This window comes from Musca domestica, unplaced genomic scaffold (assembly GCF_030504385.1).
Source record: "Musca domestica strain aabys unplaced genomic scaffold, Musca_domestica.polishedcontigs.V.1.1 245, whole genome shotgun sequence".
Classification (NCBI taxonomy): domain Eukaryota; kingdom Metazoa; phylum Arthropoda; class Insecta; order Diptera; family Muscidae; genus Musca; species Musca domestica.
Window position 1 is genome coordinate 593950 of NW_026712273.1, and position 144179 is coordinate 738128.

Consider the following 144179-nt stretch of genomic DNA (forward strand, 5'->3'; position numbering starts at 1 on the left):
CTTTACGGGGACTGATATACTTATTTCAATATCAATCATAGTAAGTTTCAAGTATCTCAAGGGACGGTCGGGCCGATCGATTGACATACTGTAATCGGCTACAATATGTATCTCTGGGTTCCCAACGAATATTTTGTGGTGTATCAAATTAATGAAAAAGTTTGGCTGTCCTGAACTCTATGCCATCAATCATTAGAAGGACAAAACTAAACACCTAAAAAAATAACATATACTTACGGACCACTTCATTTGAGAATGTTGCATAGACTTTATAATAAAATCAGTTTAGATATATTGTGACATACAATTATTTTGGTAGATTAAGTTACAGTCATATGGCCAAAAATTATGATCACTTTCTTCAAGGCACTTAAAATAGGCTGGTATCAGAAACGTAGTATTTCCATTTATAATTTACTACTAATCATGTGAACGAAAACACCAAACTGCAGAACATATTTACTAATTAGGAAATTATGAATTGGCAGGTGCAATACATTTTTTTAATTTATCCTGCATAGTGAGCCCCTTAAAAATTGGTTCAAAAGACTACATCAATAACCCACAAAACAAGGAAACCATATTTAATCTTAAACATAGCAATCTTTTCAAACAGAAATGGCATGAGATTATTAGCTCCCATACATACCTTCGGCCAATTTCGTATATTTCAAATTTTATGTCAAAATTATGTCAAATTTTAATGATGTTTGGAATGTGTGATAAAATTTGGTGTAGAAATAAATCTTGTCAAATTATATTGAAATCTGTTCAGATTTGGATATTAATTTATTAAAAAAACGACAACGTTGTCGGTTGAACAACTACCTTATTATAGTGTACCATTACAAAACAAACATTTTAATCAACGATTATAGACAATTGACGTGCCCCACGGTTTTATTTTAGTCTAGTCTATGCATGTCTTTGTAATTCCCCCGACTGTATCTATTTTATTATGTTTTGGTTTTAAGTACATTTATCTTAAACATTGCAATTTACGTTTAACATAAAACCATTTAACTTAAAAAGTTTTTTACCTATTTTTTTTCTAGGCCAAACGATTTCGTTGATGTAGCCTATAGCCCCAACAAATATTTCCAGTTCCGCTGGTAAACCCCCAGTTTTGTTGATATCAGTTGGTATTATAGTAGCTATATCCATGTTGTCTGCATTTCGTGTGGCGTGTACTAGCTGATCCTGCGCTTTTATTTTGTAAACGCGAGCACCATTATTTCTGTACAAATTCAATATAGTAGAGTTGTGGTCGTTAACTTGTTGATTTGTAGGGCATACCCTTAACGCTTTGTCTATTGCAAACTCATCACTCGTATCTTGATGCCATTGTTGCCTCATTATTCACAAATAATTTGAAGGCTTTGATGACGTTGTGCTGCAGTTGCAGTTTCTGTTTTATTTGTGTTTGTATTTTTTATATTATTTTACCATTTTGTTCCTACGAGTAAGGACATTTAAACGGTCGACCCCCCAGAGGTCCAATAAAGGGGCAAGGGCTATGTACAACAAGATGCACCTGAGTCTTGAGGGAAAAACGCTAACGACATATTATTTTTATCCAACCTAACGCCACACAGTCCTCAACACGATACAAAATCTTGACTTGGGTGGCTGGATTAATCAGGTACCTAAATTACAAATGCAATTGCTTAATTTAAATCTTATTATACGCCATTTAGTGGCTGCGCCCATCTTAAATATTGAGGTTGTATAGTGCACTGTATTCTTCTTGTCAAGCCCTTTTATTTGTTAAATATTGTTGGAATTGATAAAAAATTGTTATCAGCCATTTGGTAGCGGCGGACAACTTAGATTTCAATTTTGCGTAGTAAATTGTATTCTACTTGTCGAGACCTTTCATTTGATATCCATGTTAATGGGATTGATAGTTATCCGCCATTTTGTTGAGGTTACCATCTTAGATTTTAATTGTATTCTACTGGTTGAGCACTTTCATTTGATGCCCATATTGATGGGATTGATAAAACCTACGTTATCCGCCATTTTGTAGCGGCCGCCATCTTGGATTTGTAATTATAATGAATAAACATAAACCCCCAGTATTGTCACCAAAATCCAAAGAGGGTAATATTTGAATTACTAAATTTGACCCAAAAATAAAACAAACAAATGTAGCTCACTCCATAATAATAATAAAACCGTTTAAAAACTACACAATAATTTAATTGAGGATACGACTTCAAAAGATTGAACTTTTCTGCATGAATGGCATTTGCTATGAAATTAATAAATCCTAAGGACCCTTAGTGTATGCGGACTAAATTTGTCATGTTCCTGCTTTTCTCATAGTCAGCTGTTGCTGGCATGTTCGCGGGTTGGAAGACCGAGCTATTTGTTGGTTTACGAATTGGTTTTATTTACAAATATTCATATATAAAATTTTGTATGCAGATAGGAGCATAGAAGCGCGCCGGGCTCTGCTAGTATTTTCATAAAGTCGAAATTTTGGAATATACATGCTTATAAAAAATCTTGAGTTTTTTTCTTCTAAATCTAACAATCCATTTTGGGTCCGAGTCCATTAACTTTATCTGAGGAAACACATCAAATTTGGAACATCTGCAAAAATATATTATCGGAAAAACGCGCATTACAATTTCTTTGGGATGTGGATATGTAATTATTACATAGCTAATTATATCGAAACGCCTTTTTATACCCTACACCACAAGGTGGTCAGGGTATTATGTCTTTGTGCATTTGTTTGTAACAGGCAGAAGGAAACGAGATAGACCCATAGTTCCTTTTGATGATCTGCATAGAATCACATTCTGAGTCGATTTATGCCGTCCGTCCGTCCGTCCGTCCGTCTGTCCATGTATTTTTGTAAACAAAGTACAGGTCGCATTTATTGCCCGATCCAGATGAAATTTTGCAAAGGTCTTTTGTTTGGCCTAAGGACGAACCCTATTGAAATTGGAGATAATCGGTCAAAATTTGGATATAGCTCCCATATATATCTTCGTCCGATTTGACTTTTATTGTGCACCAAACGTGTAATATCAGCCCGAATTGTATGGAATTTTGCACATACACCCATATTAGGCCTGAAAATATGTATGCCAAATTTGATCGAAATCGGTTCAGATATAGCTATAGCTCCCATATATATTGTTCATCCGATTTGTTATGTTTGTCCACCGCCACCGTAATATGCACTATGCAACTACAATATTCGGGGAAATATATCAAATACAGCTCAGAAATACATTTGCTAAATTTTATCGAGATCGGTTCAGATTTGGATATAGCTCCCATATATAACATCGTCCGATTTACCTTTTATTGTGCACCAAACGTCTAATATTTGTCCAAATGGGATGGAATTTGGCACTTACGACCGAATTGAGTCTAGTAGCTAGTATGTCAAATTTGGTTCAGATCGGTTCAGATATAGTTATAGCTTCCATATATATTATTCATCCGATTTGTTATATTTGGTACCCACAACCGTAATATGCACTCTGTAACAACGATATTCAGGGAAATATATCAAATACAGGTCAGAAATATCGTTGCCAAAGTTTATCGAGATCGGTTCAGATTTGGATATAACTCCCATATATATCTTTATCCGATTTCAAGTTAATTGTGCACCAAATGGGCAATACAATTCCGAATTTAGTCCTTTGAACTTTAAATTATAATTATAATCATAGCGTGTATGATTGAATTCTCCCATAGAAACTTTTAATTGTTATGTGGAGCTCTACTTAATTAGCAAAGTGGTGTAGGGTATCATGAAGTCGGCGCCGCCCGACTTTAAGACTTTCTTTACTGGTTATGATTTGCACTTGGAAATTATAGACATATGACATTACAATACTATGTGTTGGGGGTATTATAAATTTGATTGGGCCAAAAATTATGTAACACCTCGAAATATTGGTTTCCCACATAGGAAAATATATATGGATTTTCCTATCTCGCTGAGCTGAGTCGGTCTAGCTATGTATGTCCGTCCTTCCGTCTGTCCATGTTAATTTGTAATCACTCTACAGGTCGCAATTATGGCCCAATCTTTACGAACTTTAGGTGGGAAGGTGGGGCTAGGGCCAGAATAGAAGCCTATTGCTTTTGAAAATGATCGCAAAATATTAGGGTTGAAATGGACCAAAAATGAAAATTTTTCTGATTTTGCAATTGCTCTACTGGTCGCAATTAAAGACCAATCCAAGCGGAAGTTATCATGGGGCTAGAGCTTAGGGCTGGGCAGAAGACTTCCAATTTTGATGGTCATCGTGTAATATTTAGTGGGTGAAATAGATCGTGGGTGAAATAGATTTGTGTTAAATAAAAGTTAAAATTTCCATTAAACCTCGAATATTTTTAATCCCGGCGAAATCACAAACAGACGAACCGGTCAATTCTGATCGTTACGTAGAAGCCGATAGTAAATATATCGAATATATATAGCGAAATATATACAATGAATATCTACAAAGGAAGGGGATGTTAGTCAGTTGGCAATCCTGTTGTGATTAGTGTCAAAAAATTGTGGTGCTCCGTGCTTTTGAAAAAATTATTAGTTACATGTTTTAAAAATTAATTAATCTGGTAAAAAAAGTAAAAGTGTTCAATAGTGATTTTGTAACTCAAAGTGATAATTGGTGTAGTGTTTTAAAATTTTGTTTTGTCTTTTAAAGTAATATCAATTTTCAAATTGTGTAGTTTTACATTCTCCTTTTATCCTCTTTCTTTTGTGACATTAGCTAATTAATTGTTGTAACATATCGTCTAGTTTTGTTTGTCTTCTCATAAGAGTTGCCAACACTTAAAAAAGAATTTAAAAAAGAATAAAATAGATAAATAAATAAAAAAAATTCCAGCTACAGATCTAACCTCGAAAAATATAGTTGTAACTTGTGTATTAAAAAAGAAATAATTATAATTAAAATAAAAAATGTCGTGCCCTTTTGAATTGTGTAATATTGTTGCAGAGGATGAATTGTGTGTTACCTGTTGATTTTGTCTTAATCAATGGCATGCAAAATGTGCTAGGATTAATGCAAAAGTCGTAGACACAATTAGAAATAATGTTGGCGTTCGTTGGTGTTGTGTGCAATGTAGGAAACTCTCTGCAGACTTTTATAATTTTGTAAAGTATTTGCAGTCGGAATTGACACCGAAAAAATATTTTTCCTCACTATCACTCCGATTTGAGAATTTCTCTACATTGTTTGAGAAATACCAAGAATTAGATGAGTTCGTGTCGTCATCTGGCCAGAAACGCAAAAGGGCTGCGAAAAAGGCACCAACTAAGGGAATGCCTAGTCGCAAAGCAATAGTTTCTGTGGAGAACACTGTTCCAAAACCGGTTTCAGTTAATATCACTGATACAACTGAGACTGGACGTGAACAGTCGTATGCCAGTGTTGTTACACACCCAGTTCCGGTGGATAACAGCGGTATAGGTAAAGGGGTAAATAATCCTGAAGTTATGAATATTGATAGTGAGGTTTCTAAGACAACCTCACAATCTACTCGTGGAATACAGGAATTATCACTTCCTTCACTTATCATTAGTGATCGTCCCGAGACTGCTACTGGCAAATCTCAACCTGTCCAAAGATCATTATCTATGGCTCCCACAATGAAAATGATATTTGCAACAAGGTTTGCGCCAGAAACAACGGCCGATGACATAATCTATTATATAAAATCAAAAATTGAGAGAGATTACTTGTTGAGATGTTATAAGCTCCGATCTGCATTTTCTGAAAGTAGATCTTCTTTCAAAATCGTTGTGGCTGAAAATATTTTTGTACAGTTGATTTTAAAAGAATTTTGGCCTGCAAGGGCATTTATTAAAGAATTTGTGGAGAGATCTGATAATTTAGCTCATTTGCCTCTTAGACCAGATGCGGTGCCAAAAAACTAAATGACTCATTTTTTATTTTCTATCAGAATGTAAGGGTGCTTAATACAAAATTAACCAGTTTATATACTGATAGCATTGGTTTCAATTATAATGTATTGGTTTTCACCGAAACTTGGTTAAAAACATCTATATTAAATAGTGAAATTTTATGTTCAAAATATCAAATATTTAGAAAAGATCGTGTTTGTAAAAAAGGTGGTGGCGTCCTTATTGCAGTTGATATGATTTTCTTGATATAGAATTTGTTGGTGTTTCCATTGAATTGGGCAAATCTAAATTGTTTGTAACTTGCTCTTATATTCCCCCTTCATCTTCACTTGACATTTTTAATCAGCATTTATCAGCAATAAATTTAATCACTGAAAAAATGAAAGATTCCGATCGCATTCTGATCCTTGGTGATTTTAATATGCCCTCCATTAGGTGGCTTCCAATACCAGATTCTGAAGCTTTGATTCCTTTGCCATCCGAAATGAACAGTACCCAGTATACATTTGATGTTATAAATAGTTTGTGTGACTTAAATCTTTATCAAATAAACAGTGTGAAAAATTCCCTCGGCAAAATTCTTGATTTGGCGTTTGTAAATATAACACAGCATTTTGATATATTCAGAATTCCTCCAATATGCACTCCTGAAGATATATACCATCCAACTGTATATATATCCATGACTCACAGTTATGTAATTGAAGAAAGTCAGTCCGACTCATTTAAAACTGTCCTTAATTACAAAAAAAAAAAAACTAATTTTCGAAAATGTAATACCCTCATTTCCTCTGTAAATTGGGCTTCTGTGTGCCTGTGTAACAGCCATAAAGATTTAGAATATGTAATTGATAAATTTTATGATATTTTGAATAGATTTAAACTGGAATGTGTTCCAACCACTAGAGTTAAAAATTCAAATAAATATCCATGGATATCCCCTGAGTTATCAAGTTTAAAAAATTCTAAAAAAAGATCTTTTTCGTAAATATAAACAAGTACGCAAAGGCTACAGTCGAGCGGGGCCGACCGTTGAATACCCTACAACACTATAATAAGTGATACAGTTTATATAGGCGAGATACTCGAATGAATTCCACCATATATTGTGACAAATAATAAAAGAAAACCATCAGGTTTCGTTCTCTAATTTTCGAATAATAGCAACTTAAGCTAATTTGCTCATTTCCAATTTATTGGTAGATGTTGCACGTAAATGGTCTTCCTAGATCTGGAACCAATATTTCCCAAAGACCTATAATCTCTCAGAAGTGGCAAAAGATTAACATTTATTATTGGTTTTTGACTGAAACGCATCTATATGAGATACAGACATTTGACTATATTCTTCAACGAAATCAGCGTTAACGAAATAGTCAGAAGTGCGTCTTTCCTGTATTTGTGAATTCTCCAAAAAGTCACTGGAATGGACATTTTCGTATTTAGTCTACAAAAGTTGGCAAACTATTTCACACATTGAATATTTTTGGATGGCCATCCAAAACTGCTTGGCTTTTGCAATGTCCGGTAACCCCCATTCAAATGTGCGAGAGGATCGGCCGATAATTACGACCTGCTGACAATTTTGCAGTTTTTTTTGTCCATTTCAACCCCTAAATATATGGCGATCATCTCCAAAAAGAGTAGCCTTCTATTCTGACCCTCTCCATGCAAAATTTCGTAAGGATCGGGCCATAAATGCGATCTGTATATGATATCCTGATATTCTAACTACTTAGTTTTGTTAGCTGTGTAAATATTACCAAATGTTTAATTCAAAATGAAAATATGCCAAAAATATGACAAAATTGAAAAAATATGAGATATCAATATTTTCATCTTTAGAGAGATATTTTTAGACGATTTTTTAGATGTTTTTTCTTTCCTGCCAAGAGGCCATTCTGAATTAATGAGAACTGTCGAAATCAGTTCAGCCGTTCTCGACATATAAGAGATCTTTCAAGCATATCTTCTTTGATAGACATATATATCGCACATATTTTGCTATATATCCGATTTGTTGGATGTTAACATCAATGTAAATATCAGAAGTAACCTTGTCATGGCTTTGTGATTATGCCGGGATTTAAAATATTCGCGTTTAATGAAAAATTTTGATTTTTTTCAACACAAAAGATATGGTATATTTTACCCGCTAAATATTATCCGATGACCACCCGAATTGGTAGGCTTCTTCCCTGCCCTAAACTCTAGCTACATGCGAAATTCCGCGTCGATTAGTCTATAATTGCGACCTGTATAGCTACTGCAAAATCCGACATTTTTTCTGTATTTGGTCCATTTCAACCCCTAAACATTTGGCGATCATCTCCAAAAGCAATAGGGTTCTATTCTGATCCAAACCCCACCTGCGTGCAAAATTTCGTAAGGATAGGGCCATAATTACGACCTGTAGCGTGATTACAAATTAACATGGACAGACGGACGGACGGACATACATAGCTAGATCGACTCAGCTCGGCGAGCTAGGAAGATCCATATATACTTTCCTATATGGGAAACCAATATTTCGTGGTGTTACATAATTTTTGGCCCAATCAAACTTATAATACCCCCAACACATAGTGTTGTAGGGTATAAAAATCAGGCTTAACAATAGACTACACTAATTACTCGGTTGCTAGATCTAAATATACTTTAGAGTCTCGTAGATTGTATAATCTTTACCTAGATAAGATTAAAAATAATTTTAAATCCAATCCTAAATCTTTTTATGATTTTGTTAATCTAAAACGAAAAGTTTCCTCAAAGCGCTCAGTATTGAAATATAACAATAAAAAATTTGTCACAGGCACAGATATTGCTGAATGTTTCGCAGATTTTTTTGCTATTCCAGTACATCTTGCCAAATTAAAGATTCGTATCCTTATAAGTTATCACAGGCTGTTCAAATTTGTATGTCTTTTCTACAACGTCAGGATGTGTCCAATAGTCTGCGTGGTTTAAAATCGATTAAATGTCCAGGACCGGATGGCATACCTAATATAATTCTTAAATATTGTTCAGAAACATTAGCACTTCCGTTAACTATATTGTTTAATTATTCACTTAAATTTCCTACTTTCCTACTTTCTGGAAAAAATCTTATATTATACCTTTACATAAGTCTGGTAGTCTTACTAATGTGTCAAATTATAGAGGAATTGCAAAATTAAGTGCCATACAAAAATTGTTCGAAAAATTAATTACTGCAGTAATTTTACAGAAAATGCAATCTATATTGAGTCCATATCAGCATGGTTTTCGTAGTGGTCTTTCAACTACAACAAATCTTATACAATTTACGTCGACAGTAATAAAAGGATTTGTTCAGCGTAAACAAACTGATACAATTTATACTGATTTTAATAAAGCTTTTGATAGGGTAAACCATGAATTAAATTATATGGGTTTCAACACAAACTTAGTCAAATGGATATCATCTTACTTAAAAGATAGATCACAACTAGCTTTGTTTGAAGGGTATCTATCCAAAACGATTAACGTTCCATCGGGTGTTCCCCAAGGAAGTCACCTTGGACCGGTCCTCTTTCTTTTATTTATCAACGATTTACCTAATTCCATAAATTACTCGAAATTGTTAATGTACGCAGATGATGTTAAATTATTCATTTCCCATAATTGTGACAAACGAGCTAGTTTACTTCAAAACGATTTAGATAGCCTTTTTAAATGGTGCAGGTTAAATTGTATGGAGTTAAATTTAAGCAAATGTAAGCATATGTGCTTCTCCAGATCTTCTTCTCTGATATTACAATATAATATTGACGGCCATTCATTATCAACTGTAGATTCATTTGTCGATCTAGGCCTCTTGATGGATCCAAAATTAAATTTTAATAGCCATGTAATAACAATGGTAAATAAAGCAAATGGTGTTTTAGGTTTTGTTAAACGGTAGGCCAAAGAATTTTCTGATCCATATATAACAAAACAGTTATTTACGTCTCTTGTTAGACCTATATTGGAATATGGTTCTGTTGTATGGGATCCCCAATATGCAATATACTCAGATAAAATAGAATCCGTGCAAAAACAATTTCTGCTCTTTGCCTTACGAGGTTTACATTGGTATAGTGATTTTGTTTTGCCTTCTTATGCTAGCAGGCTAAAATTAATTAGATTGCCTACACTTAAAAGCAGACGTATTATGTTGAACTCCATGTTTGTACTAAAAATATTAAATGGTAATATACCTTCAGATTTCCTAATCTCATCTATTAGACTTAATGTTCCGTTTCGATCTAGTAGATACTACCAATTATTATATACTGATTTTCACCGCACGAATTATTCAATGGGCGAACCTCTTAGTAAAATGTGAGTTGACTTTAATTCTGTGTATTGTAATGTAGATTTTGGTATGAGTTTAGAAGTTATTAAATTCAGAATAATTTTATTTTTAAACAATTAACATACATGTTTTATTATTTGACAAACTAGCTGATGAATTAGATTCTGTAGCTGGTTTTCAATTTCCTACTGAATTCCCATTATGATGCGGATCATGATGTGTACGGGATCCCTCCGTAAAGGGAGGTCGCCCCCTCGGTCGGCAGGGGTGGGAATGTGAGGCGTGGGAACGTTCGAAAAAAAAAAACAAAAAAAAATGCTTATATCTTAAGAATGGTTGGACCAAATTTTACAAATTTTGTAAATTCAGAATGCTATGTTAATATAGATTTTGTAGTATTTTGTGACATTTTTAAATTTTTTCATATTTTTTATCGCATGTGATTTTTTTTAATTTGACTTATATTATTGAAGTGCATATTTTGTAATATTTTTTCACCTTGGGGTTATTATATACAGATTGCAATTATCGTCCGATCGGCACGAAAATTTTCACAAGGGTAGGGTTAGGCCTATTGTTTTCAAAGATATTCGGAATATACTTAGGGGTTGAAATGGACTAACAACTAAAAATGTTCCTGATTTCGCAGCAGTTATATAGGTCACAAATAGAAACCAAAGGACACGAAATCTCGCATGAAACCGTCACACGCTGCCCAAATTTTGCTCTGCGGTATTTTGGCTCATTCCCTGCGAAGCGCTTGCTTTAGGTGATCGACACTTTGGTATTTTTTAGTGCCAACCTTGCTTCTCAAAATACTCCAGACACAATAGTATCCGTTTGATGGCCATTGTGTGCTGGGAATGAAGCGATGAAACTCATTTTGTAATCATTCTTGGGTGGCGCGTGCTGAGTTCTTTTGGAATTTCCAAGGTCTGCGGCCAAAATGTTTGCGTCGAACGAATTAAGGTAGAAGGCTAAACTTTTGCACGCATGTGTATTTTGCAAGTAGGCAGGTTAACTTCGTAAATGGGACATTTTTTCGTATAGCCCCCGCATAACGTTACCTCCGGATATTCGGTACTTTGATGATATTAGCCCCATTATTCAGCGGAATTGTATTAAATTTCGTATTGGAAGGTCTTAATGGGTACTAGAACCTACGAAAATAAGTTAAAAACGGCTAAGTTCGGCCGGACTCAACTTTTAATATCCCCAACCATTTCGAAGGATCTTGAAGAATTTCAAAAAATCATGAAAACGTGGACCTGCATAGGTTGTAATACTCATTGCAGGCCTGAAACTTTAAATGCGAAATTTGAAACAATTCCGGTCAAAAATGTCACTAGAATCATCAAAATACCGAATATCGGGGGTACCGTTATATGGTAAAATGTGGCTAAAATCATGGCAATACCGAATATCGCCTGCAGACAAAAGACTGATATGTGCCAACTTTCAGCTTCCTATCTTAATTCGTTTTGATTCTAGTGTGATTACAACAGACTGACGAACGAAATCGTCTCAGAATTTTACGCTGATCAGGAATATACATACTTTGTGAGGTCTAAAATTATTATGTGGAGGTTATAAAAAATATTTATACAAGTCCACGTCTTAATATAGCCCCTATATAACGGTACCTCCCGAAATTCGGAATTTTCAATGGTATTAGAGACATTATAGACCGAAATTGCTTCATTATACCCTTACGACTATGTGGTATAGGTATATATATTTCTTCAGTGCATTTGTTTGTAACAGGCAAAAGGAAACGAGAAAGACCTTTGGTGATCAGCATAAAATCACATTTTGAGTCGATTTATGCATGTCCGTCCGTCTGTCCATGTGTTTTTGTATTATTCGATTGAGGTAAAATTTTCTAAATAGCATTTGTTTGGCTCAAGGACGAACCCTATTGAAATTGGTGAAAATCGGCCCAAATTTAGATATAGCTCCTCTATATATCTTCATCCGATTTTAGGTTTCATGTGCAATTCAGCCTACAAACATGTGCTTCAAATTTGGTGAAAAGCGGTTCAAATATAGTTATAGCTCCCATATATATGTTTCATCCGATTTTGGTGTTTAAGTCCCTTACATTCGTTATATGCACTTCACAAGACTGATATTTAGCACCAGATATCAGATACAGCCTAGCAATTCATAGATCAAATGTTATCAAGTTCGGTCCAGATTTGGATATAGCTCCCATATATATCTTTACCCGATTTTAGGTTTTTTGTGCACAAAATGGCTAATATCAGTCAAGTGTGAATTTTGGCACTTCCGACCGAATTTAGTATAGAAATAAGTACTTTAAATTTGGTGGAAATCGGTTCAGATATAGCTATAGCTCTCATATACATATATGTTTCATCCGATTTTGGTGTTTAAGTCCCTTACATTCGTAATATATACCCCATAAAAATGAGATTTGGTACCAGATATTAGATTCAGCTTAGCAATACATGATTCAAATTTTATCAAGATCGGATCAGATTTGGATATAGCTTCCCTATATATCTTCGTCCGATTTTAGGTTTCTTGTGATCCAAATGGCTAAATTCAGCCCAAAGTGAGTGAAACGTTGCACCTCCGAGCGAATTCATTCTAGAAATTAACATTTAAAACTTGGTGAAAATCGGTTCAGATATAGCTCTAGCTATATATGTTTCATGCGATTTGGTGTTTAAATCTCTAACTTTCGGAATATGCACTCTACCATAATCATATTTTGTACCAGATATCTCATAGAGCTCAGAAATGTCCAATATAAACCATTTTTACGAGAGCTCTACTAAATATGCATAGTGGTGTAGGGTATCATATAGTCGACCCCGCCCGACTTTTGAGCTTCCCTTACTGGTTTTCAAAGTTCGTAATGGCTACTACAGCGTATGACAAAAAATTGCGTATGTAGGTCCATGTCTTCGTAAAGCTACCATTTAACAATACCTTCGATATTCGGTATTTCGATGATTTTATCGACATTATTCATCCGATCTTATTGCTTTTTTACTTGTCTTTTATTCACAATACTATATTGACACATTAATTATTTAAAAAATAAATCTATAGTTTAGACATCTTATCATTACATGATACATATTTGCCAATAATACCCGTGCGTCGTTTGGACCTAAATACAGCGTGAGATAAAAACAAGTAAAAAAACATTAAGTTCGGCCGGGCCAAACTTTTAATACCCTCCACCTTAGGGTAAAAGAAACATTAGAAGAAATGTGGCAAAAACCATTAAAATGCCGATTATGGGGAGGTACCGTTATATGGGGGCTATACCAAAACGTGGAACTATAATTACAATGTTTCGCCACCGGAGCTGGAACCCATTATGACCCACAAATACCAATTTTTAGACAAATCAGTGAAAAAATGTGGCAAAAACCATCAAAATACCGAATATCGGGAGGTACCGTTATATGGGGGCTATATCAAATCATGGACCCATGCATGCAATGTTTCGCCACCGAAGCTGGAACCAATTATGACCAACAATACCAATTTTCGAACAAATCCCTGAAAAAATGTGGCAAAAATCATCAAATTACCGAATATCGGGAGGTACCGTTATATGGAGGCTATACCAAGACGTGGACCTATAATTACAATGTTTCGCCACCGGAGCTGGAACCCATTATGACCAACAAATACCGATTTTCAGACAAATCCGTGAAAAAATGTGGTAAAAAAAAACTAAAATACTAAATATCGGGAGGTACCTTTATATGGGGGCTATACCACAACGTGGACCTATACATGCAATGTTTTGCCACACGCTCAGGGACCCGCTATGACCTACAAATACCAATTTTAAGACAAATCCGTGAAAAAATGTGGCATAAATCATCAAAATACCGAATATCGGGAGGTACCGTTATATGGGGACTATACCAGAACGTGGACCGATATATCTCATTTTCAATACCAACCATCCTAGACACAATGCAAATAGCTCTGCTAAATTTTGGAGCTCTACGTCAAATAATGTGGGCTGTATCGTGATTTCAACAGACAGACAGACAGACAGACGGACAGACAGACAGACAGACAGACGGACAGACAGACAGACGGACATCGTTAAATCGACTTAGAATTTTATGCTGATTATGAATATATATACTTTATGGGGTCTAAAACGAATATTTAGGGATGTTACAAACGGAATGACAAAGTTAATATACCCTCCTTTCCAAGGTGGAGGGTATAATAATACTGCAACAAAGTCAAACGCCATAATTTTTACATTTTTGTTTTTTTTTTTAATTTTATTGAATGAACGCAAAAAATTTCGGAAATAGCATAAAATTTTAGAATAAGTTTAGATTTGTTCGAATTGGTCAACTTTGGCACGAATTATGGCCTTCAAACGGCCAATGAAACAACACACGCTGCCCGAATGTTGCTCTGCGGAATTTTGGCCCATTCCCGTCGAAGCGCTTGCTTGAGGTGATCGACACTTTGTTATTTTTTAGTGCCAACCTTTCTTTTAAAAATACCCCAGACACAATAGTCTAACGGATTGGTATCCGGAGATTTTGGTGGCCATTGAGTGCTGTTTTTTTTTTTTTTTTTTTTTTTTTTTTTTTTTTTTTAATTTCCTATACCTCTCAAAATATCATTATTTATATTGTTAATTATTTCATTAATTTGGTAAAATAAAATTTGATTTCAAATGAGTCGTTTTTACTCAATTATTTTTGTTTTTATTTTATCGAGATTAATTCAGTAGTGGATATCATGCGGTCAGCTAAGAGACAGCAACCTTAGACGAAGAAAAAGTTAACGACGCAGGCAGTTCAACAGTGGGTTTCATATGATACGGTAGCGGAGTGGTGGTTTGAGGAAGATCCTCATAAAGGAAGCCATCGATAAAGATGAAAGGGCCTTCCAAAAAAAAGTCGATAGAGAGTATTGTTTGCGAAGGATTGCCATTCGATTCCCTCTATAAGTGCAGATTGATCTACATCACTTGAGTTCTAAAATCTACATCGCCTTAGTTTAGGAGCCATACTTATTCAATAATAAGGTCTCCGGTTAACTCGCAATAACTATACGGCTTTTGTTCCCACAGACGGCGACAAAGTGAGGACCTGAACGGTTACGTTGACACTTAAATCGAATACTGTTGAAACTTAAATTGAATACTCTTGAAACTTAAATCGAATACTTCTCTCCAATTTTAGTAAAGTGGACAACTCCACCGTAAGATTGGATAAAAGTTAATAAAGGCCAAACATAGGTCTTTGGTCAGTTTCGCGTTGGCAGGATCTTCGATATAGAGGAATCTAATCGAAATGCATAGTATTTAATACGACACATAAGCTTGAGTAAAATAGTTGTTGTACTAAATCAGCCATCCTATTTCAATTCAATGTTCACACTCAATTTTTTATTATATTCCTTAAATCATTGTAAGAATTGAAGTTCTGCGTTGCGTTACGAAATATTGTGAAACTAAGGTGAGTTATAAAGGAACTTGAATTATATTGAAGTAAAAACAATCTTTGTTTCAGAATTTTAAAGAAGCATATACGACAGAAGAGTCGCAACAGGATCTGGTCTCAGAACTTGGTTGTTATTTAATTTATTCAAGGGCGTGTAAAGGCGAGTTAATGAAAAAATCAGCTTTAATAATATATGTACATAATATACTTATTAACAATTAATGAGGAATGTTGTTCTTTGATTTGCCAATTAAAAATAAATAATATCTCACTCGCGTAATAATATCTGTGAAAGGTTTAGAATGAAAACAATGTACAATACTCATTTTAAAGAGATTCCAGTTATTGTCAAAAAGTAACGATTACATCAAAGTCCCATTAAAACGTTACATTCCACAAAGGTCAACCTCGTGTTATCTTAATGCAACGTATTATTCTAATGACACCAGCTGGCATCGTAAAGGCACTTGTAGAAGAACCATCGTGTCATCCAAGCATTGAGTTTTGTCATATTTTGTATTTCTGCGTTGATATTTACTGTATCAGCTCTAATCTGCAATTAAAATGATGTATATTTAATAATCAATTTATGACAAGCTGTAGAAAGTGTACTTACAAATGACGGGGGGAACAGACGTCTCATGTTACCCCTATGAAGGTGTTCCATGTGTGCTCTATATAACATATCATACTCACTTCCTGTAAGGCAAGGCAAACACAGATCACATCCTTGTTTGTTGCAAGACCTATGGCAGGCTAGTGATGCACATTTATTGAGGTTCGTCGACAGGCTCTGATCTGTTGCTATAATTTCATTAACAGCATTTAATCTAAAGAAGAGAATTCCAAGTTCATGTAATCATTACATTTATGGATAAGAAATCTGGATATAAATTGATCTATATTAAATTGTATATCATCCTTGTCTCCCACTCAATCATTTTGATCATGATTTTCCATTTTTAATTTTCCAAAACGAAAGTTGATTTGAAAGGAACAAAGACTGATATTACCAATTTGTGAGAAAATATGTAATTTATATGGGAATATTCAAATATGTGTTACAATCGAAACTGAGTTCCTAGTGAATTTTTTTGGAATGAAGAATTTTTGTCGAAGCTGTATTAAATTATTTTAATATAAGAAAGCCTATGCAGGATAAGACAACAATAATGGGATTAGGCCTGACTATTTTGCAACAACAAAATACTATGGTATCCCGAACAAACATGTCAACACTGTTCTATTAATAGACAAGCCACGGTCGCCGAAGGGATCTTTGTGGTAACAGACAAAACTAACTTACATGGTTATGCTATTTTGTTCATGTAAACCAATAGCGCAACAAGTGGAGAGAGATGAAAATGTTTATAAGTGCGGTTGTAAGATTTAGAAGATTTAAAAAAAAAACAATTTTAGTTCAAAGTAATTCTTTGGTTCCGCTTACGATCACGTCACTTGGATAAAAAAGTTTTTTTGTCACAGGAGTTTTTTGTAAAATAACTTCTGGGGAGAAAATCCCAGACAAAAACAAGGGAACTGATTAGGTATGGTGGCTCTTTCCGAAACTTAAGTATTCCCTGCCTAACTTCTGGCAAACATTACCATCTTTTTCCATTAATGAACAAACGGTGTTTTATAAAAGCAACAATAATGGGATTAAATACTATGGTATCCCGAACAAACAGGCCAATACTGTTCCATAAATGAATGATATTTTTTTTTCGTCAGGAAAGACTTTCAAAACGTCAATTTTTTTTTTTTTTTTGATATGAAGATGCATACTGTATATTTATCTTAAATAAATATATAGATGAAATATGAAATATCGATGTTGGCTGCAACGTTCAAAATTAACATTAAATCTTATTTCTCTTTACCGTTATTTGGTTAATATCATTAAAAATGATATTCGTTTGAAATTTAAAATCAGTTATTTTTTGAATGTATGTATAAAACTAATTCGAAACATTCTGACGCATATTTATTGCCCACTTACCTGCAATCATCCGGCATTTTAATTGGTGTTCCAATACCAACCAAATTCAAAACGTTGTACAGTATTTGTTCATAAAGAACTGAATTTGGCTTGAAGTGCGCTGATGAAAGATTTGGAGACATGTTTGCTTCCATCAAATAGACTTTCAAATTTTTATCAACAATAAGATCAAAACGCATCAAATCGAAAAAATTGCGCGTTTTATACGACCGAAGAATATTCACAATGTCTCGTTCTTTTTCTAAAATTGTACGGCGTATTATATCTTCGACTTGCACCCAAATCCCTGTTGGATCCATCTGCTGATCCCTCACATAAGCATCGAATGCACTTCTCATGCTGCCGCCGAATTGCGAATAATATTTGATCAGAGAAGGCACTTGCCATGTTGGCAAATAATCGTCACCAACAATGTATTTATCAATATTGGAAGCATCAAATGGATGATATTTAACTGGACAATATCGAAATAAAACATCCCCACTGTACATGTAGATCCTCAATGGATTGACGGATGTGATAACGACATAGACGCCCATATCGAATTTATACCCATCAACTAAATATGGGTTTTGGATATACTCCTGGACAAAGGATGTAGTGGAGTTTAGATTGATTTCCTCTGGCGAACGTATAACAATGTGACGATGTTCATTATGTTTTTCAACAAAAAGAGCTGATGGGTTTAGTCGGGTATATTCCAGAAATTCATCTTTTTGTGATGGGAGACGAAAGGCACGCGGAAGAAATAGCAGTGCAGACGTCGATAAGTCTACCTTATTTGTTAGAAATCCACATCCCGGGAAATGATTCACAATTTGATAGTTTTCTAAACGTTTCATACGTTCCTTCATCTTTAAAAATGGATAGTCATGTGCCCATAACAGTTGCCAGTTTTTCTCCAAACTAACACGAGTGTAACCCAATTTCTCCAAAACATTAACAACGTGTATCAAGTGATCCTCACTCTTGCTTCTGGCATATATGGCGTACGTTTTCTCCTCTGTGCAATATTGGGGCGCGCTCGTATTTGTGGTATCCCATTTCCAGGGATTTTGTTGTATTGGCAGAAAGTCTATGATAACTGAAGAAAGTATAGAAGCTGCGAAAAATACGATTAGCGCTTTCAAAGATATTGTAGTTGAATCATGTCTACGTGTGCTTTCCTAAAATGAAGTAAATTAAAGTGAAAGTTTTTCACTGAATAATCAAATATATTTATATTACCATTGAATCTTTTTCTCCTTTCCGTAATTCATTTTCCATATCAAACAAATCTTGTTACACTTGGCCCTTTCTTAGTATTTAATTGTTGTGTTAAAAAAGTAAATAATTTATTTTGAATTGACCAAAGAAAAAATCAAAAACCAAAACAAACTAAAAACAAATAATACAGAAATGAACGTTAGGAATTCAGTGTTCGATTTTCGACCTCTTTACATGTACGTTGTTACACAACAGGGTTTACATTTCAAATAAATCGAACGAAAAATTGGAAGATCGTACAATCAATGTCCTAGTGTTAAAACAGAAATAATATTTTGGCCGTTGTTACATAGTTTTGTGTTGACTCCGAATTTTCAAATATGCAGTAAAATATATAATGGTACGCCTTTGGTGTAATTTTAGTTCAGTTGTAGTTAGTTTTTAGGAACTAGGACTAACACAAGACATAAGGCATAGAGAAATGAAAATATAGACAACGAAATGCTCTCACCATTTATATTCGAAAAAAATTGAATCAGCAGATGTCGTCTATATCGTTTCAGGAGTTTGAGTGAGAATATTGAAATAACTCAATTCTAACGTCGTAATCGAAAAAATCCGGAAAAATAAAGTGAAATTCTTGAAAAACGATAAAATGTGTTTGCGTTGGGAACGATCGAAGAGAATTCGAGTAGGTTGAACGCGTACGCGTAAATCGGCATGTTGACTATGCAAAACATGATGAGAGCCACCTGGATAAAAAGACAAAACTAACCTTTCGTTGTCTATATCTTCATCTTCATTTGTCTATGTATGTATAAGGCCACAAAGAGAGAGAGAGAGAGAGAGAGAGGTAAAGCCGTTTCAATTTGCTGTTGTTACATCTATAAAGTTTATTATTACAAAGGTGAACCGTGTTACCGACATACTGTTTTTCTAACTTATGTCATTTAAAAGGTAAAAAACCAAACCAAAATCAAAAGTTGATTCTTTTTAGGCTTAAAAGACACCACGGTATAATAATTAAAAGGCAAGTGCAAGTGTGAATGTAATAGCAATATAAGCGCCAATTTTATTTTCAACATACATGAAATTTTAATAAAATTACGGACGATGAAAACTGAGTCTACAGAACGAAATCATGATCAGGAATTATTATTAAAAGCAGTTGATTTGTTAATTCAAATTAGAAAGACACAACTCCGAAGCCAGAGTGTTGCATGGTTCAATAAAAAAGGTTACTCAACTTCGAGGAAACTAGGAAAATTAAACTCTGTACTGGGTTTAGTTGGGTATATTCCAAAAATTCCTTTTTTGTGAAAGACACAACTCCGAAGCCAGGTGTTGCATGGTTCAATAAGAAAGGTTGCTCAACTTCAAGGAAACTAGGAAAATGTAACTCTGTACCGGAGTCTTATTGTGTCAAATTAACTTTTTAAACAAGCAACAATTGGTTTTGTTTATTTAACATTTCTTCAAAAAATTATTATATTGGGGAAAACCTACAAAACTTGAATGACATTTTGGAGTTTCTCTACAAAATTTAATCCAAGACAGGACAATATTATTTTATCTCAAAATTATACATTTTATTTGTCCGTTAAGTGAAAAATATGCATTTCTATTGTCTCTAAATTTAAAATAATTTCAAATAATTATCTCTTTTATTCAAAACAATACACACATATATACAAACTGTGTATATGTTTTAACAGAATAGGGACATCAAAAGAAAACAAGTAAAAAGCTGTAAGTTTGTAAGCCGGGCCGAACTTGAAATACCCTCCACCTTTTGGAACGACTTTGGCAATTCTCAAAAACAATAAAATCCATTAAAAAGTCTGTTAAAATCTTAAAAATACCGAATGAAGCTTTTACATTAGGGTATATACGACGACATGGACCTGCAAAGGTAACTCTTGTCATAAGCCATTACAATATTCAAATGCGAAACTTAAAAAAATCGGTGTTTATAGCTACATTATCATCATCAAAATACCGAAAATCAGGAGGAACCGCTATATGGTAGCTATACCAAAACGAGGACCTACATGTCCCATTTTCAATACCAAAAGTCCTGCAAACATAATATACATTTGAGTAAAATTTGATCAATCTACTTCAATTCATTCGAAAGCTAGAGTGATTTCCACTGACGGATAGACGGACGGACATAGCTAAATCGACATAGAATCTTATGCTGATCAAGAATATATGTACTTTGTGGGGTCTAAAATGTATATATTCGAGGTGTTACAAATGGAATGACAAACTTAATATTTCCTCCATGCTATGGTGGAGGGTATAAAATGTATTTGGGAGGTAGCTTTGTTCTACCTTCTGTAATTATGCCATGCATACAGCCACAACAAAACTGTGCATATATTTTGACACTGCAAGACTATGATAAGCAGAAATTGTATTCAGGTGACTTGTATGGTGTACCTTATAAATTAACGTGGCACGAATGAAATGTATTCCTAAATATCAACATATATATATTTTTTATGGTCTTAAGGTGTGCTTGGCATCATGACTAGGCATATTAATTTCAAATTATAAGAAACAGTACCGCAGGGTTCGAGTGCGGCTTTGGCATCCCTTTACCATATGTCACAATACACAAGAGCCCCAACTTGCGTCGTCCCGATTTGCGTCGTTGCAATTTCAAGTTGCGTCGGTCCGAGCTACATTGTGCATTACTATTTTTTTGCATTTGCAGAGCCTAAATTGGCATATATTCTGTTGTTTAGCATTTTTACAACTTCTGGCAACACTGATCGTCACCTGTTCGTTAACAAATTTTCAAATTGCGTAAAATAAGGAAATTTTCCTTTTCTTTATGGTGCTATATGTACATACATATGTTAATGAATTTAATTTTTGATATATTTTTCTTAATTTATTGTTTTGTAATTTCTTTATAATAATTATAAACATTTTTTTGAAATAAATGGAATAAAAAAAAATGTATTCATACTTGTTTTTTTATCAAAAATATAATTTTTTTCTTTGTTTTGAATATTTTCCCTAGTATACTAAATTTCAGTGCATTTTGTATATGTATGTATATATAAAGGTTATTCGATTTGAGTCGTTTTGAGTTGCGTCCGGTCCCCATTAACGACGCAAGTCGGGGCTCTAGTGTATATGTCATGCGAAGACTTCGAGCTGCCTACATACCTACACCTTTAGTTATTGCAAGTAAAGGCTGTTGGATGAAAACATTTGATAGAAGTGCATTTTTAAGCTTTCTTTGTCTTTGATTCATATTTGATTTTTTCAGGTGACGTTTGTATTGCTTTCTACCAACAAATGCTCACATAGTATTTTCAAATCATGAAAGGCCCCCTGGGAAGTTCGTTTGAAGATTTTACATGATTTTAGAGTAATTTGTAAAGTAACTTTTTCATAGCATACTTCTAGGAGATCACCAGAATTTTTAGTCCAAAATGGAAACCTTTATGGTATATTAAAATTTAAAAAAATGTATTAAACATATAGAATACATAAACTACAAGCGAATTTATGATAATGTATTGTGTGTAGATGATGTAATATGGAGTTACTTTTAGTTTGTTGCGTGTTCTTTAAAGTATGCTATAAAAATGAAAAATATGAAAACGTCACATTTCATATGACTTTAATATAGTTGGTCTATTCCAGACCTGCAAGAATATGTTCGTACTGAATTAATTTTTACAGATACATTCAATCATGGTACAATAATTTAAAATCAAGAAGGTAAAGTCATTTCAAATACACTAGAGCCCCGACTTGCGTCGTTAATGGGGACCGGAGAATCGCGACAGAACTCAAAACGACGCAAATCGAATCACCAAAATGCACTGAAATTTAATTTACTGGGGAAAATGGGCTCTAGTGTCATTTACTTTGTCAAATTTCACTGCATAGAAGGTAGGTTCCCATCTCGGATTTGTGTATGTACAATACATTTATAAATAAATATTTTGACATGAGATTTCGTCAAATTAATAATTTTCAAAAAATTGTAAACATATGTTCAGCCGATACCAAATATTACCAAAAAAGTACTATTTAGCACTTTTCGTTCACTAGTAGTGTGCATTTCCAAAAGACCTATTTATCTCAAATTTACTGTCACCAAAAAAAATTTATTCCGTTCACTCTAAACCAGACTGTTCCAAATTTAATACCATTTAGTACAGTTCGCACACTCAGTGCACACTTCAAAAAACTGACTTTATATATCAAACTTACTTCTCATGCTAATTTTCAATTTGTTAAGGGCTAAGTACATAAGAAGCTTGAAGTCATGGCACGGCCTATTTTGTGACATTTCACAAAGGAATTACAGAGCCGCACTAAAATCCTGCCGTCGTTTTTCCTTATAATTTGACATTAATATGCCTAGCCATGACTTCAAGCTTTTTATGTATTTGCAGCCTTAGCTCTATTTGTTCACATAATTCCTAATGGTACAATTTTACAAGTTTAGTATCATTTTTGTACTTTTTGTAACCTTAAAAACACTTTGGTACATCTTTCCTCCATCAGTGACTCTAGTTTCTAATTTTTTAATTCTGGCTCATTCGGTTTGTCCAATTTTCAGTACCTTTCGTATCCTTTAAGTAAGAATTTCCAAAAACCCAGACTTATCACACTCCTAGAGACCAAAAACCCAGACTTATCACACTCCCAAGACTGACCCTCGTGCAAAATTTCAAGATTGTAGCTTCAGCCGTTTCCTATGGGCGTTAATTTAAGTCTCTTATATCTTTTATATATAGATAGACTGGGTAAATTATCTTTAGGAAAACAGATTTTCACGTATACCTTATTAAATATACTTTGTTTCGTAAAATGTCAACTTATAAATAATTTCCTAATTCTCATATACATTTTTCATTTAATTTACAATGCAATTATCGAACAGAAATCGATATGCTGAGGAACTCAAAAGACGAGCAATTGCTCGACAGCGGTTTCGAAAAATTGTGCGCTGCGTAATTTTGAATCGTTCTTGGTTAACTGATGTCGGAGAGGAAAAGCTATCGCTCAACGTTAAGAAAAATATAGCATTGTTGATACGTCCGAAGCAAAAAATTGGTCTTCTGAATTTAGAGGTAAGGAGAAATAACTTAATCAAAAATTGGATATACAATCTACAATGTATGTACTCTCCAATATGATTTTTGGGCGAAAATATAAGTGAAACTGGGCGAGATATAAGTGTAGATAGCCATGTTGCCGTTTTAAATACGGGGTGAGATAAAAAAACGGCAACAAAGTCAAACGCCATAATGTTTGCATTTTTTGTAAATTTTATTGAATGGAAGCAAAATATGTCGGAAATAGCATCAAATATTAAAATAAGTTTAGATTTGTTCGAATTAGTCACCTTTGGCACGAATCATGGGCTTCAAACTGCCAATGAAACCGTCACACGCTGCCCAAATGTTACTCTGCAGTATTTTGGCCCATTCCCGGCGAAGTGCTAGCTTGAGGTGGTCGACGCTTTGGTATTTTTTAGTGCCCATCTTGCTTTCCAAAATACTCCAGACACGACAGTCCAACGGATTGGTGGCCATTGTGCGCTTGAAATGAAGCGAGAAACCTCATTTTCATCCTGCTGATGTTGCTGTTTTCTTCCGTCCACTTCCTTGACATCGGGCTACGCTACCAGTATCACGGTAACGAGCGATGGTACGAGACATATTCGAATGCTGGAGTGCTCTAACGATAGCCACTTGTGGTTTTCCACAATGGGCGTAGACGAAGGCGTGGATCTGTAAATGTAAAATTTTAAAGTGGAGATAGTATCCATTACGAACTCCAAATTTGATACAATTTCGGTGAAAAATGCGAAACAAATCATGAAAATACCGAATATTGGGGATACAGTTATATGGGGTCTGAAATGTAGACCAATATAGGGCATTTTCAATACAATTCTGCGGACCTCCATCTGAACCAAAGCATGCCCGTCTGTCTGTTAAAATTAGTATACTGCCCACATTATGATACCCAAAAGATAACATTTGTAGGAAATTGTCTTTATAGCACTTTGAGAATGTTAATAGCATCCTCCAGACGAACTCTCTGGTACGTGCAGTTTAAAGTGGAACACGTTCGAATATTGGATATAAGTAGCTAGCTGAACCCGGTGCGCTTCGCTACCCCTTTTGATTTTATATGCATCCAAAATTTTATATACGAATATTTGGTTGTTAAAAAAAATAAACCAAATTGAAAATTTAATGCTTTAAACCGTAAACAAACAAACCGCTCGGTCTACCAACGAGTGAACATGCCAGGAACAGCTGACCATGAGAAAAGCAGGAGCATGCCAAATTTAGTCCGCATACACGAAGGGTTTGTCCTTCGGATTTATTAATTTTATAGCAAATTGCAAGAGTGCAGGAAACTGCAATCTTTTGAGGTTGAGTTTGCATTTCTGTTGCAATTGGTCACACCTTCCATCGGTCACACCTTCCATATTTGGTGTTTCGTGTTTGGTGAATAAAATATGTGAAATCGGTTGGGCGCTACATCCAAACCTATTTCTGATTAATTTGTCAAATTAATTATTGTAACCAAATTCAGCCACACATTCTGAATTTCATTGGAATCGGACATACATATCGTGTTTGGTGCATAACATAAATGAAATCTAACGCATACATAAAATAATTGCAATTCAGGATCTTTGATGTTCTAAAAAATATTTTTTATATCAAGTTATATAAATAGGGTATAGGGATTAGTGATATGGTTGAATTGTTGTGGGGTTAACAAAAGCAACCCATTCTACAATTGTCTTTCCCTTATTGGGTTTTAGACTTAATTTTGGTTATTCAATTACGAAATGAATTATATTAATAATTATATATTCTTACAGGAGAAATCATTAATACGAACAGATGAAAAATTGCGCACCACTGCAGAAAGGAAACGCTTGGTGTCATTGATGACTGGTTTAAAATGCTTTTCAAAATTGCCTCCGGTATGTCCATTGTATGCATTAAAATTATTACTTTATGCAGTTCAAATGAGAATACAAATGACCAGTTTTTGTAAATGAAAAAGTTTGAATATGTCACTCATGTTTAAAGACATATAAATGTAAAGACTAGACAAAAAACATTTTTAAAACATTGTTTATAAACAGCATACAGGGTGAGATTAAAAAAAACTGAAGCCAACTTCAGACTGCTGTCATTTCTGAGCCACTCGTCCGACGGCTGTTTAAATTGATACAGTGACAGCTCATTACATTGTTTAAAAGCGTATAAAAGCATTTTGGTGAGAATTTTCCAGAAAAAATAGTTATTCGTTATGAAATTGAATCGTGATAGTGTGATTTCTTTATATTTGGCTGGAAAACCACAAGTGGCTATCGATAGAGCACTCCAGCATTTAAATGTGAATAAGTCTTTTTTGTCTCGTAGCCCGACGTCAAGGAAGTGGACGGAACAAAACAGCAACATCAGCAGAAATGGTTCAAAGGGAAAAGAAGCGACTTGATCGAGACCCGCGTCGCAGTGGTCGAAAAATGGCTCGTGAGTTAAACATATCGCAATATTCCATTTGGGAAATATTGAAAAATGAGCTCGGGCAAAGCCATTGAAATTCCAAAAAGTGCAAGAACTTCCACCGTAACAGAAAGAAAATAGACTCAAAAAAGCTAAAGAGTTCCTTCACTTGGTTTTAAAGTGGTGAACTGAACTCCGATGAGAAAACAATCGATGTCCAGCAGTTTGTAAACAAACAAACTTGCCACAAAGGTCAGCTGAAAATGTGAACCATCGGTTGGCCACCAAAAAAAAAAAAAAAAAAAAAAAAAACGACCGATCGCTCTCCGCTCTTAATAGTCGACAGTGGCATCAGAATAAATGCCGAATATTATTGTCAAATATTCTGGAGGGTGTATTAAAGCCTTGGGAACGCAAACACTTTGGCCGCAGACCTTGGACATTCCAAAAGGCCTCAACACGCGCCACCCAAAAATGGTTACAAAATGAGGTTCATCGCTTCATATCCAGTGCACAGTGGCCACCAAAATCTTCCAATACCACTCAGTTGGACTATTATGTCTGGAGTATTTTGGAAAGCAAGGTTGGCACTAAAAATACCAAAGTGTCGATCACCTCGAACAAGCGCTTCGCCGGGAATGGGTCAGAATACCGCAGAGCAACATTTGGCAGCGTGTGACGGTTTCATTGGCCGTCTGAAGGCCATGCTTCGTACCAAAGGTGACCGATTTGCACAAATCTAAACTTTTTCTATAATTTTTTGCTATTTCCGAAATTTTTTGCTTTCATTCAATAAAATTAAAAAAAAAAAAATGTAAAAATTATGCCGTTTGAATTTGTTGAAGTTTTTTATCTCACCCTGTATGTAGAGATGCTCATGTCAGAGATAGGTTAATACAAACAAATGTTATTCCCTTGACGTTTTTAATTAATCGGATATTGTAATTCCGGTCAAAATTGGTCAATACGTATTTACGACATAGACCATATAGACGTAGAAATACATAAAAATACCTTAACAAAAGGGGTAAATCCGCCTGTTCTGTAACATATAATAAATGCTGTTATTTATGTTATCATATATCGATTTATCGACTGCTGCCGATATAGGACACGCTGGATTTGAGACATTCCCAAATTGGTTGTCCTTACGTTCCTTCTCAATTACCATCTGACTAAGGTCATCCTTCGTTGGCTTGTCTGTAATAATAGTCTTATTCAGGCCCTCGTCTGTGAGGGCGAGGTCAGGGAGGTCAGTTAGTCTGGAACCGCTCTGTAGGATCTCATCGATAAATGCGAGAATTTCCTAACTGTGTACGCCCAGTCCGTCTAGGGATTCCCTGGCGTCATAGCGCATTTACGTTAAATTTTAATCAAAGCTCGTGTGTTTTTGTCAATTGCCATACAAAACAAGTCAGCAAAGGCTGTAGTCGGGTGATATCTTATAATACAAATCTTTCAAGATATGCCAACTATTAGATGCGTTAGCATTCTAACATCCAAATTAAGGGTCATTCATTTAGCTCTCAAAGAGCAGGAACTGGATCAATATTATTTTGATTAACTTCATAGAATCGATTTGAATTTTAAGTCCTTCCTAACCGTAATACGGAATCCATAATAAATATTATCGATATAAGATATCTAACATAGCTTAGAAATAACAAATGCCGTCTACATCGTTTCAGATTTCAATATAACTCCCATACATATCTTTATCCGATTTTTTGTGTGCACCAAATGAGTCAGGCGGACAACCGAAGTCAGCTTAGAAATCAGTGTGTCAAATTCATTGAAAATCAATTCAGATATATCTATATCTGTTTTATCCGATTTGATATTTGAATCCATCAAATCCGTAATATGGAATCCATAACAATGATAATTGGTACAACATATAAGATACATCTTATTTATATGTTCGAGATCGATTTACAACTAATAATTAGTTGGTATGATCTACTTCATATAAATACAAACCAATATAAACGTTTATTTGTTACGGGTAGATTAACAAAACATTCATAGGGGTGTAGGGTATTATATAGTAGGTCCGCCAAACTTTTGACCTTCTTTACTGGTTATTATTGCTTTTCACGCAAATATTGTTGTTCCGGGGCCTATAGGCATAATAGGTCCAGGACCAATATGTTTGAAACTATTTTTAAAATTTTTACCAAAATAACCTCCGTTTTGTGAATTGTGCGAAAATGGTTACTTTTTGTTTAGAAAAAGTGGATTTGATAGACATCCAATGTGCGATATTCACGAATATTCAAAATATTCTTACAAAGGTAAGGAGGTACCAAAAGTGTGGACCTATTTTTCTAGTTTTTACACCTGATCTAAGTTTGGTAGAAGCGGAGGCTCCCTCCCAGGTTACGAAGAAATTTCAACTGGCTAATTACTTTGCTGTCAAATTGCATGTACATATATGGATCTTCCTATCTCGCAGAGCTGAGTCGATCTAACTATGTATGTCCGTCCGTCTGCCCGTGTTAATTTGTAATGACATTACAGGTCGCAATTATGTCTCGATCCTCACGAAATTGAAATTGAAAATGCTCTCACTTTGACGCGGTATTAGCAGTCATGGATTAATATAAAGTGAGTACCGTACGTTTTAGGCCCGGATGGATAGCAATGTGAAGAACTTCTGCCTATCATGTGACACAGGCTTGTATGACATCCATCATAATACCGAATATTTGGGATATAAGTTTATATGAGGGCTACAGGAAAACTTAGACCATATGCGAGGAGAATCAAAGGAAAATTATTCGCAATTTTCAATAAGTTCACAATCTAGAGTTAAGGAAGCTGCAGAAGTCTACCAATGTGAATGGTCATCGGATTATATTTAGCGGCTAAAATGTTAAAAATACGAAATTAATCCGCAAATATTTTTTGACCACTGCGAAATCACAAATACACGAAAAGGTAAGTTCTTAGCGTTACATCGATGCTGATATCCAAGATATCGTATATATAGCAAAATATATATTCTATGTATATCGAAGTGAAAGGAAATATGCAGCTAAATCTTGAAAGTGTTCCCTGAAACAGTCTTCGAATAATTCAGTAATTCTTTCTTGTTTGAGGAACCCGACTATATTGTTGATTTAAACAGCTTAATTTTTATAAAAAACAAAAGCATTTCAAATTTTGCACGGTACGGAAAAGATGTATGCACAAATTGTTGTCCTCAATTATACATGCTTGGAGCAATCATCTCTCGAGAAAAATTCTTTCCGTGGAAGTAAAATTTTGCGCTGTTTTGACATTTATTTGATGTCAGCTACTTCAAAAACCTCCAAATCGCCGCATCGTCATACAAAGTACAAACAATGACGTGTTTATATATTATATCATTGCTTTTGCAAAATTTACTGTCGATGGCTCTTCGGCTGTACGCATGTGCAAGACTTATCAAGTTTATGAAGTTGATGATTTTTCTCGTCTATATCCAAAATATATTTAATTTTAAGAAGCTCCAGAATTAAAATCGCCCGCTCCAGGCATGCATTAATCTTTCATATTCCTTTGTCAAGGCCCTTGTAGAATAGAAAGTTAAAAACACATATATATTTTTAAAAGAAGAAAATGTTCGTACGTTTGAAATCCGTTTAGATTTGGATATAGTTCCTTGGAATATGTTTGGAACAAAAATAAATTTCCAAATTTTTATTGATATCGGTTCAGATTTGGATATAGCTCCCCTATATATTATCGGCCGATTCCAATAAAATTTGGAATGTGTGACGAAATTTGCTACAAAAATAAATTTGCCAAATTATATTGAAATTAGTTCAGACATAGCTCCCATATATATTTTCGGCCAATTTCGTGTATTAATTTCACCAAACACGTTATGTATCCCCAAATTCAGTGAAATTTGGAACATGTGATGAAACTTGGTACAAAAATATGTTTGGCAAATTATATTGATATCGGTCCATATTTGGATGTATATCCCATACATATTTTCGGCCGATTTCACACATTTTATGCATGAAACGCGATATGTATGTCCGATTCCAATGAAATTAGGAATGAGTGACGGGATTTGGCACAAAAAAAAGAATTGTAAAATTATATTGAAATCGGCTCAGATTTCAATATTTTATTAAGAAACCAAGATCCACAAAGTATTTGCAATAGTATTAGGCAATAGTAGAAAAAAACTACGCAGACCGCCTATGGGAAATTCAACACACCCCGCAAGTTTCAAGTTTATTTTTTCCATCCGATCTCTACACATAGTTATTTAATAACTTATTATCTAACAATAGTTCTTAAGTCTATGGCTTAAAATTACTTAGCATAATTCTTATTTTTCTAAGTTTATCTAATTAATACAACAAGGGGGGTCACATAGCCAATGTTACCTAACATTAATTCAATTAATCAATAAACATAAATGTAAAATAAATTTACATTAATAATTCCCCTAAAAAAAGATGTTTAAAAAAAGAGGACTCTAACAGTTTTATAATTTTTGTTTCTTACATACTATATTAAAACTAAACTTAAATCTATTTATGCTACTTAATCTAATTTACATTCTACTATATACAATATATACAATTAAAGGGCGTTACACCAGTTACTGGGCTATTTGGTAGACAGTGTCGTCAATGTCTAGCGAGCCGAACCTGCGATGATAGAAGAGGAGTGTGTCCTCTCTATATAGAAGACCTTCTTCATCTAGTGTAACTAAGCTACTCGGCGGCCTATAATTGGCCCGAATTAGCCTTTGTACATCAGTGTCGTGTAAAAGGCTTTCCCTAACTAAACTATTATCTAACGAAGTTGCCCGATCTAGGAATTTGAGGGCACTAGTCATTAGAAACTTATCTATGCGGGTGAAGTCTATGGAACTATATACTACCCTGTTGGGCGGTATGCGCCATATCCCATCTTCACCCTGTGTTGGCCTTAAGCCCAAGCAGGACCTAAGAATCCGTCTTTCCCATATGCGAAGCCTTTCCATTTGGTGGGAAGAGATCCCAAACCAAATAGGAAAGACGTAGGCAATTAATGGTCTAATAATCTGTTTGTAGATTAATGACCTAACTTCTACAGTCAGCCCTTCTCTTCTGCCGATGGCACGTTGATAGGTCCAAAATAGTCAATATGTCTTACAAATTCAAATTTGCTATGAAAAATAACTCCCAAGTATTTGACTTGGTCTGAATTTTTAATGGCTTCCCCTCCAATTGCAAGTGAAGGTTCGTACTGTCTGGCGCTACGGTACAGGTATTTCTTCTTGCCTTTGAAGGTTATAGCCTCACACTTATCGACATTTAAATGCATTTTCCAGGTTTGGAAGTATTCAGAGAGTTGCTCTAAATATGCATTCAGTCTGTTATTAGTATTCCCAGCGTGGGCTCCCATAGCAGCGACAAATATGTCATCCGCATAAATCAGGAGTAAATGCCTATCAGGCGCACGTGGTATATCACTTGTTCACGGATAAGTGAACATGTTTTTATAATAAAAGAGAATAGCGGGGCTACCTAGTGTAGATGAAAGGGATTTGTTAAATTGGGATCTTCTTAATACAGTCCACATGAAATAAGATAAGAAAATGTGGTGAGCAGACCTTCGAGTTAGAAATAAATAATACAGAATTTTCAATTGCTGCATGTGTTATGGTGGAGTTAGATTATGGGATGTAATCTTTACTCAGACTGATAAGCAAGTGCAGCATGTTTGCTTGCCACATGTGAGATAGCTATGCGTGTGTATGACCTCCCCCTAAGTTTTATGGTGGCATGGTGCATATGCATGTGTACGGTTGGTATCTATCTCTCTCTCTCTCTCATTTACACTTAGTTATAATTTAGGTTAAGTCATATTATCACAACTAGTTCTTAAGAAATGTTTTTTAATAAATAAATTCAGTGTCTTACAAACGCTCAAACGGAAAAGACTTTGTGTCTTTTAATTCATCCCAATTTACATTGGTCCACCGAGCCGGATCGGTAGAGGATAAATGTTGAAGAATTTGCCTTAACATCGAGGAAATTCTATCAGGCTAAAATTGGTCTTCAAGAGTGGAAAATTACCGAGCTAAAACTGCAGCTGGAATTGTTCCCATACAGAAGAAATTTATAAGCCAAATAAAAGGATGCTGAGTCAGAAGGAAACTTCAGCACAGAAGACTGTGGTGGCGGTGCACACCGAGGGGGCCTCATATTTGAAATCTTCAGACAGAAGGGGTGATGCATATGCCCAGGAGGACGAATCGGTGAAACGGCCGCCAATGATGAAACTAAAGGAAGAGGCTGCCACTCTTCTCGAAATGATGGGTACAATTATGGAAATAATGAGTACCTTAAAGACAGAAGAAGCCATAGAAGGCGTATTTGACTTCGCCAAAGAAAAAATTATGGACGCGGCAAGAGAAGTGATATCGTATCCAGGCGTTCATAGGCGATTTTTAGAGATGCTTCTAAAGAAGTCCAAACTAGCAGCTGCTATCAGAGCAAGTCAGCCGAATGGGACAGCGAGGCTGTATTTGGAAGATGTTAAGATCATCCTTAAAGTCACGCAGGCTCTTAATGTGGAGACCAAAGAGAAAGTCCTTGGCTTGAAGAAACAAGTGGCCTGCATAACATCCAAATTGGACGTCGAGCGAGAGGGGCGCGAAGCAGCGGTAGCCGCAATGAGAAAAATGGAAGGTGATATTAAGGAAATGGAGTTTGCCTTGATTTCACAGAAAGATGAAAAAGAAGATGCCCTCAAACTTGTCTCCAAATTGAAGGAGGAAGTCGAAAATGCTGTGTGTGTAGCCGAGGATACTAAGGACAAATTACGAGTGGCTAACCAGGAGGCAGAACGCGAGGGCAAGGCGTTGAAGGCGGTAATAAGACAACTTAGTGATGAGTTGTCTTGTGCAAAAAGAGAACGACTTGCAGCTACAACCGAACGTGACGGGTTGGCTGCAAATCTAGAATTACCAGAAAAAGAAAGAAGGATATTTCTGCTGGAGGCTAAATAATGCAACTTAAGGAAGAGTTGCTCATATCGCAGAAAACATCCAAAATCGAGGCTGATGAATTGGCTGCAAAATTAGTGGTCAATATCAACGAAAAAATGATGGTTGAAGAGGTTTATATGGAAGACCCAATTGCCGAAAGAGAATCAACTTTGGAAAAGGTAGATGGACAGCTCCCTGGAAAACTCGACACAGGGAGATTGGAAGAAGTCGAAGATAAGCTGTTTGCCAGCGAGATGAAAACTAAGAAGAAAAGCAATCTGCGTCGCTGGAATAATAAGATGCTGGAAGACGGTCAAGTTGTGATGAAGATGACTAGTGGAAGTGGTGCAGCGAATAAAATACAAGCCGAGGTGACAGAAAATTATGAACGCTGGAACGATAAACTGTCCAAGGTCGGTGAGACGGCGCTTCCAGAGAAGAATGGAAACTTTGGCTACAGAAAGAAGACGACAGATAAAAAGCATTCGGCTTGGAAATTGAAGCCGGCAGATAAAGGAGGAGGGATGTTCAAGAGAGCCAGGCAGGATAGATGGAGGAGTTACTTGGGTGCTATAACTTAACTTCTTTTCTCTTAAAATGTCACTTCTATTAGATCTATTTTATTGTTCATATTTGTAATTTTTATATTTTATATGTATTTTTGCCCCTGCCAAGAATGTTCACGGATAAGTGAACATGTTTTTATAATAAAAGAGAATAGCGGGGCTACCTAGTGTAGATGAAAGGGATTTGTTAAATTGGGATCTTCTTAATACAGTCCACATGAAATAAGATAAGAAAATGTGGTGAGCAGACCTTCGAGTTAGAAATAAATAATACAGAATTTTCAATTGCTGCATGTGTTATGGTGGAGTTAGATTATGGGATGTAATCTTTACTCAGACTGATAAGCAAGTGCAGCATGTTTGCTTGCCACATGTGAGATAGCTATGCGTGTGTATGACCTCCCCCTAAGTTTTATGGTGGCATGGTGCATATGCATGTGTACGGTTGGTATCTATCTCTCTCTCTCTCTCATTTACACTTAGTTATAATTTAGGTTAAGTCATATTATCACAACTAGTTCTTAAGAAATGTTTTTTTAATAAATAAATTCAGTGTCTTACAAACGCTCAAACGGAAAAGACTAAAAAGCTAGCTACCATTCTACATATATTAAACTCAAAGCCTAGCCTTCTCATTTTATATATAATGGCATTTTGCCATACGTTGTCGAACGCTCTGGCAAAATCTAAACTAACAGCGATAGTTATGTGTTTGTTATTTAGAGCTTTAGTCACATAGTCCCCTAAGACCATCAGGGCATGTGAAGTTGAATGACCCTGCCTGAAGCCAAATTGACTATCAGATAGGATTGCTCCTTCTTCTAACTTCTCTCTTATATCAGAGAGTAAAAAATACTCAAAAAGCTTCCCGAACGCTGAGAGTAAGGTAATTGGTCTATAACTACTGCATAATGTCGAGTCCTTGCCAGGTTTCAGGATGGGAATTGTAATTGCCCTTTTCCATGAAACCGGGAAATAGCCCAGATTTATACAGTGGTTGAAGATAATCGCTATATGTTTCCAGGCAGCGCCATCGGTCCTCCTTAACACAATGTCAGGGATTCCATCAGGTCCTGCGGATTTGCGATTAGATCTTCTTTTCAACCCTGCTCCGATATTGGGAGCTTTTAGGAATTTATTACTACGCCATGTATTTTCCTCACTTATTATGGAACCATCTGCAGTTAAGTTATCTGCAAATGTCACCAGTGGTGAGTTATCATTATAAATTGATACATCACTTCTAATAGCATTGCTGAAAGGAGTGGTATCGACGGCATCAGATTGTCCTTGAACAACATCCGCTAACATGTTAGCCTTTTGGCTAGACATGACTGCCGTGGTCCCATCGCTGCCGACGAGTTCTGGGATTTTGGCATGGCGGCTAATACCTGCTGCAGCCTTAACTTTACCGTACATACGCTCATCCACCTGGATTCCATTGAGGAATTGGACCCACTGAACTGTTTCGTATTCCGCAATTGCTCCTTGGATAATTCTATCCGCATTGCGAATTTCTGCCTTGAGAGTTATATACCTCTCAGGGTTTAGGGTACGGTATAATCTTCTCCGTAGAACTTTCTTTTGCCGGATAAGGTCTAGTATTTCTGGCGAAAGTCTCTATTCCCAGAATATGTTCTAGGAATGGTGGACTCCATGGCATTTCGGAAAACCTCACTCGTGGCATGGTGGACTCCATGGTATTTCGGAAAACCTCACTGAGTGACATTCCGATCTATAGGAAGTTGGCAGTTGGGAAGCTCTTCCGCCAATATCCTGTTGAATTGTCGTTTGTCCATTCTTCTATAGTTGAAGAAAGTCCGTCTAGGTCTACGTTCCGGTTCGTCCCCGTATACCGTCATTTTCAGCGCTCTGTGATCGGAATTACAGTCTACTGTTGTAATCCCTCGCCCCCCCATTGTCATCAACATGGGTACCAGACGAAGCCAGACAGATGTCGATAAAGGATTGTGATCCAAAAGCGACCCTGGTCGGTCCTTCTGTGGGTATTACATTTAAAACTGGACAGCCGATTAGGAAATCAAAGACTATCCGTCCTCTTGTACATGTTTGGTCACCCCACCAGCTAGTGTGTCTAGCATTGAGGTCTGCCCCTACTATAACTTCCGCAGATCTAGCTAAGTTCCCAAGTGGTTCTAAGCTATTTATATTGAAAATCTCAGATGGCCTACAGTACATAGCCACTGCGTACAGTGGTGACCCGCCGGCCCTATAGATTCTAACACAAGTACACGCGATGGGTCCCAAATCAAGCGGTACTTTTTCACATCTTATGTTTTCCCCTACTAGTATAGCGGTACCCCCACCCCTCAAATCACTTCTATACTGTAAGAAACTAACATATCCTCCTATCTCAAATCTGTGGTTTTGAGATAGTTTGTGTTCTGCCAACATCATGACCTCCGGCTGATGCTCATCGAGAAATAGACGGAGGTAGTGCCTCTTATGTCTCGATACAACAGAGTTAATGTTGGCAAATATAAATGTAGAAGACCTAACCATTTATACCTAGCATGCCTACCAAGGAGACCATGGCTTTAGCCTGGCTTGCCTTGTCCTTACTTTTTAGTTCTTCCGAAAATTGACGAACTTGCATGACAGATGTCAAGAAATCTTTACCGAAGATTTCATTACAAAGTTCGTCAAAAAGCGTGAAGCCACTAACTACTTGGCCTAGCGATTGCTCGCCCAATCAACACACCCCGCAAACAATCATAGTTTTGTATGTAAAATTCACCCTCGATCGGCAAACTCACCACCAGAACTGCTCGCTTCTTTGCAACAACAAAAAGTAACAGTTTAGCTTTCAACGAGTAGGAGATCATATTGTTTGATATCATGATTCATGATTTTCCATTTCGCAAAGAATTAGCAAACAAAATGTTTACGAGAGAGGGAGAGTTACACTTTCTGGTGGTGAGTTTACTGACCGATGGTGAATGTTATACACAAAACCAAGATTGTGTGAAAAGTGTGATGAAATGCCAATGGGCAATGAGCGCTGCTCTACGAGCAACAGAATTTCCGTTGGACTTTAAAGGAATGCCGTTTCCTGTGCGCTTGGCATTTGCTATAACAACTAACAAATCCCAAGGACAAACTCTTCTTGTATGTGGACTAAATCTGGCATGTTCCTGCTTTTCTCATGCTGTACCTGACATGTCGGCCTACGCGTTTGTAGACCAAACAAATCGCTGGTGAAGGAAAAACAGAAAAATCACTGTATCTAAAGCATTAGAAACTACGTGCTTTTACATTTTAGAATTAGTTTTATTTTCATTTAAAAACCACAAAATATTCGTATATAAAACTTTGAATGAATATAAAGGGGTAGCGAAAGGAATAGCGATGTGTGGTTCAACTAATAAAGTATATATGTAATAACAACTATTGGTTTTTATACCCTACACCACAAGGTGGTCAGGGTATTATGTCTTTGTGCATTTGTTTGTAACAGGCAGAAGGAAACGAGATAGACCCATAGTTCCTTTTGATGATCTGCATAGAATCACATTCTGAGTCGATTTATGCATGTCCGTCCGTCCGTCTGTCCGTCCGTCTGTCCGTCCGTCCGTCCGTCTGTCCATGTATTTTTGTAAACAAAGTACAGGCCGCATTTATTGCCCGATCCACATGAAATTTTGCACAGATCATTTGTTTGGCCCTATTGAAATTGGAAATAATCGGTCAAAATTTAGATATAGCTCCCATATATATCTTCGTCCGATTTGCTTTTTATTGTGCACCAAACGTGTAATATCAGTCCGAATTGTATGGAATTTTGCATATACACCCAAATTAGGTCTGAAAATATGTATGCCAAATTTGATTGAAATCGGTTCAGATATAGCTATAGCTCCCATATATATTGTTCATCCGATTTGTTATTTTTGTCCACCGCCGCCGTAATATGCACTCTGCAACAACAATACTTGGGGAAATATATCAAATGCAGCTCAGAAATACACTTGCTAAATTTTATCGGGATCGGTTCAGATTTGGATATAGCTCCCATATATAACTTCGTCCGATTTACCTTTTATTGTGCACCAAACGTCTAATATTTGTCCAAATGGGATGGAATTTGGCACTTACGACCGAATCGGGTCTAGAAGGTAGTATGTCAAATTTAGTGAAGATCGGTTCAGATATAGCTATAGCTCCCATATATATTGTTCATCCGATTTGTCATATTTGTTACCCACAGCCGTAGTATGCACTCCGTAACAACGATATTCAGGGAAATATATCAAATACAGCTCAGAAATATCTTTGCCAAATTTTATCGAGATCGGTTCAGATTTGGATATAGCTCCCATATATATCTTTATCCGATTTCAAATTAATTGTGCACCAAATGGGCAATACAATTCCGAATTTAAAAGATACAAATGCTTTGGCATATTTAGTCCTTTGAACTTTAAATTATAATTATAATCATAGCGTATATGTTTGAATTCTCCCATAAAAACTTTTATTTGTTATGTGGAGCTCTACTAAATTAGCAAAGTGGTGTAGGGTATCATAAAGTCGGCCCCGCCCGACTTTAAGACTTTCTTTACTGGTTCTAATTTGATATTGATATTATAATTATTTTCAACCTTTGACACATTGATTATTGCATTTCTATTTTCCGCCATAGTATGGAGGGTATATTAAGTTTGTCATTCCGTTTGTAACAGCTCGAAATGTACGTTTTAGACCCCACAAAGTACAGACCGATAGACGGAGGGACATTGCTAAATGGACATAGAATTTTATGCCGATCAAGAGTATAAAGATCAGCATAAAATTCTATATCGATTTAGCAATGTCCGTCCGTCTATCGGTCTATTCGTCTGTTGATAAAATTTTACTCAAATGTGTATTATCTCTGCAGGACTTTTAATAATGAAAATGGGTGATGTAGGTCCACGTTTTGGTATAGCCCCCATATAATGGTACCTCCCTTTTTCGGTATTTTGATGATTTTAGCGACATTATTCACCGGAATTGTTTTAAATTTGTTATTTTAAGTTCATAATGGATGCTACAGCCTAAGATGGAAAATTGTCTGTGCAGGTCCACGTCTTCGTATAGACCCCATATAATGGTACCTCCCGATATTCGACATTTTGATGGTTTTATATTATTCACCAGAAGTGTTTCAAATTTGGTATTTAAAGTTCGTAGCGGATCATGCCTATGATAGAAAATTGTCTATGCAGGTCCACGTCTTCGTATAGCCCCAACATAACGGTACCTCTCTATATTCACCGAATTTTTTATTCAAGTTTCGCATCCACGTCGTCGCATAGACCCTAATATAACGGCTACACTCAGTCTTTTTAAGATGTTAAAAGAATTTTTAACGGATTTTATTTTTGTTGAAAATCTCCAAAATCGTTCCAAATGGTGGAGGGTATTCAAAGATCGGCCCGGCCGAACTTACTGCTTTTTTACTTGTTTTCTAATAGGAATTTATGCATTTAGAATTAAATTAACAAAAATATTTACGAATTAAAAATAGAAATGTCAGTATGCTTATATTAAATACAATATTCTTTTTTCTTACAGAAAACTCGAGCTCGGCTAGCAAAATATATCAAATTTATGGTTATTAACCCTAGCCGTGTGCTGATCAAACAGGGAGATATGCCCCAAATGGTATATTTTATACTAACTGGCGAAGTGGAAGTAAGCAAAAATACCTTTAATCCGGTAAGTTTTATACGACAAAAACAATAATTTCGTATTACTGTACAATTCTAAATACAATGTGAAGCCCTGTTACTCAGTTTATTACTTAAAGAAATTGTTTACAAAAACACTTCAGAGAATAAGTTTCCAATACATGATCTTGAAAAAATTACTGCATAAAAATGAGGCCAACATTTCGATGTTTGAGAAATATTCTTTTTATACCCTCCACCATACTATGGAGGGTATATTAACTTTGTCATTTCGTTTGTAACTCCTCGAAGTATTCATGTCAGACCTAAGAAAGTATATATATTCTTGATCAGCGTAAAATTCTAAGTCGATTTAGCGATGTCCATCTGTCTGTCTGTCCGTCTGTCTGTTGTAATCACGCTATCTGTCCAACGAATTGAGATAGAAGGCAAAAATTTTGCACAAATGTTTATTTTTCCAGTAGGCAGGTTAAGTTCGTAAATGGGCCATGTACGTTTTCATATAGCCCCCATATAACGGTACCTCCCGATATTTGGTATTTTGATGCTTTTAGCGACATTATTTACCGGAATTGTTTAAAATTTGGTACTTGAAGTTCGTAATGAATACTACAATCTAAGACAGAAAATTGTCTGTGCAGATCCAAGTCTTCGTATAGACCCCATATAACGGTACCTCCCTATATTCGGTATTTTTATGATTTTAGCGTCATTATGCACCCGAATTGTTTCAAATTACGTATTTAGAGTTCGTGGTGGGAACTTCAGTGTGTGACAGAAAATTGTCTATGCAGGTCCAGGTCTTCGTATAGGCCCCATATACCAGTACCTCCCCATATTCGGTATTTTCACGAGTTTGTTTGAAATGTCATATTTGAAGTTGGTAATGGATGCTACAGCCTATGACAGAAAATTGTCTATGCGGGTCCAGGTCTTCGCACAGCTCCGATATAACGGTACCTCCCTATATAGGATATTTTGATGATATTAGCTACATTATTCACAGTTTACTTAAAGTTTTAAATTTGAATTTGGTAATGACTTATGACAAACAATGCCTATGTAGGTCCACGTCGTATAGACACCAATATAACGGCTATATTCGGTATTTTAAAAATTTTAACAGAATTTTTTAAGGATTTTATTTTCAAATTCTTTTCAAATGGTGGAGGGTATTCAACGTTCGGCCCGGCCGAACTTACTGCCTTTTAACTTGTTTTTTATTTGCCTTAGTAAGGCGAATATCATATGTCTACGATTTAATTGTTAATTTATCTTTCGAGACGAGCTCGTCCTAAACTAAGTCTGATGAACAAGCGAAGGAACGAAGCTTTAAATGAAAACATGTGGCAAAAAAGTGGCTTGCTATTTGTTTCATTTTACATAAGATAAATAAACTTCTTGATTTATGTCCTCAATCGACAAAAATAAACAAATGCATATTTAATTTATATGTTTCTGATATGTAGATAACAAACACCTGGAGCAACCTCATAGTTCGGATAAGTGGGCCCGGTGAATGTATTGGAGATATAGAAATGCTTGAAAATTGCCCTCGCTTGAATACATATTCAACAGGAAGTAAGTATCTCCACCTTAATATTATACGTTGTAAGTTCAAAAATATGACTAATACCGTCAAAGCTCCTTTAATCTGGCTGTGCAGTGATATGGGTGTTTTACATCTACTAACCAAAAATGCATCAAATTAAATTCGTGTGGATCTATGTAGAGTGAATTTCCACGTACTGCTAAATTGGCATAGAAACTTATGCTGATAAAGAATATATATTATAATCTTATAATGGAATTGTCTAAACCATATAAGTTTCAGTCTTATTCCAATCAATCTATCAAATTGCCGACTATCAAATCATTTTTTTCTTGTTTTGAGCCCATTTAGACGATTAGAAATCATGCTGCAAGTTTTTAGTTTTGTCCACCTCATGATAGAAGACAGTCCAACTTAACTAGTCTTTTATGACTTCAATCATAAGATGGGAGTAAATTATTTTGCTATCGGTTTGTCATACCTCAAAATATTCTTTGAGGACAAACAGAGTAAAATTTTACGTCGATTTAACTATATCCATCTATCTATCCGCATGTCCCTTGATATTAAAAAAGAGGTTCCAATCTTTAAATAAGTCTTTGAGTGTAGCAAAAACGAATAAATAATTCATATACCGATTTAGGTATAGCACTTAAATAATGCGAATGAATAATCCGCAATAATATCTTTTCCGATCATAATTACATGCATTTATCTACTGAGGTGGCCAGAAATAACTTCCACGACCATTTCCAAGTGTCCAACAGAATTTTTTCAAGAAAACTGTTGAGAAAGCTTTAAAAAGATTACCTGACTACGTCGGTGTATATTTTTATACCCTCCACCATACTATGGAGGGTATATTAACTTTGTCATTCCGTTTGTAACTCCCCGAAATACTCATGTCAGACCCAACAAAGTATATATATTCATAATCAGCATAAAATTCTAAGTCGATTTAACGATGTCCGTCTGTCTGTCTGTCTGTCTGTTGAAATCACGATACAGCCCACATTGTTTGACGTAGAGCGCCAAAATTTAGCAGAGCTATTTGCATTGTGTCTAGGATGGTTGGTATTGAAAATGAGATATATCGGTCCACGTTCTGGTATAGTCCCCATATAACGGTACCTCCCGATATTCGGTATTTTGATGATTTATGCCACATTTTTTCACGGATTTGTCTGGAAATTTGTATTTGTAGGTCATAATGGGTCCCTGAGCGTGTGGCAAAACATTGCATGTGTAGGTCCACGTTGTGGTAGCCCCCATATAACGGTACCACCCGATATTCGGTAATTTGATGATTTTTGCCACATTTTTCCACGGATTTGTCTGAAAATTGGTATTTGTTGGTCATAATGGGTTCCAGCTTCGGTGGTGAAACATTGCATGCATGGGTCCATGATTTGATATAGCCCCCATATAACGGTACCTCCCGATATTCGGTATTTTGATGGTTTTTGCCACATTTTTTCAATGATTTGTCTAAAAATTGGTATTTGTGGGTCACAATGGGTCCTAGTTCGTGTGGCGAAACATTGTAATTATAGGTCCACGTTTAGGTGCAGCCCCCATATAACGGTACCTCCCGATATTCGGCATTTTAATGGTTTTTGCCACATTTCTTCTAATGTTTCTTTTACCCTAAGGTGGAGGGTATTAAAAGTTTGGCCGGCCGAACTTAATGTTTTTTTACTTGTTTTTTCAGTAGGCAGGTTAAGTTCGTAAAGGTACTTCCGGATATTCGGTATTTTGATGATTTTAGCGACATTATTAACCGCAATTGTTTAAAATTTGATATTTGATGTTCCAAAAGGATAGTACAGCCTAAGACAGAAAAATTACTGTGCAGGTCCACGTCTTCGTATAGCCCCCATATAACGGTACCTCCCGATATACGATATTTTGATGATTTTAGCGACATTATTCACCGGAATTGTTTCAAATTTGGTATTTAAAGTTGGTAATGGATACTACAGCCTAAGACATAAAATTGTCTGCGCAGGTCCACGTCTTCGTATAACCCCCATATAACTCTACCTCCCTATATTCACTATTTTGATGATATTATATATATTCTATATATTCGATATTTTTAAAATTTAAACAGAATTTTTTAAGGATTTTATTTTTTGAAAATTTCCAAATTCATTCCAAATGGTGGAGGGTATTCAAAGTTTGACCCGGCCGAACTTACTGTTTTTTAACTTGTTCCTTTTAAGTATAGCCTCCCAATTATGGGTGCCTGCAGATTTTAAGTATTTTGATGCATTGAGAAACATTTTCCAATCATATAATTATTTTAGAGTTTCAGGTTTTTACGAAAATAGAAGAAAGTGAATAAGCAAACGTAAAATAAAAGCGGTTTCAATAGTTGGACCATGGTACCAAATATTTTGAAAGTATTCTCAGATATTACTACGTGGGGTCAATCGAAAAAAGGTTTAAAAACATAAACCCCGAAAATACAAAATTAAAAGTTGGCGAATTCTATTAATTGAAGGATATCTTTAAAACTATGACTAAAAATCTAAGACTGCAAACTAAGGACAACCACTGTTGTAGCGTCGATAGAAAAAAAGGAGGTTTCATAATAACCTTTCCTTGAACAGCATAGATAAGGCACCAGGAATGAGGTGCCTGAGTCTTCTCAAACCTTCTGTGTTCAGATTGCAACAATGGGCGTCCTCGACAGCAATGACAAGTCCGTCAGATCCGTTCAAAAATAGCAGTACCTGATATAGGACCCTGTCAAGAACTACGTTTTTTAACTACGGATATCTCTTGTGGCATGAGAAATAATACTGCGATTTTCTTCAAATTTCGTCCATCTCCATATTTGTACCAACATTAGATCTGGTGTGAATGTGGGATATAAGACCCCGCCAAATACTACATTTTTTTTAATTGCGCATACAGGGTGAGATAAGAAACTGCAACAAAGTCAAATGCCATAATTTTTACATTTTTTTAATTTTATTGAATGAATGCAAAAATTCAACGGATTGGTATCCGGAGATGGTGGCCATTGTGCGCTGGAAATGATTCGAGGAACCTCATTTTCTAACCATTCTTGGGTGGCGCGTGCTGAGTGCGATGGTGCTGAGTCCTGTTGGAATGTCCAAGGTCTGCGGCCACAATGTTTGCGTGCCCAAGGCTTTAATACACCCTAAAGAATATTTTTGCGATGATATTCGGCATTTTTCTGATGCCACGGTCGATTAATACGAGCGGAGAGCGACCATCGGCTTGGCGCTTGAGTTCTGGTGGCCAACCGAATTTTTAACTGATCTCTTTGGCAAGTAAACGATCATTTTCTTTGTTTACAAACTGCTGGACAACGAATGTTTTTTCATCGGAGAAAATCAAATTCTCTTTTGGGTCTATTTTCTTTAAGCTGTGGTGTAAGTTCTTGCACTTTTTGGAATCTCAATGGCTTTACCCCGAGCTCATTTTTCAATATTTGCCGAGTGGAATAAAGCGATATTTTCAGCTCACAACCCATTTTTCGGCCGTTTCTGCTGATGTTGCTGTTTTCTTCCGTCCACTTGCTTGACGTCGGGCTACGCAACGAGTATCACGGTAACAAGCGATGGTACGAGACACAAGAAATTTGTTCACATTTAAATGCTGGAGTGCTCTAGCGATAGCCTTTCCAGCCAAATATAAAGAAATCACACTATCACCCTTGAATTCCATCACGATTATTTTTTTTTCTGAAAAATTCTCACCAAAATGCTTTTGTACGCTTGTAAACAATATAATGAGCTGTCACTGCAATAATTTTAACAGCTGTCGGACGAAAGGCTTAGAAATAACAGCAGTCTGAAGTTGGTTGCAGTTTTGTCATCTCACCCTGTATCTCTATGTCATGAGAAATAATACTCAGATTTTCTTCAAATTTCGTTCATCGTTCATGTATATTCTTGTATTAACCACAGATCTTTTGTGAATGTGTAATAAGTACTTTCGCAAATTGCGAAATACAATCGCACATTCCCAACAATTTGTTTCAGAAATTGTTATAATGGGAAGTGTTGGTCCTTTTTGATACCTCCCCGTTTAAAATTCACGAGAATAATCTTATACATATTTCACATAAAAACGTAGGGGATTACCCGATACACCATTTGCAAGGAATTGCAAATTTTCAAACCAAAAAATACTATTAAATTAAAACAAGTAAAAAATGTAACTTTGAATACCCTCCACCATTTGGAACGATTTTGGTAATTTTCAAAAAACCAATAGCCGTTAAATTTCTGTTAAAATCTAAATTAGGAACTTCAAATACGAAATTTATAATGACTCCGCTAAACAATGTTGCTAAAATCATAAAAATACCGAATATAGGGAGTTACCGTTATATGGGGGCTATACGAAGACGTGGACCTGTATAAGCAATTTACTCTCATCGGATGTAGTACCCATTAGGAACTTCAATTTAAAAATTTGAAACATTTCTGGTGAAAAGTGTGACACAAATCATCAAAATACCGAATATCTGGAAGTACAGATATAGGGGGCCTATACCAAGACGTGGAACAACATAGCTCGTTTTCAATACCAAAAGTTCTGCAGACCTAACACACATCTATGAAAAATTGTATCAACTTACTTCAGTCGTTCGGAAGCTAGAGTGACTTTCACAGACAGACGGACATCGCTTAATCGATGTGGAATTTAGTCAATTCGATAAGAATATACATACCTTATGAGGTCTAAAAGTTATATTTTGATGTATTACAAACAGAATGACAAATTTTAGTATACCCCCCATATTATGGTAGAGGGTATAAAAAGGAAGACACACATATATCACATATAAAACGTGCTTCTAGCCTTTTCACATTTAGGTCAGAAGCAAACGTGCAAAATATAAAAGTGTTACATTAATAAAAATGTATACGACCTGATATTAGTTCCTTCCTGAGAATAACTGAGAATTTTTATATTTGAAGTCGAAATTAGCAATCCTGCTTGAAAATATTTTCAATACCATCTGTTGTCTGTCATTAAATGCACAAGAGTTATGGCTTTGAGTAAATATTTGCATTGACTAACTACCCAACTCTTTACATAATTGAATACTTCTAAATGTTTGATCCAACAACGCTCTAGTAAATTGCTTAATGACATTAGCTAATAAACATTGTTATATCGGCAATAAAATGAATTCCACCTTAGCTAAATTTATTTGCGTGTTTCTTTGAAAATGGGACACATCAAAATAAATCAAATCAATATTTGCATACACTTGTGTTCAAAAATATATTACGGATTTGAAAACTATGAACTGTGATTATGGCAAGATGTATAACTCGGATCGTACGTTTTCAACTTTTGATGTACGTCTTTTAGACCCTACAAAGTGGGTGTTTTTTTTTTAAAGCTATAGAAAAGACAAACAAACAGCAAAGAAATATGTACAAACGAATACATGAACTTTATAGAGTCTTCGACGGATACTTTTAGATGTAGCAAACGGAATGACAAAGTCATGCTACGCTTCATCTCATAATGTAGGGTATAACAAGTAATGAGATCCGACACGATTCAGACAGTGCTTTAGGAATTACAGTTGAACTATTTGTTAACTAGGTTTTACTATTCTATCCAGAACCATAATATGTCACATTAATTACACTGTGCGACATCAAAAATACACACTTGCTCCAATGTTCCAATTCTGGTTTGTGGAAGCCAACAACCACGTCACTTCAAAAATGTATTTTTTAACGGTATATTTATAAATCCGAGTTTATTTTTTTTAAGATTTGTATCACAGTGTTATCTAATTTTATACATGACTGTACTATCTGACTACGTTTAGGTATGAGGTCGTGTTCAACATGGATTTGTTTGCCGCTTTCATTTGTAGAACATTGATGGTGAAATTTTGAACCACCCATCGAATCGAAGTCACTCAAACTTCGTCCATTATTACATGATGAGTTATGACATGAATCACTGCTACAAGTAGTTTATACCATTCGTCAAAAATTAGCGTAGCGTAGCGTGGTCTGATGTTTTTTTTTGTCTTTAAATCTAGCCCTCTAACAGTGATAGTGGGAGATATTTCTTCTATTACTTGCACCACACAATGTACGAATGTATGTCCTTACAATTCTCCGACAATTGTTTCATACAGACGTTTTATTTCCGTTGAATTTTTTCCAAACATTCGAATTGCAATTTCGACAATGACATAGTCAAACATGTTTATTGTTTTACACAGATGTTGTTGAACTATTGGTAGTATTTCACGAGGATTTCGAGCGCATACTGCGTCCCGTTATGGAAAAGGAATGGTTGGAAAAGAGGCACTCCATAGAAGCATTGGACTATTTCCAGTTTTTCACAAAGGACCAGGTTACTTTCCATGGAAATATTGCAATGGTTGTAACACTTTCTATGTTGGCAGGTAATCGATGCATGTAAATTGGGTATCTTGCGACAATTCGAGCCACTGCAAACGATATACTATGAGGACGAGGGACATCTAGGTTATGTTTACTTTGTTCTCAGCGGCGAATGCATGATACTGCAGTGCCTGGAAGTTTTGGTAAGCTTAGATTGAGATGTGTTTTATAAATTAATTAGCTTGGTTTCGTATTTTCTTTTAAAAGACTGCACAAAGGATCGGACATACATTTTACAAATTATCACCTGGATTAAGTTCAGAGGATGAAATGGTAAGTACTTTTAATTCAATATGCATTGTTATAACCTACGGCACGCCGTGGTACAGGGTATTATAAGAATTTTCACTTTTGTTGATTTTCATAACATAAATTATAGGGTAGGTTTATGCTTGTGGGGATTTTAAGACAATTCCATTGAAAAAGTGTGGCTAACATCATCAAAATACCGAATATCGGGGGGTACAGTTATATGGGGGATATACGATATCGTAGACATATATAGACAATTCTTTTTGAGGGGGTAAAATGCCCACAAGGGACTCCTTTTGTGGAATTTCAGACAATTCCATTGAGAAATGTGGATAAAATCATCAAAATACCAAATATCGGGGGTACCGTTATATGGGCGCTATACGATATGGTGGACCTATTTACATAATTCTCTGCCGAGATATAAAGTACCCACAAGGAACTACTTGTGTGGATTTTCAGACAATTCCATTGAAAAATGTGGCTAAAATCATCAAAATACCGAATATCGGGGGTACCGTTATATGGGGGCTATACGATATCGTGGACCGATATAGCGCATCTTCGAACTTGACCTGCCTGCAGACAAAAGGGAGATCTGTGCAAAATTTTAGCTTCCTATCTTAATTCGTTTAGACTGTAGCGTGATTATAGCAGACGGACAGACGGACGGACAGGGCTAAATCGTCTTAGAATTTTACGCTGATCAAGAATATACATACTTTGTTGGGTCTAAAATGATTATTTCGATGAGTTACAAACGGAATGACGAACTTAATTTACCCTCCATACTTTTTTGGTGGAGGGTATAAAAATCTACTTTTAAACTGAAATAATTGGCGTAATCGGTTGGAAGATGCATTTGAAGTCTTTACAATATCACAAAGTGAGCGGTACAGTTATATGAGGTCTATTACGAGCCATTTTCGGCCACTGCGACGCGGGTTTCGATCAAGTCGCTTTCAAATCATTTCTGCTGATGTTGCTGTTTTCTCCCGTCCACTTCCTTGACGTCAGACTACGCTAAAGTATCATGGTAACGAGCGATGGCACGAGACACAAGAGATTTATTCACATTTTAATGCTGGAGTGCTGTAACGATAGGTACTTGTGGGTTTCCAGCCAAATATAAAGAAATCGCACTATCACGCTTGGATTCCGTCACGAATAACATTTCTTCTGGAAAATTCCCACCAAAAAGCTTTTGTACGCTTGTAAACAATGAGCTGTCACTGGAATAATTTTAACATCTGTCAGACGAGTGGTTTGAATTTGGTTGCAGTTTTTTTCATTTCCACCTGTTCGTCTGTCCATATATTTTTATACCCTCTACCATAGTATGGAGGGTATATTAAGTTTGTCATTCCGTTTGTAACACCTCGAAATATACATTTTATTATTATTTTAGTTTTTAGTTTAGTCTGTGGAAATCACTCTAGCTTCCGAAGGAAATGAAGTAGATTGATAAAATGTTACTCAAATGTATATTATGTCTGAAGGACATTGAAAATGGACTATGTAGGTTTACGTTTTGCTATAGCCCTTATATAACGGTACCTCCCGATATTTGGTATTTGATGATTTTAGCTACATTATTCACAGAAATTGTTTCAAATTCGGTATTTGAAGTTCGTAATGAATACTACAGCCTGTGACAGAAAATTGTCTATGCAGGTCCACGTCTTCTTACAGCCCCTATACAACGGTACCTCCCTATATTTATATATTTAATGATTTAAGCGACACATCCTAATAGATACTCCAGTCTATGACAGAAATTGCATATACTGGTCTACGTCTTCATATAGGCCCCAATATAAAGGTAACTCCCTATATTTGGTATTTTTATACCCTCCACCTTGGAAAGGAGGGTATATTTACTTTGTCATTCCGTTTGTAACATCCTTAAATATTCGTCGTAGACCATATATATATATATATATATATATATATATATATATATATATATATATATATATATATATATATATATATATATATATATATATATATATATATTTTGATGATTTATGCCACATTTTTTCACGGATTTGTCTGAATTGATAGTTGTAGGTCATAATGGGTCCCAGTTCGTGTGGTGAAACTTTGTATGTATAGGTCCACGATTTGGTATAGCCCCCATTTAACGGTACTTCCCGATACTCGGCATTTTAATGGTTTTTGACACATTTCTTCGCGGTTTTCTGTAGAAATTGGTATTTGTTGGTCTTAATGGGTTCTAGCTCTTTTGCGAAACACTGTATGTATAGGTCCACGTTTTCGTATAGTCCCATACAGCCGTATTTCCCTATATTCGATATTTTCCCATGAATATGTATAAAAATTGTAATATGTGGGTCATAATGGGCTCTAATGTTTCCTTTACGGCCGAACTTAATGTTTTTTACTTGTTATTATTAGCATGTAGTTTTCAAAGCAAAATGGTTATGAAAATTTGCAAGTTGCTTTCAATTGGTGGAGGGTATACAGGTTTTTACTTGCTATAATTCGAACTTCAGCTGTGTGAAAGCGTGCTCTTCAATTTTGTGAACAAAAAATCGTTAAACATAGCTGATGAGGTAACGGCTTCTCCTTGCTCGTGTTCAAAGAAAAATGGCCCAAGCAGCGACACGTTTTGGATGCATCGGTTTTTATACCCTACACCACAAGGTCAGGCTATTATGTCTTTGTGCATTTGTTTGTAAAATGGAGAAGGAAGCGACATAGACCCATAGTTACTTTTGAGGATCTATATAGAATCACTTTCTGAGTTGATTTATGCATGTCAGTCCGTCTGTCCATGTATTCTTGTGAACAAAATGCAGGTCGCATTTATTATCCAATTGAGATAAAATTTCCCAACCACCATTTGTTTGGCCCAAGGACGAACCCTATTGAAATTGGAGATAATCGGTAAAAATTTAGATATATATTATGTGATGTGATATATTAACATTTTCATTTTGACTTTGTGAACAAAATAAAGAATAATTTTTCACTATATACAATTTTTCACTAAAAAAATGAAATAAGTGCGAAATAGGATGTTAACTGACATCTTCCTTTCAACTCCAGGGCCTACATCGTGGTTCAGCTGGAAGATGCGCACACATTTAAGCAAACAAAAATGACCGGAAAAGACTAATAGGGGTCATTTCAAAGCGTGGACCTACTTCTTTCATGTGACAATAATCCGTCCAATGAGAGCTCAGAATGCAAATTTTTTTGGGAGTAGAATCAGTAAAATACTAAATATAAAGCGTTCAAAGTAGTAGAGCGAATGGGACTTTTAGTAAGAAAGGATTTCTATCTTTCCAGAAATTCTTCCCGAACATTCAAGATACCTTAAATCGCTTTTGCAGGTCACGATTTAAGCTATTTTTGGGGTCTTCGCCACTTTCTTCTATTTTTGGCCCTTATTTAACATCTTTGTTTCTAAGGGGGTAGAAAACCTCTTCGCATAAAATTTTCGGAGTAGGGCCCATATTGGTTTTAACCACATTCATCAATTGATTTGGCAAAAAAATTGTATTTATGCTACCCTGGGGTAAGGAACTATCATACAGATTATTGCCACAAAAAATTGTATTTATGCTACCCAGGGGTAAGGAAACATCATACAGATAATTGCCACATAGAAGTTTATTTAAGTAAAGTCCCCACATTGGAGTATCCCCAAGTCCACTTTCACATCTAATGTGTGGTCAGAAAAGAAAATTTTGTATTCTATTGAAGAGAATATTGGTTGGGAACGTAGATTTGGGATGTACGTCTATATGAAATAAACTCCGAAATGTCAATATGGGTGCTGTTGAGAATAGAAACACGACCGTTTCGTCTGTGTGTTATTTCAATTCTGATTTTATTTAAGAAATATGTTCCTTACGTACTACTGAAACTAATCTAACTTAACCTAGTCGCAGCCACACAATTGTTTTTATCTATTCTAATATTGAATGGAGAACATTGCAGGGCTGCTTGTAATTTCATTCAAGAGGTCTTGTGCATTTACTGAGCGCATCGATATCTGTGCCTGTGGGTCATAACCTTTATTATCTCACACATTATCGTATGCGTCAGCGCACAAGATCACTGAATTCTTCATATGTGATATTTATGGCGGCTGGGAAATATTTAACTTAGACCATTTATTTTTTATTGCTACATTTTCCCAGCGCCTCAATCACACTCAAAAGTATGTACAAAGTATTTTGTACAGGTGCACCGATTTGAATAATTTTTTGTACAAACATTCGTCATACCCCGAGTTAGGTTTTTAAAGAAAAAAATATTGACCACGCCTACTTTTGCGCCCACTATACATTGGGACTGCAATCCGTGAAATACCGACTATAAAGGACGCAAAATAGTAGAGCGAATTCCTTCCAGAAAATTTTTCCAAACATTTAAGATACTTTTAATCGCTTTGGCAGGTCATGATATGGGTCATAGACCCCGATAACGGAACAACCCGATTTCAAGTATATTCTACATTTTAACCATATTTTTCGTACTAATTTTATCTTATGTTGATAATTTAAAAAAAACCATCCATGCAAGAAATGATCACGTTTTAGTATCACCATCATATGATTTAAGGTATTTTCGGGGTCTTGGCCACTTTTTCCATTTTTTGGCCCTTATTTGACATCTTTGTTTCTAAGGGGGAAGAAAACCTCTTCTCATAATTTATTTTTTTATATTTATTTTTCGGAAAAGGGTCCATCTTAGTCTTGAGGCTACTTTGGATAAAAAACCCTGAGGTAGAAAACAATCTTCAGATAATTATCCACATATGCATTTATTTAAGTATAGTCCCCACATTAGTATACCCCCAAGTCCACTTTTCCAACCAATGTTTGGTCACAAAAGAAAATTTGGTATTCTATTGAATTTGTAACCCCCAAGAGAATATTGGTTGGGAACGTAGATTTGGGATGTACGTCTATATGAAATAAACTCCGAAATGTCAATCTGGGACTTATTCAGTCGGAAATTGTGGCAGAAACATGAAAAAAAATACGAAATTAGAAAGTAACACGAGACCGAACATTTCTTTAATCGTCATTGAATTACACTACGATGAAAAATGTGGACTTTATTGGATTTCCATCGCACAATTTAAATGCCCAAAAGAGTATTTCTTTGGCTATTCTGACAACATTCTACCTTCAAGTATGAGGTGAACAAAACTAAATACCAAGCAGTACGGGATTTTAAACGTTGGAAATACAAATTCGAAATTATAGATCATTTGAATGAAAATGTTAAGCTTTTTACAACAATAAATTTTTTTTTTCTGTTGCGAAAATAAAATTTTCACATTGGGCTATTATAGATGTTCTTTATCATAAAGGTATTTAACACAAAAATTAATTTCTATTTAGTCATGGAGAATGAAAATTCTGCCGCTTACATAAGTCAGATCTGTGATTTATTATGCTTTAAAAAATACGCATTAAAACTAAAAGTACGCAGACCGGGCCATCCGGCCGGCCCATAATTTAAGTCTTTAATGCTATTATATCATCCACCTTGTAACATCACTAAATGTTCGTCATAGACCCCATTAAATATGCATATATATTCATAATCAGCATAAAACTCTAAGTCGATTTGTCCGTCTGTATGTCTGTTTGTTTAAATTACGATACGGCCCACATTATTTGACGTATAGCGTCAAAATGTAGCTGAAAAATTTGTAATGTGTATAGGATGGTTGGTATTGAAAATGGTCTATCGGTTCACGTTTTGGTATACTCCCATATAACGGTATCTCTCGAAATTCGGTATTTTGATGATTTTTGCCACATTTCTCCTCGGATTTGTCTAACACATATAACGATACCTACCTATATTGGGTATGTGATAATCCACACATTTATGCGTATAATTGTTTCAAATTTGGTATTTTAGAAGGTATTTTAAAGTATAAAATTGTCAACATAGGTTCCCGTTTTGGTATGGCCCCATATTACGGCCTCAATCACTTTATGGTTTTTTGATAAGTTAACTGCATTATCCAAACTTTCTTACTGGTATATGAAGTTTAAAGTGGAACACGCTTGAATTTAGATACTTTTATATAAAAATGTTTTTTTTTTACCCTCAGATGGATGATAGTAATAATTCTGCCCGGCCGAACATAATTTTTTTACTTGTTTTTAAAGTAATATGAATTATTTGCCATTGAAATTGCGCGTTGGAGACCCCATAATTTCCATATCTTTTATCATAGTATAATTCAAAGACGATTAAACAAATGTCCGGTTCCTTAAATCATATGATGGTTATACAAAACGTGATCAGTTTTTGCATGGATGGTTTCTTGCCAAATTACCAACATTTGCCGAAAATAGTATGAAAATATGGTTAAACTGTAAGATATACTTGAAATCGGGTTGTATCCTTATCCGGGAGTTTTGGCCCATATCATGAACTGCAAAAAAGATTAAGGTATCGTGAAAGTTTAGGAAGAATTTCTGAAAGAATAGAAATCCTTTTCCCTTTATATTCGGTATTTTACTGATTGCAGTCCCAATGAATTTTGCATATTGAATTCTCATTGGACGGATTATTGTCATGTGATAGAAGTAGGTAGGTCCACGTGTTGAAATGAGCCCCATAACGTTTTGTTTGTTATTTTTATACCCTACACCACAAGGTGGTCAGGGTATTATGTCTTTGTGCATTTGTTTGTAAAAGGCAAAAGGAAACGAGATAGACCCATAGTTCCTTTTGATGATGTGCATAGAATCACATTCTGAGTCGATTTATGCATGTCCGTCCGTCTGTCCATGTATGTTTGTAAACAAAGTACAGTTCGCATTTATTGCCCTATCCAGATGAAATTTTGCACAAATCATTTGTGTGGCCTAAGGACGAACCCTATTGAAATCGGTCAAAATTTAGATATAGCTCCCATATATATCTTCGACCGATTTGCTTTTTATTGTGCACCAAACGTATAATGTCAGTCCGAATAGTATGGAATTTTGCACGTACGATCAGATTGGACCTGAAAATGAGTATGCCAAATTTGATCGAAATCGGTTCAGATATGGCTATAGCTCCTAAATATATTGTTCATCCGATTTGTTATTTTTGTCCTCCCCAGCCATAATATGCACTCTGTAACAACAATATTTGGGGAAATATTTCAAATATAGCTCAGAAATACATTTGCTAAATTTTATCGAGATCCGTTCAGATTTGGATACAGCTGCCATATATTACTTCGTCCGATTTACCTTTGATTGTGCACCAAACGTCTAATATATGCCCAAATTGGATGAAATTTCGCACTTATGACCGAAACTAGAAGCTAGTGTGTCAAATTTGGTGAAGATCGGTTCAGATATAGCTATAGCTCCCATATATACGGTTCATCCGATTTGTCATATTTGTCACCCACAGCCGTAATATGCACTCCGTAACAACGATATTCAGAGAAATATATCAAATACAGCTCAGAAATATCTTTGCAAATTTTATCGAGATCGGTTCCGATTTGTATATAGCTCCCATATATATTTTTATCCGATTTCAAATAAATTGTGCACCAAATGGGCAATACAAGTCCGAATTTAAAAGATACAAATGCATCGGCATATTTAGTCCTTTGAACTTTAAATTATAATTATAATTATAGCGTGTATGATTAAATTCTCCCATAAAAACTTTTAATTGTTATGTGGAGCTCTACTTAATTAGCAAAGTGGTGTAGGGTATCATAAAGTCGGCCCCCGCCCGACGTTAAGACTTTCTTTAATGGTTGTTTATTTAAATGTGTTCGCATCTTCCAGCTGAAGCACGATGTAGATCCTGGAGTTGAAAGCTAAATGCAAATTTCAGACATGAAAGATCGCCATTTAACATCTTATTGCGTACTATTTCATTTTTGATATTATTCATTCAGAATTCAAAACAATAACAAATGTACACTTCTAAATAGTTTTTGAATTGAAAAAATTTCACGCCAAAAGGATTTTTTCTTCTAAATTTTTATTGGCATATTTTACGCAATTTTTTTGAAAGATTCCATTCCGAAGTCGTATGAATTGTGAAAATCCGTCAAAACGTTCTTGAGTTATAAGCATAGTAACTATTAAACAAATTGAAAAAAAATCTTCAACTTGTTCGCTGGTTGGTTAGGGCTATATAATAATAACTATCTTTCCTGAGATAAATAGCTGATATTTTGCTATTTTTGCCAATATTTAATAGCAGTTGCACTGTACGGCCAAAGTTAATTTCAATGGACGCTGGTTTTTACACCCTGATGTTAAGACGTTCGAAGCTTAAAGAAAAATATTGCGATATGCCAAGTTTGAATGAAATCGTATATTCCCTTTGCTTTGAAATATGCATGTTTTTATAACCAACTATCAATTTTTGCCAGGGAATAGACTGATATTACCCATCTTCCGAGCGGAATAAAGTATGAGGACATAATTGCATTCAAATGTATCTTAGGTCCGTTGAATTCATAAGTATTGAAAATGAAATTTATGTGATGAGTTATTTTTAAGATTTTATGACACATTTTTCGACGGAAATGCAGGTTAACATCTTCGTAAATCCACCATGTAGTACCTCCCGATATTTGAAATTTTTCAGTGCAATTATCTCAAAATTGGTATTTTCTACGGCAGAATGCGGTATTTTAAAAATATTAGCGGCATTTTTTTCAATCGAATCTTTTCAAATTTGGCAAGTCCCTTCCCAATGGTGGTGTAAATGTTTTTATATCCTCCATTACACTATGGAGGGTATATTAACTTTGTCATTACGTTTGTAAATTCTCGAAATACTCATGTCAGACCCAACAATGTATATATATTCTTGATCAGCGTAAAATTCTAAGTCGATTGAGGTGTGTCCGTCTGTCTTTTGTAATAACGCTAACTTTCGAACGAATTGAGTAGCCTTCTATCTCAATTTTGCACAGGTTAAGTTCGTAAATAGGTCATGCCGGTCCACGCTTTCGTATAGCCCCATATAACGGTACATCTCAATATTTTGTTGATTTTAGCGACATTATAGACTAGAATCGATTAAAATTTCATATTAGAAGATCTTAATGGATACTTCAAACTCTGACAGAAAACTTTCTATACAAGTCCACGTTTTTGTATAGTCATTATTTTTCGACGAAATTGTTTTAAATTAATTTATAAAAAGTGCGACCTGGCTGAACTTATGTGCTGTTTTGCTTGTATTTTGAATTATGATTGAAAGAGTCTAGAAAGACAAATTAGGGCACAATATGAGGGTGAGTGTGACTTCAATCCGAAATGATGCCCTTTCAAAGGCACATCTTTAAAATGGCCACCTCTACCACCACCCTTTTATACCTAGATAAACATAATATAAAATGTCATAATACATCTCTCATTTACGCAAAGATCTGTGTTACATCTCGAAAAACTAGTTTCCGAAAAAACATTTTAAATTTATCGTTTGAAATTTGGCTTCGACAGGGGCAATTATTTGCAAAACGGTCACCAAATATCAGTGCTAAGTTTCTGTACATGATCAAGTACAGTTTAAGTATATAAATAATTCATAAGATAAATATAATTTGATTTATGTCAAACTCCAAGTACTAAAGCTGTATCTACTGTAACACACATCGAAATGGAAATTTAAGTGAAACATAATATGATTCGTGGAAATTTGAATAAATGAGCTATGCGCAAAATGTGTACATCGTGTACATCTCTCGCATTTTTAGTAGATTATTCCAAAAACTTTCCGCATATCTTCATTAAACTAATTAATATGTTTAATTCTCTCCACCCAAAGGAGTATCCGATTCGATCCACACTTCGCACATCCTATTTTTTTGGTGAAACATAGATTAAGTTTGAAGATGGGTAATATCAGTCTATTCCCTGGCAAAAATTGATAGTTGGTTATAAAAACATGCATATTTCAAAGCAAAGGGAATATACGATTTCATTCAAACTTGGTATATCGCAATATTTTTCTTTAAGCTTCGAAAGTCTTAACATCAGGATGTAAAAGCCAGCTGCTATATTTGTTTCAGCCGAAAACATATTATTATGGTTGTGTGTAGTCAACGTACAAAGTAATAAAACACGTATATATACATTTGCGCAAATCAAATTATATTTATCTTATGAATTATTTATATACTTAAACTGTACTTGATCATGTACAGAAACTTAGCACTGATATTTGGTGACCGTTTTGCAAATAATTGCCCCTGTCGAAGCCAAATTTCAAACGATAAATTTAAAATGTTTTTTCGGAAACTAGTTTTTCGAGATGTAACACAGATATTTGCGTAAATGAGAGATGTATTATGAAATTTTATATTATGTTTATCTAGGTATAAAAGGGTGGTGGTAGAGGTGGCCATTTTAAAGATGTGCCTTTGAAAGGGCATCATTTCGGATTGAAGTCACACTCACCCTCATATTGTGCCCTAATTTGTCTTTCTAGACTCTTTCAATCATAATTCAAAATACAAGCAAAACAGCACATAAGTTCAGCCAGGTCGCACTTTTTATAAATTAATTTAAAACAATTTCGTCGAAAAATAATGACTATAAAAAAACGTGGACTTGTATAGAAAGTTTTCTGTCAGAGTTTGAAGTATCCATTAAGATCTTCTAATATGAAATTTTAATCGATTCTAGTCTATAATGTCGCTAAAATCAACAAAATACCCAATATTGAGATGTACCGTTATATGGGGCTATACGAAAGCGTGGACCGGCATGACCTATTTACGAACTTAACCTGTACAAAATTGAGATAGAAGGCTACTCAATTCGTTCGAAAGTTAGCGTTATTACAACAGACAGACGGACACACCTCGACTTAGAATTTTACGCTGATCAAGAATATATATACTTTGTTGGGTCTGACATGAGTATTTCGAGAATTTACAAACGTAATGACAAAGTTAATATACCCTCCATAGTGTAATGGAGGATATAAAAACATTTACACCACCATTGGGAAGGGACTTGCCAAATTTGAAAAGATTCGATTGAAAAAAATGCCGCTAATATTTTTAAAATACCGCATTCTGCCGTAGAAAATACCAATTTTGAGATAATTGCACTGAAAAATTTCAAATATCGGGAGGTACTCCATGGTGGATTTACGAAGATGTTAACCTGCATTTCCGTCGAAAAATGTGTCATAAAATCTTACAAATAACTCATCACATAAATTTCATTTTCAATACTTATGAATTCAACGGACCTAAGATACATTTGAATGCAATTATGTCCTCATACTTTATTCCGCTCGGAAGATGGGTAATATCAGTCTATTCCCTGGCAAAAATTGATAGTTGGTTATAAAAACATGCATATTTCAAAGCAAAGGGAATATACGATTTCATTCAAACTTGGCATATCGCAATATTTTACTTTAAGCTTCGAACGTCTTAACATCAGGGTGTAAAAACCAGCGTCCATTGAAATTAACTTTTGCCGTACAGTGCAACTGCTATTAAATATTGGCAAAAATAGCAAAATATCAGCTATTTATCTCAGGAAAGATTGTTATTATTATATAGCCCTAACCAAGGACCTTTAAATATTGGCTGTAAAACACCAGCGAACAAGTTGAAGATTTTTTTTCAATTTGTTTATTAGTTACTATGCTTATAACTCAAGAACGTTTTGACGGATTTTCACAATTCATACGACTTCGGAATGGAATTTTTCAAAAACATTGCGTAAAATATGCCAATAAAAATATAGAAGAAAAAATCCTTTTGCCCTGAAATTTTTTCAATTCAAAAACTATTTAGAAGTGTAAATTTTCGATTTCGATCAAATTTGACATACTTATTTTCAGGTCCAATCTGATCGTACGTGCAAAATTCCATACTATTCGGACTGACATTATACGTTTGGTGCGCAATAAAAGGCAAATTGCTCGAAGATATATATGGGAGCTATATCTAAATTTTGAAATTTCGTCCTTGGGCCACAGCTATATATATATATTATATATATATATATATATATATATATATATATATATATATATATATATATATTTATATATATCTTGTTTTGTGGTTTATTGTTGTATTCGTTTCTACTTCTTTTTTAGAGTGCACAATCAAATTTATGACGAATGAAGGACATGTTGCGTATACACATGTATATATGTTTTCAATTTTTTGGAGTTTTCGTCGTCAGAATCGATAATAATTTCTAAATTGAATTTAACTATCATAAATAAGGAGCCATCGCTTTATAAAAGTTATGTACCCTATAAAGTATGTTAAAAAGTATAAATCTTTGTCGATTAAATTATGTCCGTGAGCCCCTCCGTTCTCTATTTGCAATTACGATAGAGCTCACCAAATGTAATATGCGTCTTTCAGACTTAGCAGATATTATTCTTAGGATTAATGATGTTACAAAAGGTATATATTTGTTATCATTATGAGGGCTATATCTACCCTCATATAATATTACCTCCTAATATTCGTGAACTAAATGTGCTCAAATGTGGCATTTTATGATTTCAGTACACTTAAGTCTAGTCCTTTAATACTGATTTCCCATATAACCTGTCGATTTGAGGTATTTTGAAGGTCTCAAAACATTTTTGAGGTTATAAAGCATTTGTTAAAAAATTACGAAAAGTCTACTTTATGATACATTTATACAATATTCCTAGGAAGTTAGAATATATACGTTTTGTTTAGGTATAATAATACCGCTAACATTCGTCATTTTGTATGTTTTTGTTATAATTTCTACCGAATTAACTGTATTTTGGCATTTAACGTTTTCAGTATTGTGAAATCAATACCGGCAATAACTGTTTACTATTTAACTTACTATTGTTCCCCATTATGCATAGCCCCAATTTAAAAGTACGTTGAGATTTTAAATGTTTTGATGCTTTGAGAAGTATTTTCAAAATTTTATGAATATATGCAAAATTTCTCGATTTTGTTCTCGACAATTCTATACAAAATTCCTTATCAAAATAGAATATTCAAGTTTTTCACTTTTGCAATTTTTCTAGAGGCTTTTCTCAAAATTTTCATTCATGAAAACGTTTCCACTATGATTACAAATAACCAAAAGAAAATTTGAGTCAAATCGGCCAAGCAGTTCTCAACTTATGTGTTGCTATTTATTTTTTAAATTCTATACATATACATTTAAAGAGGTATGTGTGGCCAGTTCCTCTGACCCCAACCAGATAGCTAGGGTTAGGGGGAGAGTCAAGAGTACGTCATATACTAACTATGGAACAAATATCTACATTATTTTGGCAAATATAAGGATTTTAGGTAAATCGAAAAAATGTGCGTAAAAGTAGGCGTGGTGACTTTTTCTTTGCATAAAAATCAAAATCGGGGTAGGACGAACATTTAAAAAATATTCAAATCCGTCTAGCCGTTCTTAGCTGATTCGATTGCCAATGAACAACAATTGATATTTAAATATATAGATTAAAAAAGTAGTCGTGGTCAGTTCCTCTGCCCCAAATAAATACTTAGGGTTGGATGGAAAGTCAACAGTATCTCGTGTAATAATTTTCAAACCGATATCTTCATTATTTTGGCAAATATAAGGATATTAGATAAATCGAAATAGTGGGCGTAAAAAATAGGCGTGGTCAATATTTTTTCTTTAAAAACATATCTCGGGGTATGACCAACGTTTGTACAAAAAATTATGTCCAGCCGTTCTCAACTGATTCCATTACCAGCGAAAAACAATTGATTTTTATACCCCCCACGTTGGAAAGGAGGGTATATTAACTTTGTCATTCCGTTTGTAACATCTTTAAATATTCGTCGTAGACCCCATAAAGTATATAGATTCATAATCAGCACAAAATTCTAAGTCGATTTCATGATGTCCGTCTGTCTGTCCGTCTGTCTGTCTGTCTATTGAAATCACGATACAGCCCACATTATTTGACGTAAAGCGCCAAAATTTAGCAGAGCAATTTGTATTGTGTCTAGAATGGTTGGTATTGAAAATGATAAATATCGGTCCACGTTCTGGTATAGTCCCCATATAACGGTACCTCCCGATATTCGGTATTTTGATGATTTATGCTACATTTTTTCACTGATTTTTTTGAAAATTGGTATTTGTAGGTCATAATGTGTCCTAATTCGTGTGGCGAAGCATTGTATGTATTGGTCCACGTTTTGGTATAGTCCCCATATAACGGTACCTCCCAATATTCGGTATTTTGGTGATTTTTGACACATTTTTTCACGAATTTGTCTGAAAATTGGTACTTCTAGGTTATAATGGGTCCTAATTCGTGTGGCGAAGCATTGTATGTATTGGTACACGTTTTGGTATAGTCCCCATATAATGGTACCTCCCGATATTCGGTAATTTGATGATTTATGCCACATTTTTTCACGTATTTGTCTGAAAATTTGGTATTTCTAGGTCATAATGTGTTCTAGCTCCTTTGGCGAAACATTGCATGTATAGGTCCACGATTTGGCATAGCCCCCATATAACGGCACCTCCCGATATTCGACTTTTTAATGGTTTTTGCCACATTTCTTCTAATGTTTTGGAGGGTATTAAAAGTTTGGCCCGGCCGAACTTAATGTTTATACCCTACAACACTATGTGTTGGGCCAGAATTTATGATTGGGCCAGAATTTATGTAACACCTCGAAATATTGGTTTCCCACATAGGAAAGTATATATGGATCTTCCTAGCTCGCCGAGCTGAGTCGATCTAGCTATGTATGTCCGTCCGTCCGTCTGTCCGTCTGTCCGTCTGTCCATGTTAATTTGTAATCACTCTACAGGTCGCAATTATGGCCCGATCTTCACGAAATTTAGAATGGAGGTGGGGCTTAGGTCAGAATAGAACCCTATTTCTTTTGGAGATGATCGCATAATATTTAGGGGTTCAAATGGACCAAATACTGAAAAATTTTCGGATTTTGCAGTAGCTATACAGGTCGCAATTATAGACCAATCGACGCGGAATTTCGCATGTAGCTAGAGTTTAGGGCGGGGAAGAAGCCTACCAATTTGGGTGGTCATCGGATAATATTTAGCGGGTAAAATAGACCATATCTTTTGTGTTGAAAAAATTCAAAATTTTTCATTAAACCGCGAATATTTTAAATACCGGCGAAATCACAAAGCCATGACAAGGTTACTTCTGACCTTTAAATTGATGTTAACATCCAACAAATCGGATATATAGCGAAATATGTGCGATATATATGTCTATCAAAGAAGATATGCTTGAAAGATCTCTTATATGTCGAGAACGGCTGAACTGATTTCGACAGTTCTCATTAATTCAGAATGGCCTCTTGACAGGAAAGAAAAAACGTCTAAAAAAATCGCATAAAAATATCTCCATGATGATGAAAATATTGATTTTTTAAAATTTTCTCATATTTTTTCAGTTTTGTCATATTTTTGGCATATTTTCATTTTGAATTAAACATTGGTAATATTTCTACAGCTAACAAACTAAGTAGTTAAGATATCAGGAATCATATACAGATCGCATTTATGGCCCGATACTTACGAAATTTTGCATGGTGATAAGATAAGGGTCAGAATAGAAGCCTACTCTTTTTGGAGATGATCGCCGTATATTTAGGGGTTGAAATGGACCAAAAAACTGCAAAATTGTCAGCAAGTCGTAATTATCAACCGATCCTCATGCACATTTGAATGGGGGTTACCGGACATTGCAAAAGCCAGTTTTGGATGGCCATCCAAAATTATTCAATGTGGGAAATAGTTTGCCAACTTTTGTAGACAAAATACGAAAATGTCCATTCCAGTGACTTTTTGGAGAATTCACAAATACAGGAAAGACGCACTCCTGACTATTTCGTTAACGCTGATTTCGTTGATGTATGTATGTATCTCATATAGATGCGTATCAGTCAAAAACCAATAATAAATGTTAATTTTTTGCCACTTCTGAGAGATTATAAGTCTTTGGGAAATATTGGTTCCAGATCTAGGAAGACCATTTAAGTGCAACATCTACCAATTGGAAATAAGCAAATTAGTTTAAGTTGCTATTATTCGAAAATTAGAGAACGAAACCTGATGGGTTTCTTTTATTATTTGTCACAATATCTTGTGGAATTCTTTCGAGTATCTCGCCTATATAAACTGTATCGTTTATTATAGTGTTGTAGGGTATTCAACGGTCGGCCCCGCTCGACTGTAGCCTTGCCTTACTTGTTTTTTACTATATATATATATATATATATATATATATATATATATATATATATATATATATATATATATATATATATATATATATAGATTCTTATAATTTGTGGGCTTATCAAGGTAAATACCTGATATAAATATAGGATTAAGGCGCTAGTAATTTTACATTGATTGCGGTATACGGTGCCCGGACATAGCCCCCAGAGACATAACCCCCATTTTTTTTGGGGCTTAAGTCCGTTTCGTGGCGCGGACATAACCCCCAATTTGACTGGGGAATATGTCCGACGTATGGGACGGACTTAATCCCCAAAAAATATACGGACATAAGCCCCATAATTTTGGGGGTTAAGTCCGCGCTGAAAAACGGACATAACCCCCAAAATTTGTTTTTTCAATATTTCACAAAATATTAGTTTATTCATAATTTAACAATTTACCGTTATAATTCTGCATGAAAGAACTAGATTTCGAGTATTATTTACGTTTTTTATCACAATTATTTAGTCGTTGACGAGATAACATGAATACAGAAATTTTTCAACTGCGGAAGAAGAAAGGCTTCTAAAATAAAACAACTCTCCAGATTTATGCAAACATCAACAGAGGCAAAGCGAATTTTTCAAAAAATTCTCGTTTTGCCACTTCTGAAAGATGTTGTAATTGAAGAAGCCTTTAATATTTGTAAAATGGAAGCATATGCTAACCCCTTGTATCATTATCAGCAAATGAAAATGTATTTGAACCTCTTTTTAAATATTTTGAGGTACAGTGGTTAAAAAAGGTATATTAAAAAATAAATAAAATAATTTCATAAACATTAATATACCACATTTTATTTTGATAGAAAACTCCCAAAAATATGTCCCTTTACAAGGAACATATTAGAACGACAAGTGCATTAGAAGGGTATAATAGCTACTTATTGACGCGAATTCCAACACATGGAAACTTCTGGGAGTTTTTCAAAGTTTTGAAACATGATGAGAGTCGACAGTTTAATGAATTATCGCAAACCCCGGATGGATTTTATGAAGTTTTTGAAAGGCCAAAAAAGAGGAATAGGGACCGACATGATTTAATAAATGAATTAGTTTCGAAGTATGATTTGGGCGAAATTACTCTTAAAATTTTTTTTACAAAGTATGACAAATAAAAGCAACAACATAATGCGTGATAACGAAAATATTTCCATTAACTTGGGCTCGGAAGCATCAGAATCCGAATAGATGTCCGCGGTATGGGACGGACTTAAGCCCGCCCCCAAAAAAATGGGGGTTATGTCTCTGGGGGTTATGTCACGGCACCGCGGTATACATTATGTTTGTGCTGTTCATAGCTTTCTAGTTATAGGGGTTCAATGACATTAACCCTACAGATAAGGAGATGCGAAATAAAGGAGATTGAGAGTAATTTCCATGTCAATCACTTTTTCGAAACTTTATCATTGTGTACTAATAATAATTCGCGATTCCAATTTTAGTTTCCATATATTTCATTATTTATTCTTTTGGAATTTTTAGGGGAATAGTCGAAGAAACCGTAAATATAAATGTATCTAATTCCTAATTTTAAACCCGTCATTATACTTTGTAATAATTATTATTATACCCTCCATCATACTATGGAGGGTATATTAACTTTGTCATTCCGCTTGTAACTCCTCGAAATACTCATGTCAGACCCAACAAAGTATATATATTCTTGATCAGCGTAAAATTCTATTTAGCCATGTCTGTCTGTCCGCCTGCCTGTCTGTTGTAATCACGCTATCTTTCGAAAGAATTGAGATAGAAGGCTAACATTTTGCACACGTGTTTATTGTAGGTCCACGTTTTCATACAGCCCCCATATAACGGTACCTCCCGATATTCGGTATTTTGATGATTGATATTCACCGGAATTGTTTCAACTGTGGTATCTAAGTTCGAAATGGATACTACAGAATATGACAATGGCTAATGGCAAACAATGCCTATGCAGGTCCAATATAATATACGGATTTTATTTTCTGAAAATTTCGAAATTCGTTCCAAATGGTGGAGGGTATTCAAAGTTCGGCCCGGCCGAACTTACTGCTTTTTAACTTGTTGATTTTTGAATTATAGTCAGCTTGAAAGACCTATATATTTTTCAAGGTTATGGCTTCCAACTAAGATCAGCTTAACAGTTTTTGTTACCTTTCCATCCATTTCTTTCTTTCTTTTAAGATGATTGGTATTGAAATGTCCCCAATGCGGTAATCCCTATTGTAAAAAGTCAACATAGTTCAATTGGACATTGGTGCTATAAATTGATATCGGTGGCTATTATTCTGAAGTTCCTAATACAAATTGTCGAACTGAATTAGCTGTAATGTAGTATTTATAAGTCCCAATGATTAGAATTTGTCGACGCCACAGCTTCCCCAAGTAACCTCTAAAAATGGGTACATAAATATATGTAGCTATGTATTTCACTTCCTTTTGTAAAATATGATGATATTTCATATGTTTCACACTGATCTTAACACCAAAATGCACAACTCTCACTCCTCTCCCGCTCTGGGTAACAGATATAGTACCACATAGTACTTACAGTGTGAGATGAAAAAACTGCAATCAACTTCAAATTGCTGTCATTTCTAAGCCATTCGTCTGACAGCTGTTAAAATTATTCCAGTCACAGCTCATTATATTGTTTATATTGTGCGCATAATGGCCCCCAAAAACTCCGAATACCAATCCGTTGGACTATTGTGTCTGGAGTATTTTGAAATACCAAAGTGTCGATCACCTCAAGCAAGCGCTTCACCGGGAATGGACCAAATACCGCGGAGCAACAATCGGGTAGCGTGTGACGGTTTCATTGGCCGTTTGAAGGCCATAATTCGTGACCAAAGGTGACTAATTCGAACAAATCTAAATTTATTCTAAAATTTGAAATTTAAAAAAAAAATGTAAAAATTATGGCGTTTGACTTTGTTGCAGTTTTTTATCTCACCCTGTATATGTTATAGATCACATTTGGAAATCGACTAAAGCTATACACTCACAGTGACTCTAATATCAACATGTATATATCCAGCTATGTTCCTACACTTCCTACCGAACTACGTACATTTACACTACGTTCACTCTCTCTCCCCTGTCTAACCAACAGTTACCCCCTCAACAATATTCATAAGTTCAACTCTATTCCTAAATCTAATCCTATATCTAATTTAGTACCTTTTAGCACTATTGGGCCATTTTATATAAAGGGTTTCCAAATTCACCTCCTTATCTTAAGGCTAAACAGTTATCTATTCACCCAAAACCATGTTGTACCACATTTCGTAGCAAAAAATTTACATAATATGAAATCGTACCAAATTTATTGCATTTTAGAACTTTTGGTGAAAGCTATAGTTCGAATTTTCAAAAATCCTTTGCTTATACATAATGTCAAGGAACCTCAACACTTTGCTCAATTTCTTCCCCAAAGACCAAATTTAGTACACTTTATTACTTATTGATATTTTAGTACGTATTTCCACAATCATCTTCAAATCTCAATCTCACGCATCAACATTATTATCGGTCTACCAAATAACAAATTTAATACAATTTATTACATTTTATAACAACTCCACACATCAGTAGTGACCTCTATGCCAACATATCAAATGTTTTCTCCATACGTTCACCCAAAACCAAAAGTACTCATTTCTAAATTTACCTCTTTATATTAGCTAAATTTTCTAAACTTAATTCTTATACCAAATACAAATTTAATTAATTGTGGTACATTTATATTCGAACACTTATAATTCAAATTTCAAAAAAGCCTTTGGTTCGTTTATTCTGTACTACATCGGCTCCAGCTCAGTCCGTTACCCAAACACCGATTGTACCAAATTTAAAACAATTCATCAAAATTAAATAGAGTTCGGGAACAGTAACTACAATAACAGGGCGGTATTTGCTATGCTAATAAAACTTTATGCAACTCAACTAATGTTAGCAAAAACTTGTATTAGTAAATTGATATATAGGTATAATAATATGGGGGCTACGCGAAAATGTGGACCTGTTTAGATCATTTTCTACCTGAGAAGATGATAGCTATTGTCAACACCACATACAACAATTTGAAATAATTCCTTTGAACAATTATGAAAATACTGAATATTGGTAAGTTTCTTTATATGTGGGCGATTATTTGCCATAGCAGATGGTACCCATTACGAACTCCACATAAGAAATTAAAGACGATTCCAGGCAGTATTTTACATTTGTGAGGCCTTAAGTGAATTCTTCGTGGGGTGGAATGTATAAAAAGGTGTAAGTTTGCACGTTTTTGACTTCAAACACGGTAAGTTTTGTATCAATCTTAGATCGTCAGCGAAATGTGAGATAAAAAAACAGCAATCAATTGCCATAATTTTAACATTTTTTTTTAATTTGATTAAATGAAAGCAAAAATGTCGAAAATAGCAACAAATTTTAAAATAAGTTTAGATTTGTTCGAATTGGTTACCTTTGACACGAATTATGATCTTCAAACGTCCAATGAAACCGTCACATGCTGCCCGTATTTTGGACCATTCCCGGCGAAGCGCTTGCTTGAGGTGATCGACACTTTGGTATTTTTTGTATCAACCTTGCTTTCCAAAATATCAAAGACACAATAGTCCAACGGAAGCGAGGAACCTCATTTTGTAATCATTCTTGGGTGGCGCGTGCTGAGTGCGATGGTGCTGAGTTCTGTTGGAATGTCCAAGGCCTGCGGCCAAAATGTTTGCGTGCCCAAGGCTTTAATACACCCTCCATCTGATCTGATGCCACGGTCGATTAATACGAGCGGAGAGAGCGGTCGAATGTTTTATCATCGGAGAAAACCAAATTCGGCTGTTCACAACTTTCGGCAAAGCGAAGCAACTCTTTAGTTCTTTTGAGTCTATGTACTTGCACTTTTTGGAACTTCAATGGCTATACCCTGAGCTAATTTTTCAATATTTGTTGAACGGAATATTTCGATATGTTTAGCACACTAGCCAATTTTCGGCCACTGCGACGCGGGGTTCGATCAAGTCGCTTCTTTACTTTCGAACTATTTTTGCTGATGTTGCTGTTTTCTTTCGTCTACTTCTTCGATGTCGGGCTACTCTACCAGTATCACGAAAATGAGCGATGGCACGAGACACAAAAGATTTATTCACATTTAAATGCTGGAGTGCTCTAACGATATTTACTTGTGATTTTCCAGCCAAATATAAAGAAATCACACTATCACGTTTGAATTCCATCACGAATAACTTGTACGCTTGTAAACAATATAATAAGATGTCACTGGAATAATTTTAACAGCTATATGGACAATTATTTGCCGTAGCAGATGATACCCATTACGAACTCCACTTAAGAAATTTAAGACAATTCCAGTCAGTATTTTACATCGTTCCTAAGCTAGTGTGATTTCCACAGAAGGACGGATGTTGCTAAATTGACATAGAATTTACATTTTGTGAGGTCTTAAGTGGATTCTTCGTAGGGTGGAATGTGTAAAAAGGTGTAGGTTTGCACGTTTTTGACTTCACACATATAAATTTTTGTATTAAATATATATCATCAGAGAATGTGACTATTATATGTCTATACGCTCCGGCCGGTCCCCCATAAAGTCAACATTTTCAATAAAAATAATCTTTATATTAGCATATATAAGTTATAAATTTACACCTGTCCGTGCGCAATACCAAATTAAGTATTATGCGCTTACAATTTACCGTCTTTTGGATCTTATTTATTTAAAATTTTATGTAAAAATAATATTATATTAAAATTATAGTAATTGATCTAAAAAACATTTGGAAACATATTCGAGAGAAAATGCACATACCAAACGACTCTCCGCACTAATCTAAAACATTTTATACTTTCCAGTAGACTTTGACTTTTAAACCGACAGAGATATGCTATTTTTTATGAAAATGGCTATTTAACTTAAAGGTTTTGAAATAATCATACATTTCTTTGTACATAAATTTCTTCTTTTTAGAAATCGGGCTATGTCAAGAAAAAGCACTTTATTGATGTTGGATCCATAACATTCGGAGGAATATTCGGACTTGGCGAAAAAAGTGAACGTCGCGTTATAATGGCACGGACAACTGTACAATGTCTAATGATACCCAGATTTTGGCTTTTTGAAAAAATGCAAAATCCCGGCAATGTATGGCAACGCAGGCGTTTTTATCTGGATTCAACTATTCCATCCCGGCAATCGCTATTCACCGATTTTGTATGTACGCGTCAATGGAAGAAATTCAAAAGCAATACAATTCAGAGCAATTTAGTTCATGCCTCCGTTTCAAATCCAACCCGCATACAAGATGTTCCCATAATTTGCCAAATAATTGAAGACAACATTTAGTCTGTACTTGTTGATACAATTTCAATCGAAATTCAAAATTAAGTCGTTTTAAACAGATAGATTTCAGTTACATCTTTAGAAAATTTAAATAAAAGCCGAATTCGAATTGAGTCTATTATTTGTGCCAGAGGAAGAAATTTCATCGACATTAAATAGAGTTTATGAACAGTGCAGGGTGAGATGAAAAAACTGCAACCAACTTCAGACTGCTGTCATTTCTAAGCCACTCTTTCGACAGCTGTTAAAATTATTCCAGTGACAGCTCATTATATTGTTTACAAGCGTACAGGAGCATTTTTGGTGAGAATTTTCCAGTAAAAAGGTTATTCGTAATAGAATTCAAGCGGTTTCGTTATATTTGGCAGGAAAGCCACAAGTGGCTCCCGTTAGAGCACTCCAGCATTTAAATGTGAATAAATCGTTTGTGTCTCGTACCATCGCTCGTAACCTGATACTGGTAGCGTAGTCCGACGTCAAGGAAGTGGACTGAACAAACAGCAACATCAGCAGAAATGGTTCGAAGGGTAAAGAAGCGATTTGATCGAAACCCGCGTCGCAGTGGTCTAAAAATGGCTCCTGAGCTGAACATATCACAATATTCCATTCGGCAAGTGTTTAAAAATAAGGTCGGAGTTAAAGCCATTGATATTCCAAAAAATCCAAGAACTTACCCCGTAACAGAAAGAAAATAGACTCAAAGAGCTAAAGAGTTGCTTCGCTTGGCTGAAAGTGGTGAACTGTCGAATTTGGTTTCTCCGATGAGAAAACATTCGTTGTCCAGCAGTTTTTAAACAAACAAAATTATCGTGTTTACTTGACAAAGAAGTCAGCTGAAAATATACACCTTCGGTTGGCCACCATAACTCAAGCGCCGGCCATGGTGATGGTGTGGGCCGCCATAACAGCCGATGATCGCTCTACGCTCGTATTGATCGATCGTGGCATCAGAATAAATGCCGAATAGTATCGCGAAAATATTCTGGAGGGTGTATTAACGCCTTGGGCACGCAGACATTTTGGCCACAGACCTTGGACATTCCAACTGGACTCAGCACGCGCCACCCAAGAATGGTTACAAAATGAGGTTCCTCTCTTCATTTCCAGCGCACAACATCCACCAAAATCTCCGGATACCAATCCGTTGGACTTTTGTGTCTGGAGCAAGCAAGCATTTCGCCGGGAAGGGGACAAAATACCGCAGAGCAACATTCGGGCACCGTGTGACGTTTAAATGCCATAATTTGTGCTAGGTTGTATCTGGAACTAAGTAACATCGTTGTACAGTGCATTTTACAACTTCGAGGGACTTAAATATCAAATCGGATGAAACATATATAAAGGAAGTTATCGCTATATCCGATTTTCACAAATATTGAAACACTGGCTTATACTCTAATTTTGGCCGCATGTGGCAAACTCCATCGTACTTGGATCAACATTACAGTTGTCGCACAATAAAACTGAAGCCATACGAACACAAATATTGGGGCTGTATTTAAACTCGGACCGATTATCGCCGATTTCAAGAAGGTTCGGCTTTGAGCCAAACAAATGCTATCAGTGCTATGTTTACAAAAATACATGGACGGGGATGCATACAAAAATACATAAATAGACTCAGAATGTGAATGTGACCATCAGAAAGAGCTATGGGTCTATCTCGTTTCCTTCTGTATGTTACAAACAAATGCACAAAGACATAATACACTTTACCACAAAGTTGTGTAGGGTATAAACTCGTATCACAACATGTCAAAGGGCCAAATTTTCGTAATAGCATTCCTTTACTTACTCATGAAAACTTTCAAACCATTCGATTTGCAACTTCTAGGTATATCTAAAATTTGCAAAACTACTCGCTATCGAGTTCAAGACTATCGCATAATAACATCAGGATGCGTATGGCTTTTATGGTTTTTCACTCATTTCATTACATTGCAATTCTAATTTTCTTTATTTAAATTCTATTAATTTTCTTTTCCAGTACTTGCAAGAATCTGCTAGTTTTGCAATTTCTATACGCAATTTCATACGGTACAGCAACTATGACCCGATACTCACGAAATTCAAAATGGTGGTGGGGATAGGGTCAGAATAGAAGCCTATCGTTTTTGGAGATGATCGCAAAATATTTAGGGGTTGAAATAGACCGAAAACATAAGAATTTCCTGATTTTGCTGTTGTTTTACAGGCCACAATTATAAACCAATCAACGCTGAATTTTGCACGGAGTTAGAGTTTAGGGCTGGGCAGTAGGAGGACGGTCATTGGACAGTATTTAGCGGGTAAAATAAACCATAACTTTTATTGTAAAAATACGAAAATTTCCACTAAACCGCAAATATTTTTAATACCTGCCAAATCTCATACATCAAGGGTCACTTCTGATCATTACAGTGATGCTGATAGCCAAGATATCGGATAAATAGAAAAATTGGTACAATCCAAGAGCCGCTGGGCTGATTTTTACAATTGCCATCAATTCGGAATGATCTTATGCCAAAAAGGATTAGATCTAAGAAAATCGCGTAAAAACAATAACAATAAAAAAGTGAATATTTTTTGTTACATATTTTTCAATTTTTGTCATATTTTATATCGCATGCGATTCTTTCAAGTTGACTTAGAATTATGAATTGTACATTTTCTAAAGTTTTTTTTTTTACACCCCGCAACACTATGTGTTGACAGTATTATATACAGGTAGCAATTATTGTCCGATCCTCACAAAATTGTGCTTGGGGTAGGGTTACGGTCAGAATTAAAGCCTATTGTTTTTGCAGATGTACATTTAGACCAAAAAAAATAAAATTATCCTGATTTTGCAGTCGCTCTACAGGTCACAGAAAAAATCAATCGACATGGAATTTTGCATGAGAAAATAGTTAAGGACAGGGAAGAAGTCTAGTATTTTGGTTTGGACTTCGTGTGAAATTTTTTGTATACCTAACATAAAGTATGTATATTCAAGATCAGCATAAAATTCTATGTCGATTTAACGATGTCCGTCTGTCTGTTGATGATATGCTGAATAAATGCAGAATTTAAAGTTATTACGTTTGAAATTTGGGCTAAATTGCCTATTTGGTGAAAACCATGAAAAACCAGTAAGGAAAGCTCAAAAGTTGGGCGGGGCCGACTACATGATACCCTACACAACTATGCATATTTAGTAGAGCTCTCGTAGAAGAAAAGTTTATATTGCAATTTCTGAGCTCTATGAGATATCTGGCATAAAATATCATTGTGGTAGAGTGCATATTCCGAAAGTTGGAGATTTAAACATCAAATCTGATTAAACGCGTGTATGGGAGCAAATTTGAAATTCTTGCTTTTATGCCAAACTCGGTTGAATTGCGAGAATTCACTCCATTTGGGTGCAACCAAATGAATAAGGTGTTTAGAATAAGGTGTTTAATGCGCTGACTTAGCAGCTCGTGTGGGGTTTTTGGTTGCTTTAGTGCAGCCAAACTGTGGGAATACGGGAACACGAGGGTTCCTCATGATAACTCCTCCCCTTCTAAGTGGGGGCCGTCCTCGGTCCTCGTAATAGCGTTTTTGATTGCATCTTCAACTGACCTGGTTATGATGATCTTTTTTGTGATGGTTCTTCGTCGTAATAGGTAACCTGCCAGTCCCACAATCGCAAAACCACCAATGGTTGATAAACCTGCGATTTGACCCTGATCGACCACACGTTGTAAATGGCGGATGTGTTGAAGGTTCCGTTGGTTCACGTGGTGCAGATAGGGGGCACTTAGTATCTCAGTGTGTTGTGTCAGGTTGATCTCAGAAGCCCATGGAGTTTCAGGTTGCAGAGGAGTCGTCGAATTCTCGTTGTAATATAACGAATCGTTGATTTTTACATGATCTTTGAAAACGACCAGGTAAGTGCCATTAATTGTAACAGGAGCTTCATTACTTTCTTCTACTATTGCCAGTTGGTCATTTATGACTACCAATCCATCGCCTATTGGTGTAATCGGCGTGAGATTGTTGAATGTGGTGCTGTAGCTTGCAGTGTTACGTGTCAGTAGTTGTAGAGCGCATGATGTGGCTGATGACGGTAGGCAAAAAGTTGGTATCGTGTCGCTGCAGTTCCTTACCGCTAAGGTACGATTATGGCATACCGCTAAGGTGGATTCTTGTAGGTGGAGCATTTGGTGGCCGTGAGCTACTGGTAAAATAGTAATTTTCTTACATCTAAGCTTAGGAATAGGATATCTTATTAGGAAGTAAATTACATTATCGTATTGCAAAATCTTAATATTAGCTACAGCCATAACATCGGCCACGGAGAGGTTCGTGAAGTGCTCATTTTTTATTATGAAGTTTATTTCGTTACTGTCTAAAAGGATGGGGTTCAAGACTCCAATTTTTGCGAATGTGATAGAAGTGATAAGATTGTCTAAGTCTGTTATTATTGCTCTGTTTCTAGCTAATAGAATAGTGTCTATTTCTCTGTGTCTATTTCTCTGTGTTTTTCTGTCTTCAAGATTTTATTTACTGTAATGGTGAGACTATTAATTTCTTTCTGTACCTCCGTGCTGATAGTAAACTGTCTGTCCTGGGAGTCGATTAGTTGTTCTGCCTTGTTTGTTAGTCTGTCAAAGTCGTCATGGTCTGGGGTCCCTGCAATATATTTCAGTACCGTCCCTATAAAGTTCAAGCTTCTCGCTTGTCTGTGATGAGTATTTACTGTCTGTATTAGTCTACTTATCTGATTTACGTCTGCGTCTAGCAACTTCCTCATGTGTGTTTGAGGAAAATGGTCCGAAGCGTTAGCTGTCTCGTCCTTTAGTCGTTCGTACAGAGTCAGGTTCGTAACATGTTTGATGTGTCCATAACTTTCCCAGATAACAAGGTCACCACCGGTCACCGGAATGTATCCTGCATTTGAGCAGTCTATTAGTCGTCCAGATGTTGCTGATACCAATATGGCTATAACCAATTTTAAAGCGATTCTGAAAAAGTAAGTTATAATTTTTTTTTTTTAATTCGTCTCCCGCATATAACTTTTGCTAATTCTAGAAAGGAAGAAAATTCAGCGGAGATTGTCCTTATGGACCCTCCTCCCCCTTATGAGAACGGTGGTACCCAGGTCTTTTCCAACTTCCTCTTCGGTGTAAAGAGGTGTAAGTTTATTACCTAGCCTTCTGTTATTTTTTACGAACACTTTCTCCCCAACGGCAAAATCCCTATCTTGCCTATTCTTATTGTGCGCTTCTATGTTTTTTATCTGAGTGTTTTTTATACGCGATACTATTTGTGCGTCGGCTTCCGAGGAATGAAAGGCTGTAATAGGTTTCATCTCAGTTACCGAATGTATTGACCTGTTATATTCGATGGTAGCCAAAAGAACTATCTCTTCGATATCGTCTAAATTTTTGTCAAGTTTAAGACATCTAGATATTTCCATCAGTGTGTTGTGAAATCGCTCTACCTGTCCATTTGAGGTACTGTGCAAGGGTGGAGCGTTCGCAATATCGATGTCGAAATGGTTCTTTAACGTGGCCTTGATGCTATGTGAATTGAGCGACTTCTCGTTATCACAGTAAATAGTTTTCGTATTTGAAAACACATTGAGCAACTGCAGAAGCTGAGGCTTAACGTCTACTATCGTCCTAGACTTTAAAGACTGTACAATTGCAAATTTTGAAAATTTGTCAATGCAAGTCAAAAAATATTTCGACCCTGTTGAAAATATATCAATGTGGAGAATTTCTCCACAATATGTGGGTATGGGCGTTTGAGCAATGAGTTGCTTTTTTGGATGGCGGTCATACTTCGCTTGAGAGCATACGCGACAATTTGCTACAAATTGTTTAGTCTTCTTTTCCATTTTTGGAAAAAAATAGTCTTCAATTATTTGCTTCACGTTTTCCTGGGCTGCTATAATTTCTTGTTGTTTGTTAGGATCTGTTATATCAATAACTAACTTTCTGTGTGCCTGAATTTCACGGTTGGAAAGAGTTCGATCAATTTATGCTGGAATCGTGCCAATGTGTGCAGATCACACTGCAGAGCATTTACTACATCTACGTTCACGGCTTCCTGTAGATTTTTAATTAAATCGTCATTGGTTCGGAATGTAATCAAATAATGAAAGTTCTCTTCTGGGGTTCTGTGCCTTCCTCAACAAGTATCTGATTACGGAAGCAATTTACCGGCTTATCGGTTCTCTCAATCGTGTTGGTAGATGATTCTTCGCTGTGGATTGTTTCAACACTCGCATTGTCTAAAGCATTAATGTGCTGTCTGGACAGCGCATCTGCAACTACGTTTTCCTTGCCTGGTTTATAGATTAGCTTTGCGTTGTATTCATCAATGAAAGCTTTCCACCTTTTAATTTTAGAATTCGGATTTCTGTCCGAAACGGCAAAGGTTAATGGTTGGTGGTCCGTGAATACGTTTAATTTTGATACATCATAAAGGTAGTTTCTAAGCGTTTTAAGTGCCCAGACAATGGCTAATAATTCCCGTTCATTAGTAGCGTAATGTTCCTCGCTAATTGTCAAAGTGCTGGAAATCATGGTTATAGGTTTTCCCTCCTGTGAAAGGACAGCACCTATAGCATGGGAGGATGCGTCTGTAGTTAAATCGAACGCTTTTTTTGAAATCTGGGTATGTTAAGGTTACGTCTTCGGAGGCAAGTATATCTTTATACCCTACACCACAAGGTGGTCAGGGTATTATGTCTTTGTGCATTTGTTTGTAACAGGCAGAAGGAAACGAGATAGACCCATAGTTCCTTTTGATGATCTGCATAGAATCACATTCTGAGTCGATTTATGCATGTCCGTCCGTCCGTCTGTCCATGTATTTTTGTAAACAAAGTACAGGTCGCATTTATTGCCCGATCCAGATGAAATTTTGCAAAGGTCTTTTGTTTGGCCTAAGGACGAACCCTATTGAAATTGGAGATAATCGGTCAAAATTTGGATATAGCTCCCATATATATCTTCGTCCGATTTGACTTTTATTGTGCACCAAATGTGTAATATCAGCCCGAATTGTATGGAATTTTGCACATACACCCATATTAGGCCTGAAAATATGTTTGCCAAATTTGATCGAAATCGGTTCAGATATAGCTATAGCTCCCATATATATTGTTCATCCGATTTGTTATTTTTGTCCACCGCCACCGTAATATGCACTATGCAACAACAATATTTGGGGAAATATATCAAATACAGCTCAGAAATACATTTGCTAAATTTTATCGAGATCGGTTCAGATTTGGATATAGCTCCCATATATAACATCGTCCGATTTACCTTTTATTGTGCACCAAACGTCTAATATTTGTCCAAATGGGATGGAATTTGGCACTTACGACCGAATTGAGTCTAGTAGCTAGTATGTCAAATTTGGTTCAGATCGGTTCAGATATAGTTATAGCTTCCATATATATTATTCATCCGATTTGTTATATTTGGTACCCACAACCGTAATATGCACTCTGTAACAACGATATTCAGGGAAATATATCAAATACAGCTCAGAAATATCGTTGCCAAAGTTTATCGAGATCGGTTCAGATTTGGATATAACTCCCATATATATCTTTATCCGATTTCAAATGAATTGTGCACCAAATGGGCAATACAATTCCGAATTTAGTCCTTTGAACTTTAAATTATAATTATAATCATAGCGTGTATGATTGAATTCTCCCATAGAAACTTTTAATTGTTATGTGGAGCTCTACTTAATTAGCAAAGTGGTGTAGGGTTTCATAAAGTCGGCGCCGCCCGACTTTAAGACTTTCTTTACTGGTTTATTTTAATAAAGGTTTTTTTCTGTTCACTAGTCAAATCAATCTTGATTGACTGTGTTGCAGTAACTCGGCCGTACTCTCCTCTCAGTATGTTTGATAGTGGTTTCGCAATCTTGGCAAAGTCGCGTATGAAGCAGCGGTAGTATCCCGCTAAGCCTAAGAATGACCTTAGACCTCTTAAGGTGCTGGGCTCAGGAAAATTTCGAATTGTTTCAATTTTTTCAGCGCAAGTTTTAATTCCTCCTTGTGAAACTAAGAACCCTAAGTATTCGACCTCGGTTTGGAAAAATTTTGATTTTTCTGCCGATACCCTCATATTGGCCTCGAATAGACTTCGCATCACTACTTCCGTATCTTTTAAATGGTCTTGCTCGTTTCTCGAGAATATAATGACATCGTCGTGCTATGTGAATTGAGCGACTTCTCGTTATCACAGTAAATAGTTTTCGTATTTGAAAACACATTGAGCAACTGCAGAAGCTGAGGCTTAACGTCTACTATCGTCCTAGACTTTAAAGACTGTACTATTGCAATTTTTGAAAATTTGTCAATGCAAGTCAAAAAATATTTCGACCCTGTTGAAAATATATCAATGTGGAGAATTTCTCCACAATATGTGGGTATGGGCGTTTGAGCAATGAGTTGCTTTTTTGGATGGCGGTCATACTTCGCTTGAGAGCATACGCGACAATTTGCTACAAATTGTTTAGTCTTCTTTTCCATTTTTGGAAAAAAAAAATAGTCTTCAATTATTTGCTTCACGTTTTCCTGGGCTGCGATAATTTCTTGTTGTTCGTTAGGATCTGATATATCAATAACTAACTTTTCTGTGTGCCTGAATTTCACGGTTGGAAAGAGTTCGATCAATTATGCTGGAATCGTGCCAATGTGTGCAGATCACACTGCAGAGCATTTACTACATCTACGTTCACGGCTTCCTGTAGATTTTTAATTAAATCGTCATTGGTTCGGAATGTAATCAAATAATGAAAGTTCTCTTCTGGGGTTCTGTGCCTTCCTCAACAAGTATCTGATTACGGAAGCAATTTACCGGCTTATCGGTTCTCTCAATCGTGTTGGTAGATGATTCTTCGCTGTTGATTGTTTCAACACTCGCATTGTCTAAAGCATTAATGTGCTGTCTGGACAGCGCATCTGCAACTACGTTTTCCTTGCCTGGTTTATAGATTAGCTTTGCGTTGCATTCATCAATGAAAGCTTTCCACCTTTTAATTTTAGAATTCGGATTTCTGTCCGAAACGGCAAAGGTTAATGGTTGGTGGTCCGTGAATACGTTTAATTTTGATACATCATAAAGGTAGTTTCTAAGCGTTTTAAGTGCCCAGACAATGGCTAATAATTCCCGTTCATTAGTAGCGTAATGTTCCTCGCTAATTGTCAAAGTGCGGGAAATCATGATTATAGGTTTTCCCTCCTGTGAAAGGACAGCACCTATAGCATGGGAGGATGCGTCTGTAGTTAAATCGAACGCTTTTTTGAAATCTGGGTATGTTAAGGTTACGTCTTCGGAGGCAAGTATATCTTTTATTTTAATAAAGGTTTTTTTCTGTTCACTAGTCAAATCAATCTTGATTGACTGTGTTGCAGTAACTCGGCCGTACTCTCCTCTCAGTATGTTTGATAGTGGTTTCGCAATCTTGGCAAATTCGCGTATGAAGCAGCGGTAGTATCCCGCTAAGCCTTAGAATGACCTTAGACCTCTTAAGGTGCTGGGCTCAGGAAAATTTCGAATTGTTTCAATTTTTTCAGCGCAAGTTTTAATTCCTCCTTGTGAAACTAAGAACCCTAAGTATTCGACCTCGGTTTGGAAAAATTTTGATTTTTCTGCCGATACCCTCATATTGGCCTCGAATAGACTTCGCATCACTACTTCCGTATCTTTTAAATGGTCTTGCTCGTTTCTCGAGAATATAATGACATCGTCGACGTAGACGAAACATCTCTTACCGATGTGTTCTCTTAACACATCATCTATCGCCCTTTGGAAAATGCTGGGCGCGTTCTTCAGACCGAAGGGCAGTCTGCAGAATTCATATTTTCCGTTTTTTTAAAGAAAATGCAGTTTTTTCTCTATCGGGTTCAGACAACTGAATTTGCTGGAAACCTGATTTTATGTCTAGTGTAGTGAAGAATTTACTCCCACCAAGGTTGGATAGAGTTTCCGTTATTTCTGGAATCGGGTACCTATCACTGACAGTTTTATCATTAAGTTTTCGAAAATCTATAACTAATCGCTTTTTTTCCTGTCCATTTTCATCAAAGCCCTTTTTCTTAACGACCCATATTGGGTTGTTATAGGGGGACCTAGACTTTCGAATGATACCGTTTGCCAGTAAATCCTGAATTTCTTTATTTACAAAATCCGCAACGCCCAGTGGGTACGGGTACAGTCTTGGGTAAACTGGGTCTTCGTTCTCCGTGCGGATGGTCGCAACCACATTCGTATTGTATGGGAGAGCTTCATTGGGGTCTGCAAATACTCCGTTTACGTTGGCAATTACTCTAAAGAATGCGTCTTTGAACTCCCTTGGTACCGACTTAGCCTGAAGTTGTAAATGATTTATATCCTGGCTGGTAATAAATAAAATAACTCCTTTTCCATGGTCATGTGTAATTGTGTTAGTTTTTAAATCAATGGATGCGTGTACCTTATTCAATAAATCAAGGCCAATAACGCCATCAAATGATTTCAACTCGGGTAAAATAAAAAAAATCTTCTGTAACGCCGAAAATTTTAATTTTGCATTTAAGTTTGATGGGAGTAACTCCATGAATTGATTTTACTGCAAATGAATTTTGGATCTCCTTTACTCCCTTTAGTTCCGGTAAGGGTTTGATGTAACTCCTTGAAGCCCCCGTGTCGACAAGGAGTTTGATTTCTTTCCCTCCTATTGATCTCGAAATCCAAGGCAGGAGGGACCTTCCCCTAAAAAATTAAGCTCGTCGCTCTCAATTTCGTCTACGGCCTGTTCCGCATCTTCATCATACGTTGGCTCGTCCATTGATTCGTGTTCTTCGCTAAGATGATTCACACGTTGTAGTTTTGTAGTTTTTGTCATTATAGTCGTGACTTTGGTAGTTTATTTTTTGTCTAAATTGGGATAGGGAAGGGTCTACTTCCATAGGTTCGACACGTCTATGATCGGCGAAGTTACCACTGGTGTGTGGCTTTTGGTTATTTAAGTTGTTCTGCGGTTGACCAGCCTGTTTCTGTTTGGTAACCGAATAATGTGGGTTCTTCTGTCCCACATTGTGATCCGTATTAGGGGAATTTTGGGCAGAACTTGCCTTTTTGTTGTAAGAACTTTCAGATCTGTTTGCGAAATTTTTCGCGAAAGCGTAGCGCTCGTTATTAGCGTCTACTTCTTGTGCTAAGGCCAATGCAGAAGGGAGGTCTGTTGGTCTTGAGGCAAACAGGATATCACAAAGGGGTTTCCTTAAACCTGATATGAAAACCCTAAGTGCATCGGCTCTGTATTTTTCGTTTATAGTGTCTGCTACACTATTTTCATATGACATGATTGTCTTATTGGCTAACAAGGTTAATTTCTTTTCTACCCCATCGTAGAAATCTAGTAACTGCATCGAACCCTGCCTCAGTGTGGACAGTTCTTGTTCGATCAGATATATCGGACGTTTGTCCGCGTAAGTAAAATCGAGACGGGCAATGATTGCTTTAAAACTTAATACCGTGCTAAAGGATTAAAGTACTGCATCGGCGGCACCTCGCACTTTATTTCTAAGAATAATCACCGCTTGATAGTGGCGTTCGCTGCCATCGTATTTTTCAAATAACTCGTATGCATTGTGCGCTGCCTCGCGCCATGACACATAGGTGCCTGGCTGTCCGGAAAATTCCGGAAGAGACTTTATGGCATCTAAGATGATATCACAAGGTACCAGCGGATTTATCCGAACTTTCGTAAACTTTTCAATTTTAGGTTTGTCAGTAGCAAGTCTACTGTTAATCGCAGTTATTTTCCTGTCGAATTCTAATTTTGAGCGGCCAATGCTCTGCTCACTTCTGCTCTAACTAGCTCACTTACTTGTTCGGCGTTCATGGTTCTTTTGTTTCTAAACTTAATTTGCCTAATAAGTCTTCTAATTCCTGACTCATAAATTATTCGCAAAAATGGAGTATTCCCAAAAAAAAATATTTTTGAATGAATTTGGTTAAATTTTCTCCTTTTTATTTCAATTTTCACTTTAAAACAAAAAAAAAAAAGGGAACTTCACTTACCTTATCATCCTTAAATGTTAGTTAAATTAATTAAAATTAATTTCAGTTGTTGATCTTCCGTAGCTTCTTCCACTTCTTGCCTCGGGATGTGTGTTTCTTGATGAGCCTTCTGATTGTTTTTCACTTTCTTTCGCCGCCCAAGGATATTCGTTCCTTGGTGATTCTGTAGATCGTCTTCGATGTTGCCTTTCGCTGCCCAAGGATATTCGTTCCTTGGTGACTTAAGCTTATTTTCGAACACAATTGAGTCCTTAAGGGTATTTTGCTACAGTTTTGACTGAGTTTTCCTATTTATATTTTTTTCCTCACAGGATTTTTATTTTATGTTTTGTTGTTTCACTTTTCACGGTTCTAACTTTTTAGAGTTCTTTTCGCGAAGTGTACCACGTACGTTTTTACTTTTCCTTTTTTAGGATTTGTATTTTTATTTTATATTTTGTAGTTTCACTTTTCACAGTTCTAACTTTTTTAGAGTTCTTTTCGCGAAGTGAACCTCGTACGTTTTTACTTTTCCTTTTTTAGGATTTGTATTTTTATTTTATATTTTGTAGTTTCACGTGTCACAGTTGTAACTTTTTTAGAGTTCTTTTCGCGAAGTGAACAACGTTGGTTTTTACTTTACCTTTTTTAGGATTTGTATTTTTATTTTATATTTTGTAGTTTCACGTGTCACAGTTCTAACTTTTTTAGAGTTTTTTTCGCGAAGTGAACCACGACGTTGGGCGCCAATTAATCAAAATGAATGGATTAAACTTTATTCATTGAGTATGAGTTAAAAACTAAACTTACAATAATGCTGTTACTTAAAACTAAGCCACCACATTATGCTGCGCCGCTGTCGCTCTGCCAACGTTGCCATTGCATTTCTTGCTGACACAGTGGCCCGTGTAGAATATTGGCTATTAACCTGCAGTGGAGTGTTGAATAGGCGGCTCGTGTTACTTGTGGGAATACGGGAGCATGAAGGTTTCCCATGAATGGTTGTAAGTAGTTGGTTTGGGTGCAACCAAATGAATAAGGTGTTTAGAATAAGGTGTTTAATGCGCTGACTTAGCAGCTCGTGTGGGGTTTTTGGTTGCTTTAGTGCAGCCAAACTGTGGGAATACGGGAACACGAGGGTTCCTCATGATAACTTTTATATATATATATATATATATAGATATATATATATATATATATATATATATATATATATATTATATATATATATATATATATATATATATATATATATATATATATATACATATATATATATATACAGGGTTGCCCATATTCGACGGACCCATGACTCTTTGGGCCCATTCCAATCGACGAGGCTTGTCCGCAGACAACATTCTTTGCGTCAATTGAATTTTGTACGGCAACAAATGCAAATCAATGCGAATAATCCGTTGTAAAGTGGACCGAGCCATGCCCAACTGCTGAGAACGGCGTTTTTGGGATGTTCTTGGGGACCTCTCAACACTGGCTCGTACGGCAGCGATATTCTCGGCCGATCGCCTTGGTCGACTTTTATATGGCCTCTACGGATTACAAAGAGCCTTACCAGTCGAAAATGTTTCGTATAAATGCTTAATGGTGTTCTCAGAAGGCGCACTTCTCACATTTTTTAATGTTTTAAAAGCACGTTGAATTTTCACAATTGACTTCTTCTGTTGAATGTAAATTTCAGAGCGGTCGCGTGGCATGTATTGGTTCATGGTAAAAATCTGCTTGGACTGACGCTTCAAACGCGGTATGTCATTAAGCGATGTGACATCTCAAAAGTATTGGCGTTATATATATATATATATATATATATATATATATATATATATAAAGCAATTGTTGTTTGTTGGTAACGGAATCAGTTGTAAACGGCTGGACCGATTTGCATAATTTTTTGGAGGACAAAAATAACAAATCGGATGAACAATTTATATGGGAGTCATAGCTATATCTGAACCGATTTCGATCAAATTTGGCATACTTATTTTGAGGTCCAATCTGATCGTAAATTTTGACCGATTATCTCCAATTATCCTTGGGCCAAACAAATGATTTGTGCAAAATTTCCTCTGGATAGGGCAATAAATGCGAACTGTACTTTGTTTACAAAAATACATGGACAGACGGACGGACGGACGAACAGACAGACGGGCGGACATGCATATATCGAATGTCATTCTATGCAGATCATCAAAAGGAACTATGAGTCTATCTCGTTTCCTTTTGCCTGTTACAAACAAATGCACAAAGACATAATACCCTGACCACCTTGTGGTGTAGGGTATAAAAATCTTTAACTTGTTCGCTGATTTTTTACAGCAAATGTTTAAAGATCCTTACAAATTTTGTCAATAGAATGTACTATTATTTTAAAATTCGATTTCATTCATCAATCAATTGTTGTTTGTTGGTAACGGAATCAGTTGAAAACGGCTGGACCGATTTGCATAATTTTTTGTACAAACGTTCGTCATACCCCGAGTTAGGTTTTTAAAGAAAAAAATATTGACCACGCCTACTTTTACGCCCACTATCTTGATTTATCTAAAATCTTTATATTTGCCAGATAATGAAGATATCGGTTTGAAAATTATTACACGAGATACTGTTGACTTTCCCTCCAAACTTAGGAATTTATTTGGGCGCCAGGGAACTGACCACGCATACTTCTAATCTGTCTATATATATTAGGAAGTTGTGTTAGTTACTACGCTTATAACTCAAGAACCGCTGATCTGATTTTAACGATTTGCACAATATCGGAATTGTCTCTTGGCAGAAAAGGATAAAATCCAAAAAAATCGCGTAAAAATGTGAAATTTTAAAATTTTCATTTTGACTTTTGAAGTGTACAATAGTAAAGTTTTATTTTGCGTGATTTTTTTCCATTTAGACTTACTATGTCGGAATGTACATTTGTAGTGTTTTTTTTTTTTTGAATTCTAATATGATGTGTAGTCTTTTTGGGTAGTAGAAAGGGACGAAAATTTTGTACAAACGTTCGTCATACCCCGAGTTAGGTTTTTAAAGAAAAAAATATTGACCACGCCTACTTTTACGCCCACTATCTTGATTTATCTAAAATCTTTATATTTGCCAGATAATGAAGATATCGGTTTGAAAATTATTACACGAGATACTGTTGACTTTCCCTCCAAACTTAGGAATTTATTTGGGCGCCAGGGAACTGACCACGCATACTTCTAATCTGTCTATATATATTAGGAAGTTGTGTTAGTTACTACGCTTATAACTCAAGAACCGCTGATCTGATTTTAACGATTTGCACAATATCGGAATTGTCTCTTGGCAGAAAAGGATAAAATCCAAAAAAATCGCGTAAAAATGTGAAATTTTAAAATTTTCATTTTGACTTTTGAAGTGTACAATAGTAAAGTTTTATTTTGCGTGATTTTTTTTCCATTTAGACTTACTATTTCGGAATGTACATTTGTAGTGTTTTTTTTTTTTTTTTGAATTCTAATATGATGTGTAGTCTTTTTGGGTAGTAGAAAGGGACGAAAATTATGGAGTGGCGAAACTGAATAGATGATGTCAAAATAATTTAACGTGGTCAAACCAAAATTGCTAAAAAATCAAAAAAGAGCATATCGCACTGCAAAAACTCTAAAATAGGGAAAAACTGAGAACATTTTTTCAATGGAATCAAATTTCAAAATAATAGTAAGGACCAAACTTCGTAAGGACCTTTAAATATTGGCTGCTTATAACTCAAGAACGTTTTAACGAATTTTCACAATTCATACAACTCCGGAATGGAATCTTGCAAAAAAATTGCATAAAATATGCCAATAAAAATATAAAAGAAAAATTTTTTTTGGCGTGAAATTTTTCAATTTAAAAACTATATAGAAGTGTACATTTTTATTGTTTTGAATTCTGAATGAACAATATCAAAAATGAAATAGTACGCAATAAGATGTTAAATGGCGATCTTACATGTCTAAAATTGGCATTTAGCATTCAACTCCAGGATCTACATCGTGCTTCAGCTGGAAGATGCGAACACATTTAAATAAACAAAAATAACCGACAAAACGTTATGGGGCTCATTTCAACACGTGGACCTACCTACTTCTATCACATGACAATAATCCATGTTTGGATAATGCAGTTAACTTATCAAAAAACCATAAAGTGAATGAGGCCGTTATATGGGGCCATACCAAAACGGGAACCTCTGTGGACAATTTTATACTTCAAGGATTGTCACCTTCTAAAATACAAAATTTGAAACAATTATACGCGTAAATGTGTGGATTATCAACATACCCAATATAGGTAGGTATCGTTATATGTGTTAGACAAATCCGAGGAGAAATGTGGCAAAAATCATCAAAATACCGAATTTCGAGAGATACCGTTATATCGGGACTATATACGTGCACCGATAGATCATTTTCAATACCAACCATCCTATACACAATACAAATTTTTCAGCTAAATTTTGACGCTATACGTCAAATAATGTGGGCTGTATCGTAATTTAAACAAACAGACATACAGACGGACAAATCGACTTAGAGTTTTATGCTGATTATGAATATATATGCATATTTAATGGGGTCTATGACGAACATTTAGTGATGTTACAAATGGAATGAAAGTTAATATACCCTCCTTTCCAAGGTGGATGATATAATAGCATTAAAGACTAAAATTACGGCCAGCAACGCGGACCGGGCCAGCTAGTATATATATGTATATAAGAGAAAGTTGTGTTAGTTACTACGCTTAAAACTTAAGAACCGCTGGACTGATTTTAACGACAAATTCGGAATTGTCTCCTGTCCGAAAAGGATAATATCCAAAAAATCGCGTAAAAATGTGATATATTAACATTTTCATTTTGACTTTTGAGATGCACAATAGTAATGTTTTATTTTGCATGTTTTTATTCCATTTTGACTTACTTTTTTCTAATGTACATTTGTAGTGTTTTTTATATTTTATACCAATTTATTTAATTGACTTGATTTCTTGAGAACTGAAATTGATAGCGGGTTACATGGAAGTGTAGTACCGAATTATTTGGTGGCGAAACGGAATAGATGATATCGAAATAATTTAACGCGGTCACACCAAAGTTAAAAGATAATTACTTTTCCAAAATCGCTAAAAAATCACGAAAAAGAGATCTCATTGCAAAAATTCTCAAATCAGGAAAAAATCGAATAAAACATTTCAATGAAATCGAATTTTAAAATAATAGTACATTCTATTGACAAGCTTTGTAAGGATCTTTAAACATTTGCTGTAAAAATCAGCGAACAAGTTAAAGATTTTATACCCTACACCACAAGGTGGTCAGGGTATTATGTCTTTGTGCATTTGTTTGTAACAGGCAAAAGGAAACGAGATAGACCCATAGTTCCTTTTGATGATCTGCATAGAATCACATTCGATATATGCATGTCCGTCCGTCCGTCTGTCCATGTATTTTTGTAAACAAAGTACAGTTCGCATTTATTGCCCTATCCAGTTGAAATTTTGCACAAATCATTTGTTTGGCCCAAGGACGAACCCTATTGAAATTGGAGATAATCGGTCAAATTTACGATCAGATTGGACCTCAAAACAAGTATGCCAAATTTGATCGAAATCGGTTCACATATAGCTATGACTCCCATATATATTGTTCATCCGATTTGTTATTTTTGTCCTCCGCAGTCGTAATATGCACTTTGTAACAACAATATTTGGGGAAATATATCAAATACAGCTCAGAAATACATTTGCTAAATTTTATGGAGATCGGTACAGATTTGGATATAGCTCCCATATATAACTACGTCCGATTTACCTTTGATTGTGCCCCAAACGTCTAATATTTGCACAAATTGGATGGAATTTGGCACTTACGACTTGAGTATAGAAGCTAGTGCGTCAAATTTGGTGAAGATCGGTTCAGATATAGCTATAGCTCCCATATATACTGTTCATCCGATTTGTCATATTTGTTACCCACAGCTGAAATATGCACTCCGTAACAACGATATTCAGGGTAATATATCAAATACAGCTCAGAAATATCTTTGCCAAATTTTATCGAAATCGGTTCCGATTTGGATTTAGCTCCCATATATATTTATCCGATTTCAAATTAATTGTGCACCAAATGGGCAATACAAGTCCGAATTTAAAAGATACAAATGCTTCGGCATATTTAGTCCTTTGAACTTTAAATTATAATTATAATCATAGCGGGTATGATTGAATTCCTCCAAAAAAAGAATTCTCTCGACTTTAGGACTTTCTTTACTGGTTAATTTTTTTTTCAATTTGTATTATCATATTGATTTCAGAGGATTTTTTGTGATCAAAATAAAGAATAATTTCACAATTTTTCACCAAAAAATGAAATAAGTGCGAAATACGATGTTAACTGACATCTACCTTTCAACTCCAGGTCCTACATCGTGGTTCAGCTGGAAGATGCGAACACATTTAAACAAACAAAAATGACCGAAAAAGCCTAATGGGGCTCATTTCAAAGCGTGGATCTACTTCTTTCATGTGAAAATAATCCGTCCAATGAAAGCTCAGAATGCAAAATTCTTTGGCAGTACATTCAGTAAAATAACAAATATATCCTTCCAGAAATTCTTCCCAAATATTTAAGATACCATAAATCGCTTTTGCAGGTCATGATATCGATCATAACTCACGGATAAGGGTACAACCCGATTTCATATTTATATAACCATCGTATGATTTAAGCTATTTAAGGGTCTTGGCCAGTTTTTTCAATTTTTGGCCCTTATTTGGAATCTTTGTTTCTAAGGGGGTAGAGAACCTCTTCGCATAAAATTTGAAATTTTCAGAGTAGGCCCCATATTGGTCTTGACCACATTCATCAACTGATTTGGCTAAAAATATGTATTTATGCTACCCTGGGATAGGGAACCATCACACAGATAATTGCCACACAGAAATTTATTTAAGTAAAGTCCCCACATTGGAGTATCCCCAAGACCACTTTCAAATCTAATGTGTGGTCAGAAAAGAAAATTTTGTATTCTATTGAATTTGTAACCCCCAAGAGAATATTGGTTGGGAACGTAAATTTGGGAAGTACATCTATATGAAATAAATTGTGAAAACATGAACATATTACAAATATAAGAAAGTAGCACGGGACCGAATATTTGTTGAATCCTCATTTAATTATACAATGATGAAAAATATGAACTTTATGGGGTCTCCAACTTACAATTTATATGGCAAATAAAATTAATTCCCATCTTACGGTAATGGGTGTAAAATAGTAATTATATTTGACTATTCTAAAATCATTCTGCCCTCAATTATGAGGTGGGATAAAACTATTTTTACTTATTTATATCACGCGAATTTTTTTCATTTTGACATGCTATGTTGTTCTGCTATATTTTTGATTTGGCCTCTATTTGTCATCTTCGATTATAAGAGATAGAAGGAAGTTTTTAATGTAGGTCGATGTTTCGGAGTAGTGCCCATATAAAGGTACCTCCTGATTGTACCATATTTCAAAGGATTTGGATAAAATGTGTATTTGGTGGGGTGAAACTCAAAATGTGATTCTATGCTGATCACCAAAAGAAACTATGGGTCTATCTCGTTTCCTTTTGCCTGTTACAAACAAATGCACAAAGACATAATACCCTTACCACTTTGGGATGTAGGGTATAAAAAGTAGGCTAATATTGGGTCAAAGAGCCAATATGTTGGTAACAGGCTTCCTCAGAAGACCAAAAATGTTGCAAATCATAATTAAAGGAGATCGTTATAGTTAATCGGAGTTACATATATTGATAGCGCTACAACTGCAGTCAAAACTAACTGCTCCTTTAAAAAATATTTAGCAGCTGTAACTACGGGGTTAATCCAACTACTATCAATAATTCAGCAACAGTAAACAAGTAAAGAAGGGTAAAAAGTCGGGCGGGCCGATACCCTACACCACTATGCGCATTTAGTAAAGCAACCCTTAAAAAGCGTTTCTATTGCGATTTTATCGAAGTAGGTCATACCAATCATAACCCTTCTTTGAATGCTTATTATAGCTTTAGAGCGGCTATAATTTGGAATTAGAGTAAAATAATGTAAGGGATGTATATCGAACTCAGAATCGATTTCTACCGAATTTACCTCTCTTACCAAATAACATAGCTATGGAGTGCATAATTTGACTTCGAGAAGGATTATATTAAAACAAGTAAGCAAAGGCTACAGTCGAGCGGGGCCGACCGTTGAATACCCTACAACACTATAATAAACGATACAGTTTATATAGGCGAGATACTCGAAAGAATTCCACAAGATATTGTGACAAATAATAAAAGAAAACCATCAGGTTTCGTTCTCTAATTTTCGGATAATAGCAACTTAAACTAATTTGCTCATTTACAATTTATTGGTAGATGTTGCACGTAAATGGTCTTCCTAGATCTGGAACCAATATTTCCCAAAGACCTTTAATCTCTCAGAAGTGGCAAAAGATTAACATTTATTATTGGTTTTTGACTGAAACGCATCTATATGAGATACAGACATTTGACTATATTCTTCAACGAAATCAGCGTTAACGAAGTAGTCAGAAGTGCGTCTTTCCTGTATTTGTGAATTCTCCAAAAAGTCACTGGAATGGACATTTTCGTATTTTGTCTACAAAAGTTGGCAAACTCCTTCACACATTGAATATTTTTGGATGGCCATCCAAAACTGCTTGGCTTTTGCAATGTCCGGTAACCCCCATAATTACGACCTGCTGACAATTTTGCAGTTTTTTGGTCCATTTCAACCTCTAAATATATGGGGATCATCTCCAAAAAGAATAGGCTTTTATTCTGACCCTCATCTTATCTCCATGCAAAATTTCGTAAGGATCGGGCCATAAATACGATCTGTATATGATATCCTGATATCCTAACTACTTAGTTTTGTTAGCTGTAGAAATATTACCAAATGTTTAATTCAAAATGAAAATATGCCAAAAATATGACAAAATGGAAAAAATATGAGAAAATTTTACAAAATCATATTTTCATCTTTAGAGAGATATTTTTATGCGATTTTTTTAGACGTTTTATGTTTCCTGCCAAGAGGCCATTCTGATTTAATGAGAACTGTCGAAATCAGTTCAGCCGTTCTCGACATATAAGAGATTTTTCAAGCATATCTTCTTTGATAAACATATATATCGCACATATTTTACTATATATCCGTTTTGTTGGATTTTAACATCAATGTAAAGATCAGAAGTAACCTTGTCATGGCTTTGTGATTTCGCTGGGATTTAAAATATTCGCGGTTTAATGAAAATTTTTGATTTTTTTTCAACAAAAAAGATATGGTCTATTTTACCCGCTAAATATTATCCGATGACCACCCAAATGGGTAGGCTTCTTGCCAGCCCTAAACTCTAGCTACATGCGAAATTCCGCGTCGATTGGTCTGTAATTGCGACCTGTAGAGCAAGTGCAAAATTAGGATTTTTTTCAGTTTTTGGTCCATTTCAACCCCTAAATATTATGCGATCATCACCAAAAGAAATAGGGTTCTATTCTGACCCTAGCCTCACCTCCATTTTAAATTTCGTGAAGATCGGACCATAATTGCGACCTGTAGAGTGATTACAAATTAACATGGACAGACGGACAGACGGACAGACGGACGGACGGACATACATAGCTAGATCGACTCAGCTCGGCGAGCTAGGAAGATCCATATATACTTTCCTATATGGGAAACCAATATTTCGTGGTGTTACATAATTTTTGACCCAATCAAACTTATAATACCCCCAACACATAGTGTTGTAGGGTATAACAATATGTCCAAGCTCTAGATGAATGGGAGCTGAGTTTCAACAAATATCGTATTTGCTTCCAGGATAAATTTAGTTGAATGTGGAAATCTTCACGATTTTACATATTTGATGAAGATATATATGTAAGCTATATACAAATCTGAACCGATATCGATAAAATTTGGAAGAGGTATCTTAACTGATTTTCTCCATCTTTGAAGCATTTGCTTCTAGACTGAATTCGGTTATTTATGCAAAAGTCCACTCCATTTGGGCTGATATATCGGATAATGATCTATATGGGCGCTATATATAAATCTGAACCGATCTCTATGAAAATTGGCAGAGGTATATCTGGAGTGTATATGATATCTGGTTGTGTAGTGCATATTGCGAATCTGATAGATTCAAACTCAAAATCGGATGAAATATATATGGAAGCTATGGCTATATCTGACCAGATTTTCACCAAATTTGAAGCACATAATTCATGTCAGATTAATGCTTCTGAGTTCCGAAATCCATTCCATTTGGACAAATATTAAAGATAAGGCGCATAATAAAATTAAAATCGGACGAAAATATATATGGGAGCTATATCTAAATCTGAACCGATATTCATCAAAATTGTAAGACATACTTCTGGACTTATCCTGTCCGTATATTACGCACTTGGTACATAACACTTATGAACTCTATATATAGGAGATTTATCCAAATCCAAGTATCCCCAATTTCAATAGGGTTCGTCCTTGGGCCAAACATATGAATTGTGAAAAAATCATCTCAATCAGACAATAAATGCGACCTGTACCTTGCTTACAAAAATACATGGACAGACAGACGGACATGCATAAATCGACCCAGAATGTGAAAGGAACTATGGAACTATTTCCTTCTGCATGTTACAAACAAATGCACAAAGGCCAACCAACCAGTTAAAATGTCGAATATTTTATGGTACCGTTATATGCTGCCTATGGAAAATATGTACATATAAAACATTTTTATGCCACAGACGGAAGAACCTATTACAAACTCGAAATATCAAATTTAAAACAATGAAAACAATCAAATTGAACGCTGAAAAATTATAAAATATATTCTGATGGACTTTTTGTTCAAACACTTCACTTTAAATTGTATGTCCCATCGTTGTCAGGGTTGCCCTGGGAAACGGCTATTTTTACAGGTATCCATGGTTTTGTGACCTCACAATGTTAACATTTAATTCGGTTATAGACATTCAGTTCGATAAAAAGCAAGTTGAGCTAACATGGCTACGGATAACACTCCTAGAGTTCCGCAGGGACTAAGAAATCTTATGAAAAATCTGACTAGAGAAATTTTAAAGGAAAAACCAACAAATATTTATTATTTCGCCGAAAATTATTTTCTCTCCCTTCTACGTGAAAAGGAAAACTACGATGTAAAAAACTATGAACCGACTTATAAAAAATACGACTTCTTTAGTGTTAAAACTCCACCTAGCTACAATATTCCAATGGCTTTGGCGTACACCGTCATACCTGATGGTTTGACCGAACTCTTGAAAGATATTATAAAGGCTGTTTTAAGAGAACAGCCCGAAAATTTGTGTGAATTCGCTGTTGAATATTTCCGACACTTGAGAAATTCTAATGAGTCGTATGAATCCAAACATATAACTTATGAAGCATATGAAAACTATTTTTTAAATAAGGATCGATTTTTTTACACGCCTTTTGTTAAATGTTTTTGTGGAAGATTTTTGGGTCAAGGTTTAGGTGGTGGCCAACAAATGAATATTCATACCCAATCGTTGGAGTTTTCTAAAAATCGAACCTCTGACCTAAATAATTGTTGCCCCAAATCCAAGGGGTCTTACGGTAATACGGAATGTGACGAGACCGCAGAAATTGTGTCTCAAAATAAATACAATCACTCGGCTCGTGTAATACAACGTTATTTTCGTCAATACATAAAAAAGAAGCGAGAGGGACGGGAAATGAATGAAGAAACGGCTGCACTAATTATCCAGAAAAGTTTGAGAAGGCTATTCGGTTCGAGAAAAGGAGAGACTGGTATTAAATCGAAGGAAACATTACAAGCTGTTCCTCAACTTCAGTTGACTCATTTAGAAAATGATAACCTCTCCGAAGAGGCTTCATACACATCAGCTTCTACGGCAATCCTTTCAGCATCGGAGTCAGGTCGGGACTTTTTCGACGTAAGCACATCAGAAAACATAGTTAACAAGCCTATTATTGAAAGTGAAGAACAGGATAATGATGAAGAAAATTGCCAGAAAAGCGAATTAATGAATGAGCCAATAAAAGAATTAAATAAACTAAACGACAAAATACCTGTTGACAATAATGGAAACCACATTGGTGAAGAACATATAGGTGAGTTTACATTAGCACTACAGTGAGTTTTAACAATTTGTAAATATTCAGAATAGAAAACAATAATTTTTAATTATTCAGAATTTTTAATTAATCGGAAGAGAAAACAAGAATTTTTATGAAGATTGTTTCAAAAAAAAAAAACTTCAATCGCTGCATGTTCAATACAAAACCTAAGAATTAATATTAAGCAAAGGTTTGCCTGGAATTTGAAACACGGGCCTCGGTGTACTATGTATTGCCGTCTTAATATGCAAAGTCATCTACAGATTTTGGCATTGGAAGCAGTTCGCAGTGGTCCCACATGGATGGGAAGGTGTGACAATAATGTTTCTATACAACTAATTTATTCGTGTTTTAAGAGAAACTTCATAATGAGTAAAAACATATTGAAGTAGAATGATCTTCATATCACGGTACCCTCCGATTTAAAACAAGTAAAAAAGCTGTAAGTTCGGCCGGGCCGATCTTTGAATACCCTCCACCATTTGGAACGATTTTGGCAATTTTCAAAAAAATAAATCCGTTAAAAATCTTAAAAATACCAAATGTAGCCGTTATATTAGGGTTTATACGACGACGTGGACCTTCGTAGGTAACTTTTGTTATTAACCATAACAATATTCATATGCGAAAAGTTATGTTTATAATGTAGCTGAAATCATCAAAATACCGAATAAGGGGAGGTACCATGGGGATTATAAAACGTGGAACTGCACAGACAATTTTCTGGCATAGGCTGTAGTATTCATTACGAACTTCCAATACCAAATTTAGAATAATTCCGGTAAATAAGGTCGCTAAAATAATCAAAATACCGATTATCGGGGGTACCGTTATATGGGTGTTATACGAAGACGTGGACCTGCACAGACAATTTTCTTTCATAGGCTGTATTATCCATTATGAACTTCAAATACCAAATTTGAAACAATTGCGATAAATAATGTCTCTTAAATCATCGAAATACCGAATATCGGGAGGTACCGTCATATGGGGGGCTATACGAAGACGTGGACCTACATGGTTCATTTTCTGTTTTAGGCTGTATTTTCCATTATGAACTTCAAATACCAAATTTGAAACAATTCCGGTAAATAATGTCTCTTAAATCATCGAAATACCGAATATCGGGAGGTACCGTCATATGGGGGGCAATACGAAGACGTGGACATACATGACCCATTTTCAATACCAAAAGTCCTGCAGACATAATACACATTTAAGTAAATTTTTTTTTCACATTTTAAAATAAGTATAGGACCATTTTTATAGTTTTTCGTTATTATGGCAAAAAAAACAAAGGGTGAGATAAAAAAGTGCAACAAAGTCAAACGACATAATTTCTACATTCTTTAAAAATATTATTGAATGAAAGCAAAAAATGTCGGAAATAGCCTAAAATCTTAGAATAAGATTTAGATTTTTAGATTTATTCGAATTGGTCACTTTCGGCATGAATTATTTCCTTCAAACCGCCACACGCTGCCCGAATGTTTCTCTGCGTTATTTTGGCCCATTCCCGACGAAGCGTCACTGGAATAATTTTAACAGCTGTAGGACGAGTGTCTTAGAAATGACAGCAGTCTGAAGTTGGTTGCAGTTTTTTCATCTCACCCTGTATATTTGGCGATCTAACACACAAATAAACATAAAACAGAAAAAAACCAAACTTCTGTCAGATATTGTTCAAAAAACCCACAATTTGGTGTAACCCGCATATGGCTGTAACTATTCATATTTTTATACCCTACACCACAAGGTGGTCAGGGTATTATGTCTTTGTGCATTTGTTTGTAACAGGCAAAAGGAAACGAGATAGACCCATAGTTCCTTCTGATGATCTGCATAGAATCACTTTCTGAGTTGATTTATGCATGTCAGTCCGTCTGTCCGTCTGTCCGTCCGTCCGTCCGTCTGTCCATGTATTTTTGTGAACAAAATGCAGGTCGCATTTATTATCCGATTGAGATGAAACTTTGCAAACAACATTTGTTTGGCCCAAGAACGAGCCCTATTGAAATTTGAGATAATCGGTAGAAATTTAGATATAGCTCCCATATATATCTTCGTCCGATTTGCCTTTTATTGTGCACCAAACGTGTAATATCAGCCCGAATAGTATGTAATTTTGCACATACAACCATATAAGGCCTGAAAATAAGTGTGCCAAATTTGATCGAAATCGGTTCAGATATAGCTATAGCTCCCATATATATTGTTCATCCGATTTGTTATTTTTGTCCTCCGCAGCCGTAATATGCACTCTGTAACAACAATATTTGGGGAAATATATCAAATGCAGCTCAGAAATACCTTTGCTAAATTTTATCGAGATCGGTTCAGATTTGGATATAGCTTCCATACATAACTTCGTCCGATTTACCTTTTATTGTGCACCAAACGTCTAATATTTGCCCAAATGGCACATACGACCGAATTTAGTCTAGAAGGTAGTATGCCAAATTTGGTGAAGATCGGTTCAGATATAGCTATAGCTCCCATATATATTGTTCATCCGATTTGTTGTATTTGTTACCTACAGCCATAATATGCACTCCGTAACAACGATATTCAGGGAAATATATCAAATACAGCTCAAAAATATCTTTGCCAAATTTTATCGAGATCGGTTCAGATTTGGATATAGTTCCCATATATATCTTTATCTGATTTCAAATTAATTTTGCACCAAATGGGCAATACAAGTCCGAATTTAAAAGATACAAATGCTTTGGCATATTTAGTCCTTTGAATTTTAAATTATAATTATAATCATAGAGTGTATGATTGAATTCTCCCATAAAAACTTTTAATTATTAAGTGGAGCTCAACTAAATTAGCAAAGTGGTGTAGGGTATCATAAAATCGGCGCCGCCCGACTTTAGGACTTTCTTTACTGTTTTTTTTTTATTTTATTCTTAATTTCCCAAATAGGCTGACTTTTTCGCTAAAATATTTAATATTATGATGGGCTAATATGTAATTTCACTGAAATTTAAAAAAAAAAATTGAATATGTAAGAAGTAATAAGCATATTCCAGTAGTCTTCTACTACGGAAGACAGAACCCATTACCAACTCTAAATATAGTATTGTAAACGCTTCCTCCCAAATTATAAGAATACATGGAGGATTATAGCAAACCTATGTTTGCAATGATTTCAACCTATATAGGCAATTGGTGCCACTGAATGTAGAACTCGTTAGAAAATATAAGTACCGTATTCTAAGTAATTCCGTTTAAAATTGTGGCAAATAACGAATATCCGGAGGTATAGTGATATGGTGCTTTAAGACAACAATGTTCTGTCACAGAAAGTAGAACCTATATAAACTGTAGGTATCGAATTTTAAACAATTAACTTTAAAAAAATGTGATGGAAATCGTAAAAATACTGAATAGCGGGAGGTATCCTTATATGGGGGCTACAGGAAAATGATAATGCTATGCCACAAGAGGAAGATCACATTGTGAAATAAATGTACCGAATTTTAAACAATTCCATTAAAAAATGTGGCTTAAATACCTAAAATATGAAATATCGGGAGGTACCATTGTCTATAAGAAATGTTCAATAACAATGTGCAACCAAAGGATCTAAAACCCATTTAAACTCCTAAGTACTGAATTTTAAACAATTCTGTCAGAAAATGTGCTCCAAATCGTCAGAGGTACAGTTTTTTGGGGGCTATACGAAAATGCGGATCGGCTTGTCCCATTTACGAACTTGGCCCTGCCTACTGACCAAATATACATGTGCGCACAATTTTAGCCATCTATCTTATATGTATAATAACTGACAGTGGTTAATAACGTATTCCTGTATTTAAATCGCATGATTTTAAGGATCAATGGGGTTGAAGTACAGTTTTTTTTCTTGAGAAATTGCTGTTATAATTTTATTTTGGTCCAGAAATTTAAAATAGCTCGAAACACTGGCTCTAGATCCACTTTTTGTCACATTTTTATTTACTACTATGGATCTAGAAACCTAGAAAAAATCCTCATTGCATTTATTGGTCACCAAATTGTTAATATTAAGACGAATTAAATGGATTTTGGCAAATACTAACGAATTTAGACTGGAAGAAGGTGTATGTAATTTGTTGAAAATCGGCCAAGATATAGCTAGCTATAGGTCTCATATATATGTTTTATACGAGTTTGTACTTTACTTCCTCACAACCGTAAAATACTCTCCGCAACAACGATATTTGGTGCCAACTACCAGATACAGCATTTATATAGAAACACCTCTTCTAAATTTTATAGAGATCGGTTCAGATTTGGATATAGCTACAATATATACATAATGAATATGAATATATATCTTCACAATATATATCAGCTCACATAGGATGAATTTTGATGAATAGTACGCATTCAAAAACTATCATATTTAATATGTTTTAATTCTCATGAATTCCCCATAGTGTAGTAGTGTAGGGTATCATAAAGTCGGTCCTGTCCGACTTTGGTCTTTCTTTTCTGTTTTTTTTTTCAATATTACACATACAGGCTAAGATGAAAAAACTGAAACCAAACTCAAACCGCTGTCATTTATAAGCCACTCGTCCGACAGCTGTTAAAATTATTCCAGTGACAGCTCATTATATTGTTTACCAGAGTACAAAAGCATTTTGGTGAGAATTTTTCAGAAAAAAAAAGTTATTCGTGATGGATTTCCAGCGTGATAGTGTGATTTCTTTATATTTGGCTGGAAAACCACAAGTGGCTATCGTAGAGCACTCCAGCATTTTAATGTAAATAAATGTTTTATGTCTCGTACCATCGCTCGTTACCATGATACTGGTAGCGTAGCCCGACGTCAAGGAAGTGGACGGAAGAAAACAGCAACATCAGCAGAAATGGTTCGGAAAGTAAAGAAGCGACTTGATCGAAACCCGCGTCGCAGTGGCCGACATTCGGCAAATATTGAAAAATGAGCTCGGGGTAAAGCTATTGAAATTCCAAAAAGTGCAAGAACTTACAACGCAACAGAGTTGAGCAAATGCAAAAGAGCTAAAGAGTTGCTTCGTTTGGTCGAAAGTGGTGAACTGCCGAATTTGGGTTTCTCCGATGAAAAAAAAATATTCGTTGTCCAGCAGTTTGTAAATAAACAAAATGATCGTGTTTACTTGCCAAGGAGGTCAGCAGAAATGTGCACCTTCGGATGACCACCAGAACTCAAGCGACGGTCATGGTGATGGTGTGAGCGCCATAACAGCCGATGGTCGCTCTTTGCTCGTATTAATCGACGGTCGCATCAGAATAAATGCCAAATATTATAATCTAAGTGTGTATTAAAGCCTTGGGAACGCAAACCTTTTGGCCGTAGACTTTGGACATTCCAACAGAACTCAACACCATCGCACTCAGCACGCGTCACTCAAGAATGGTTACAAAATGAGGTTCCTCGCTTCATTTCCAGCGCACAATGGCCACCAAAATTTACGGATACCAATCTAAACTATTGAATCTGCAGTATTTTGGAAAGCAAAGTTGGCACTAAAAATACCAAAGTGTCGATCACCTCAAGCAAGCGCTTCGCCGGGAATGAGACAAAAAACCACAGAGCAACATTCGGGCAGCGTGTGACGGTTTCATTGGCCGTTTGAAGGCCATAATTCATGCCAAAGGTGACCAATTCAAACTAATCTAAACTTATTCTAAGACTTAATGCTATTTGCGACATTTTTTGCTTTCATTCAATAAAATTAAATGTAAAATTTATGGCGTGCACTTTTTTATCTCACCCTGTAAGTTAAAAAGGCACTAAAATAAAACGGGATTTTATAGATCTCTATGGAGCCTGATCAAAAATGGGTCGTCTTTCAAGTTCTAGTTAAGAATGTTTTGCCTGCCCTATAAAATATTTAATAACAAAATTCTTGTATATTCTTCCAGACCGTAAACATGTCCATGCCCTTGAGGAAAGCTACAATCAGGATTCGCATTTAATATCTGAGGTGGACCCTCTTGAAAATCAGAGGAAAGGTATTTTATGAAATAATAATGTTGAAATATAATTGTCATAGGTGTCTCTTTCAGATATATCCTTTGACAAGGAGAAAAATCTAAATGAAGTAGAGTCGACATCTCTAAACGATAGCGATTATGGGTATCAGGAAGATAATAGAAGGGAAAATCAAAAAACATCAACACTTGCAGAATCTGGCATTTCCGTGAAATGCCTTCAAGAAGAAAGACAGGAGATCAATTATCTTCAGAAACACGAGAATGATCTGAGTTCAATTGCAGCAAACGAGCATGATAATCTGACAGAGAGAAACACTTCTACAACAAGGGAAGATAGTGTTTTAATTTCTGATAATAATTGTTTAGAACTTGATAATGATGCTCCAAAAACGAATTCTCATAATGAAAGAGATGATGACACTAATGACTGTGAATCAGAAACTGTTGATACCGTAACACATAGCCCAGTTACGAAGGGATCTACATTGAAAATAAGCCATACAAAGGCAGTGGTTTTGGATGCTGAATCGTCTGATCAAGATTCGAAGAGTGACAATAGGCGTTCCGAAGATATACCACAAGAAAACAAAGAACAATTTAAAATGGAGGAATCAGAAACGACAGTTAATAATGAGGTTAAAACCGCTCATGATGAAAACCAGAAAGCTATGCAATATGAAATGCCTGAGAATGGTCAAAATACTACTAAAGCAGTATTCAATATTCCAATGCCAGCAGAGAAAAGTAGTTCTTCAAATAAGGAGGACAGCGTTTTGATTTATGATAATAATGATACGAATTTTGATGAAAACACCCAAGCAAAATCTCCTCAAAATGATATAACTGCTGGCTCCAACGGTAACCACTCAAATATCGTTGATACATTGTCACAAAGTCCTGTTCCAACCGCGTGTACACTAGAAGAAAACAATGCACATGAATTGATTTTAGAAAAGGTTTCGAATGATCATGTTTTGCAGAGTGGTACTGAATTACGGGAATTGAAGGCTTCTGAAGATATACCAGGAGAAATCATTGACAAAAATCTGCAAGTTATCAATCACGAAATGCGTAATAATGATCACAATAGTGTTAACTCAGTACTCAGTATTTCAGCTCCGGCAGAGAAAGTTATTTGTTCGAAAAAGGAGGACAGTGTTTTGATTTCGGAAAATAATGATACGGAACTTGACCAGGACGCCCAAGAAAAATCTTCCCAGAATGTTATAAAAGCTGATCCAAACTTAATTATCACTGATACATTACACCGGAGTCTCATTCCTAATGTACTTTCATTGGAATCAAACAATACAAAAGAATTGCTTTTAGAAAAGGAATCGACTGATCAGGATTCAAAGAGTGGAACCGTGATATCAGAAGAAACACTGGAAGATCACAGAGAATCATTTAAAATTGTGGAATCGGAAAATGAGGTTAATAATTTGGCTAAACAGGAAATACATGGAAATGATCACAATGCCGCTAAAGAAGTAGAGAGTGTTTCAATTTCTGATAATAATGATGCGGAAATTGACAAAAATGACCAAGAAAACAGTTCTCAAAATGATATAACTGCTGAACCAAATGATAAACACTCAAACATCGTTCCAGAGGTATTTCCATTGGAGGCAAAAAATGCAAATGAATCAATTTTGGATAAAGAATTGGTTGATCAGGTCTCAAAGAGTGGTACTGACGGATCGAAGGACATACACGCAGAAAACAACCAATCATTTCAATTCGATGAATCAGAAAATACGGTTAGTGTTAGGGCGAAACGCTCTCAAGATGAAAATCAGATAGTTGTTCACAATGAAATTCTGGAGAATGACAATACTACTACTAAAGCAGAATCCATATAGATATGACAACAGAGAATATTATTCAATCGGACGAGGAGAATAAAATGATTCCAAACTTGATAAAAGTGACCAAGAAAACAGTTCTCAAGATATTACAAGGGATGGTTCAAATGATAATCCGACAAATAACGCTGATACATTCTCAAGTAGCCTTATGCCAAAGAAAGATCCATTGAATGGAAACAATACATATGCATCGAGTTTAGGTAAGGAATCCACAGCCCAGATGTCGAACAGTGGTACTGAGGATTCGGAAGTAAAGATGAATGATGAAAATCAAAAGTTATCCATTATGGCTTACTTGAAGATGATCACAACTCTGTTGGATCCTCAAAAAGGATACCTTCAAAGAGGAGGACAAGACTTTGATTTCTGAAACTAATGATTCGGATTTTGATAAAGATTTCCAAGAAAAATATTCTCAAAAGGATGTAACTGCTGATCCAAACAGCAATAAAAATGGAGATAGGGAATCAACTGACCAGGCTTCAAAGATTGGTACCGAGGGATCGAAAGACATACTTACAGAAAACGGAGAACCACTTAAATTTGAGGAACCAGAAAATGTGGTTAATATTACGACAAACCGCTCTCAAAATGAAAATGAGCACCCTATTCATTATGAAGTTCATGAGAATGATCCCAACACTGGTAAAGCAGTATTCGATATTTCAACACCTTCAAAAAGAGAAGACAGTGTTTCGATTTCCGAAAATGATAGTACCGCAATTAATGAGGATGCCGAAGATAATTGTGCTAATCCAAACGACAGTGAAATTTTACATAAGAAATCGACTGATAAGCTTTCAAGGAATGTTTCTGAGGGATCGGGAGAGAAACCGTCGGAAGAAATACTCCAAGAAAATAAAGAATCAGTAAAATTGGACGAATCAGAAAATTCGATTAATATTATGGCGAAACAATCTCAAGAAGAAAAACAGCAAGTGGTCCAATATGAAACTCTAGAAAATGATAATGATACACCTAAAGCAGTACTCAATGTTGTTACGACAACGGAGAAAAGTATTCCTTCAAATATAGAGGCTTCTAATGATTCGCAATTTGATAAAGTTGCACAAGAAACATTTTCTCAAAATGGTGTAACGGCTGATACAAATGATAATCGCTCAAATATCACTGATACATTATCACATAGCGTTATTCCCAAGGAATTTCCATTGGAAACAAACAACATAAATGAATTGTTCTTAGATAAGGACTCCACTGAACAGGTTTCAAAGAGTGACAATGAGGTATTGAGAGACATAAGTGGAGAAAATGAAGCAGTATTTAAATCTAAATATTCAGACAATTCAGTTGACAATATGACGAAACGCATTCATGATGAAAACAAGCAAAATATCGATTTTGAATTGCAGGAGAATACAAAGGAATTGATTTCAGATGAGCAGCCATCTGTCCAGGATTCAAAGGATGGAACTGAATATTCAAAAGATGTGCCTTCGATAGAACACGTTAATAGAGATAAAGAACCAGAAGCTATTAATGATAGCCTTAAAAATATTAGTAAATTATCACTTGAAAACTGTGGCAATGAAGTTAGTTCTCATTTAAAAGAAAACGAGGAATACTTGCAGCATGCTACATCAGTATTGGCAAACGATTTAGAAGCTACAACATCAGAATATATTATGCCATCTACGACTACGGATAAGACTTTGGAAAATAATCTAGGTGGAATGGCAGAGAAAAACAGCCAAATCAGCAGACCAACTATAAACAAGTCATCTATTTCAAATGATGATCCCGACAGTGCTGAAATACATGCTCACGATACCTCAATGAAAAATACCTCAATTACAGAAAACTGTGACATACAAAATGTTAACAGAGAGAAAGTGAATGATCATATTGAAAACAAAGAAGAAGCCTTAGTTAGCAATGACTCGTTCTTCAGATCGGAAATTAATGAAAACAATGCAAGTACAGAAAATGCTGCGGACTCAGCAACTGTGTTGCAGTCGGAAATAAATAATAATAACACTGAAGAGAACGTAAAAAATGAAACTAATAACTTTGAAGAGGTTGAACACGATAAAAACATGTCAGGAAAACCTGCAATATTATACTCAAATCCCAGAGAAATGTCACATCCTGAAAACTTGGATGAAACTAATAACTTTGCAGAAGGTGAACACGATATAAAAACGTCAGGAAAACCAGCAAATCCCAAAGATAACTTACATCCTGAAAACTTGGAGCCCGAAAATATTTTTACAATTTCAATCAACAAAGATAATACAAACAGCTCTTGCGACAACATAGTGACGAATGATAAGCTCGGTGAGGATATTAATAAAATTACTAAGCATGAAAGTGAAACTACTCCAGTTTCTAAAATAGATAACTTAGGTAGTACCATAATTGCCGATAGTACTATCTCAAATGTAAAAGCAGATTTAGAGAATGATAACATTAGTAGTGAAGAAACGGAAAATGGTATCTTAAGACATGTTACAAATGACGACGTAGATCCAAAATTGGAGGATAGCAAGGATACAATCAACAGCGATACCAATGTCGACAATAAGAGTGCAATACCATCTGAGGAAGTTGTTGAAAACTCAAATGCCATAAAAACGAAAGAAAATAACATAGAATCTGATCTTTCCATAGACACAGCTAAAAATCTTGAATCTTTCGATAGAGATTTAAAAGTTGACAATGAAAATTTAGATGAAGACGGAGCACAACCAATTCTCGTTACTATAAGGGACGTGCAAGTTGACATAACTTCGGAAGACAGCCAGGGAACATCTGATAGAAACATAGAAAATATTGAACCCGAAATGTTAACGATTGATCAAGATATTGACGATGCCGCACCTAAATATATCAACATGAAGCACATAGCTCGAATGGTCAGCAAAATTTGCAGTCAGCAAAAGAATGCAAGTCGGTAGAAAATACTGAGAACAATGACATAGTTGAACATACTAACCACGATGTAAATATCGTAACTAGTGGGGGATCTGTTACAGTCGATAATGCTGCCACACTTGAGAACCGCAGCACAACGGAAATAGATCCACAAGAATGTAATAATAAAATACAAGCATCTAACAACAGTTTGGATGGGGTTCACCTAATCAGCCCTACATCAGAAACTTCATCGAAGATCTCCAACAACATCGACATGAGTATGGAAGAATGTCATGAAAGTATCAAAGAAAAGAAAATTTTACAGGAAACGACATTGGAAAGCTTGAACAACATGGACCCACCAACTACTGAACGGAGCAATGAAGTAGTCCAAATAAAGAAGGAACTCCAGGTAAGCGATGACAGCAAAAGAGACGACGCAAACTGTGTTAGAGGTCCCTCACTATCCGAAGAAAAGAAAGATACTGATCTTAAACAGGTCAGCCAAGAGGTTAATACATTGACACATGATGCTCAAGTAACTAACCAAACTTCAATGAAACAAATTGCAAACATTGACGATGTTACCCGACATGATACGCACGAGGCGGTCGGTACACCAGAGGTAGAATATCGTGTAAAAAGAGATACGATTCTCATATCAGACACAAGCCATTTGGATGATGGACAAAATGAAAAGGAATGTCTGATACAAATCGACAGCTAGCAACGTGTACGAGTATGGACGAGGGCGGACACAATACACAATCACAGATTACTAACGTTGCTGAAACAGATGACAATAAAGATATGACCGGAAATAAAAAAGCATCGGACGTGATGAAGGACAAATTAGAACATCAAAATAAAAACGGTATGTATAGATCAATCTTTTTTCATTATTTGCAAGTTCAGTTTTAAAATAAAACAAGTAAAGAACAAGCTAAGTTCGGCCGGGCCAAACTTTTAATATCCTCCACCATTTGAAACGAATTTGGCAATTTTCAAATAAATTAAAATCCGTTGAAAATTCTGTTAAAATCTTAAAATACCAAATGTAGCCGTCATATTAGGGCCTACATAGACAACTTTTTTCATAAGCCATTTCAATATTCAAATGCGAAACTTGAAAAAAAATCGGTGAAAAATGTCATAGGGTGGTATTAGTATATGGGGAATATACCAAAATATGGACCTGCACAGACAATTTTCTGCCTTAGGCTGCAGTATCCATTACGAACTTCAAATACCAAAATTGAAATAATTCTAGTGGTCTTAAAAATACCAAATATCGGGAGGTACCCTTACATGGGGGCTATACCAAAACGTGAATCTACGTGACCCATTTTCAATACCAAAAGTACTGTAGACATAATATACATTTGAGTAGAATTTTATCAATCAACTTCATTTCGTTCGGAAGGTAGCGTGATTTCCACAGACGGATAGACGGACAGACATTGCCAAATCGACATAAAATTTTATGCTGATCAAGAATATATGTACTTTGTGGGGTCTAAAATGTATATTTCGAGGTGTTATAAACGGAGAGGCAACTTAATATACTCTCCATACTATGGTGAAGGATATAAAAAACGACCATTGTATTGGTCGTAACAAAAATGCAGAAATGACAATTGTAATCTCGTGACGGCCGGTTATATGCAAAAAATTTGCTTGCGCAGCAACCTTTCGACCAAGCGCAGTTTGTATGCACCGAACAATCTTGCGATCAAGGGCCGCCAACCCAGCAACAACTAGCTTTTTGAGTTCGGACCAAAATTACCCGCAATGTTTGCTCCGTATTCTCTTGACCCGAGTTGGTACTGAGACCAGGCCCGGAACATGGTCGATCGCGGTCAGATGCAACAGATGTATGGAAAGGGTGCAGTTTCTGTATTGTTCCAGCTTAAACCTACTACAGGAGTATAACGATAAAGACTACATTGTTTCCTGTTGCGACAATGTGAGTCATCGTCATCGACGTCGTCGTCATAGTACGACTCTTCCCCACAGTCACAAATCTATGCGGTACTTGACACTGCTATTTAAGTTCCGGAAAAAGCATCTTATCTTCAGTTTAACGGCTACGATTTCCGAGATCGAGAGGAAGCTAAGCAGCATCTACAGGCTTCAAAGTTGTTATGGATACAATGCATTGAAGAAGGATCGCTTCAGAGGTGGAGGATTAGCTTTTTTTTGATCCACTCTGTCCAGTACAGACCTATATCGGTTGAAGTTGAGAGAATGCAGGGGGGGTGGCGGTGTGGAACCGCAGAGGTAGAGGAGCTAAACGTGTACATAGAATAAGTGGAACTGCCACAGTTCACCCGAATATCCATCGTGTCCCCCAAAATGATTTAACCTGACAATTCCTACCTCCCATTCTTCATAAACTCTGAACTTCGCACTTTTCTTAACCAATTGACAAGAATTCAGAGCATATACCAATCGTCGCTTCAGAGAAATGCGCAACTCATCTGATGTTCGTGGATATCATCAATACAAATATTATCGCTATATACCTGCTAGACGAATATCTGGCATAAGACCAAAGAGTCAACGGGACTAACATGATGAGCTTCGCCGTTCTAACCCTAATGATCACAGAATCAGTGAACTTTCTCTGGGGGGTAAATAGGTTACTTGAGGAGCATAGGCAGAAAAATGGATGGATAGGCTGAAGCAATGCAACGTTAGTATCGAATCGAGGAACGATTAAGTCGTTTAATGCTTTCTATGGAGATATCGCAACTGGATTAACCAGGAGTTGAGTATTTGACCAAACTCCTAAACTTGTCGTTAACTATCCTAATAGTTTCCGATGATTGGAAAATGGGCAGGGTGGTCCAGCAACTGAAGCCAGACAGGGAAGCCAGTAAAATTGACTCATACAGACAGATAACACTATTGTCGCCAGGAGCGAAGACGTTTGAGGTATTATTCCCCAGCATAAAAGAGAGTCTCCCAGTTTGCGTTCATCAACACGGAATTGCATAGCACAACGACATGTCTACACGTACTAGTCGATCACTCAACCAAAACATGCCATGCGACAGAACAGTTTGATTTATAAAACCCTTTTGAAACCGTCAACCACGCCATACTGTTTTATGACGCTACGCATATAACCCTCTGGCCAAGTTTGACACATTGAGTTGTCGACTACAGGTGTGGAAACAAGTCATACGTGGAATTGAGAACAAGAGGTCGTATATGCGTAGGGTGAAACGGGAAGTTTCACTGATATCTTCTAAGCTGTTGAACATTTACCTTTCTGACATTCTAAGACCTCCAAAATACATAAGGATAATAACACACGCGGATAATTGTACGCTCATTGATGACAAATATGATCGGTTGAACAATCCCTTTGTTGATATATCACCATATGGATGAACATATATTCAGCTATTCAGTTGCTAACAATCAACACGGTTTCCGGTTTCCACTACATAGTACCACAACAACATTGCACGCCATATCCACACATATCAGTCGAGGACTCAACCAGAACAGGCCGTGCCATAGAACAGTAATGGTGGCTCTTGATCTATCAAAGGCCTTTGATACGGTCAACCATGCCACGCCGTTCGAAGACGTTGAAAATTCCACCTCCGGCCAGGTTTGAAACGTTGGATAGTTTCAAACCAGAGGAGGCGAAGATCTAACAGGTGTGACAGCATAATGAAAAGGTGTCGGTGCAATACTTGTTTGGGGTTTAGAAACAGAGCCATTACACTCACCATCTGGTGGATTGGCAATCTCCGCCCAAGCTCGTAAAGAAAGACCTACATGATGTAGAGAAGAATCAGAACGAACCCAGAAGCAGTTGCTGCTACATGAATTGAAAATTATTACACGAGATACTGTTGACTTCCCATCCAACCCTGAGCATTTATTGGCGGCTGAGGAACTATATATATCTAAAAGAAAGTTGTGTTAGTTATTACGCTTATAACTTAAGGACCGCTTATCTGATTTTAGCGATTGAAACAAATTCGGAATTGTCTCTTGTCAGAAGAGGATAAAAATCAAAAAAAGGCACGGAAAAATCTAAAATATGAAAATTTTCATTTTGACTTTTGAAGTGTACAATAGTAATGTTTTATTTTGCATGATTTTTTTACATTTTGACTTACTATTTTCGTATGTATATTTGTAGTGTTTTTTTGTTTTGTTTTTTTATTTGTAATATGATTTGTAGTCTTTTTGTGGAGTATGAAGCGACAACGGACAAAACTGTTATTTATAGATTTTATGTATTTTTTGAGTAAGTAGAATTATACTAATAATATCATTTCAGAAGATAATAATCTATGAACACAATAATCAATATTTTAATTACTTTTTCAAAATCGCTAAAAAATCACGAAAAAAGAGGAGGAGAGATCTCATCGCAAAATTCTGAAATCGAAAAAAAATAATGGAATCGAATTTCAAAATAATTGTACATTACATTCACAAACTTCGTAGGGCCTTTAAACATTTGCTGTGAAATCAGCGAATAAGTTGAAGATCTTTTTTAAATTTGCTTTTTTTGTCAATTTTATATAATGTACAATTTTTTCAATTCAGCTTATATTGAAATTAATCGTTTTTTTGTGAACAAAATAAAGACTTTAATTTAAAAGAAAGTTATGTCAGTTACTACGCTTATAACTCAAGAACGGCTTGACGGATTTTAAGAATTCATACGGATTTAAGAATTCATTTCCGATGGTACACACAATACGATATTAAATGGCGATTTTTCATGCTTAAATTGACATCTATTGATTGACGAAAATGACCGACAAAGCAATATGGGGCTCATTTCAAAACGTGGACTTACTTCTTTCACATGACAATAATCCCTCCAATGAGAACTCAAAATCCAAAATTCATTGTGACTGCAATCAATGAAATGCCGAATATAAGTTGTGCAAAATAGAAGAGCGAATTGGACATTTAGGATGAAATAGATTTCTTCTTTCTTCTTTAAATTGCTTTTGCAGGTCATGATATGGGTTATAACCCCTGGATAAGGGTACAACCCGATTTTAAATTTCGGAAAATGTTGGTAATTTGAAAAGCAACCATCCTTTTGGTATAACCATCATATGGTTTAAGCTATTTCGGGGTTTTGGCCACTTTTTTAATTTTTTCGCCCTCATTTGGCATCTTTTTTTTCTAAAAGGGTAGAAAACCTATTCGCCTAAAATTTTCAATTTTCGGAATAGGTTCCCTCTTGGTCTTAACACATTCATCAATTGATTTGGCTAAGTAATATTATTTTTAATATATTCTTGGGTAGAGAACCATCTTATAATTGTCCACGTAGGCATTTATTTAAGTATAGTCCCCACATTATGTGTGCCCCAAGTCCACATGGGAATGTAGATTTTGGATGTACTAGGACTGATTCAGTCGGAAATCGTGGCAGAAACTTGAAAAAATTTACTAATACTGGAAAGTAACACTGGATTGAACATTTGTTTAATTGTCATTGCATTATACTATAATAAAAAATATGGAATTTATGGGATCTCCAAAGCAAAATTTAAATGACAAAAAAATTAATTCTTTTCTTACGGTAATGGGTGCAAAAGAGTAATTATCTTTGACTTCATTCTGCCCTCAATTGAAACGTGAACGAAACTAAATACCACGCAGCACGGAATTCTAAACATTGGAAATACAAATTCCAAATTACAGCTAATTTGAGTGGAAAATGTTACCAAGCTCTTTACAATACAAAAAATTGAGCTGAATTTTTACATGGGGCTATTATAGATGTTCTATATCATATAGGTTTTTAACACTCAAATTAGAGCCTAAAACCGACTGTAAGTGAACATCTATTGTAATTTTTGCAATGAATATTTATTTCTATTTAGAAATTACTATGGAGTCATTACTTATAATAACAATTGTGCCGCTTACATAGCTCCGCTTTATGATTTATTATATATATATAAAGTCTATAGTCTTCTTCTATATATATAAAAATCAATTGTTGTTTGTTGGTAACGGAATCAGTTGAAAACGGGTGGACCGATTTGCATAATTTTTTGTACAAACTTTCGTCATACCCCGAGTTAGGTTTTTAAAGAAAAAAATATTGCCCACGCCTACTTTTACGCCCACTATCTTGATTTATCTAAAATCTTTATATTGCCAGATAATAAAGATATCGGTTTGAAAATTATTACACGAGATACTGTTGACTTTCCCTCCAAACTTAGGAATTTATTTGGGCGCCAGGGAACTGACCACGCATACTTCTAAAAGCATAAAATCCAAAAAAAATCGCGTAAAAATGTGAAGTTTTAAAATTTTCATTTTGACTTTTGAAGTGTACAATAGTAATGTTTTATTTTGCATGATTTTTTCTTTTTTTCATTTAGACTTACTATTTCGGAATGTACATTTGTAGTGTTTTTTTTTTTTTTTTTGAATTCTAATATGATGTGTAGTCTTTTTGGGTAGTAGAAAGCGACGAAAATTATGGAGTGGCGGAACTTAATAGATGATGTCAAAATAATATAACGTGGTCAAACCAAATTGCTAAAAAATCAAAAACTCTTAAATAGGGAAAAACTCTTAAATAGGGAAAAACTGAGAACATTTTTTCAATGGAATAAATTTTCAAAATAATAGTATGGACCAAACTTCGTAAGGACCTTTAAATATTGGCTGTAAAAACCAGCGAAGAAGCTGAAGATATTTTCAATTTGTTTATTAGTTGCTATGCTTATAACTCATGAACGTTTTGACGGATTTTCACAATTCATACAACTTCGGAATGGAATCTTGCAAAAAAAATTGCGTTAAATATGCCAATAAAAATATAAAAGAAGAAATCCTTTTGGCGTGAAATTTTTTCAACTTAAAAACTATATAGAAGTGTACATTTTTTATTGTTTTGAATTCTGAATGAATAATATCCAAAATGAAATAGTACGCAATAAGATGTTAAATGGCGATCTTTTATGTCTGAAATTGGCATTTAGCTTTCAACTCCAGGATCTACGTCGTGCTTCAGCTGGAAGATGCGAACACATTTAAATAAACAAAAATAAACGACAAAACGTATGGGGCTCATTTCAACACGGGGACCTACCTACTCTTATCACATGACAATAATCCGTTCAATGAGAACTCAATATGCAAAATTCATTGGGACTGCAATCAGTGAAATACCGAATATAAAGGGAAAAGGATTTCTATTCTTTCAGAAATTCTTCCTAAACTTTCACGATACCTTAAATCACTTTTGCAGTTCATGATATGGGCCATAACTCCTGGATAAGGATACAACCCGATTTCAAGTATATCTTACATTTTAACCATATTTTCATACTAATTTCGGCAAATGTTGGTAATTTGGGAAGAAACCATCTATGCAAAAACTGATCACGTTTTGTATAACCATCATATGATTTAAGGAACCGGACATTTGTTTAATCGTCTTTGAATTATACTATGATAAAAGATATGGAAATTATGGGGTCTCCAACGCGCAATTTCAATGGCAAATAATTCATATTACTTTAAAAACAAGTAAAAAAATTATGTTCGGCCGGGCAGAATTATTACTATCATCCATCTGAGGGTAAAAAAAAACATTTTTATATAAAAGTATCTAAATTCAAGCGTGTTCCACTTTAAACTTCATATACCAGTAAGAAGTTTGGATAATGCAGTTAACTTATCAAAAAACCATAAAGTGATTGAGGCCGTAATATGGGGCCATACCAAAACGGGAACCTATGTTGACAATTTTATACTTTAAAATACCTTCTAAAATACCAAATTTGAAACAATTATACGCATAAATGTGTGGATTATAAACATACACAATTTAGGTAGATATCGTATATGTGTTAGGCAAATCCGAGGAGAAATGTGGCAAAAATCATCAAAATACCGAATTTCGAGAGAAACCGTTATATGGGGACTATACCAAAACGTGATCATTTTTAATACCAACCATCCTATACACAATACAAATTTTTCAGCTAAATTTTGACGCTATACGTCAAATAATGTGGGCTGTATCGTAATTTAAACAAACAGACATACAGACGGACAAATCGACTTAGAGTTTTATGCTGATTATGAATATATATGCATATTTAATGGGGTCTATGACGAACATTTAGTGATGTTATAAATGGAATGAAAAGTTAATGTACCCTCCTTTCCAAGGTGGATGATATAATAGCATTAAAGACTAAAATTACGGGCCGGCAACGCGGACCGGGCCAGCTAGTTTACATATAAATATTTGTTCATGTTTCTCAACACTTTGCATTGGTCGAAATTTTTATATTCAAAAAATTATACCCATAAAGCACATATAAGTCAATTACCATTCCATAAATTTTTGCTATTTAGACATTTTGTAAAAAATTCTCAACAATAACATCTAAATACTAATGTTGGAATCTTTTTCATTTCAGATGGCAATGTTGCGAATGGTAGCGTCAGGAAAGAAGAAGTAATGCTCGGTAAGCCATTGCTCTTCAACTTTTTTTCTAAAATATTTGTTATTATTAATTAGGGAGCATCAGACGATATTGGCAACAATCCAACTGAAGCTTCTATTGGCAATCAAAATTTAATAACTGGTAGAAATAAACATGGTCTCCAAGAAAGATTTTCTGATCAAGTGTTTGCAGAAACGCATTTACGCTCTTTTTGGAAAGAGCACAAACTGAATAACGATATCCCTCTAGGAATCGAAGTTTGTAACCAAGTGGATGACAAGCCGCTGCAACACAATGAACCGGAAATAGCGGAAAAGATTTCGTACGATATCCCTCTAGGAATCGATGCTTGTAGCCAAGTGGATGACAAGCCGCTGCAACAAAAGGAGTTGGAACAAAATGAGCCGACAATAGTGGGAAAGGTTTCGTACAATATCCCTCTAGGAATCGAAGTTTGTAACCAAGTGGATGACATGCCGCTGCAACAAAACAAGTTGCAACACAATGAGCCGAAAATAGCGAAAAAGGTTTCGGACGACATCCCTCTAGGAATCGATATTTGTGACCAAGTGTATGACAAGCCTCTGCAACAAAACGAGCTGCAACACAATGAGCCGGAAATAGCGGAAAAGCCTTCGAATGCTAACGCCGTTTTGGATCGCCATGAGGCCTTTTCAAATTTACCTACCGATGATGAGCATAAAACCGAGGGCAGTAAAGAGGAACCAGATGATTACACAAAAGAATCATTAAAATCCGATTCACATATTAGCGAAGATCTTACGAATTCAGTTAAATTTAAAAACCTGAATCAAGAAAGAATTCCCAGATATTTTAATGGGGTCCCGCCGGTGTCATCAAAGGAAACTTTACTACCGAAACGTAAACTCCATAAGGAAGGTACTGCTTTTACAATACCATTCCATAATAAGAAGAAAAACATACGAACAAAAAAATTAATTGACAATAATGACTCTGACACTCATGAAGGTGTACAAAATACAGAAGAGATTGATTTCCTGTTGGAAGCGGAATCTCCAACCAAGTTATTTGACGAACTCTTTCAATTTGAAAACGATATTGAAGATTTCGACCGAGATATATCGCAGACAATCGATGACATTATTCGTCTGAAATCGGAAAACTATACAGAGGAAACAAGTTGCAATACGGATACTTTGGATTCTTCTCTACATAAACCGGATACAGTTTTACATACAATTATCGAAATAACTGAACCCGAATCTTTGAGACATGAGGAATGCATATTTATTGCAGAACCCTTGGAAGAAATATCTATAGTCATCGATCATTCAGAGTGCAATTCAAAAGTATCTGATACTAAATTATCTCAATACGACGAGTTAATAAACTCAGCTCCAACTCCTCCAAACGATACACCACACAATAGCGATGACGAAACACAGAAGGCATTGGAAACCATAAAATATAATACAGAAAATAAAAATAGTCCGGACATCGCAGCTAGTATTATACAAAGAGCATTTAAAACATTTTTAAATGTTCGACAGAATACTAAAAACACAAAATCTACCGAGGCGAACTTATCTGGATTTGGGCACCAAGATTCTGCCAAAATAGTTGAAAAATCACCTGAAATTTGCAACACTTAAATATAATTGGAGAGAAAGAGAAAATAATGAACTTGGGAAAAAATGTTGGGCTATCCTCTACTCAGCCGGAAAGCTTTTGTGATGATACATTTAAGCAGGCTGAAGAAGAAGTTGCTGCTAAAACAATACAAAAGGCTTTCCGAAAATTCATGGAGAGCAAAGGGACTCAGCATATCAACAAGCCTCAAATTTATTTAGATCATTCCAAAGTTATTGAGGAAATGGAGACCAGAGATTCTACTGGGCCCGAAAGCTGCATTGATAATTCACATAAGCAAAGTGAAGAAGAAGCTGCTAAAACTATACAAATTGCATTCCGAAAATTTATGAAGGGCAAAAGAACGGAACATATCAACATGCCTTCTACAGAACATTTAGATCTTTTAAAAGACAAGGAGGAAATCGAGACCAGATATGCTACTAGTCACGACATCTGTAGTCATGATTCTCTTAAGCTAACTGAAGAAGGAGCTGCTAAAATTATACAAAAGGTATTCCGAAAATTCATAAAAAACCAACGGACACAACATATCACCAAGCGTTCTATGGAACATTCAGATCAATTAAAAAGTAAAGAGGAAGTACAGACCAAAGATTATACAGGGCCCGAAACATGTACTGATGATTCACCTAAGAAAACTAAAGAAGAAGCTGCTAAAACTATGGAACATTTAGATCATTCTAATGTCAAGGAGGAAATAGAGGCCAGAGATTCCACTGTGCCAGGACGCTGTAGAGATGATTCACAGAAGCAAACCGCAGAGGAAGCTGCTAAAACTATACAAAAGGCATTCCGGAATTTCATGAAGAGCAAACGGACACAACATATCACCAAGCATCGAATTGATTTAGATCATTCCAAAGATATGGAGGAAATGGAGACCAGAGATTCTACTGGGCCCGAAAGCTGCATTGATAATTCACATAAGCAAACTGAAGAAGAAGCCGCTAAAACTATACAAATTGCATTCCGAAAATTCATGAAGGGCAAGAGAACGGAACATATTAACATGCCTTCTACAGAACATTTAGATCTTTTAAAAGACAAGGAGGAAATAGAGACCAAATATCCTACTGGTCTCGAAATCTGTAGTCATGATTCTCTTAAGCAAACTGAAGAAGCAGCTGCTAAAATTATACAAAAGGTATTCCGAAAATTCATAAAGAACAAACGGACACAATATATCACCAAGCGTTCTATGGAACATTTAGATCACTCAAAAGGTAAAGAGGAAGTACAGGCCAAAGATTACACTGGGCCCGAAATACGTACTGATAATTCACCTAAGCAAACTGAAGAAGAAGCTGCTAGAATTATACAAAAATTATTCCAAAAGTACATGAAGAGCAAAAAGACGCAACATACCACCAAGTCTCAAATTGAGTGTATAGATCATTCTAAAGTTAAGGAGGAAATGGAGACCGGAGATTCCACTGAGCCAGAAAGCTTTTGTGATGATTCGTTTAAACAAATTGAAGACGAAGCATCTAAAACAATAAAACATTTAGATCATTCAAAACTTAAGGAGGAAATAGAGGCTAGTGATTCGACTGAGCCAGAAAGCCATGATTTACATAAGCAAATTGAAAAAGAAGCCGCTAGAACTATACAAAAAGCATTTCGAAAATTCATAAAGAGTAAAAGGACAGAACATATCGACATGCCTCCTACAGAACATGTAGATCATTTAAAAAGTAATGAGGGATTAGGGAACAGAGATTCTAATCAGCCAGGAAGCTTTTGTGATGATTCACTTAAGCAAATTGAAGATGAAGCTTCTAAAACTACAGAACATTTAGATGATTCGAAAGGTAAGAAGGAAATAGAGACCAGACGTCCTACTGGTCACGAAATCTGTAGTGATGATTCTATAAAGCGAGTTGAAGACGAAGCTGCTAAAACTATAGAACATTTAGATCATTCAAAAATTATGGAAGAAATAGAGGCCAGAGATTCTACTGGGCCACAAATCTGGAATGATGATTCATATAAGGAAACTGCAGAAGAAGCTGCTAAAACTATACAAAAGACATTCCGAAAATTCATGAAGAGCAAAAGGACAGAACTCATGAACATGCCTCCTACAGAACATTTAGATCATTTAAAAGTTAAGGAGGAAATAAATACCGGAGATTCCAATCAGCCAGATAGCTTTAGTGATGATTCACTTAAACAAATTGGAGACGAAGCATCTAAAACTATAGAACGTTTAGATCATTCACAAATTGAGGACACAATAGAGGCCAGAGATTCGACAGAGCCAGAAAGCTATAGCGATGAATTACATAAGCAAACTGCTGAAGAAGCTGCTAAAACTATACAAAAGACATTCCGAAAATTCATGAAGAGCAAAAGGACAGAACTTATAAACATGCCTCCTACAGAACATACAAATCATATAAAAGTTAAGGAGGAAATAGAGATCGGAGATTCCAATCAGCCAGCTAGCTTTTGCGATGATTCAGTGAAACAAATTGGAGACGAAACATCTAAAACTATAGAACGTTTAGATCATTCACAAATTGAGGACACAATAGAGGCCAGAGATTCGACAGAGTCAGAAAGCTATAGCGATGAATTACATAAGCAAACTGCTGAAGAAGCTGCGAAAACTATTCAAAAGGCATTCCGAAAATTCAGGAGTAAAGGGACAAACTATGTTACCGAGTGGCCTTTATCTGAGATTTCAGAAACAACTTCTACTAGGAAATCGAATTGGTATGTTGGCGATGAACTTATTCAGGCAATGACTCCTTCAGAAATTTCTTTCGAAGAGACCGAGGCTTACATAGAGCTTATCCCAAATCCACCGTATGTAGTTGGCAACGCAATTAGTAGTAGTTTGGAACTGAAAAATGCTATTGATACTAACGCAATATCTGCAGCACCAATTTCTTACTATAACGACAATACGATCCTGACTAACTCACAAGAGTCTAATCCGATTTCTAAAGAAAATATTTCAGACCAAACCCTTTTAGAGCCTTTAATGAAAACGACCTCAGACAAAGTGGGTGGGGATGGACATTCCCCAATGGAGGATCCAGAATGTGATAAAAAATGCTATGGTAAGTATTCACCTCTTTTTATCTAATTAATAAATTTGAACATCTTATGCTATTGCAAATTTTTAAGTTTTGGTTTGCAATATCGCATAATTTCCGTTTTTTTTGATGCAAATTTGTTTTGCAGGCAAAAATTATTCTTTCAAAAATTCATTTTAGATTGGTTCGACCCAATTCCATCATACGACTTTAATTTTTTAAGTTATAAAATGCTTGCATGAATTTGATAGTTTTTATACAACACTATGTGTTGGGGGTATTATAAGTTTGATTGGGCCAGAATTTATGTAACACCTCGAAATATTGATTTCCCATATAAGAAAGTATATATGGATCTTCCTAGCTCGCCGAGCTGAGTCGATCTAGCTATGTATGTCCGTCCGTCCGTCAGTCCGTCAGTCCATGTGAATTTGTAATCACGCTACAGGTCGCAATTATAGCCCGATCCTCACGAAATTGAAATTGGAGGCGGGTTTTAGGCCAGAATAGAACCCTATTTCTTTTGGAGATGATCGCATACTATTTAGGGGTTGAAATGGACCAATTACTGAAAAATTTCCTGATTTTGCAGTTGCTCTACAGGACGCAATTATGGACCAATCGACGCGGAATTTCGCATGTAGCTAGAGTTTAGGGCGGGGAATAAGCCTACCAATTTGGGTGGTCATCGGATAATATTTAGCGGGTAAAATAGACCATATCTTTTGTGTTGAAAAAATTAAAAAAATTTTCATTAAACCGCGAATGTTTTAAATCCCGGCGAAATCACAAAGCCATGACAAGGTTACTTCTGATCTTTACATTGATGTTAACATCCAACAAATTGGATATATAGCAAAATATGTGCGATATATATGTCTATCAAAGAAGATAGGCTTGAAAGATCTCTTATGTGTCGAGAACGGCTGAACTGATTTCGGCAGTTTTCATTAATTCAGAATGGCCTCTTGGCAGGAAAGAAAAAACGTCTAAAAAAATCGCATAAAAATGTCTCTCTAAAGATGAAAATATTGATTTTGTAACATTTTCTCATATTTTTTTAATTTTGTCATATTTTTGGCATATTTTCATTTTGAATTAAACATTTGGTAATATTTCTACAGCTAACAAAACTAAGTAGTTAGGATATCAGGATATCATATACAGATCGCATTTATGGCCCGAACTTTACGAAATTTTGCATGAGGATAAGATGAGGGTCAGAGTGGAAGCCTACACTTTTTGAAGATGATCGCCATATATTTAGGGGTTGAAATGGACCAAAAAACTGCAAACGCCCGATCCTCACGCACATTTGAATGGGGGTTACCGGACATTGTAAAAGCCAAGCAGTTTTGGATGGCCATCCAAAAATATTCAATGTGTCAAATAGTTTGCCAAATTTTGTAGACAATACGAAAATGTCCATTCCAGAGACTTTTTGGGGAATTCACAAATACAGGAAAGACGCACTTCTGACTATTTCGTTACCGCTGATTTCGTTGAAGAATATAGTCAAATGTCTGTATCTCATATAGATGCGTTTCAGTCAAAAACCAATAATAAATGTTAATCTTTTGCCACTTTTGAGAGATTATAGGTCTTTGGGAAATATTAGTTCCAGATCTAGGAAGACCATTTACGTGCAACATCTACCAATAAATTGGGAATGAGCAAATTAGTTTAAGTTGCTATTATTCGAAATGGTTTTCTTTTATTGTTTGTCACAATATCTTGTGGAATTCTTTCGAGTATCTCGCCTATATAAACTGTATCGTTTATTATAGTGTTGTAGGGTATTCAACGGTCGGCCCCGCTCGACTGTAGCCTTTGCTTACTTGTTTAAACTTAGCTTTCGTTTAATGTATTTGGCTTCATAATGTGGATCTTGCTTATTTGGGTGTACCATAGTAGAAAAAGGGGCGCATTTTTGTACGCACATCGGGCATTAGTCATGGAACTTTCGCCCCAAGTATAAATACAACCAGTAAAGAAAGTCCTAAAGTCGGGCGGGCCGATTTTATGATACCCTACACCACTTTGCTAATTTAGTTGAGCTCCACTTAATAATTAAAAGTTTTTATGAGAGAATTCAATCATACACGCTATGATTATAATTATAATTTAAAATTCAAAGGACTAAATATGCCAAAGCATTTGTATCTTTTAAATTCGGACTTGTATTGCCCATTTGGTGCAAAATTAATTTGAAATCAGATAAATATATATATGGGAACTATATCCAAATCTGAACCGATCTCGATAAAATTTGGCAAAGATAATTTTGAGCTGTATTTGATATATTTCCCTGAATATCGTTGTTACGGAGTGCATATTACGGCTGTAGGTAACAAATACAACAAATCGGATGAACAATATATATGGGAGCTATAGCTATATCTGAACCGATCTTCACCAAATTTGGCATACTACCTTCTAGACTAAATTTGGTCGTATGTGCCAAATTCCATCCCATTTGGGCAAATATAAGACGTTTCGTGCACAATAAAAGGTAAATCGGACAAAGTCATATATGGGAGCTATATCCAAATCTGAACCGATCTCGATAAAATTTAGCAAAGGTATTTCTGAGCTGCAGGTATTTCTGAGCTGCATTTCCCCAAATATTGTTGTTACACAGTGCATACTACGGCTGCGGAGGACAAAAATAACAAATCGGATGAACAATATATATGGGAGCTATAGCTATATCTGAACCGATTTCGATCAAAATTGGCATACTTATTTTCAGGCCTAATTTGGTTGTATGTGCGAAATTTCATACTATTCGGGCTGATATTCCACGTTTGGTGCACAATAAAAGGCAAATCGGACGAAGATATATATGGGAGCTATATCTAAATTTTTTACCGATTATCTCCAATTTCAATAGGGTTCGTCCTTGGGCCAAACAAATGTTGTTTGCAAAGTTTAATCTCAATCGGATAATAAATGCGACCTGCATTTTGTTCACAAGAATACATGGACAGACGGACGGACAGACGGACAGACGGACTGACATGCATAAATCAACTCAGAAAGTGATTCTATGCAGATCATCAAAGGAACTATGGGTCTATTTCGTTTCCTTTTGCCTGTTACAAACAAATGCACAAAGACATAATACCCTGACCACCTTGTGGTGCAGGGTATAAAAAGTTAAAAAGTATCAGTCGGGTTTACCCTCAGCCAATTTTGGATTATTTAAATATATTTTCACTCCTTTAAATGTTTGATCCTCTATTGAGTAAGTTCCGAAGGAATGGGTCAAAATTGTTCATTTCGTATCGGACATAAATAAATATGATATAAATATTGCGACGTGCCAGGTTTGGACTACATTGGTTACTTCCTTCACTTTATATGAGATATGTGGTCATTTTTAGAAAATGTTAAAATGTGCTTGAGGTACTAGATATAGTCGACCAAAGTATTCCATTTTCATACTTCATCTAAAACAGATAAAACTATTGGTTTGGGTTAAATTACAAGAAAATCGTACATTTCTATCCGAATTTATGCAAAATCATAATTTCATCTCAGGTTTCTGGTTGAGACAAATATTTAGATATAGCAAATTATAAAGAATCGCTAACTACATGACAAATAAAAGTATTGAAAATTGTGACCCTTTGTGGGTGAGGTGTCAGAAGGGGTTCGCATATATATATACCATCTTCACAACAGATTTTGTGTTTATGGCTAGGGTATACCGCCAAAACGAGCCTCATCCGTGCCTTGTCCATTTCAGGACATTTGGAGTCGATTTAGCAATGTCTTTGGCCCGAATTTGGTACATCGTAATATTATTATCAAATTAAGAGTTCGGAAATGGGCAATATCGGTCCACTCCTTCTGGCACTTCCCCACAAAAGGACGAAATTTTTATAAAATATATTTTCTGTACAGAAAGAGAAGCAATAATCCGATTTTGCTCTAACTTTGCAAATCCTAATATTTGCATCAGTTCTAAGTCAGGTGCAAAAATGGATAATATCGGTGTACTCCATCAAGTGCCTCCCCCACAAAGGGTCAAAATTTTGAATAATTATAACTTTTATAAAATGTGATGTAAAGTCCGATTGTCTTCAAATCCACATCATCCAATTTTATAAACCAAAGATCTGGTATTAAGACGGAATATATCGGCCAACTCCTTCTGGTACCTCACCCACAATTTCAAAATCTTGAATATCCACGAAGCTCATAAAAAGCGAAATTAACATCCGATTCCACATAAACTTGGCACAGCTGAATATTTCCATCAACACAGGATCTGTTATAAAGACGGTATAGATTCCTTCCAGTACCTCCCCCGCAAAGGGTCAAAGTTTTGAATAAACAAAATGTTTATAAAATCCGATATAATGGTATATATCGGGCCACTGCTTTTGATACCTCCCCCATAAAGGCTCAAAATTTTGTATATCCGTGAAGCTCATAAAAAGCGAAATCAACAATATTTTCATCAACACCAGATCTGTTATAAAGATGTTAGAGATCGGATCATTTCTTCTGGTACCTCCTCCACATAGTGTTCAAGATTAAAAAAAAACTCATAAAACTCGAAATAAACATCCAATTTTCTTCAAATTGCATACATACAAACAGTTGTGCTAACCCTTCTGGTACCTTTCCCACAAATGGTCACAATTTTCAATACGTTTATCTGTCATAACTTGCGAAACAAGTTAGCGATTCTTTATAACTGCTTTATTTAAATATTTCTCTTAACCGGAAATCTGAGTTGAATTTTGAATTTATGATTTCGCATAAAATTAGATATAAATGTTCGATTTTCCCGTAATTTTGCACATACCAATTTTTGTATCTGTATTAGATGAAGTATTAAAATGGAATACTTCGGTCCACTATATCTGGTACCTCACATTGGCTGAGGGTATACATCTGTCGGCAAAACTGATTGATACTTTTTAGCTTGTTTTATTAGCGTGATTTTTGCGTCGATGTTTTGCTTGCAAGTCTTCCTTTTTGTGGAGCTTGTGTATTGACGAGTTTTATTGTGGGGCAAAGTTCGCGTCATGAAGCAAATGTAACGTGTATATACTTGCTTGCCTTTACCGATATTCTCCATTATGTCAGTCAATTTTCAACAAGATCTACATGTCTTCTTCGGACTTCAATGAAGTGTTAAGACTTACATGTGAACTGGCACATTTTGCTTATTCGGCAGGTAATAAGGGGCATTTACGAGTTGAATATCCTTAAATGTTATTACAGTTGGAGAATGGTCCGACGACAAGTCGAACGAAGGTACCACTGTCACTTGTTATCTCTTAATATTCTTTGTTACCGCAAAGTCAATTATGTCAGGACGTATTTGCAGTTCTGAAGGCCATTAAGTAGGCGGACCGGTAGATATCACATCCAATCTAGCAGACGAAATGAAGTTTAAAAGTTGTCTACTTTTGGTTGCAATGAGTCTAGAACCGTATAAAGTGTGTTTAGCATTATAATCGCCAGCTGCAATGAATTCTTCCCAAAAGATGAGAAGAAATTTGTGAAATCCTCTTTACTTATATTATATCTTGGATGACCATACATTGCAGATATAACTGTATACCTTGAAGATATTGCAACAGATGTCGCTTGTACGTGGTCAGACTTATGTTCGGGCATGGTTATGCTGGATTTTATCAAAAATTATAGTGTATATAGCTGGATTTTATCAGAAATATATAGAGTTACATAACATAACTTTTTATTCTAAAAGAGGTTCTAGAAGTGAAATGAGTTTCTGATACCAGTAAAATGTGTATGTTGAGTGATCGAATAAAGTTTTCTACCTTGAATTTATGTTGGCTTAAGTCGTTTGCGTTCCAAAATATATTAGAATGTTATTTGTTTTTGTTTTAAAATAGATTGATTTCTCATAATTTTTTGCGTCATCATTTGTATACTTGTCATAAAAGAATTCATGGTGTCGATAAATTCAAAGGCCTAAAATAGTTAAGACTGGACAAAATGCATTATGGCCAAATAGTTAATGTGAAATATACAAGGTGAGATGAAAAAACTGCAACCAACTTCAGACTTTCGTCATTTCTAAGACACTCGTCCGACAGCTGTTATAATTATTCCAGTGACAGTTTATTATATTGTTTACAAGCGTACAAAACCAATTTGGTGAGAATTTTCAAGAAAAAAAGTTATTCGTGATGAAATTCAAGCGATAATGTGAATAAATCTTGTGTGTCTCGTACCATCGCTCGTTACCGTGATACTTGTAGCGTAGCCAGACGTCATGGAAGTGGACGAAAAAAAAAACAACATCATCAGCAGAAATGGTTCGAAAAGTAAAGAAGCGACTTGATCGAGGCCGAAAAATGGCTCATGAGCTGAACATATCGAAATATTCCATTAGGCGAATATTGAAAAATGAGCTCGGGTTAAGACCATTGAAATTCCAAAAAGTGCAAGAACTTACAACGCAACAGAAAGAAAATAGACTCAAAAGAGCTTAAGGGCTGCTTCGCTTGGCCGAAAGTGGTGCAAAGTGGTGGTTTTCTCCGATGACAAAACATTCGTTGTCCAAAATGATAGTGATTACTTGGCAAAGAGGTTAGCTGAAAATGTACACCTTCGGTTGGCCACCAGAACTCAAGCGCCGGCCATGATGATGGTGTGGTCCGCCATAACAGTCGATGGACACTCTCTGCTCGTATTAATCGACCGTGGCATCAGAATAAATACCGAATATTATTGCGAAAATATTCTGGAGGGTGTATTAAAGCGTTGGGCACGCAAACATTTTGACCGCAGACATTGGAAATGCCAAAAGGACTCAGCACGAGCCTCCCAAGAATGGTTACAAAATGAGGTTCCTCGCTTCATTTCCAGCGTATAATGGCCACCAAAATCTCCGGATATAAATCCGTTGGCATTAAAAAATACCAAAGTGTCGATCACCTCAAGCTTCGCCAGGAATGGACCAAAATACCACAGAACAACATTCGGGCAGGGTGTGACGATTTCATTGGCCGTTTGAACAAATCTTATTGGATCCTTTTCCCGACATTTTTGCTTTCCTTCAATAAAATAAAAAAATTGTTAAAATGATGGCGTTTGACTATATTACAGTTTTCTTATCTCACCCTGTACATATCCAATTTATTGAAAACGTCAACGGAATTAATTTTTTAACCCCAAATTTTTGGTTTTCTATTTCGAAAATTTCATTCTTACTGCTGCACTGTAACTGTGTTTTCTTTGATAGTATTTCGTATCTCTGTTGTGAGTAAAGTAAAAGTAAAACTTGATCGATCTGCATTCAAAAGACATCTCTGTACAGACGGACGTGCAGCCGATTGGACAAAAACTCATACTCTGCTTACAAAGTTCCAAATCTTGTCTGTCATTCGCAGTTTTTTATCAATATATTTCGGGTTTTCATCAAAGACAAAATGTTTCTTTGGGTTCTATAAATATTATTCAACATTATTTAGTTACTTTCTTGACGATCACAACAGTTCATTTAGAACTGGAGTAAATTTCAAATTAGTAGAGATATATTGTGGCAAATTCTTGAATAAATAATGAATGTAATAAGCCGTGTGTGTCTACATTGTGAAATATAAATTTTGCACTTTTTTAAAGAATTACGATTTCGTTCCTCGAACTACAAACCGAGAAGTTTTATTGTGGGTAGTATAAACATAATTTATTTCGTTATTTTATGTTTAGTTGCAGTTTTTATATATCCGCAGTTGTATCTAATAAATATATATCTACTAACTGACCGGCCCACTTACGCGGTCGTTTTAGTTTGTAACGATTTGTAATGATTTAGTTATTGTGAAGTGCCTAACCTTACCGAGTCAGATGTGATGAAGTAATATATTACATAATAACGGAATTTTTCTACACCACAAATTTCTATACATTTTTAACCGAAGAGCCTCAATTTTGATATATCAATGGGTATTTGCTTATACCTTGTATATAATAGTTGAACTCTGTCTTAAGGTAATTAGACTATATAAAACTTTATTGATAGTACATACTCCAGATTGACTGTATTTTCAAAATAGAAATTTCAACCGGGTTCATGATTCGGTATATTTAAGTGGATGGAAGGTCCTAAGGACATTTTCCAGCCACTTGACTCTAATTTAAAAATTTAGAATAACAATCAAATAGAAAAAGCACCTCAATCAAAAATATTTTATATCCCCATTCGAATTGATATAATTTTGAATTCTTAATAAAAAACCATCAACCGAAGTATTTCGCTTTGGCCACCTCAGTATGGATGATAGTTCAAACTTAACGCTCTTCTATAGCCTCCGTACGGTAGGGGTACATTAATTATGCTATTCATTGAATCCCCGGAACATTCGAGCCCAGATATAATATATTCTTGGTCTGAGTAAAATTCTATGTCGATTAAGCATTTTTTTGTCCTTAATACAACATTTTAGATTTTTAACACTAAACCTTTGTCAAATATAAATTTTTGTATTTCCGTAATTTTTTTCTACGTAATCGCAAAACCAATTTCTAAAAGTTCGAGTTTCTAAAACAATAAATGTCAACAAATGTTTGACAACTGGGGGTTCGGCAATATAATTTTTATACCCTACAACACTATGTGTTGGGGGTATTATAAGTTTGATTGGGCCAGAATTTATGTAACACCTCGAAATATTGGTTTCCCATATAAGAAAGTATATATGGATCTTCCTAGCTCGCCGAGCTGAGTCGATCTAGCTATGTATGTCCGTCCGTCCGTCTGTCCGTCTGTCCATATTAATTTGTAATCACGCTACAGGTCGCAATTATAGCCCGATCCTCACGAAATTGAAATTGGAGGCGGGTTTAGGCCAGAATAGAACCCTATTTCTTTTGGAGATGATCGCATACTATTTAGGGGTTGAAATGGACCAAATACTGAAAAATTTCCTGATTTTGCAGTTGCTCTACAGGACGCAATTATGGACCAATCGACGGAATTTCGCATGTAGCTAGAGTTTAGGGCGGGGAATAAGCCTACCAATTTGGGTGGTCATCGGATAATATTTAGCGGGTAAAATAGACCATATTTTTGTGTTGAAAAAATTAAAAATTTTTCATTAAACCGCGAATGTTTTAAATCCCGGCGAAATCACAAAGCCATGACAAGGTTACTTCTGATCTTTACATTGATGTTAACATCCAACAAATTGGATATATAGCAAAATATGTGCGATATACATGTCTATCAAAGAAGATAGGCTTGAAAGATCTCTTATGTGTCGAGAACGGCTGAACTGATTTCGGCAGTTTTCATTAATTCAGAATGGCCTCTTGGCAGGAAAGAAAAAACGTCTAAAAAAATCGCATAAAAATGTCTCTCTAAAGATGAAAATATTGATTTTGTAACATTTTCTCATATTTTTTTAATTTTGTCATATTTTTGGCATATTTTCATTTTGAATTAAACATTTGGTAATATTTCTACAGCTAACAAAACTAAGTAGTTAGGATATCAGGATATCATATACAGATCGCATTTATGGCCCGAACTTTACGAAATTTTGCATGAAGATAAGATGAGAGTCAGAGTGGAAGCCTACACTTTTTGAAGATGATCGCCATATATTTAGGGGTTGAAATGGACCAAAAAACTGCAAACGCCCGATCCTCACGCACATTTGAATGGGGGTTACCGGACATTGCAAAAGGCAAGCAGTTTTGGATGGCCATCCAAAAATATTCAATGTGTGAAATAGTTTGCCAAATTTTGTAGACAAAATACGAAAATGTCCATTCCAGAGACTTTTTGGGGAATTCACAAATACAGGAAAGACGCACTTCTGACTATTTCGTTACCGCTGATTTCGTTGAAGAATATAGTCAAATGTCTGTATCTCATATAGATGCGTTTCAGTCAAAAACCAATAATAAATGTTAATCTTTTGCCACTTTTGAGAGATTATAGGTCTTTGGGAAATATTAGTTCCAGATCTAGGAAGACCATTTACGTGCAACATCTACCAATAAATTGGGAATGAGCAAATTAGTTTAAGTTGCTATTATTCGAAATGGTTTTCTTTTATTGTTTGTCACAATATCTTGTGGAATTCTTTCGAGTATCTCGCCTATATAAACTGTATCGTTTATTATAGTGTTGTAGGGTATTCAAGGGTAGGCCCCGCTCGACTGTAGCCTTTGTTTACTTGTTTTTGCTTGAAAATGTTTTTATTTTAAAGTACGATCCCTCCAGTAAATAATGGAAAATATTGGTATTCAAATGACTGCCTCGGCTGGCCATGCATAGCCTACACGATTAGTCAAATTTTAAACACGTTATCGATTGTATGCAGCTGTATTTTACCAATGGCTTAAAGTGCCAATTGTCTCCAGCTTGTCGGCGTAACACTACACATGTAGTCTATCGGTGTCAAATGACAGTTCCGAAGTGGCCAACCGACTTCAGCTCTGCGGCTGATAATCAAAAACAGTACGCAAAACATCGAGCGTGGCTTCGGCTGTTTGGCACGTAGCGCCTTTCTGTTCAAAGCAAATGTTGTCACTATATTACTTTTCAATTTTTGTGAACAAAAGTTCGTTCAACAAGGCCCGATAACGTAAAGGCAAACCTTTCCTCAATTTAGAAGAAAAATGACGCAATTTTGTCTCTGGACAAAAGTCAGCACCAAACATCGATTCGTTTTGGGTGCATCGTCTTTTAAATCTAGGCGTGAAAGTTTTTTGTGCCTAAATGCAACAACTTTAATTGTTTATATACGGACGGTGTTTCTCTTCTTCCAAAATCCATATGAAATGTTCGCACACTTTAAGCTGCATTACCATGATTTTCCAAGTATTGTAGCAATATTTCCCAGCACTGTTCATTTTCGTTTAGCGGAATAATAAAAATAATTTTTTTTTTTCGAATCCGAATTGTTTCCAATCGAGAAATAAGCATTAGTTTAAAAATAAAACGTTATATGCAGACCCCGAATATGGGTCGACTTTTTCCTATAGCCCCCATATAACGATACCTCCAAATACTTGGTATTAAATAATTTTAGCTACCAAATTTTTTAAATTTTGTTTTTGATGTTCGCAATATATATCAACCACTGTAGCAGACAACTGACTAAATAGGAACTCGTTTTCCTATAGACCAAAAACAATAAAATCTGTTAAAAATTTGTTAATAATAATCTTAACAAGTAAAAAAACTGTAATTTCGGCCGGGCCGAACTTTAATACCCTCCACCATTTGGTACAAATTTGGCAATTTTCAAAAAAAAAATCTGTTAAAATCTTAAAAATGCCGAATGGCTATACGACGACGTGGACCTGCATAGTCAACTTTTGTCATAAGTTATTACAATATTTAAATGCGAAACTCGAAGAAAAATATGTTTAAAATATAGCTAAAATCATCAAAATACTGAATATAGGGGGTACCGTTATATGGGGGCCATACGATGACGTGGACCTGCACAGACAATTTTCTGGGATGGGCTGAAGTATCCATTACGAACTTCACATGCGAAATTTAAAACAATCCCGGTAAATAATGCCGCTAAAATCATCAAAATACCGAATATCGGGGGGTACGGTATATGGTGGCTATACGAAGGCGGGGACCTACATGGCCCATTTTCTGTTTTATGCTGCAGTATGTATTACGAACTTCAAGCACCAAATTTGGAACGATTCCGTTAAATAATGTCGCTAAAATTATCAAAATACCGAATATCGGGGGGTACCGTTATATGGGGTCTATACCAAGACGTGGACCTACATGGCCCATTTTCTTTCTTATGCTGCAGTATGTATTACGAACTTCAAACACCAAATTTGGAACGATTCCTTTAAATAATGTCGCTAAAATCATCAAAATACCGAATATCGGGGGGTACCGTTATATGGGGGCTATACGAAGACGTGAACCTACATGGCCCATTTTCTTTTTTATGCTGCAGTATGTATTACGAACTTCAAACACCAAATTTGGAACGATTCCTTTAAATAATGTCGCTAAAATCATCAAAATACCGAATAACGGGAGGTACCGTTATATGGGGGCTACATGAAAACGTGGACCTATACATATAATGTTACCCCACTGGAACTAGAATCCATTACGACTTACAGAGGTCAATTTTTAGACAAATCCGTGGAAAAATGTGGCAAAAATAATCAAAATACTGAATATCGGGAGGTACCGTTATATGGGGGCTATACCAAAACGTGGACCGATATATCCCATTTCCAATACCAACCATCCTAGGGACAATACACACACTTGTGCCAAATTTCAAAGGTCTACGTCAAATAATGTGGGCTCTATCGTGATTTCAACAGACAGACAGACGGACAGACAGACAGACAGACAGACAGACGGACAGACAGACGGACATCGCTAAATCGTCTTAGAATTTTATGCTGATTATGAATATATATACTTTATGGGGTCTACGACGAATATTTAGAGGTGTTACAAACGGAATGACAAAGTTAATATACCCTCCTACCCATGGTGGAGGGTATAAAAATACCGAATGTAGCTATTATATTAGGGTCTATACGACGACATGGACCTGTAAAGGTAACTTTTGCCATAAGTCTTTACAATTTTCAAATGCGAATATTGTCGCTAAAATCATCAAAATACCGAATATCGGGAGGTACCGTTATATGGGGGCTGTATGAAAACGAACTTACGAACTTAATCCGCCTACTGGCAAAATAAACATGTGTGTAAATTTTTAGCCTTTTATCTCAATTCGTTCGAAAGATAGCGTGATTACAAGAGACAGACAGACGGACATCGCTAAATCGACTTAGAATTTTACGCTTATCAAGAATATATACTTTGTTGGGTCTGACATGAGTAGTTGAGAAGTTACAAACCGAATGACAAAGTTATTATACCCTCCATAGTATTGTGGAGGGTATAAAAACACCGAATATAGCTGTTGTAGTGCTATACAGCTAGCAGTAGCTGTTAATAATGTAGCTAAAATCATCAAATATCGAATATCGGGAGTACCGTTATATGGGGGCTATACGAAAACGTGGACCTGCACAGACAATTTTCTGTTTTAGGCTGTAGTAGCCATTTCGATCTTCAAATGCCAAATTTGCAACAATTCCGATGAATATTGTCGCTAAAATCATCAAAATACCGAATATTGGGAGGTACCGTTATATGGAGGCTATACCAAAACGTGGACCTACATTGCCTATTTTCAATACGAATATTTATGCTGATCATATTCTTGATCCTTACTTTGTGGGTTCTAAAATGAATGACAAACTTAATATACCCTTCATACTATGGTGGAGGGTATAAAATTTGTGCTATTTAAGAGGCTGCTACACCATATTTATATGTAATTCGAAACATTTTAGTTGTAATGCGAGAAATCCTATTTCCAATTCGAATCATTCCAATTTTAATTCGAAAATGTGATTTGAATTTCAAATTATTCCATTCATAATTCCAGTAACTCAATTTTAATCCATTTGAAATTAGAACTATTCCATTTAAAATTGAATTACGTTCCGCAGTGTATGTTTTTCTAAATCATTGAATTTCAAAATATTTTTTATTTCAATAAAAACTACAAAAAAAAACCCAATTCTTGATAAAATGAAATAAGTATTTATTAGTTTGCCTAAGACAATCGTTCTTGTTTTTACTTCTTTAAACCTATCATTAATTGTACCGCAAAATTTTAAGTGAATGTAAATACTTTAATCTCCTACCATATAGCTCGCAGTAAAGAGTGTAAATGGTGCGACTTGGCTGGACTTTGAACACATAACTATAGAAATTACGGACATGCGCATTTCCTTTACATCATTTTAGGAATGTTTTGTTGATTAAAACTTATACAGGACTACAAAGTTTCCCAAGAAGTTGTGTAAGTACAACAATCGTACCAATAAAAAATAAATACTAAGAGCCTGCATTGTAAATAAAATTCACTCGAATCGTTCGTTACAGCGTTACCTAAAAGTCGACGTAGCGTGTACAAATATTCAACTTCCCCGCTATGGCAAAATGTTTTGTACGCCGTATTACCCAGATACGCCAAGTCCATAACTTCTAATTTACCAAATAATAACGTTGTAAAAATGTATATTTTTTTAAATTCATCGAATTGTTGTTATAACATTGAAAATTTTTAAGAAAGCATTTGAAGAATATGTTCCTGGTCCTCCAACAGAAACCTGATGTGTTAAAACAGTTGGTATATAGATTCACACACATACAATTTTGACGGGATTTTGTTTTAAACAGCCAATTTCTGTTCAAAACAATAGGTCTCTTCCTTTCGTATTTTTTCTTACATTTTCTTTTGTATTTGTATGTTACAAAAATCCCAATACAATTATATATTATAAAATAACCAAAATTATTTTATAGTTAATCTTTTTGTATGCCTGTGTTATTCACAGATGTGAAATCCACTGTCAGACGCGGCGATTGAAGCCCCATAGTAACACTGAATTAAAACATTTTTTTAAATTGTGACTTTACATAAAACAACACTTTGGGTACACTCTTTAAGTATCTCGAAAACAAAACTATGGGATACACATAAATATAATCCAGTAATTTCTATCACAGTAACTATGAGCAAAACGAACAACAAGGAATCAAATTTGTTAGGTTTTAGTGAACATTTTTATACCCTACACCACATAGTGGTAAGGGTATTATGTCTTTGTGCATTTGTTTGTAACATGGAGAACCTTCATAGAATCACTTTCTGAGTCGATTTATGCATGTCAGTCCGTCCGTCCGTCTGTCCATGTATTCTTGTGAACAAAATGCAGGTCGCATTTATTATCCGATTGAGATGAAATTTTCCAAACAATATTTTTTTGGCCCAAGGACGAACCCTATTGAAATTGGTGAGAATCGGATCAAAATTTAGATATAGCTCCCATATATATCTTCATCCGATTTCGGGTTAAATGTGCACCAAATGTCCACTATCAGTCCAAATTACCTGAATTTTGGCACACCCAACCAAGTTCGGCCTAGAAGCAAGTATATCAAATTTGGAGAAAATCGGTTCAGAAACAGCTATAGCTCCGATATATATGTTTTATCCGATTTGGTGTTTAAGCCTCTCACATTCGTAATATGCACTCCACAAGAATGATATTTGGTACCAGATAAAAGATACAGCCCAGAAATAGCTGTTTCTAATTTTATCGAAATCGGTTCAGATTTGGATATAGCTCCCATGTATATCTTCATCCGATTTCGGGTTAATTGTGCACCAAATGGACTGAATTTTAGTACATCGGACCAAATTCAGCCTAGAAGCAAGTATATCAAATTTAGTGAAAATCGGTTCAGATATAGATATAGCAACCATATATATGTTTCATCCGATTTAGTGTTTTAGTCCCTTACATTCGTAATATTCACTCCACAACCGTGATATTTGGTACCAGGTATTAGATGGAGCACAGGAATAGCTGTTTTAAATTTCGTACATAAGACCGAATTCAGTCTAGAAGCTAATACGTCAAATTTGGAGAAACCCGGTTCAGAGATAGCTATAGTTCGTAAAATGCACGATAGAATTAGATAGTAATGATTTGTACCAAATATCTCATAGAGCTCTGAAATGCCCTGTATAAACCTTTTTACGAGAGCTCTACTAAATATGCATAGTGGTGTAGGGTATCATATAGTCGGCCCCGCCCGACTTTTGAGCTTTCCTTACTGGTTTCTTTTTGTAATACCCAAAAAACTCATCAATACAACTGTAATATTCCTTACAATGCATATGAAAATTTTGCAACCAATTTTACTAAATATAGAGAAATATATTACCCACTTTCTGTCGGTTTGCCGACAGACAAAAATCGTGAACCTAAATATCGAGGGATCATACGGCATATTTGAAGAGTTAGGTTTTTTGACCCTATGAGTGTGTCGATATTAAGACATCTGACTTTCGTAGTTAAGCTTTTATAGAACATACTCTTGGTTAAATTAAGGAGGTAACGTCATGACATCACATGTTTGCAATTTTTCAAAATTAAGAATTTGACAACATCTCGTCGCCAAAATGTTTATTTTTAAATTCATTGTATATACACAAATCAGAAAAGGGAACCGGTTTTCAATGAAGTTAAATTTGACAGGGTAAGTTATAGAAAAATGTAGAGCTGGATGTTATTATTATTATTATTTTTTTTTTTTGATATTGAGTTACGCTGATTTATTTGTACCCCGGCTATACCCTTTATTTCAATAAAATTTATCGTGTTTCTTTAGGGAGGACAAGCTAAATGGAAGAGGAACCAATGTAAACAATTTTTTTTCTATATTTTTCTTAATATCTATCTATATATATAAAATCAATTGTTGTTCGTTGGTAATGGAATCAGTTGAAAACGGCTGGACCGATTTGCATAATTTTTGTACAAACTTTCTTCATACCCCGAGTTAAGTTTTTAAAGAAAAAAATATTGACCACGCCTTCTTTTACGCCCACTATTTCGATTTATCTAAAATCCTTATATTTCCCAAATAATGAAGATATTGGGTTAAAAATTTTACACGAGATACTGTTGACCTTCCCTCCAACCCTAAGTATTTGTTTAGGGGCTGAGGAACTGACCACGCCTACTTTTTAATCCATCTATACATCTATATATTTAAAAGAAAGTTGTGTTAGTTACTACGATTATAACTTAAGAACCGCTAAACTGATTTTAATGATACATTCAAATTCTGAATTGTCTCCTATCCGAAAAGGATAATATCCAAACAAAACGCGTGAAAATTTGATATATTAACATTTTTATTTTGACTTTTAAAATGTACAATAGTGATGTTTTATTTTGCATGATTTTTTCCATTTTGACTTACTTTTTTTCCAATGTACATTTGTAGTGTTTTTTATATTTTATTTTTGAATTCGAATATTAATACCAATGTATTTAATTGACTTGATTTCTTGAGAACTGTACCGAATTATGTGGTGGCGAAACGGAATAGATGATATCGAAATAATTTAACGCGATCACACCAAAATTAAAAGATAATTACTTTTTCAAAATCGCTAAAAATCACGAAAAAGAGATCTCATTGAAAAATTCTCAAATCGGGAAAATATCGAAATAAAATCTCAATGGAATTGAATTTTAAAATAAAAGTACATTCTATTGACAAAATCAGCGAACAAGTGGAAGATTTTTTGAATTTCTTATTCTTCTTTTGTCAATTTTTTTCAATTTGTATTATCATATTGAATTCAGTGGATTTTTTGTGTACAAAATAAAGAATAATTTTTCACTATATACAATTTCTCACCAAAAAAATGAAATAAGTGCGAAATACAATGTTAACTGACATTTACCTTTCAACTCAAGGGCCTACATCGTGATTCAGCTGCAAAATGCGAACACATTTAAACAAACAAAAATAAGCGAAAAAAGCCTAATGGGGCTCATTTCAAAGCGTGGACCTACTTCTTTCATGTGACAATAATCCGTCCAATGAGAGCTCAAATTTTTTGGGAGTACAATCAGTAAAATACCAAATATAAAGGGTGCAAAATAGTAGAGCGAATGGGACTTTTAGTAAGAATCGTCATTGAATTATACTATGATGAAAAATATGGACTTTATGGGGTCTCCAATTTACAATTTAAATGACAAATAAAATTAGTTCCCATCTTACGGTAATGGGTGTAAAATAGTATTTATATTTGACAATTCTGAAATCAGTTTGCCCTCGATTATGAGGTGGATAAAACTATTTTTACTTACTTAAATCACGTGAATTTTTTTTTTTTCAGTGTGACATGCTATGTTTTCCTGCTATATTTTTGATTTGGTCTCTATTTGTCATCTTGGATTATAAGGGGTGAAGAAAGTTTTTAATGTAGGTCGATATTTCGGAGCAGTGCCCATATGAAGGTACCTCCTGATTTTACCATACTTCAAAGGATTTTGCTAAGAATGTGTATTTGAGGGGTGAAAATTGTACACAAAAATTTCAACATATCTACAATTTTTATAATTTTCTCCATGTAATAGTACCCCCTCAAATCCACCTTTTGGCGGACAAACAGACCGACATGGTTAGGGGCACTTATGAGGACTCTAATGCACAATCTGAGGTGCTAAAGGGTTAAAAAAGTAATTAACTTTGGCTATTCTTAAATCATTCAGCCTTCAATTATGAGGTGTAAAAAATACAGTAAATTCCAAATTACTGCTCATTTGAATAAATATTAAAAATTAATCGACCAGTACGTGAACACTTATAACAGTCATATCTGTGAATTATTATCCTTTGACAAAGATGCATAATAGACAAAAACTACCTGCCGGCAACGCGGACCGGGCCAGCAAGTTGTAATATATAATCAGTGAGGCGAATAGCCCCAGACAAACCCCAAGGAACTTATGACGATTTTGGCTCCGAACCATGGAATTCCCGATCTTATTCCTTGGAGAACCTTCCTAAGATTTGTTTTTATAAAAAAAATTAAGGTATTCCAACAAATAAATGAAGGCATTGTTCTGATTTTTTTTTTTTTTTTTTGAAAGATTTGAAGTTTTGTGCAGAGATTACTAGCAAGACTAACTGAAGATGATTGGTGGCTCGTTCCTAGGTATTCCCTGCCTTACCCCCTGGTACACATTACCATCGTTCTGCACTATTAATGAACGTTGTTTTTATAAAAAGAACAATAATGGGATTAATTAGCTTAAATTTAACTGTGATGTTTTTATTTTATTACTACCGGTCCGCGTAGCCGGCCGGTATTTTTAGTCTTTAATGGATATTTTTTAAAGCATAAATCACACACAAGTGCCGCAATTTTTATTATAAGTAATGACTCCATAGTAATCTCTAAATAGAAATAAAAGTTTATGGTAAAAATTATAATAGATGTTCACCTACCGTCGGTGATTTTGAATAGCCTAATCTTATTTTGCAGCCATAGGCTTTAATTTGAGAGTTAAATCTATATGATATAGAACATCTATAATAAGCCCATGTGAAAACTCAGCTCAATTTTTGGTATTGTTTGGAAAATTTCATCTCAATCGGATAATAAATGCGACCTGCATTTTGTTCACAAGAATACATGGACAGACGGACGGACGGACAGACGGACTGACATGCATAAATCGACTCAGAAAGTGATTCTATGAAGGTTCTCAAAAGTAACTATGGGTCTATTTCGTTTCCTTCTCCATGTTACAAACAAATGCACAAAGACATAATACCCTTACCACTATGTGGTGTAGGGTATAAAAACAAAACACAACAAATGTACATTCGAAAATAGTAAGTCAAAATGAAACCAGTAAGGAAAGCTCAAAAGTCGGGCGGGGCCGACTATATGACACCCTACACCACTATGCATATTAAGTAGAGCTCTCGTAAAAAGGTTTATACAGGCCATTTCAGAGCTCTATGAGATATTTGGTACAAAATCAAAATCTATCTAATTCTATCGTGCATTTTACGAACTATAGCTATCTCTGAACCGGGTTTCTCCAAATTTGAGAAACCCGGCTCAGAGATTTGGGTTATGTACGAAAATTCAGGTGATTTGGGCTGATATTGACCATTTAGTGCACATTTAACCCGAAATCGGATGAAGATATATATGGGAGCTATATCAAAATCTGAACCGATTTCGATAAAATTTAAAACAGCTATTCCTGTGCTCCATCTAATACCTGGTACCAAATATCACGGTTGTGGAGTGAATATTACGAATGTAAGGGACTAAAACACTAAATCGGATGAAACATATATATGGTTGCTATATCTATATCTGAACCGATTTTCACTAAATTTGATATACTTGCTTCTAGGCTGAATTTGGTCCGATGTACTAAAATTCAGTCCATTTGGACTTATATCGGCCATTTGGTGCACAATTAACCCGAAATCGGATGAAGATATATATGGGAGCTATATCCAAATCTGAACCGATTTCGATAAAATTACAAACAGCTATTTCTGGGCTGTATCTTATATCTGGTACCAAATATCATTCTTGTGGAGTGCATATTACGAATGTGAGAGGCTTAAACACCAAATCGGTGTTGTATTTGCTTTAAGGCTAATCTCGGTCACATGTGCCAAAATTCGGGCCATTTGGGCTGATATTGGCCATTTGGTGGTCAATTAACCCGAAATCGGATGAAGATATATATGGGAGCTATATCCAAATCTGAACCGATTTCGATAAAATTTAAAACAGCTATTTCTGTGCTCCATCTAATACCTGGTACCAAATATCACGGTTGTGGAGTGCATGGTAGGAATGTAAGGGACTTAAAGAACAAATCGGATGAAAGATATATATGGGAGCTATAGCTATATCTGAACCGATTTTCTCCAAATTTGATATACTTGCTTCTAGGCCGAACTCGGTTGGGTGTGCCAAAATTCAGGTAATTTGGACTGATAGTGGATATTTAGTGCACATTTAACCCGAAATCGGATAAAGATATATATGGGAGCTATATCTAAATTTGATCCGATTCTCACCAATTTCAATAGGGTTCGTCCTTGGGCCAAAAAAGTATTGTTTGGAAAATTTCATCTCAATCGGATAATAAATGCGACCTGCATTTGTTCACAAGAATACATGGACAGACGGACGGACGGACGGACAGACGGACTGACATGCATAAATCGGCTCAGAAAGTGATTCTATGAAGGTTCTCAAAAGTAACTATGGGTCTATCTCGTTTCCTTCTCCATGTTACAAACAAATGCACAAAGACATAATACCCTTACCACTATGTGGTGTAGGGTATAAAAAATAATGCAAAATAAAACATTACTCTTGTACATTCCAAAAGTCAAAATGAAAAATTTCAAATCCTTAATTTTTACGCAATTTTTTTTTATTGCAAAATCGTCAGGCTTTATCCCTTTATTGTTGTTTTTATAAAAACAACGTTTGTTTATTAGTGGAGAACGATGGTAATGTTTACCAGGGGGTAAGGCAGGGAATACCTAGGTTTCGGAAAGAGCCACCAATCCTCATCAGTTCCCTTTTTTTGTCTGGGGTATTCCCCCAGAAGTTATTTTTAAATATAACTTCTACGACAAAAAACATTTTTACCCAAGTGACGAGATCGTAAGCTCAATAGAAGAGGAACCAAAGAATTAAATAAAACTAATATTCTTTTGGAAAATCTTCTAAATCTTACAACCGCACTTATAAACATTTACATCTTTCTCCACTTGTTATGCTTTCGTTCAACCTGAACGAAGTAGCATAACCATGTAAGTTGGTTTTGTCTGTTACAACAAAAATCCCTTCGTCGACCGTGCCTTGTCTATTAATGGAACAGTGTGGCTTGTTTCTTCGGGATACCGTAGTATTTTGTTATTGCAAAATGGTCAGGCTTTATCCCTTTATTGTTTGTTTTTATAAAAACAACGTTTGTTTATTAGTGGAGAACGATGGTAATGTTTACCAGGGGGTAAGGCAGGGAATACCTAGGTTTCGGAAAGAGCCACCAATCCTCATAACAATCTGTCACAATGTGTGAATAATGACGCTAAAATCATCAAAATACCGAATATAGGGAGGTACCGTTATATGGGGGCTATATGAAAACGTGGACCTACTGGCAAAATATACATGTGTGCAAAATTTTAGCCTTCTATCTCAATTCGTTCGAAAGATAGCGTGATTACAGACGGACATGGCTATATCGTCTTAGAAATTTACGCTGATCAAGAATATATATACTTTGTTGGGTTTACAAACGGAATGACAAAATTAATATACTCTCCATAGTAAGGTGGAGGGTATAATAATCTGACCACAAATGCCCGAAAAAATATTTGAATTTTGGTAAAAAGCAAATCATCCGACCCATTTCCGGACGAAACTCTTAAGGTAATGATGAAAAATAAATCTGGAAATCTGCGGTATATATTATTTCAATCTCATTTCAGAATGGAGGCGTCAAAAAGTTGCAAAAAGTCAATGGAAGTGTAATATTTGTTACTTTGTTTTACGAAGATATTAATATCTAGTTTTTAATTAATTAATGCCTAGTTTTTAGATCGGTTCCTCATTTACTTTTATCCAGACCATAGCTCATATTAAATGGAATATATCGAAACAAAAACTTCAATTTCTTGTCAATGTATCACTCAATATAGTTGTATCTACGAATATGCTTTATTTCGATGATTTTAAGCACAGTTTTTTTTTATAGATTTTTTCGAATTCGGTACTTACAGCAGTTTTTGGAAATAGAGTGCTTATACTCGAATCGTTCGTATTCAAACGTATCTGTTTGAAATATGGCTTTCATAAAAATGTTGAAAGCCTTTGTTCATTTCCGAAAAGCTTAAATTCCGCTGCTTGTTGCAAACACAATAAATTCTTAATTTCAAAAAAAAAAAAAAAAAAATATATATATATGTAAATTTCCCATCATAAACATTCAAATTTGGAGTCATTTTGTAACAAATAACCTACTTCTCTTCAAAACAATCGGTCTTATCCCACAATTTTTCTAGTGTTTTCCGAATTGTTTTGTTATAAAAGTCAAGAATACAAAGAAAAGTAAAAGCCAAAAACCTAAAATGGTAAAGACTAGACAAAATGCATTCTGAGCAAATGGTTTGTGGCTATATTACCTTGAATAACAGCTCATGACAGAGGCATGTTAATATAAAAAAACACAATTATAGGAAAGAATGACAAATAAAAGTTTGCATAATCCAAAATATTGGTTTCAAAATTCTATTCCATATACCTTCCCGAATAATTGCATACTGCCTTAGCGGTTTAAATTGCTTAACATTGGTAACTATGTTGTTACGATATCATAACAACAGAGGTATTTTTCACAGGGTTGCCATATTTTAACTCTGTCTTGTCCCATCTTTATACTTCTATGTCTTTGTAAAAGCTTCCGTGTGTATATTAATGACAGAAAAAACATTGGCTTCAAAAACCAAAATATATTTTTATTCGACCAATTTTGCAAACTAATGGGACAAATATTTTTAAAAACGGGCTGTCACAACTCGTATAGATTCTAACCGTACGTTACCGTATTTTGAGCAAATACAATTTTAATCTATTTTATGTTGTTGGAATGGAAGGTGGAAAGAACTCCTTTGTGGTAACACTCGCTGACGAAACTCATGTTGCTGATCGTCAATTTGTTTCTTCGCCAATCGGTCCTACACTTCACCTTTGCCAACGCTGCCACTTCATTAGAGGGCCAACGCTGCCAAATTCTAAAGCTTTCACGAACGCTGTCAGGGGCTTTTAATACGTTGTTGTTGTTGTGTATAGTAGTACATGCATGTGTTTACGTACTGCTAATCTGGTTCCAGCTCCAGGTTTAGAAATTCGGCTACTTTAATGGGCTGTAGCCAGAGATCTTCTGGAGTGAGTTGGGTAGGTTTGGCTGTGCAATTAGAAGTGCAGCGTATTATGCGGGCCTGTATCGCACGCCGAGCAGGCGTCACGCACATCATCATCAATTCGTGCCCAATACGAATTGAGACGACTGCACCATCCCGAACGTAACTGCGCCAAAACTACCCTGGTTTGTCTAGGCAGGTAGACTCCGAGGAAGGCATTCACTTTATAATTGCTAATAGCATCCGCGACTGCATCGGTATGAATGCCATTTAGACCTGCCTGATAGGCTTCTTCATCTAGAGGTTCTCTCATGTAGCGCTGGACCTCCCTCTCTAGATCATGTATGTCCTTTCTGACACGCCTGGGTGGGGGAGATTTATTCACCATATGATTGTTGGGATGACTCTCACGGTAACACCCAAGCAGGTACTGCAACAAAAGCATATGATTATGCTGACGTAAGGGAAGGTCTTTCGCCTCCTCATGTAGATAGTCCACTGGTGTCATGAGAAGGCACCCTGTCGCAGTTCTCAGGGCAGCGTTCTGGCAGGTTTGGATATGCTTCCACTGCATAGCACTAGTATTCGCAGACCAAACTGGACCTATCGCGTTATAAGAGGTCAACAAGGTTTCTTTGTCCGCACCCCAAGTGCCGCCTTGAGGACCTTGTTCCTACTTTTCATCTTGTCGCAGATAGCTGTGGCTTGCGCGGACGACTTGAACATGCTGTCGAATGTGACCCCAAGAATCTTGGGGTAGTTCGTGGTCACATTCAGCTGTGTTCTCATCTCCGCAGACCATGTGGTAAAGAGTGTGGCCGTTGATTTCGTGGCGGATATTTTCATATTCCTCGCGTGGAAGCATGCGACAAGCTCCGCGAGATAGGGGTTCAGCCTTTCACATATGTCATCGTCCACTGGGCCCGACGCCATGATCGTACAATCATCCGCATACGTTACGATCTCAATGCCGTCTGGAGGGCTAGGAATTTCGGAAAGGTAGAGGTTAAACAGTTCCGGAGATATCACCTCACCTTGGGGAACTCCCTGTTTCACTCTACGGGCTTTGGGCGTCTTGTTCCGGAATTCTACGTACGACTGGCGTCTACACATATAGTTGATTATCCAACGTTTCAAACTTGGACGGAGGGTAGTTTCTCTGCACGTCCAAAAAGTATAGCATGATTGACCTATCAAATACCTTTGATAGGTCAAGGGCTACCAACACTGTTCTGTCACACTGCCTGTTCTGGTTCAGTCCTCTACTAATATGTGTGGAAATGGCGTGTAATGTTGTTGTGGTACTATGTTGTGGACGGAATCTGTGCTGGTGGTTGGCAACTTTATAGCTTCCTCTAATGCTGGGGAGGAGTAAAGCCTCAAGAGTCTTAGCTACTGACGACAAAAGCGAAATCAGCCTGTACGATTCGCCTTTACTGGCATCCTTGCCTGGCTTCAGTAGCGGGACCGCCCGGCCCATTTTCCAGGTTTCGGGCACTATGTGAGTGGCTAGCGACAAATTGAGAACTTTCGTTAAGTACTCGACTCCCGGCATATCTAGCTGTTTCAAAATTACCATTGAGATTCCGTCCGGGCCCAACATTTGCAACATCACCCATCGTAAACTGTGGTGGTTCCTCCTCGGTGGCAATAGATCTGATACGACGTAGTACTCTTCGCTTCAACCAATCACTCTCGGGGTGCTCGACAAATTGTCGGTTAAAATACTCCGCGCACCTCTTCGGATCAGTCACCGTTACGTCGTTAAAAGTAACTGAGGTCCTACCTTCTTTTTTTCAGGGTTCGGGAGCGACTTAACCGTTATCCACAGCTTACTCATATCGGTTCCAATGTTGCAGCACTTCAGATGGTCTAGCCACTTTTTGCTCTTATGCTCCTGTACCAACCGGTTGACTTCCACTGTCAAATCACTGATTCTAGGATCTGTGGGGTTGGTACGACGGAGATCATCACGCTCGTTTGCTAATCCCGCTGCCTCTGCTGGGAAGTTTGGTCTTATCTTGGGTATTCGACCGGTAGGTATATAGCGAGCGGCTGCAGCTTTGATGATGTTTCGGAAAATCCTTTCTGATACCCGAACATCAGAAGGGTTGGGCAGTTCTCTGAAGCGGCGGTTGGTGAATTCTCTGAAATCTGGTCAGTGAGCTTTCCCATGGTTAAGGAAAGTGC

The 144179-nt window shown here is 35.6% G+C and overlaps 5 protein-coding genes across 5 annotated transcripts; 4 read left to right on the plus strand and 1 right to left on the minus strand.

Moving 5' to 3' along the window:
* Window positions 1-14862: 14862 nt before the first annotated feature.
* On the minus strand, window positions 14863-19101 carry LOC101895453 (probable tubulin polyglutamylase ttll-15). Its single transcript, XM_005191633.4, has 4 exons — window positions 18918-19101; window positions 17691-18856; window positions 16308-16521; window positions 14863-16244 (listed from the first exon to the last, which is right to left on the minus strand). Exons 1-4 carry the CDS (start codon window positions 18954-18956, stop codon window positions 16128-16130), a joined length of 1536 nt encoding a protein of 511 aa, XP_005191690.2. The 5' UTR covers window positions 18957-19101; the 3' UTR covers window positions 14863-16127.
* Window positions 19102-23752: 4651 nt separating this feature from the next.
* LOC101895633 (uncharacterized) lies at window positions 23753-70585 on the plus strand. The gene is made up of 8 exons (XM_059123434.1): window positions 23753-24004; window positions 25780-25884; window positions 39542-39685; window positions 41127-41238; window positions 47451-47584; window positions 47637-47777; window positions 47842-47907; window positions 70122-70585. The coding sequence occupies exons 1-8, from the start codon at window positions 23798-23800 to the stop codon at window positions 70494-70496; spliced, it is 1284 nt and encodes a 427-aa protein (XP_058979417.1). The 5' UTR covers window positions 23753-23797; the 3' UTR covers window positions 70497-70585.
* Window positions 70586-93846: 23261 nt separating this feature from the next.
* On the plus strand, window positions 93847-102573 carry LOC131802802 (putative uncharacterized protein DDB_G0287457). Its single transcript, XM_059123430.1, has 3 exons — window positions 93847-94729; window positions 100640-100729; window positions 100784-102573. The coding sequence occupies exons 1-3, from the start codon at window positions 93847-93849 to the stop codon at window positions 102571-102573; spliced, it is 2763 nt and encodes a 920-aa protein (XP_058979413.1).
* Window positions 102574-102727: 154 nt separating this feature from the next.
* Window positions 102728-106183, plus strand: LOC131802803 (putative uncharacterized protein DDB_G0282133). The gene is made up of 3 exons (XM_059123432.1): window positions 102728-102829; window positions 102912-105493; window positions 105559-106183. Exons 1-3 carry the CDS (start codon window positions 102728-102730, stop codon window positions 106181-106183), a joined length of 3309 nt encoding a protein of 1102 aa, XP_058979415.1.
* LOC109614019 (uncharacterized) lies at window positions 105505-118633 on the plus strand (the record flags this gene model as incomplete). The annotated part of the gene is made up of 3 exons (XM_059123433.1): window positions 105505-106330; window positions 113904-113941; window positions 114005-118633. A coding segment is annotated over exon 3 (3043 nt), but the record flags the coding sequence as incomplete, so codon positions are not given.
* Window positions 118634-144179: the final 25546 nt, after the last annotated feature.

Excerpts from the sequence above, each read along its gene's own strand:
- LOC101895453 (XM_005191633.4), bottom strand. The coding sequence starts at position 18,956 with ATGGAAAATGAATTACGGAAAGGAGAAAAAGATTCAATG. Across the intron at positions 18,857-18,917 it reads AAGGAGAAAAAGATTCAATG|GAAAGCACACGTAGACATGA; the intron begins GTAATATAAATA and ends ACTTCATTTTAG. Across the intron at positions 16,522-17,690 it reads AAAATGCCGGATGATTGCAG|ATTAAATGCTGTTAATGAAA; the intron begins GTAAGTGGGCAA and ends TCTCTTCTTTAG.
- LOC101895633 (XM_059123434.1), top strand. The coding sequence starts at position 23,798 with ATGCAATTATCGAACAGAAATCGATATGCTGAGGAACTCAAAAGACGA. Across the intron at positions 24,005-25,779 it reads TTGGTCTTCTGAATTTAGAG|GAGAAATCATTAATACGAAC; the intron begins GTAAGGAGAAAT and ends ATATTCTTACAG. Across the intron at positions 25,885-39,541 it reads GCTTTTCAAAATTGCCTCCG|AAAACTCGAGCTCGGCTAGC; the intron begins GTATGTCCATTG and ends TTTTTCTTACAG.
- LOC131802802 (XM_059123430.1), top strand. The coding sequence starts at position 93,847 with ATGGCTTTGGCGTACACCGTCATACCTGATGGTTTGACCGAACTCTTG. Across the intron at positions 94,730-100,639 it reads CATTGGTGAAGAACATATAG|ACCGTAAACATGTCCATGCC; the intron begins GTGAGTTTACAT and ends ATATTCTTCCAG. Across the intron at positions 100,730-100,783 it reads TCTTGAAAATCAGAGGAAAG|ATATATCCTTTGACAAGGAG; the intron begins GTATTTTATGAA and ends TGTCTCTTTCAG.
- LOC131802803 (XM_059123432.1), top strand. The coding sequence starts at position 102,728 with ATGCCAAAGAAAGATCCATTGAATGGAAACAATACATATGCATCGAGT. Across the intron at positions 102,830-102,911 it reads GTGGTACTGAGGATTCGGAA|GATACCTTCAAAGAGGAGGA; the intron begins GTAAAGATGAAT and ends ATCCTCAAAAAG. Across the intron at positions 105,494-105,558 it reads CAGCAAAAGAATGCAAGTCG|TGGGGGATCTGTTACAGTCG; the intron begins GTAGAAAATACT and ends TATCGTAACTAG.